The sequence below is a fragment of the Mirounga angustirostris genome, unplaced genomic scaffold (genome assembly GCF_029215605.1).
Source record: "Mirounga angustirostris isolate CCGP_5_RB_7025 unplaced genomic scaffold, mMirAng1.0.hap1 SCAF_10, whole genome shotgun sequence".
Taxonomy (NCBI): domain Eukaryota; kingdom Metazoa; phylum Chordata; class Mammalia; order Carnivora; family Phocidae; genus Mirounga; species Mirounga angustirostris.
The window spans coordinates 34,553,748-34,669,930 of record NW_026991718.1 but is presented as its reverse complement, the minus strand read 5'-3'; the positions used below and the strand labels follow the sequence as shown (position 1 = coordinate 34,669,930).

Below are 116,183 nucleotides of genomic sequence, written 5' to 3'. Positions count from 1 at the left end.
TATCTGGGGGCAGGAGCACCGGCAGGCAGCCCACTCCACACAATGAGCATGTCAAGAAGAAAGTCTCCACTTGGAGTTAGCAAGGCTTTTTTTTTTAAGGTTTTATTTATTTGAGAGAGAGAGAAAGAATGGGGAGAGGAACAGAGGGGGAGAGGGACAAGCAGACTCCACACTGGGTGTGGAGCCTGACGTGTGGCTCGATCTCACCCCCCTGAGATCCTGACCTGAGCCGAAACCAAGAGCGCTTAACCAACTGAGCCACCCAGGCACCCCGGTGTGGCTTTTTTTTTTTTTTTTAAGATTTTATTTATTTATTTGAGAGAGAGAGAATGAGAGACAGAGAGCATGAGAGGGAGGAAGGTCAGAGGGAGAAGCAGACTCCCTGCTGAGCAGGGAGCCCGATGCGGGACTCGAGCCCGGGACTCCAGGATCATGACCTGAGCCGAAGACAGTCGCTTAACCAACTGAGCCACCCAGGCGCCCCCCGGTGTGGCTTTTTTATTAGCGCCTTCCCCAAGCATCCGTATCCAGATCACTCTTTCCTTTCTGCATTTGTTCATTTACCGGCCCCTCACTCAAAAAATGTATTTTGAGTACCTGTGATGTGCCAGGTACCTTTCTGGGTGCTGGGAATACAGCAATAAATCACAAACCACTGCCCTCAGGGAGCTGACCTCATTGTTTCAATAATATTTGTTTTTGTCTTCATGGCAAGTGAGACTAGTTATCCACCAAGAGTAATGATATAGTTGAATGGTACAGATGGGACCCAAAGATGTTAAAGAGTATGACACAGGTAGGCGACATGACACAGGTAGGAGACGCAGGACTCGTTACCCAGGAGAGGACCAGACAGCCCCTTCCAGCTTCTCTGCCATTCTGTAGGGTCTGGCTCTCCTTCCCGCCATGGTCTCCCATCGAGAGAGGACACGAGGCATGGAGGGGAGAGGAGGCCACAGCCCTGAGGAAGAGCATCTGGGAGAGCAGTCCCATTGCCAAGGCCAGAGCCAGTTCCTCTGGTGGAGAGCCAGGCTCCACCGGCATGTCCATGAAAGTGACCTGGGTCTGGCTGCACCCCCCGATGCGCCCGGGCTTGGGCCAGGGGAGACCTTCTCCCTGCACTCTTCCCTGGGCAGGCACCCACCCCCAGCTCCCCCTGGGCCCCCAGCCCCCGGCTGGTGCAGCAGTGAAATGGTCCCATTCCCACCCTGTCGGCCGGATGTGCCCCCGGCTCAGGGTGAAGCCCCCGAGAAGGGAAGAAGAGGTTGCTAAGGGAGAGCTCTGTCACCAGTGGGAACGGTTAGGCAAGAGGCGAGGGATTCCCAGAAATGGGACCACACTGCGGCCCCAGGGTGCATGGCTCTGTGACAAGAGGACTCCAGGGGCTGCCCCGCAGCCAGAGCGGGTTGCAGTGAGAGCGGTGGTCAGGGGGCTTGGAGGCCAGAGGAGCCAGAGACGGCTCCTTCCCACCTGTCACCCCCACACCTTTCCCACCACCAAGGACCGGGCCGGTCCACTCCCCTGAAGACCAGTAATACCAGCATGAGCAGGGCAATGGCAGCTGTGGGACCAGGGAGCCCTAGGGGCTCTGGAGCCACGTTGCCTTGGCTCAAACACAGCAGGGCTGCGTCCTCGCCGCGGGGCCTTGGACAAGAAATTTCACCTCTCTGTGCCCTCATTAAACAATCACGGTCACGGGCACTGGACTGCGTGCCTTCTAAGCAGCACCATACCTAGGCTGCAGGGCTGGGAGACGGCATCGTTACCCTTCTCTGCGGACAGGGAAACCCCGGCCCAGGGTGGGGAGGGGACGGAAACAAGGCCGCACAGCCTATGAATGGGGAACCTGGGACTGGCACCAGGGTTTTCACCACTAGGTTACCCTGTCTCGGGCAGGTCTGCAGGGCCCACATGTGTCCCGTGGCCACCCTCCCACCAGCACAGACCTGTCTCATCTTTCCTCACAGAGACGCTACAAACACTAACACTGCCTGATGCTTGCCGTGGGCCTGGCTCTGTCCTGAAACCTTTACGGGAATTATCACATTTAAACTTCAGACAGCCCGAAGAGGCAGGAATGACTGGTACCCCAAATACAAATGGGGGAACCAAGGCACCAAGAGGCTAATTTACCCAAACTGTCACAGTCGGTAGATGGTAGAGCTGGAGTTGGAACTCACGATCTTGTGTCCCTCTGTCCTGCCGTCAGAGTCCAGATCTGCACCCACCCAGGCTCTTCCTATCTGCCTCCCACCCTTGCCCAGAGCCCTTCTCTCGGCCGGGCTCTGGCCACACAGGCCACCATCCAAGAGGACCTGGCTCTTTTTAGGGCCTCAGTGCTATCTCCTGGCTCAGCTATAAACCCCTTGAGGATGCAGGATGCCCAGGGCGCTGGGAAGCACAGTACCCAGCCCACAGTTGGGCACCCCATGCATCTCTGTAGATGTCAACTTGCCTCTGTGCCCCCAACTAGCCCTCAGACAGGAAGTTGATTACATAGGAAGTTGAAAATCCACAACGTTGAACAGAGCCAATGTCAGGATGGGGCCTGCTAGGCCCCTCACCCTGACCTTCTCCTGGCTCCAGAGCAGAAGAGGTGTCCCCCGGGTCCCCAGAGCAGAGAATGGTTCCGGAGAGTAAACACGCCAGCAGGGGAGCGGAAGAGTCCATGTAACCTGCGTGGGGAGCCGTCGGGAGCTGCTGCAGCTGCTCGGGGACCTGGCTGGCCCTGTGGTGAAAACAGAGAAGGGGTCCAGATCAGGAGTGGGGAGAACTAGCAGGGACGGTGGACAGAGCCTTGCAGGAGGGGCGGATGGCTGGCTAAGAGAAAGATGGGGCCAAGCTTCCCTCTCCTCCTTCCCGACCCAGAGCTCTGCCTAGGCACCTGCTCCCCCAGCCAGGAGACCCAGAAGCCAGCCAAGAGACACCAGCTGTTGCGTGTGCTCACCACCTCCCAGGACTCAGTTTCACAGTTGGGAAGAGGGCCACTTCCTTACTCGGCAGGTGCAGCAGGTGCGAGGGAAAAGGGCAGAGAAGGGAGGCTGCCTATGCCACAGCCAGAGAGGAGCTGGGGGGCTGGGGGAGACAGGGCGCCCAGAAGTGCCCTGGGCCTGGGGCTGGCTGGAGCAACACAGACGGCTGGGGGTGGGGGGGACGCCAGAGAGGATTAGGGGGCTCAGGGCCACAGATCAGACTATGCTGCCGTTGAAGAAAAGCTGAAGCCGGCACTGTTCATGGAGTTGCCCCTGGACATCCAGAGAGGTCCGGGTGCACGTGCACACACACACACACATGTGTGCATACAGAGTCGTACGCTCACTACCTGTCCATGTACACACGGTGTCACAGACCATCACGCACGATCAAAGCCAAGCACCTTCCCATCAAGCACAGACCCGAGCACACCCCCAGGATGTGGCCTCCCTAGCCCCACGACAGCCCACAGAGACCCCTGTGTGAGCAGTCGTGCCCCCAAGGCCCCAGGGCCCAGCCGCGCCTCACCCAGCGGTCCCTGTGCAGCCCACACATCTTCATCCCTCACCACCTGCCTGACACCAGCCTCCACCCGCCAGCGCCCCACCTGTTTAACTTGGAACGCTGTGCAGCCTAGATACAAGTCCCCCCTGGTCCACTTCTCATGAGACAGCTTGGGGGAGGGGGCAGTCCCCTTCCCTGCACAGCCACCCCACCCTGTCTGCACTGCCCCAGACAGAAGCTGGGGGTTCCACGCACTGTCATTTCTCGGGGCCTGGCCTCAGCCCTGTGGAGCCTCACACACACACACACACACACACACACACACACACACACACTCCTTGTAAGGTCTGAGCTCCATCATCAGTGCTGTTCCGTGGACAGGAGATCACCCTAGAAGATCTCAAGGCTAAACAAGATGGCCTGTCTTCGTCTTCGACTTTGCACATACAGTGGCAAGGGCTCCCCTGGGTGTCAGGCACTGTTCTGGGTGCCCCAGGGACACTTCACTATGAGCTGGGCTTCGCTGGCATCCCTGCTGACACAATTCCTTAGAGCCCACCCACTACCCCAAGTCAGGAACCCCTGCTTCAGAGAGAGGGCTATACAGATGAACTGTCTAAGGGGCCAGGTCTGGCCTTATTCCCGGCGGGTCCTTTTTGAGCATCCCAACCAAGAAAGGCTAACCTTGCTGTCCCTGCTTCTCTCCTAGGGGTAGCTTCTGGCCCTGTCCCCAGCCTGACTCATGCAGAGCAGGGACTGGGCAAGGAGTGCCTGCCTCAGTTTCCCCAGGGGCAGGGGTGGGCCTCAGATTTAGTCTGACACAGGAAAGGCCCCTGGAGGCTAGGCCAGGCAGGTCACCAGTAGTCACCTAGGCCCCACTACCTGCAGGTAGCTGCCAGGTAGGCCCAGATGCCTGCTGTTCCTGCCGTCATGGGGCCGGCTGGCTGAGGCTGCAAGATCACCCAGCAGTGGGCCTGAGTGAGAAAGAGCAGGAGGCTGGACCCAGGCCATGGGCCCCAGGAGGCAGCCCCCAAGACAAGTCGTTAGGCTAGAAATCCAGGAAGGGCCCCCAAGGACACAGGAGGGCCAGAGGGCGTGCTGCCCTCGCCCGGACCCGAGGCCCCACAGAAGGGTGGCGGAGCAGTGCCCAGGGAGACATCTCATGCCACACACATTTAAGAGGCCACCGGCCCCTCTGCCTTCTCCCTCCTCTTCCCTTCGCCTCTCCCACTTTCTTCTCCTCCCCCAGCAACCCCCCCCCCACCTGCCAGCTACTCCCACCCTCAGCCCTTTTTATTAACTACCCCCCAGCAGAGACCCTGTGTGGCCCTGGGCGGGCCCTCCCCCCAGGCCACCAGCCTCCTCTCTCGCACAGGAAGGGCAGGGGCCCCTCATGACACGCCTGGCCTGAGTGTGGAGCCCACCTCTCACAGTTCAGAGACCGCATGTGGAGATGGCCCCCGTCCCCACTCCTGGGCCTGGCCTTGAGGGCTCACCATGCGCCCCATCCTCCCTGCATCCTGCGCTTCCAAACTCTGCCCTGCTCCTCCCTGCCTCTGGATGGCGAGAGCCACCTTCTCCAGGAAAACTTCCTGGGCTCTAGTGCGGATTTCCCATTGGGCCCAGTGTCTCTGGGAGCCTACCCTGCCCTGCGGCCCCACACCACCCCAGCACAGCTGCCACTCCAGGGACACTCCCTGTGGCGGAGGGGTGGCCTGCCCCCCCTCCCCCCCACCCCCCAGGAGGAGCCCAGCCACCTCTCCCTGGTGTCAGGGTCAGGTCCATCCCCAGCCTGAGGCACTTTTCCTTGAAGGAGTGAGAGGAAGCAGCACTCTGAGGTCAGCCAAGGTCAGAATGCCGAACTTCCCCTGCCCTCCATAGGAAAGTTGCCCCAGAGCCTGGGGACATCTTTCTATCCTGGGGACTGAAGCCCCTGCTCAGGCAGGGGGATGGCAAACATGACCTAGACAGCTCCTTCCAGCACAGGATGCTCACCAGGTAGAATAAGATTTTTGGTGGCTTCCCCACACATCAGAATATCAATTCCCTGTACCCTTCACCCACCAGGCCCAGGCCTCAGACTCTAGCCCCGAATGTCTATGGCTCATGGGCCCAGCCACAGGGCTACCCAGACACCGTCAACCTTCTCCAGGTCCTCGAGGCCAAACCAGCCCTGAAAGAAGCCCAGGGCCTGCCTTCTGCTGCCCCACTGGAGACCCCAGGAACCGCCAGGGCTTTCTCAGCTCTGTTCCAATAGCCCCAGGCATCTGAGTATTGCCTCATGCGAGCTGAAAGCAAGAACCGCTTGGCAATGTTTTCAAACTCACACTTATTGTGGACCTACCATGTGTTGGCTACAGTTTTTCACATTTCTCATTAGTTTTATGTCACTTGAAGAGATAGGTGGGCACCTGGGTGGCTCAATCAGTTAAGCGTCCAGACTCCTGGTTTCGGCTCAGGTCATGATCTCAGGGTCATGAGATGGAGCCCTCCCCCCACCCACTGTGGGCTCCACGCTCAGCGGGGCATCTGCTTGAGAGTCTCCCTCCCCCTTTGCCCCTCCCCCTGCTTGTGTGCACGCACTCTCTTTCAAATGAATCTTTAAAAAATAAAGAGATGGGAATTACTTCTCCCCACTTTACAGATGAAAAAACTGAGGTTCAGAGATTTTCCCTCGTGTGCTCAGGTGGAGCGAGGATGCCCACCCTTCCTTTGCCTGTGAAGTTGCACGATGTCTCTCTGTCTCTCAGCACCAGGCATAGGACTGGATTCCAGGAGGTGGGTGCAAAGCGCTCTGTGCCTCTTGCCTTGCTTTCCCTGCTTTGCCTCATCCAGGCCTCGTCCCAGGGATTTTCATCAGCCCTAATCTACAGATGAGGAAACAGGTCCAAAGAGGCCAAGGCCAGAGCAGGGGGCTGGTGTAGTGGAGGACAGGTCCTGTTTAAATGGCCTAGAGCAGCACTCCCTTCCTTCTATCCCTTTCCGGAGCTCTCCTGCCCCTGGGCCAACCACAGTCTCCTCAGGGTACCCCCAAAAAGCCCCCTGCCAGAGCCAAGCTGAGCAATGAGGCTCTGGACAGCTGACAGCCCTGGTTCCTATGGGGAAGGGGCAGGGGCAGGTCACAGAGGAGCTGCTGGGCTTGGCCTCAGTGGTTTCCCACTTCCCTGTCCAGAGCCTCAGGGCTGGAGGAGAGGTTTACTGCATCCTGGCTGTGGAAGGAATGGGTGCTGGAGCACCTGGAGTGGTGGGGTGGCCACATGGGTCTGGGGAACACGGGGCAAGGCAGTCGCCAGCAGCCTGGAAGCTTGGAGGTGAAGCCAGCAGGTTCCGAAGCCCCCACCCTGCAGGGGGCCAGGGCAGCTGCCCCAGACTGGTTCTAGGCAGGTGACAGGTCTCAGTGGGGAGGAGACACCATAGCCCCCGTCAAATAAGGGAAACAGGAACTGCTTGCATCCCAGCACTGAGGCGCCTCCTTCCCCTTCCCAGTGAGCCGGGTGGGCAGCCCCCTGCCGGAGCTGTGGCCACTGAGTCAGCCTCAGCCGCCTCCCCAGGAAGGCATTTGGAAACTCTGAAGGGCTGTGTGTGTGTAAATAATGTAAAAATTATGGAACAACAGGCTTGGACCCAGTGGTCGGACCTGGGCCACCCCTAACCGCAAGGAAGGCTTCCAGTATCCTCAGCCGCCGTGTGCCCAGCTAAAATCCCAGGCTCTACCACACCGAGCAAGCTTGTCAAATAACTGATACCAGTTTGTTTGTTTGTTTAAAGACTTATTTATTTATTTGAGAGAGAGTTGGGGGGAGGGGCAGAGGGCGAAGGAGAGAAAGAATCTCAAGCAGACTCCCCACTGTGTGTAGAGCCCAACCCAACCCCAGGGCTCGATCTCACAACCCTGAGATCATGACCCTGAGATCACGACCTGAGCCAAAACTAAGAGTCAGACGCTTAACCGACTACGCCACCCAGGCGCCCCAGAAAACTGATACCATTTAACACTCATTCAAGATAATAAAAAAGCAGAATTCTTAGAATACTAGAAATAGAAAAGTAGAAGCCTTCTTAAGTCCAGCAAACATCATACTTAATAGTGAAGCCTACAGGATCATTCTTCTAGAAGGAAGAACAAGACAAGCTAGCCCACTAGAACAGCTGCTGGCCCGAGTTTGGGGGTTCCTGGCCTTTTAATAGGACAAGAAAGCGATGCAGGAGAAGAACATAAACCATTGTTATTTGTAGAAAATATAACTACCAGTCAGAAGAATCCAAGAGAATCATCTGATGAATATGCATACTATAAAGGGAAATCAGCAAGGTAACCAGAGACAAGATCATCATACAACAATCGTTGCTTCCCTACACACCAAACCAAACCAAACCAAACCAAAAACCAATGGAAAACTGTAATAGAAGTTTGCCATTCAAAACATTAACAAAAACTGTAAGATACCAAGAAACAAGCCTAAGAGGAATGTATAAGACCTATACGAAGACAGCTATAAAGGGGCACCTGTGTGGCTCAGTCAGTTAAGCATATGCCTTTGGCTCAGGTCATGATCCCCGGGTCCTGGGATTGAGCCCCATGTCGGGCTCTCTGCTCAGCGGGAGCCTGCTTCCCCCTCTCCCTGCCGTTCCCTTCTCTCTCTCTCTGTCAAATAAATAAAGGAAATCTTAAAAATATATATATAGATTTTTTAAAAAGACAGCTGTAAAATTTGGTTGAAGGACATGATAGAGCTAAGTATACGGAGAACTATGTCATGCCCCATAACAAGATTATTCCACATAAAGATGTGGGGTCCAACCTGACTTGATCTTTGAATGCATTATGACCCAACCAAAATCATGAGATGCTTTAATGGGATCTGACAAGCTGGTTTTCATATTCATGTGAAAGAGAGTATGTACAAAAATAGCAAAGAAATTTTTGAAAATTAAGAACAAAGAGGGAGGACTTGTCCCACTTGATATAAAACTAAACTATGGGCGCCTGGGTGGCTCAGACGGTTAAGCGTCTGCCTTCGGCTCAGGTCATGGTCCCAGAGTCCTGGGATCGAGTCCCGCATCGGGCTCCCTGCTCCTTGGGAGACTGCTTCTCCCTCTGCTTCTCTCTCTCTCTGTCTCTCATGAATAAATAAATAAAATCTTAAAAAAAAAAAAAAAACTAAACTAAACTATAACAGTCTAGTGATTTTTTTTTAAAGATTTTATTTATTTGACAGAGAGAATGAGATAGAGAGAGCATGAGAAGGGGGAGGGTCAGAGGGAGAAGCAGACTCCCCACTGAGCAGGGAGCCTGATGCGGGACTCGATCCCGGGACTCCAGGATCATGACCTGAGCTGAAGGCAGTCGCTTAACCAACTGAGCCACCCAGGCGCCCAGTCTAGTGATTTTTAAAGTGTGGTTCTGTCACAGAAATAGGCAGACGGAGCAATGGAACCGATTAGAAGGTCCGAAAGCCCACTAGTGACAGCTGGCTCTCCACTTTTTCAAAATTTTTGATCCACATCTCATATGCACAAAAATACATACCATGTGGAATATATGACTTAAAATAAGACCAAAATATGCAAATATTAGGGCAAATACACACCAGAATATGTTTATAGCTTCAAGGTTAAAAAGCCATAAGCAAAATGCAGAACACAAAAGCCTCATGTAAAAGAACTGATAGATTTGAACTCATATAAATTAATTTTTTCTTGGGCGCCTGGGTAGCTCAGTCCTTGAGCATCTGCCTTCGGTAGTGATCCCAGAGTCCTGGGATTGAGCCCCGCATCGGGCTCCCTGCTCCGCGGGAAGCCTGCTTCTCCCTCTCCCACTTCCCCTGCTTGTGTTCCCTCTCTCGCTGAGTCTCTCTCTGTCAAATAAATAAATAAAATCTGAAAAAAAATTAATTTTTTCTGTCTGATCAAACTCACCATAAACAAAGGTAAAAGGCAAGTGACAGACATGGAGAAAATATTTGAAAAACAAGTAACAGATAAAGGGTTATTTTTCACTCGCTCAACTCATTGATAGGACAATTAATTTGGCGGTGCGTTCTCTGTGCTGGGCACTGTCCTGGGTGCAGGACACATTAAATAACAAAATCTCTGCCCTCCGGGTCCTTCCATTCTCATGGGGCAGAGAGGGAGAGGCAATAAAGAAAGAAATATGTCATATGTCAGATGGCAGTCACAGAAAACAATAAACAGGGAGGAAAGGGAGTGTGGCAAAGGAAAGCAAAGATGTGAGGCCCTCCAACACTGAATAAGAAAAAGCCAAAGAACGCAATAGAAAAAGGGACAAAGAAGAGCAACATAGAATTCTCAGGTCAAGAGATGCAGGTGTCCAGTAAACGTGCCGCCCTCAGGCTCTGCCCACGGGAACAATGTGATGGTGTTATTTGCTCAGCGGGTTGGCAAACATTCAGTACCAAGAGCAGGTTACCTCGTGCCCTTTTGGTGGGAATGTACGTTGGTATCATTTGGGGAGGAGGGGTGCAATTTGGCAAGACCTATCCAGATGTTGAAAGCACACACTCTTTGACCCCACAACCCCTCCTCTGGGTATCACTCTGGAAAGAGAATTATACAAAGATTTCCAATGCAGCATTGTCTGTATTGGGGGGAAATGGAATACACAATTTTTATAGTTCTACCAAGCATCTGTAAAAGAATAGTGAGGTAAATCTACACACACTGATGCAGACCAAGCAGAAAAAGAGGACTTACAAATAAGGTCATACGGTATGATACTATTTTTATAAAAAAGAGAAAGCTCTATATTCCATATAAACATAAATATGTATGAAAACAGTGTAGGAGAAAAAGTCTGGTTACAAACCGAGGAAAAGCTCTGAACCACCCAGAGGGGGCTGGTAGCGTGGCGAGAGGTGCAAGGGGCAACACTGCAGTTGGGCCAGGCTGGGAAGCGAGCGTCTAGAAGCCTTCCACAAGTGGACTGCGAGGGGAAGGGACCTGAGGTCTGCTGCAGGGATGTGGGGCGGGGGAGGGGAGCTGCTGACAAGGGAAGAGAATGCCAGTCAGTGTCAGGGCCAGTGAGGGGTCAGGCCAGAGGGGAGACTGCAAGCCCTGGGCAGGCCAAGGGGGTGGGCTCTGGCCGGGGGCAAAGAGCCCCCCAGTGACACTGATGCACACACCTCAGGCCAGGTGTCCCCCAGCACCCTGTGCTGGCTGACCCTGTCTGGGATGCCTTTACCTACCCCTCACCGGCCCCTCCTTCAAGAGTTCCCTTAGGCCTCACTTCCTCCAGGAAGCCTTCCCAGATCCTCCGGCTGAACCAAGGGCCTCTCCCAGGGCCTCCCAGAGCCCAGGCTCACCTCTGCTCTTCATGGGCCCCATCAGGAGACCCTCCCAATACTTGGGCCTCCCTGAAGTCAGGGAATGGGTCTTGGCAGCTTCACTTTGCTCAGTCGTAGCTCAGGCCTGGCCCGAACAAGTCCCACGCCAGTGTTCACTGGATGGACAAGTGAGCTATCTGCCCTGTTCTTCCTTCATGTTTGGTTTTGCCCTTGGGTATGAGGCCTCCCTGGGGTGGCTGGGGAGATTTAATCCCCATCTCTCCAAAAGGCAACATTCCTGTCCTCTCACCTGCCCTTTCACCCAGGGGTCAGATTCTGCCCTGGCTGGGAGCCAGGCAGGGTGGGGGAGGCCTGTCGGGGAGCAGGATGTGACAACTCCCACGCAGCCCAGGGTCTTTTTCCGTGCCTCAGAACACGCTGTACCAGGTGGCTGCCTTTGCTGGGAGCCACCTTGCTTCTCAGGGCCCCTCTCTGCTCACATCCTGTTTCCACCCCTCTGACACCTGGGGCCCCAAGCCTTGGGCCCCCACCCCCGCCTGCTGGGTTTTCATGAGGCCTTTCCTGGGTGTTCTAGGAGCAAAGGCCTCTTGTTTTCAACTCCTAGGGGCTTGAAGGAATTTGCACTTGATTTTGCCCTCCTGAAGGAACGGTCTTAATGTGTCAAGTGTCTCACGGGGCAGGCTCAGCTTAGAACAGGACCAAGGTAAAGGGGGAAGGAACAAGGGTCAGGGTCAGGTCAGGGCCAGGAGACTGGGCTCCAAGCCTGGTTCTCCCACCAACACGCTCTGTGGCCTTGGACAAGGCCCTGAAGTGACCTGAGCCTCACTTTCCTTGGTTACCAAAAGGAAATCCAAGGGGGTTGGCCTCACTGGTGAAAGCTGGCAACAAGGATACCCACTATGTGCCCTTGAGTCCTATCTCCCTCAGGCCAGGAGTCTCATCCACCACACGCACCCTGCACTCACTTATCACACAACAGTTGTTACTGTCCCCAGTTGTCCCAGAAAGCAATCCACACTATAGGAAACTGAGAACAAGCAGAAAAGAAGGGAGAAGACAGCGAAGCATTGGCCATAACCCGCCTTGTTCATTTTTGGAGTCACTCCCTCCCTAGTTGTGTGCCCTTTGCTCTGAATGCACTTGGTGAGAAAGGGCGGGTAGGGAAATTTCATTACTGAAAGCAAGGCTGCTATCTCCACCAGGCCTGGTAGGGGGCCCCAGGCAGGGTGCACTGCCCCTCCTCAGGCAGCACCGAGAGACCCCGCCCTCCTCTCCTCCCCCCTCACCAGCTGGTCCCCCCAGCCCTCCCAGGGTCCCTGTAGCCTCCCCTCTCATCAACATCTCCCCCCGTCCAGGGCAAGTCCAGGGATGGGCCTGGAAGCCAGGCAGGCCCAGGAGGAGGCCAGCCCTGACAGGGAACACATCGTCACACATCCTGTGGTGGATGTGACTGGTGGTGGCCGGTCTCCAGACCTCCCCTGCCAGACGCACAGAGCCCTGCCCTCCTCAGCGCTCCCACAGTAGGGCAGACCACGCATCCCATTCCAGCCAATGAAATGTCAATTCCGGGCTGGGGCCCTAGAAAGCCCATTGGGATTTTTCCAGTCGTGCTCTCCTCCTCTGCCTTTTTGATGGGGAGGACCTCCTGTTCTCCAGGCAGTGCAACGACATGAGGGAGGTCTCTGAGCAAGCCCCGACCCTTTGTTAACGTGTTAAGTGGTAGACATGGCAGGATGGTTGTGTGTCATAACCCAGCTATCCTGCCCAGCACAGTTAGGCGGCCTCAGCTGGAAAGCCCCACATTTGTTTCACTGGGACAAACCCACTCTCTGTGGCCCCACTCCTCTGTCCCCCAGCTTCCCCCTCACAATTAGGTCTATGAAATCCCTCTGCTTCCTGTCACCCACCACCATCCAGGTCCTGAGCTTCTCCTCAGCCTTCAGTTAGTCATGTGCAACTGTTGACCTCACTCCTGTGGATCCTGGACAGTGAGGGGTTCTCTCTATGTGGCCTGAGGGCCAGCACCTTCAGGACAGCCCAACCTTTCCCACATGGAGGGCTGCCACTGGCCCTAACTCTGACAGCCGCCACCAGTCTACCCCGGTCTGTGCTAACTCCAACGGTGGAGGGGTGGGGGAGACCCCTCCTATCACATCTGGGCACTGCTACTGCCCACACACTTGGCTTCCTGGTTGTTTTGTCATCTATTATAACCTAAGCATGTCCCTGTGTCTCCGGCACCTACCCACAGGAACCAAAGACGCTTCCGTCCGCAGCACTTCCTGGCTTATTGTGTCTGCTCCTCCCGCTCCCTGCCAAGTCCTGAACTCCTTTCCTTCTTTGTCCTTCCAAAACTGACACTTGAAAAAAAAACCTAATGTTGTCTCAATCCAGCTCTCAGCCTTGTTAGCTAAATGCTGCTGGAGAAAACCACCGTAATGGGTCCTCTCCGCCCCTCACACTCAGGGGTCCCCTGATCCTTCATGCTCCTCGGCTGCCTAGCTGCATGCTAAGCTGTGCTTAGAACATGAAACTGGAGGGGCGCCTGGATGGCTCAGTCAGTTAAGCATCCGACTCCTGATTTCAGTTCAGGTCACGATCTCAGGGTCATGAGATCAAGCCCCACACCAGCTCCGTGCTCAGTGCAGGGAGTCTGCTTGAGATTCTCTCTCCCTCTACCCCTCCCCCCAAAATAAATAAATAAATGAATCTTAAAAAAGAAAGAACATGAAACTGGTAAACCAGGACAGACAAAGCAAGGTTGGATCCCTACCTCACAACTCCTACCTAATGGAGTAAATATCTAAATATAAAAGGTTAAACTATAAAGCTAAGATATAAGCATGTAGGAGGGCATCTTTTTTGCCTTGAGGGAATAAAGATTTTAAAAGCACAGATCATAGTTGAAAAATTGATGAATTTGACCACATAAAAAGTAGAGATCTCAGCTCAATAAACAACATCATAGACAGAGTTACTAGATGAGTGATAAATTGGGAGCAAATGTTTGCAATGCCTAAAACTGACAACAGTTATTACATACATATTATATTTTATTTCATAAATAAAATATTAAAAATCCAAATTCAGCATATTTTTGCAAATTGAGAAGTAAAATCAGGGAATTATAGATAAATATCAAAAGATAAATGGATATAGCCATAATAGGCAATTCATATATGGGAAATCTGAAAGGTTAAGAAGTATATAAAGAAATACTCAGGGGCGACTGGGTGGTTCAGTCAGTTAAGGGTCCGACTCTTAATTTCGGCTCAGGTCATGATCTCAGGGTTGTGAGATGGAGCCCCACATTGGGCTCCACGCTGGGCATGGAGCCTGCTTAAAATTGTCTTTCTCCCTCTGCCCCTCCCCACCACTCGTGTGTGCTCTCTCTCTCTCAAGAAGAAAGAAAGAAAGAAGAAAGAAAGAAAGAAAGAAAGAAAGAAAGAAAGAAAGAAAGAAAGAAAGAAAGAAAGAAAGAAATACTTAAACTATCAGTTAAAGAACTAAAAAATAAAACTATGAGATATCCCTTTACATCATCCAAATTAGCAAAATAAAAAATAAAAATTAGAGAATACCAAGTGTTGGCAAGGATACAGGGAAAGAAATGTGATATTTAGTCAAAAAATATACTCCATTGGCAAAATCTCTCTGTATCTTCACTCTTAAGGAAAGAAAAGCACAAAAGACAAAAACCAGAAAAACCTTCCCTGTAAGAGGTGTGGGATAGGGTAAGATAGGGTGAGGAGGAAAAAAAAGTAGGGAAGAAGGGGAATGACACTCCCATTCTGCCTCATATGAAGTACAAAATAATAATCTGCAGTGGTGATATATATGTAATAATATAGATCAAGGAAAAATTGGAAAGATCCTCAATATCAAACGTGAATGTTACCTCACACCATATATAAAAATTAACTTCCACAGATCATGAACCTAAATGTAACACCTAAAACCATAAAGTGTCTAGAAAGAAACATAGGAGAAAATCTTTTTATCTTTGAGTTAGGCAAAGGTTTCTTAGAACATAAAAGCACAAAACATAAAAGAAAAAAATCAATTAGTTGGACTTGATCGGAATTATAAACTTGTGCTTTTGAAAGATACCATTAAAAAAAAAAGGCAAGCCACAGACAGGGAGAAAATATTCCCTATGTGATAACACATGTATCAGACAAAGGACTTGCATCTAAAATATACAAATACACACCTCAACAATAAAATGATAAATAATCCAATTTTTAAAAAGATTTTATTTATTTATTTGACAGAGACAGAGATAGCAAGAGAGGGAACACAAGCAGCGGGAGTGGGAGAGGGAGAGCAGGCTTCCCGCCAAGGAGGGAGCCCGACGCGGGGCTCAATCCCAGGACCCTGGGATCATGACCTGAGCCGAAGGCAGACGCTTAACGACTGAGCCACCCAGGCGCCCAATAATCCAATTTTTAAATGAGCAAAAGTATTGAGTAGACATTCCTCTGAAGAAGATCTACAAATGGTCAATAAGCACATGAAAAGATGCCCACCATCATTATTCACTGGGGAAGTGCAAATGAAAACCACAGTGAGATACCACTGCACAGCCACTGGGATGGCTAGAATGAAAAAACAATAACAAGTGTTGAGAAAGTGCAGAAATTGGAACCCTCATATGTTGTTAGTGTGAATGTAAAATGGTGCAGCTGCCTTGGAAAACAGTTTGGCAGTAACTCAAAAAGCTAAGCACAGAGTTACCATATGACCCATCAATTCCAGTCCTAGGTATATAACCAAGAGAATTGTTTGAAAATATGTCCATACAAAAACTTAAACTTGAATATTCATAATGGAATTATTCATAATGGCTAAAAAGTGGAAAAAACTCAAATGTTCAGCAAATGATAAATGGATAAACAGAATGCAGTATATTCCTACAGTAGAATACCATACAATCCTGAAAAGGAATGAAGTACTGATACATGCTACAGCATGGATGAACCTTGAAAACATTCTGCTAAGTGAAAGGAGCCAGTCACAAAGACCACATATTGTATGATTCCATTTACATCAAATGTTCCATCGAGACAGAAAGTAGATTAGCAGCAGCCAGGGACTAGGAGGAGGGATGGGGCAGTGATTGCTAATGGGTCTGGGGATTTGTGGAGGGGGTGGGCAATGAAGATGCTTGGAATTAGACAGTGGTGATGGTTGCACAACTTTGTGAATATGCTAAAAACCACTGAATTGTACTCTTTGATAGGGTGAATTTTATTATGTGAATTATAACTCAATATTTTAAAAGATAAGAAAAAAGATTCATACACTGTAAAAACTCTTACAGTGTAATAAGGACACAAACAACCCAATAAAAATGAACAAAAGATTTCAAATGACACTTCATAGAAGATTTATGAATGCCAATAAGCACATAAAAATGCTAAACATCATTAGTCATTAGGGAAATGCAAATTAAAATATAATGAGTGGCAACAGGGATGGACCTAGAGGGTATCATGCTAAGTGAAGTAAGTCAGACAAAGAAAGACAAATATTGAATGATTTCGCTTATAAGTAGAATCTAAAAAACAAAACAAATGAACAAATAAAACAAAACAGGAACAGACTCATAGATACAGGAAACAAACTAGTGGTTACCAGAGTTGGGGAGGTACTGGTGGGGGGGAGGTACTTGGGGGGTACTGGGGGGCAAGCAAATAGGTGAAGGGGATTAAGAGTTACAAACTTTCAGTTATAAAATAAATAAGTCAGGGGGATATAATGTAGAGCATAGGGAATATAGTCAATAATATTGCGATAACTTTATATGGTCACTAGACTTATTGTGGGGATCATTCTATAATGTATAAAAATCATCAAATCAGGGGCGCCTGGGTGGCTCAGTCGTTAAGCGTCTGCCTTCAGCTCAGGTCATGATCCCAGGGTCCTGGGATCGAGCCCCACATCGGGCTCCCTGCTCGGCGGGAGGCCTGCTTCTCCCTCTCCCACTCCCCCTGCTTGTGTTCCCTCTCTCGCTGTGTCTCTCTGTCAAATAAATAAATAAAATCTTAAAAAAAAAAATCATCAAATCACTCTGATGTACACCCATAATGAATAGGATATTGTATATTTATTATATTTCCATTTTTAAAAAGTATAATGAGAAGACTGGCCATAACAAGTTTTGGCAATAAGATGGAGCAACTGAAACTCTCATACACTGCTGGTGGGAATGTAAAATGTCACAACCACTTTGGAAAACAGTTTGGCAGTTACTTACAAATATTTAAACATACACCTACCATACGCATATGACTCAGCCATTCCACTCCTAGGTATTTACTTAAAAAAACAAAACAAAACCTCAAAAACATAGTCACACAAAGACTTGTACATAAATACAGCTCTATTTGTAGTAGCCAAAAACTGGAAACAATCCAAATGTCTCTCAACAGGTGAATGAATTAACAGACTGTGGTATATCCATTCTGTGGAATAATACTTAGCAATATAAAGGAATGAACTATTGATAAATGCAACATGGACAAATCAAGGATCATTACACTGAAAGAAGCCATAGGGAAAAATAGTACATACCATATGATTCCAGTCATATAAAATCCTTGAATATGTTAGCTATTTGATGGAGATAGAAAGCTGATTAGCGTTGCCTGGGGAGAATTAGATTAATTGGAATTAGATAGTGGTGATGGTTGCACGACTTTGTGAATATGCTAAAAACAGTTAATTCCAATCTAATTAGTGTTGCTAAGGGAGAATTACAAAGGGGCACAAAGAAATTTGTAGATGATGAAATGATGATGAAATATTATCTTAATTGTGATCATGATGTCACAAGTGTATAGACATGTCAAAATTTATTAGATTGTGCATTTTAAATATAGGGAGTTGGGCACCTGGGTGGCTCAGTCGTTAAGCGTCTGCCTTCGGCTCAGGTCATGATCCCAGGGTCCTGGGATCAAGCCCCACATCAGGCTCCCTGCTTGGCAGGAGGCCTGCTTCTCCCTCTCCCACTCCCCCTGCTTGTGTTCCCTCTCTTGCTGTGTCTCTCTGTCAAATAAATAAAATCTTCTAAAAAAAAATAAATATAGGGAGTTAATTGTACTTTGATTACACTTCAATAAAGTTGGGGGACTAAACTACACGAAGAAACAAGGAAAAACAGACCCAGGCAGACATCAGATTGAGAACACACATTAACTTTTGCTCCCTCCTGAAACCCCACTTCAACAACAATTAAAGGAAGCAAAATTTAAGGCAAACCCCACACAGTCAAGGAGAAAGAGGAACAACAGGAAAAATGTTTTGGGAACTGGAAAGCAGATGCACAAAACGGTAAACGGCTTAGGGGAAACAAAAAAAATGGATTCCTAGTCAGTAGTAGGGACAAGAGCCAAACCCATTTACACAGCAGAATCCCCAAAAGGCTCAGAATAAGTGGAACACCGAGTGGGGCAAAGAGAGGAGCTGGAATAAGAACCAGCTGAAGGTCTGTATGAAACCCAGCCAGGCCTACGATAAAGTTCATAGTCAACTACCAACACTCACATGCTCACAGCCCCCAGTACAAGTTTCCTTTAATTAATTAATTAATTAATTAATTAATTAATTAATTAATTAATTTAAAGTAGCCCAGCGTGGAGCACAATGTGGGGCTTGAACTCACTACTCTGAGATCAAGATCTGAGCTGAGATAACCAAGCTTAACCGACTGAGCCACCCAAGCGCCCCAGTCTGAGTTTCTTAATATGAACCAACAACCAATGGCTTTTAGCCATTCCAGGGATGCCTCTATCATGCAGGAGAGGGATCTAATAGGAAAAATCAACTTAGACAAAACAAAGTATGTAGGAAGAAGAAAATATTAATAAAAATCACTAATATCCTTAGAGGGGAAAGATGCCGCACCCATAAAAGAAGGACAGTTACTACAAAAAGTAAACATTCCAAAAACAGATCTCCTGGGTAGTAAAAGAAAGCAGAAATTAAAAACTTGGTATCAGGGTTGGAAGATAAAGATGTTGGAAACTTCCAGAAAAAAGAGCAAGAAGACAAATGGTTGAATAACAGGAGAAAAAAGGGGTGCCTGGGTGGCTCAGTCGGGTAAGCGTCTGCCTTCAGCTCAGATCATGATCCCAGGGTCCTGGGATGGAGCCCCGCATCAGGTTCCTTGCTCACCAGGGAGCCTGCTTCTCCCTCTCCCACTCCCCCTGCTTGTGCTCTCTCTGTCAGATGAATAAATAACATCTTAAAAAAAAAGAGAGAGAAAATATATAAGAAAATGAGAGGACATTTAGGTGGTCAGCCATTTGAATAGCAAAAGGGCCAAAAGAGAGAAGAAGGAAAATTAAATAATTCAAGAAAATTCTCCAGAATTGAAAGACGTGAATTTACAAATGAGGGCCCACTGATAGCACACTAGATAAAAACAAGTCAGACGGAGTACGAGGAACAAAGAGATCTCACACGCTTGGAGGCTTGGAGGAGCCGGGAGGCTACACATCAGATAAAAGATCGGGAATGAAAACATCTTCAGACTTGGCTGAAATTCTAAAGGAAAACTACTGCCAACTGGTCTTACTGTACTTGGCTGATTTATCCAACATGTGAGGATCTGAAAAATTTTACCTCTTGTGTACCCGTTCTCCTTTGACAATCGAGGAGGAAAATAAATTAAGACCAAGGAAGAATGGGATGCAGAGAACGGGGGTGAACATGCAAGGAATCCTAGGCAGAAGGGGAAGGGAGGGGAGATCTTCCAGCTCCAGGTAGGCACCTAGGGCTGCACCTCCTGCTCAGCCCTCTCCTGGGAGGAGAAGCTGTTAATACCTACTCTGGCTGAATATCAAGAGCTCAGTTGGCACAGAGGGTGGGGCTGAATTTGTGATAAGAACACAACAAACTGGGGCGCCTGGGTGGCTCAGTTGCTAAGTGTCTGCCTTCGGCATAGGTCATGATCCCAGGGTCCTGGTATGGAGCCCCACATCCGGCTCTCTGCTCCTCGGGGCATCTGCTTCTCCCTCTGCCCCTCGCCCCACAACCCCCTTCATGCTCTCTCTCTCTGTCTCTCACTCACTCTCTCAAATAAATAAATAAAATCTTAAGAAAAGAACGCAACAAATGAAGCAGATGAGCATTTTCCGTCTAGGGAAAAATAATGAGGTGTGTAAGGAAGAAGTGGTTGTAGTGTCTCGTCGTCTGTGAATAGCATTTTCATGCTCAGAACAACAAAAATGCCAGGTAATGCTGTAAAATTTGATATAACTTCTTTGGGAGATGAGGAAATGGGAAGGGTGGAGCAGGGAAGAGGAAAAGAGGAATTTTCATATAATGCCTAAAATGAAAAGTCTATATGTGGTGATAATAGCATATTATTTAGAGACCTGGAAAAAAAGGACAATATCATCTCCGTGAGAGATGATCCTGGCTGTCCTGGGAGGAGGGGGAATGGTAGGGTGGAGGGTTTCACAACGAGCTTAATAAGAACGATGTGACTTTTTAGACTATGTGCACAAATGCTTAGATAAAACTTCAAAAAAAAAAATGTTACATGCAGATATAAGTATAGAAAAACTACACTGATGCTCTGGCATGTAAGGATTACAAATAATTTTTCTTTGTAGTTTTATGTATAAAATAAATGCTTTCCCTTTTTAATCACATAATTACTACTTTGGGAAACAAAAGAATATGAGGGTAAAAATCTGAAAGAGTGTCAAGAATGTTCTCAGTGATGAATCAGCACAACACATAGGTTCCAGACTGTTCCCAGGTCTCCTGAATGGAGTCCCACTTCCCCCGGGCCTGGCCTGCCTCCCCGCCCCCCCGCCCACCGAACTGACACTCCTTTGGTCCTCCACGCTGGACTGTTTAATTCCGTCTACTTCAGTGTCGACTCCCCAGCTGCTTCATAAATCTTTTGAAAGTCATCAGGCACATAGTGGGACTTCAATAATCCCTTGCTGAGTATCATGCCTTCCTTCCTAGGCATAGAAATACAGCAAAGAATTATAACAGGATGAAACTAGTATGACACTGCATGTTAACTAACTGGAATTAAACTAAAAACTTTAAAATAAAATAAAATCGTTTTAAGAGGAAATGCAGGAATTATACCAAAAGGGTCCTCAGCTTAGCCCACCAGCCCTGGCCGGCCCTGGAAGTGCTGACCTACCTCCTTCCACTGGGAGCTGGACTGACCACTGGGAGCAGAAAGGCTGTCAGGTAGGAGGCAGCAAATCAAAACTGCTCTCTTTATCACCAACTCCCTCTCTCTCCCATGCACAAACCCATGGGCATCAGGCGGGGAGCCTGTGGCTCTCCCACCTGCGTTCAGACTCCTCTTCCCACCAAACTACTATATACACCCACACAGGTTGTGGTCATCTGACCCACTTCCTCTCTTGTTTATTCATAGGCCTTGATGCCCATCAAAGCTTTGCGGGAGGGGTAGTGGTGCCCAAATAGACCCACGTTGAACCGTCGGGTGTTAGGTGTAAAATCCTTCCAGCAGCCAAGGGCAAACTGAGAGGCTCCTAGCAGATGGTGCAGCCCTGCCCCCTGCTGTTGCCACAGGGAAGCTACAGGACAGGTGACCATGGCCACGCTTCAAAGCCTTTCCAGATTCCATTCAGGGCTTTTTTTTTTTTTTTTAAGTCATTCTTAAATTGAGTTCTCTGTGATTTACCCTTGTTATAGATTAAATTGTGTCCCCTCAAAATTCATATGTTGAAGTCCTAGCCCCCAGACCACAGAATGTGACCTTGTGTTTCAAACGTGTCATTGCAGATGTGATTAATTAGGTTAAGATCAGGTCAATACTAGGGGCACCTGGCGGGCTCAGTTGGTAGAGCATGTGACTCTCCATCTCAGGGTTGTGCGTTCAAGCCCCACGTTGGGGGTAGGATTTATTTTAAAAAAGGTTAAAAGTGGGCACCTGGCTGGCTTGGGGTTGAGTTTGAGCCCCGTGTTGGGTATAGAAATTACTTTAAAAAAATTTTTTTTAAAGAAACAGATGAGGTTATACTTGAACTGAGTGGGCTTCTAATCCAATGTGACTGGTATCCTTACAAAAAGGGGAAATCTGGACGTAGACATGCGCACACAGGGATAACACCATGTGGACATGAAGGCAGAGATTGGGGTGTATCTGCAAGCCACAGAATGGCACAGATTGCCACCAAGCACCAGAAGCTGGGAGAGAGGCCTGGAACGGATTCTTCCTCACAGCCCTCAGAAGGGACCAACCCTGCTGACACCTTGATCCCATACTTCCAGCCTTCAAAACTGTGAGATAGTACATTTCTGTTGCTCAAGCCCCTCAATTTGTGGTTATGACAGCCCTAGCAAACCAGAATATCTACTGGCATTTTTGCCTTAACTGAATCCAGAGTCTTTGAAGATTTTATTTACCGGTATTTTTGCCTTAATGGAATTCAGAGTCTTTGAAGATTGGTTGATTATTTACTTATTTTGTCAGAGAGCGAGCAGGGGGAGTGGCAGGCAGGCAGAGAAGCAGGGCAGAGAACCCCCTGCAGGGAACGCTGAACAGGGAGCCCGATGCAGAACTCGATCCCAGGACCCTGGGATCATGACCTGAGCTGAAGGCAGACGCTTAACTGACTGAACCACCCACACATCCCATAATCCAGAGTCCTTGAAGTCTGTTTTAGCTATAATTTGGCAGCCTGCCAGTTGCCCCCCCCCCACTCTCTTGACTCAGCAAAATTACCTCTGAATTTTAACTGGGCACATGCTTACTCCACGTATAGACTATTTCTCAATAGCTTGGTATGGTCTTTTGATGAAATTCTGGCCACTGGTCTATATGCAGACACGGTGTGGCATTCTGGGAAGTGTCCTCAAGGGAAGGGACATTCTCTTTTCCCCTGCCCTCCTTCCCACCGGGAAAACAGACATGATGGCTGGAACTGGAGCAGGCCCCACCGAGGCACTGGGGACTCAGCAGGCAATGAGCAGACACAGTCTCTGTCCTCACAGTGCTCATCTGCCAGGGAACAGAATCAGGTCCGGTCCTGGGCACCACATTTTAGGAAAAACATTGACAGAAATAGAACACAATGCTTGCATCTGTCAGAGATTCAGATGCAGCAATCGCATGACCCCCATATGTTGAAGGTGGGACAAGACAGCAAGAGCCTGGGTCTGGAGAGACTGCAAAGCTATGATACCAGTCCTGGAGTGGCTATGTTCACAAGAGAACATTCGTTTTGTTTCAGATTGTGGGTTTCTGTTCCTCAAGGCTGAACATCATCCTAACTCACACACAGCAGTCTTAAGATACGAGAAAATGCATAAACCATAGAAACATCAATATTAGTACTTTTAAGCAGCCACCCTAACACATTTTTAGGTATGGTTAGGCTCTTTAAAAGTAGTTGCTAAAAATCTAAAAAAAAAAAAGGGGGGGGGCGCCTGGGTGGCTCAGTTGGTTAAGTGACTGCCTTCCGCTCAGGTCATGATCCTGGAGTCCCTGGATCGAGTCCCGCATCGGGCTTCCTGCTCGGCAGGGAGTCTTGCTTCTCCCTCTGACCCTCCTCCCTCTCATGCTGTCTCTCATTCTCTCTCTCGCAAATAAATCTTAAAAAATAAAAAAATAAAATAAAAATAAAAGTAGTTGCTAAAGTTAGATTTCTAAGTTATCTGAAAAAAATTTTAAGTGCATTTGTGGACCACAAACAACCATGAAGTTATTAAAAAGCAACTGTGACAGTGTGTGGCCTGGGGGTTCTTTTGGAATGATGCTCTATCAAGTTCCCACTGAGGTTTGTAGGAACAAATACATCTTACATTAAGATCACTTCCAGGGGCACCTGGGTGGCTCAGTCGGTTAAGCAGCTGACTCTTGATTTCAGCTCAGGTCATGATCTCAGGGTTCCTGGGATCAAGCCCCACATTGCGATTACTTAAAATTTTAAGGGGAAAAAAAATCACTTCCATCCACATGCTGTAATTTTTTACTCTTTCAAGTTTATTAGAAATCAGAGTTCTCAGATTTCATGAGGAATATTTACATTCTGAAAGGAATTTCGACTCCTGTTCTACCATGCTGAGTACAGAAACTGGTTACTTTTTAACTAAAAATTTTTAGAAAATGCTACAAGATGTCCACAAGAATACTACCCTATCCCTTTATATTAACCCATATGTCATGGCAGTGGTATATATCCTCAAGTTTCCAGGAAAGAAAGTTTATGCTTCTGACACTCTAAGTAACAGCACCACCAATTAGCAATTGGACGGTGGAACTAGCAGGTAAGGAGGAGGCTTAAACCATATAAAATTTAACAAGAATGGGTAAGAAAAAAGCCTATGATCCAGGTTCCAAAATAAGTCAACCACCCTGGGAAGAAATCTAGCCTGACAGTATTTATGAGGACTAACCTAAGTGTGAATACATGCTGCTAGATGGGGTCTTTGGAGAGCTCAAAGCTAGGTCTGCTTTCTGGCTCTGTCACTTCCCGTGTGTCCTTGAGCAAGAGAATTCCTTAACCTCTGATGTCATTTCCTTGCTTATAAAACAAGGATAGCTGTTACATACTCACAGGGCTGTGGTAGGATTAGATGAGATCCTGCACAAAAGCATGAGGCATGGTGTCCGGCATCACAAGCGCTCAGTAATGGTGGCTATTATTAGCTGATCCCAAGCCCAAGCCCACAGCGTGACAAGACTGGTGACAAATTAATGACACCTTAGCCTGTATTCAAAGTGTGCAGATCAAGACTGTAGCCTATTTTTTTTTTAATCTTTTGATTGCATTAACACTCAATACTTACACCCTCAGCAATACTGATGTAATTGGTCTGGGGTGAGAACGCAGCATGGGAATTTTCAAAGCTCCCAGGTACAAAGTTTGAGAACCACGGCACTACACCGTACTATCTGAAGGCACCCAGGAAGCTACATTACAAACGACTGTTGACTTAGCTACTAACACAACACAGCATACTTAATTGGATCCTGGATTTGGGGTGGGGGGTGCTGCAAGTCATTTGGGGGGTAACTGGGTAAATTTTAATATGGACTGAATTAGGTATCAATGGACACCTGGGTGGCACAGTCCATTAAGCATCCAACTCTGGTTTCAGCTCAGGTCATGATCTCAGGAATGTGAGATCAAGCTCCACATCCGGCTCCATGCTCAGTGTGGAGTCTGCTTAAAACTCTGCCTGGGGCGCCTGGGTGGCTCAGTCGGTTGAGCGGCTGCCTTCGGCTCGGGTCCATGATCCCAGGGTCCTGGGATCGAGCCCTGCGTCAGGCTCCCTGCTCGGTGGAGAGTCTGCTTCTCCCTCTCCCTCTGCCTGCCTCTCTGCCTCCTTGTGTTCTCTGTCAAATAAATAAATAAATTCTTAAAAAAAAACAAAAACAAAAAAAAACTCTGCCTCTGCCCCTCCCACTCATACTCTCTAAAAAACAATTCGTTAAAAACAAAGAATATTAGATACTATGTTATTTATGTGCTACTAGTTAGTATGGTTACAAGAACATCGTTAAGAAAGCATACCCGTGTTTAGGGGTGAAATAGTGTGGTTTGCAACTTATTTTCAAAAGGTCATGAAAACTACTCAGGCTACCATAATAAAATACCATAGACTGGGTAGTTTAAACAACACAACTTTATTTCTTACAGTTTGGGAGGCTAAAAGGCTAAGATCAAGATGCTGCCCAGTTCTGTTCCTGGTGAGAACACTCTCCTGGCTTGCCAACAGCTTCCCTGCGACCTCACAATGGTGGAGAGGGAGAACAAGCAAACCTCTGGTGTCTCTTCTTATAAAGGAATTAATCCCATCACGGAGGGTTCCACCCTCACCACCTCATCTAAATCTCATCACCCAAAGGCCCCATCTCCAACCCTATCACACTGGGCATTAGGGAGACACAGTTCAGTCCACAGCAAAGTGTATATATAAAGACAAAGCACACACCATAGCAAGTTAACAACCAGCAATGGTAGGGAAAGGGTATATGTACAAGGTTTTATTTTAATTTTTCAAAATAGAGTTGGGAGGACTTTTGAAGCTGCTGGTGACATAAAGCCTGGGAAAAGGTTAGGGTCACATGAGCACGGTCTTCAAGAACGTGAAGTACTATCCCATGGAACATGTTTCTTGTGTCGCTCCAAAGACAGGGCTTGACCCGCTTGACCCGCTTGACCCACTGGTAGACGAGGAGGTGGCACATTTAGTCTCCATGTAAAGAACTTCCTGAAAGACACAGCTGTCCAACAATGGAAATGTTGCTCTCAGAACTCAGATGTTTCTCAGGGGAAGTGTTAATACAGAGCCTAGAGAACCACGTCAGGGAAGCCATGTGCATGGGCCTCTGTAGCAGGACGGAGGCCAGAACCACCAACTTTCCAAATTTAAGGTTATACAGACACATGTGCACCCATAAGCATTATAACGTCTAACAAGTAATCTACAAGTACAGACAGCTTTCCAGTGATTACCTTAGAACAATTTGGAGAAAAGAGTTTTAATAGTTCAGGTGTACATTTGTGTTCACCTATTGTTTCCCACAGGCAGAATCATACATAAACTCAAAATTCAGGTTATGCTCTAAAGTAGCTCTAATATATCAATTGCCTTGCAACAAACTGACACTCTAGCAAAACTGCCTGTGTGACCCTACTTCCCACCAAGTCAAGTGGGGTTTGAGCTCACCACCCTCCCTCTCCAGCCAGAGCCCTGGTCTGCCTCCTACCCTAGACCTGGCTTGCTCAAATCCTCTCCTCCTTTCCTTGCTTCCTTTCCAAGTTTCACTGTCAGCAAAGCTCAAACACTATTTCCTCAAGTTGATCCTTCTTTAAAAGCAAAGGATATGGGTTAACAGATCAAGACAAGGAAATGGAAATAGATGGGTTTGTTTTCAGTTGCCAAACCGATCACCTGGAAAGGGCTCATGGTCAAGGCAAAGTGGTTAGTTGTGTGTCAGCCCTACCAAGGAAGACCACACCCTGCTACTTCCACGAGCCAACCCTGAGTAGAAATGCTCTTTTCAACTTTCTGATCAGGAAGGAACAATTAGTCCAATATACAAGATTTCCCACCACCACATGTCCAAACACAAACACTCTTTTGTACCAATCTTTATATATTTATTCACACATTTGATAAAAATGTCACAGTTAGAAGTGAAATCATTACAATGTCATAAGTGACTGACCCCAACTACAGAGTCAAGTTGCCAAAAATCATAACATGAGCAACACACAGCTCATTAACACCTGCGCACTCACACACTCTGCCCACACCCATCCATGCCCCAACAATCACAGGTGCTAAGTTCAGACATAACCCAGGGAAACTTTCCCTGGCTTCTGTCAAGTCCTGGGGATGAGAAGAAAGAAATGATCAATGAAAAAGAAGCTGGGACCAGTCGACATCATCTTTCTGTTCTGCCAGCCACTCAGAGAAGTCAAGACATGAAAAGATGGGTGCAGTTATTTCCTTGGCACAAAACTTAACAGGCAACAAAAATGTCAAGGGCTTTAAGTCAGTCTGAGGTTTAGATCCCCCTTTCAACACAAAAGGGCAGCAAGTAGGGAAAAATCCAGCCATTAAATTCTAGGGAAAAAAGAGGAGGGAGTATTGAAAACTTGATCCCTATTCTCCTGTCAGATTGCAACATGACCAAACCAAAATCAGCCAGGCCAAACTGATACCATCTGATTGTGACTTTATCCAAACAGTGTAGTTTGCTTTAACTCTGAAGAGAGGAAGAAAAAATTTTCAGAGGAACAAGAGGGTCAGATAAACCACATCCCCATTATATTAGTATTTGGGGGAAGATTACATCTATTTGTTCACACGGCTTGTCTACAGCTCTGAGAGCTCCAAGGGAGTGGCCCAACCCCCATTCCTCTGCCTTTAGCCTTCCAAGATGGACATGTCCTCAGCATCCAGTCAAACCTGAAGTGTGAAAAATAATGCCTGAATCAAAATGGTGTTTTCCATACAGTGGGACTATGGAGAAATCCTGTTCCATTTCCCAATTCCTACTTGACACAAAGGTTAAAAAAAAAAAGAATAAAACCTAAAGTGTGAATGTTTTGAGAATTGCCATTAACCCTATCAAAACACTGATGACACAGAAAACCACCATCTGAAAATACTAATTTCCCAGTGTTCTTGGTGAATGAGCTAAGGAAGGAGGCGATGATCCAAATTAATATAGTCCATGAATACAGAAGAACTGACCAATGCAAAAGAAACTGCTTTGGGTAGGGCGAGTCAATAGGGTAGTACTGAGAGGCAGAGAGAAATTTCTTGGTACAAACCTGATGTCCCTAAGATAGAAGCAGGCTGAGGACAAGGCACTTACACTGCCAAACAACAGTTCACGTCCATTCAACACTAGAACTGTTACCAAGAGCACTCACCATGACCCCTCACTGAAGACTCAACCAGCCAACTGCACTTTCCAGTTGGACCTTCAGAACTGAAGGAAATCCCAAGTGCTGCAGAACCAATGGTGGGAACTGGAATGTTGGCAGAGGAAACCACTCAGAGGAAGCAAAAAGAAGTTGTCCCCTTCTGGCCTGAGGTGAGGTTTGTTCCAGATTAGCTCAGTGAAATACTGAATTTCAAGATGCTTGGCCTGAGAATATGACAACGCCCCCATGGATGCCTCCTTCTTCTGTTTTGATAAAGAGCAATAAGGGCTCTGAATGAAACTGGACACCACTTACTGAGTTATCTTGCCCTGTGGTTACAGCAGACGCCTTCGAATACATGTCCCTGTTCATGTCCCAGATAAGGGACTGAGACAGGGCTAGAAGCAGCCTGTCCCTTCTTATCCCAAAGCCCTTCAAGCGTACTCGATCCGGGCAGGGCCACAACTACCCTCATTCTTCCGCTCGGAAGATGGGGTGGTAGCCTTGGCTTCACTACCGGTTTCCAGAGGCTTAGACGAGATATAGTCCTTTACTTTGATCTCCATGTTCTTGGCTTTAAGAGTGGCCATGTGCAGCTTCTCCAGGAAATCTGGCATGCCTGGTGGGAGAGGGGGAAATATGGGTAGGCTGAAATACAAACCAACAGTATGCTCAAAATTAGACGGCCTATTTCTTTCATGGTAGGGAGCCAATTCCTTCTTCTAGAGATCACAGCCTGATTGACAACCTGAGTGATAGTTGCCTCCCAAAATGCATGGGAAGTGAAAACAATCCATGACCTTTGAGATCCTCAGAAAAGGGGTGCCAATCAAGCCAATAAATCCCCAAAGGCTTTTAGGTGATTAAAATCACTTATCAGTAGCACAGCCTAAATATCTGCCAATTTTATTTAGACAAATATCAAACAGAAACACCTAATCTCTCCGTTCTCCCTCTGAGGTATCAGAAGCTGCCTACAGAGAAGCAGAAGAAAGAAAATCACATGAGAATGCTTTTTCAAGCAAGGAATTGGAACGAAAAGGTGCGGTTACAGCTGTGATGTGTAGCCTTTGTCAAGACACATGGTTGCCCCCTTTCCCAGAATACTATCCTATAACAACCACATTTTCTACACTAGATTTTATGGCCTCCAACAGGATCTAAAAAGAAGAAATGATTAAGTGCATTAATGTACACAGTCCATATTTAAGGAATTAAGCAAATGTTCTCAAAATTCCCTTCTGGGCACATGTTGCTTTCTGGGATTCCACAATTTTCATCCCTCCAAAGCCCAGCTAGAGGCTTCAATATCTTTGTAATATTCAAGAATGGACTTGGAAGGATGTTTAATTTCCCCAGAAATGCTCCCATTAGACAAGCACTAATCCTCTTGCTTGCCATTTAGAGCTAGAGAAAAACAAAATGCTCAACCCAGGCTCCAGGCCCTGTATACAAGTGCCCACTCACCACTGGAAACCATCCAGCTAACGCAGTAGCGAGGAAACACAGTCTGGGGATTGTCACTGTATGTCAACAAGTAGTCAAAGCCATTCTGGAAAAGAAGAACAGCAAAAATAATGATACTTGAATTACCCACCATAGCTTCCATATCCAGTACCACAGAATAATCATGATGTGATTCTGGGGCAGACAGTGCCATTTTTTTACCCTGTGCAAAAAAAGAGTTAATACTGAAGACCGCATAGGTCGCTATCCACAGAAAGGCCAGCCTGCAAGGTTGACCCTCAGGTGGTATCAGGGAACTTGGCTCCCAGAGTATTCCCAGTCAACAGTGTACTGGTAAGAATGGCTCCCTGTCTCTTCTCTGTTCGTGCAAACATTACAGTTTATGCTGAATACCTGCTTTCTTTCTGGCACATCAGGGATTTTGGTATATGCTATGTAGAGGATCCCTATGTGACCAGCCCTCAATAAAAATCTTGGGTGCTGAGCCTCTAATGGGCTTCTCTGGGCAGAAACATCACAGACATGTTGCTTTTTTAAGATTTTATTTATTTGACAGAGAGACACACAGCGAGAGAGGGAACACAAGCAGGGGGAGAGGGAGAAGCAGGCTTCCCGCTGAGCAGGGAGGCCGATGCGGGGCTCGATCCTGAGCCGAAGGCAGACGCTTAACAACTGAGCCACCCAGGCGCCCCTTTGTTGCTCTATTTTTGCTGCTGGAAGGAGAATGTGCTCTGTGTGACCTCTCACAGGAGATAGAGCAGGAGGAAGCCTACATGTGGATTCCTACAGGCTCTGCCTGTCTCTTCCCTTATGATGCAGCTGTGTATCCTTACTACATGACTAGAACACATCTTAGTCAAGAGTACAACTATATGCTGAGTCCTATGAGTCCTTCTAGCGAATTTTCAAATGTAGGGTGTTCTTGAAAATTCCAACACGTACCCTCAAATGTTTAACGCTCTTAATCTTTACCAAAACGGTATAAACTCTACTATTACTACGACGACTAATAACAGCAAATATTTATAGAGCACTTAACAGTGAACTGCTCCCAACTTGGGACAATCCTGTAACGTAGTACTGTTACCTCATTTTACAAAGGAGGAAACTGAGCACAAAGAATAACTTTGCCCAAGGTCATCTACATACTCAATGACAGCCAAGATAAACCCAAGATTCTGACCACAGGGACTATGCAGCACCCACTCTTTTTGGCTCAGCCCTCTCATTGCCTATTACAGTGAAGGACAAGGAATTAAGGAGATTTCCAGGTGTCTTGATCCTACGAGAGATCTGAACCAATTATGATCCACAGAGAGGGGTAAGAGATAACCACTTTTATGTCTGCACTTTTTAAAGCAGACTGGCCACAACTCCACATAGCAGAACTACAACTTTAAATTCCCATGCTTTTACTCCAAAGTCCATCTTCTTTTTCCCCCGAATGAATTGTTTAATCTTTTATTCATTTACTCAACATGTATTTAAATGTCTGCCTCATGTCTGGCACTGTATCTATACTTAGAGCAAACAAAAATGTGCTAGTCCCTGCCCTCAGGAGCTTTCAACCGATAGAACAGATGCCATAACAGAGACACAGAATCAATACTACAGAAGTAAAGAGAAAGGAGAGGGGCGCCTAGGTGGCTCAGTCGGTTAAGCATCTGCCTTCAGGTCAGGTGATGATCCCAGGGTCCTGGGATTGAGTCCTGCGTTGGGCTCCTTGCTCAGAGGGGAGCGTGCTTCTCCCTCTGCCTGCCGTTCCCCCCTGCTTGTGCTGACAAATAAATAAAATCATAAGGAAAAAAAAAAAAGAAAGGAGAGGTAAAACCTGTCCAGTGGAAACATTAACACTATCCACCACAAAGGCTGGCTGTAAATGAGTTAATACATATAGAAGATTTTATTCTTCCCATAAAACACTTGGATTGGGAAGTCAAGAGATCTGGGTTCTCATCCACCACTGCTTATATTTTATTTTTTTTTAAAGATTTTATTTATTTATTTGACAGAGAGAGAGACACAGCCAGCGAGGGAACACAAGCAGGGGGACTGGGAGAGGGAGAAGCAGGTTTCCCACCGAGCAAGGAGCCTGATGCGGGGCTCGATCCCAGGACCCTGGGATCATGACCTGAGCCGAAGGCAGACGCTTTAACGACTGAGCCACCCAGGCACCCCGCTGTTTATATTTTAAAAAAGGAAACCAGGGGCGCTTGGATGGCTCAGTCGTTAAAGCGTCTGCCTTCGGCTCAGGTCATGATCCCAGGGTCCTGGGATCAAGCTCCCCGTCGGACTCCCTGCTCTGCGGGAAGCCTGCTTTTCCCTCTCCCACTCCCCCTGCTTGTGTTCCCTCTCTATCAAATAAATAAATAAAATCTTAGATAGACAGACAGACAGGTAGGTAGGTAGGTAGGTAGATAAATAAAGGAAACCAAACAAAAACAATTATTACCCATTGGAAGAAGGAAGGAACAGGGATATAAGCAAAATCACTCTGAATAGTTATTATTTTACAGATTTGACTTGGAAGCATAAGTTTCTTTCATAATTTAATAAAACAAAATTAAATTTAAAAAGCAGTATCTAAAAATCAAAAGTAAAATAGAAAACAAGGAACCTAACTATGAACTGAGTCAGCAGGAAAAAGCACAAAGACAGCACCTATTTCAAGTAACTTTAAAACTCAGTATTTTGGTGGGGGTTGGGTGGCTCAGTCCTTAAGCGTCTGCCTTCGGCTCAGGTCATGGTCCCAGGGTCCTGGGATCGAGCCCCACATCGGCCTCCCTGCTCAGCAGAGAGCCTGCTTCTCCCTCTCCCACTCCCCCTGCTTGTGTTCCCTCTCTCGCTGTGTCTTTCTCTGTCAAATAAATAAAAATCTTAAAAAAAAAAAACAAACCACACACAGTATTTTGTACACTGCGTACACATCCTAAGGATTAAAAAAAAAAAATACAAATTTTAAATCACCATCACTGGTGATCTTGGTGGTATTATTCTGAGGCTGGTGTGTGTGTATTTCAGGTTAAAGCCAATGAGTAGTTATGCTCAGGTGATGAGTTGAATTTTCCAGCACAGGAAAAGATGATAGATGTAAGATATAAAATATAAATAAAAACTTTCCAGTCTGAAATATGAATTAAAAATATTAGCACATGCTTAGGATTTATCCTTAAAACAAATAAGCAACATTTATTACTTAGTTCTAGCTTCAGGCCTAAAGACAATGAGCAAGCCAATAGCTCTGAGTACTCCTAGAAGCCAAATTCTGGTATTTATTTTAAAGATTTGATTTTTTATTTTATTTTTTAAAATTTACTTATCTGAGAGAAAGAAAGAGAGAGAGAGAATCTCAAGTAGACTCCCTGTTGAGCACGGAGCCTGACGCCGGGCTAAATCTCACGACCCTGAGATCATGACCCGAGCCGAAATCAAGAGTCAGACACTTAGCCAAATGAGCCACCCAGGCACCCCTAAAGATTTTATTTTTAAGTGATCTCTACACCCAAGATGGTGCTTGAACTTACAACCCCAAGATCAAGAGTCACATGCTCCACCAAATCCTGGTTTAATTTAAATGACATCTTCTTAAAAGGAACCAGGGCTCCCTAAAGAAATGCTAATTTCCAGGTTTACAGCTAAAACTATACTACAAGATGAACCTAGGACATCTTATAACACCAGAAAACAAGAGAGCCCCTGAGGTCCAGTCAAAAGGACAAGCCAGTTAAAAGGAGGCTCCTAATGGCCAATACTGGGGCAATTTGAGTGTCAGTAAGAGTAACTGTAATGGGGCGCCTGGGTGGCTCAGTTGGTTAAGCGACTGCCTTCAGTTCAGGTCATGATCCCAGGGTCCTGGGATCGAGCCCCACATTGGGCTCCCTGCTCCTCCCTCTCCCACTCCCCCTGCTTGTGCTCCCTCTCTTGCTGTCTCTCTGTCAATTAAATAAATAAATAAAATCTTAAAAAAAAATAACTGTAATGGATTAGAACTAACCAAACATGTTAAAAACTGATATACCTATAGAAGTCTTCTATTGGTTCTTCTATAGCAAAGACTAATGGTATTTCTTTAAAACAAAAACAAAACTTAACCTTTGGAGGATCCCTGGTTGAAAGAACCAATTCATTATTTTCAAACTCATAAATAAAGGAAACAAATCAACCATTTCTTACTTCCCTTTCCTATGTAAACTAAAGGAAAACAAACAGTTGGTGAGAAAATTTTTCCTTAATGTATTTTAGTAAGTGGAAATAAATGAATTACAGAATCAGCATTTTGTTATACCACTAATGAAATAATGGATCTGAGCAATAATAATTTCTAAATTCACAAAGAAAGAGACAATCAAACATCACCTGCCTTCTAATAAAAAGTGGTCTTGCCCAAAACAACCAACCAACCTGAATCTGTTTAAGCCTCAGGTTTCATCAATAACTACCAATACCCAGGAAATAGAGGCAGGGGACAGAGGAACATGTTAAATAACACTATAGATACAATGGGGAAACACACAATCATCAAGATCCAGGACAAAGAACCCTGCTTCTTCAACAAATACAACTGCAAAAAAAAAAAGAGGGGAAACTTACTGACTTCAAAAGACTCAAGAGATAGTATGAACAAATTTTAGTGTCTGGGTCATATTTGGGTCCAGATTCTAATAAACCAACTCCAAAAAAATTTCATGGACAATCAGGAAAATTCAAACACTAACTAGATTATTTGATACTAGGGATTATTAGGACACTGAGGTTATGTTTTCAAAAATCTCTTCAAGATAAACACTTAAGTATCTACAGAAGAATTCTTCTATAGCGAAGCTTGAAACTGTTTCAAAATAATCAGGACAGCAGGAAAAGGAACAAGAAAGGATACAGATAAAACAAGTACGGCCATGAGTTGATGACTGTTGGAGCTGGGGATGGATACAGAAGGTTCATTATACTATTCTACTTCTTTATCTTTCATATACATTTCAAATTTTCCCTAATAAGAAGTTAAACAAAACACCATACCTTGGCTCAAGGATCCCATCTGGCAGTCCAAATGTAGCCACCTGGTTTTCAAGTACTCTCTGTACATGGTCAATGTAATTTATCACTCCTCTGTAATCTCAACCGTCCTTTCTAAGTGGTGACTCTGAACATATTCATGGCTCATTCCTGTCTTGATCTTAGGTATATCATGTCCTCTACACATCCTGTTGTCCTCTATCCAGTCTGCCTTTTCATAAGAATCAACTCAAATCTTACCTTTTTCGTAAGAGCTTGCCACAAATATACTAAAAGAATTTTACAGATAACTCTTACTGTTCCCCCACCTCAGCTGAAAAATTATTTATTTTATCCCTACTTAGATGCAACACACTCTGCTAGGTGCTAAACGATGCTTTAGCTGCTTCATGGTCACAATTTCTAAAGGTAGCAATGCTGGAACTCAATTCAGTTTTTTCAATTGGAAATAAATGGACAACGTCCAAATTTCAAAAGCAATGTAAAGGAAAAAAGTGAGGCCTAAGTCTGCCTCCCACACTATCTCCAGCCTGACCTAGGCTCCCCTTCATAAAGGGGACTAGCCATGGACAGTAACCTTGCTTCTTTTCGATCTTCTAAAGTAAGGACTTTCAAACATTTTTAACTATGACACACTGTAAATAATACTTTTTACACTGCAACCAGTTCTCCCTCTCAGCCTCCTACACACACATTCATACATATTTATCTAACTAAAGTCTCATGAAATATGCTTACACTCAGATGATTTCTATTCTATGTATTCTCTCTTTTTAAGCTGATCATAATGCACTAAAATAGTTTTGTCTTCCACTAATGGGGAGCAATTTGAGGTTTGAAAAACACTGCTCTAAAAATACTACACAAGTAAACACACAGATCTCCCTGTTAAGAGTCAAACACCGCATTGACTGAAATGAACCACCACTTCTCTCATATTTAAAGTCCCACTTCAGGCAGTATAAATAGAACAACTTGTTGAAAACAAAACCATACTAAAGTACACAATTCATACACCACGAAAACAAAAGTAATGGGGAGAAAACGAAGCCTTTAGTTATAAAGTGAAATACAACTAAAAACAGCAACCAGTGGAGTATGTAAACTCAACAGAAATTTGGCTAAAAAAATTAATAAAACACTCCCTAAGTTGAAAAAAATATTCTTCTCAAAGAAAGGTCAATTTTATTTTTATTTATTTATTTATTTTTTAAAGATTTTATTTATTTATTTGACAGAGACAGAGAGAGCGAGAGAGGGAACACAAGCGGGCGAGTGGGAGAGGGAGAAGCAGGCTTCCCGCTGAGCAGGGAGCTCGATCCCAGGACCCTGGAATCATGACCTGAGCTGAAGGCAGACACTTAAAGACTGAGCCACCCAGGCGCCCCCAACAGAATTTTAAAGAAGGCTGAGAGGATTAGTCTAACCCTCTCATTTTACAGATAAGGATACAAAAGTCCAGAAAGGTTTTAAGTGTTCTGCCCACTGTGGTGAAATTTTGATGGAAAAGGTGCTCCCTTCAGTTCCTAAAGAATGCTGCTAACCACAAGCCAGTCTTTTCCTGTCTCTCCCACGAATGGGAGTCAGTGGGTCATTAGTCTCTGCCCTGGGGGATCTTCCAGGTATATCACCCAATAGCAGTGGTTCCCAAACCAGGAGCATCAGCCTCACCTGGGAACTTCTTAAAAATGAGAATTCTTGGGCCATACCCAAGCACTGTATGTTAACAAGCTCCAGTGGACTCTGATGCATGCCAAGTTTGAGAACCACTGCCCTTCTCAGGTCAGACAAAAGGCATTCCTTGAGAAAATCCCAAAGCCACTACACATCCTCTCTTGGATGATGTAAAACTCACCTCATCAAATGACTTGTGGGGACGGATAACCATCTGGGATTCATACGATCTGACCCTTACAAATTCTGGAGACTCTGGAACACTAGGGTGCTCCACAGCACTGGTAAGGAGAAAAGTTAAGGAAATTCTTAGTAATGTCTACAAATAAGAAAACAGCATGAGAGCTACAGTTAAGAGGAAAATCTAAAAAGCTGGCTCTAATTTTTAAAATAAAACAGAAGAGTCACTAAAATGAATTAAAACTAGGTTCTAAAAACAAAGTGAGTTTCCTTGGTGATTCCTGGCTCACTAGGCTTCATGTTGAAGAAAAGAGCACTTCTTTTTTTAATTATCAACACTAAGGAACTAAAGAAATGGTTTAATGAAAAGCGTACATAGATCCCTTCAATCTTCCTAGACTGTGGTAACCAGTCACAGCCCACTCATGTTCTAGCTGGGATGGATGGGGTACTAGCATCACTCGTAACAGCACTGAGAACATGCAAACTCCCACCAGACATATGAAGGACACAGTTAAAGGAACTCAGCAGGAGCCACAGGTAACCACACATACCGTGACACCAACACCATCACATTGTTTTCCTGATCCACGCTATACCGTCGAACATAAACATAATCCCGAGAGTACATCGGATACTGAAGAAAAGGATAGGCAGAATTAGTGTTATGCCCCACGTGGATGTGATAAAAGTAAAAACAGTAGTAAAAATACTCACAGGAAAATGGGTTACCCAGTGAAGAACCTCAGAACCACTAACCACATCCCTCTCAATCACTTCCAGCTTGATTACCAGGGCATCCCACTTTTTTCTATATTCTGTATCCAGCTGCAGAAAGAGAAAAGATATGAAGACCCAGGTAATCCAAAACAAAGTTGCAGAAGGTTTCTCCAGATGCTTGGACCTGACCCAAGGACCTTATTCTGAAACAGTAACCTGACCTAAAAGTGGCAAAGTGTGAAAGACAGGGCTGTGTTTACTAGAGATAAGTCTTTTAAAATCCTTTCTTATAGGCCAACAGCATTACCTTGAAAGTTAATATTTAAAAAAAAAAAAAAAAAAAGGGCGCCTGCGTGGCTCAGTCGTTAAGCGTCTGCCTTTGGCTCAGGTCATGATCCCAGAGTCCTGGGATCAAGCCCCCCGTCGGACTCCCTGCTCCGCGGGAAGCCTGCTTCTCCCTCTCCCACTCCCCCTGCTTGTGTTCCCTCTCTCGCTGTCTCTCTCTCTCTGTCAAATAAATAAATAAAATCTTAAAATAAGACAAAGCAAAGGAAAACATAAGAAAAAAAACACTGTGATAGACAGGTCTCAGGAAAATGTAATAGGTAGTGATATAAACGTGTAAGGGCAAAACAATTTTTTAAAGTTTTAAACAGACAAAAATACCCAAAGTATGAGCAGACACCTCACACAAAGAAATGCAAGTAACATATTTTTTAATTTCTAGCATGACTAGTACGTAGGGAATTTCGAAATAAGACGTATCATATACATCCAAACCAACCAAATGAATTGGTAAAATTCAGTGCTTGGGGGGAAGTGTGCACTTGCGTATTACTAGAGGGTGTTACAATCAATTAGTTCCAGAAAGCCTGACAAAACAGTGAAATATCCAGGAAGGAAAATAATTTTTTTTCTAGAACTCTGGATGATCCCATCTCCCCTTTTCATACGTTTCCCAAGGAAGAAAGCAGTCTTCGAAGAGACACTCTTCATCTTTACTAAATAAATACCTTCACTATGGAAATGTTCCAGATTCCTAAATCCTGACTGGATTTGTACTGAAGAGGAAAATGCTACAAAGGACATCATTGGGTCAACAGATAAAAACCAGAATAAAAGCAGAAGATTACATAAGAGCTGCATCCATGTTAAATTTATAGACTTTGATAATGACACCATGGTTAAGAGAATATGTCTAATTTTAGGAAATATACATTGAAGGATTCTGGAATAAAGGGCCACAAATATAACTTGCCCTCAAAATTATTTAGGAAAAAATAACTATAAAACCTTGTAAAATATACTAAAAGCACTCAAATACAATCCTCTATTTAATCTTCCCAAGAGCCCTGTGAGAGGACAGAATTGGTCTCATCCCCACTGGACAAAGAATGGTAAGCCCAATGTTTACCCAGATGCTATCTGACATGAGATGAAGGGTACAGAGACAGATGGATGTACTGAAACCATGTCTTCTGAGTCAAAGAAATTATTCATGTGGACAGTAGTTGAGTGGATTTCTAGGCTTAGAAGCTCCAAATCTGAGAAGAAAAATTTACTCACCTGAACATTGAAGAACTGCCGAGGTGTCACATCTGTGTAGGTTCCAAAAACTAGAATGACAAGAAGAACAAGAGATGTCTGCCACACCCTCATCACTCACCTTATTCCTATTGCTTAACTGCATTTCAATTATAGAGTACTGACAGATCTTAAAGGCAGATTCAGAAACTAGACGTCATATGGGGCAGCAAAGTAAGACAAAGACAACCTACAGCAAAGTATAGTAATGAAGACACTGAAATGCTTGTCATCTGGGAGAAGAAAAACAAAAAACAGGAAACCATGGCAAATTTTCTGAGCAACAACCAGAACAGTTTAGAGAGTATAAAGAACACAAGTCCTGCAAATCTGGGCAATCACAGAAAACACCTGCAAGGCAGCCAAGCTGGGCTCACCTCTGTACTGGTAAAGGTGGGTGCCTGTAATAGGGCGCCGCCAGAGCTTAAAGTGTTTCTTATCCATCACCATTTCCCATGGCTGTTCTTTGCCCCCTGAATCTTCATTTCCTTCTCTCTGTGATTTTGGTTCTGGAGGGTGGCATTCAACTCCAGAGCGCTGAAACATATGTGACATTTCCTCCAACCGTTTCATTTCATCAACAGATCTGCAAAAGGAAAAAAATAAAAGGAATGGTGCAGGTGGTTGTAGTCAATCCTTGTCCATACACTGACTTGTATAAGAATGGTGTGGGTTGGGGCGCCTGTGTGGCTCAGTTGATTAAGTGTCTGCCTTCGGCTCAGGTCATGATCTCAGGGTTCTGGGATATAGCCTGCATCGGGCTCCCTGCTCAATAGGGAGCCTGCTTCTCCCTCTCCCTCTCCCACTCCCCCTGCTTGTGCGTGTGAGCTCTCTCTCAAATAAAGAAATAAAATCTTAAAAAAAAAAAAAAAAAAGAGTGGTGTGGGTTTAAAACAGTATAAAGTGTAGTGAAAACTCGAGTTCCTGAGTTTGAATCCCAGTCCAACATTCATTAACTAAAACACTACTTAGTCTCTATTCTTAATCTGTAAAATGAGGATAATAACAAGACCTACCTCAAGGGTTGATTATAAAACTTAAACAATTACATATTTTCCCTCTTTTAAAAATGTAATTCACATTCCATAAGAATCATCCTTTTATAGTTTACAATTCAATGTTTTTTAGTATACTCACAAGGTTGTGTAACCATCACCACTAATTCCAGAACATTTTCATCATCCCCCCAAAAAACCTATACCCATCAGCAGTCACTCCCTAGTCCTGCCTCCCCATAACCTCTGACAACCACTAATCTATTTTCTGTCTCTATGAAGTTGCCTATTTTGGACAATTCATATAAAGAGAATCATACAATATATAGTCTCTAGTATCTGGCTTTTTTCACTCAGCATATTTTCAAGGTTGATTCATGGTATACTTTGTTCCCTCTTTTTCTGGCTGAATATTTCACCGAATGGATATATCACATTTTGTTTATCCATTCATCAGGTGATGGGCATTTAGGTTGTTTCTACTTTTTGGCTATTATGAATAATAATGCTATAAACATTTGTGTATAAGTTTTTATGTAGACACAGGTTTTCAGTTCTCTTGAGTAGGTTCCCAAGAGTGGATCTGCTGGGTCATAGCAACTCTATGTTTAACCTTTTGAGGAAGTGCCAAATTATTTTCCAAAGCAGTTGCACCATTTTATAGTCGTAACAATATATTAGGGTTCCAACTGCTTCACATCCTTGCCCACACTTGTTATTAGACAATAACTATCTTCCGGATTCTAGCAATTCTAGTGGGTGTGAGAAGTATATTTCATTGTGGTCTTTGATTTGTATTTCCCCAGTGACTAATGATGCTGAGCATATTTTCAAGTGCTTATTGGCCACCTGTGTATCTTCTTTGGAAACATACCTATTGAAATCTTTGCCTATTTTTAAATTGGGTTGTCTTTTTATTGTTGAATCGTAAAGAGTTTTTATATACTCTGAATAATAGTCCCTTACCAGATATGATTTAAAAATATTTTCTCGCATTCTGTGGGTTGTCTTTTCACTTTTTTGATAGCGACCCTTGATGAACAAGTCTTTAATTTTGATGAAGTCCAATTCATCTACTTTTTTGATTACTTATGTTTCTGTATTACAGCTAAGAAACCCATCACTTCCTAATCCAAAGTCATAAGGACTTACATGTTATTTTCTTCTAAGAATTTTTAGTAGTAGAAAAGAGTTTTAGTATTAGTTTACACTTTGATCCATTTTGAGTTAATTTTTGTGTATGGTGTGAGGTAGAGGGTCTAAACTCATTATTTTGCATGTGTATCTCCAGTTGTCCCAGTGCCATCTGAAGACTATTGTTTCCCCATTGAATTGTCTTGGCACTTTTGTTGAAAATCAATTGGCCATAAGTTTAAGGGTTTATTTCTAAACTCTCAATTTTATTCCAACAATTTATAGATCTATCCTTATGCCAGTACCGTATCATCTGAACTACTATAGCTTGCTATTAAGTTTTCAAATCAGGGAGAGTGAGTCCTCCAGCTTTGTCCTTTTTCAAGACTGATTTGACCATTCTGGGTCTTTTTCATTTCCATCTAAGTATCAGGATCAGCTTGTCAATTGGCACAAAATAGTGTGCTAAGATTCTGACAGGGATTGTGTTGAATTTACAGATCAGTATGACTAGTATTGCCATCTTTACAATATTGTCTTCCAATCATGAACACAGATCTTCCATTTATGTGTTTTAAAATTTCTTGCAATGATCTTTTGTAGTTTTTAGCAAAAACATGGAGTACAATGTTGAATAGAAGTGGTGAGAGCAGACATCTTTGTCTTATTCCTGATTTCAGGGGAAAAGCTTTCAGTTTTTCATCACTAAACTGTTAGCTGTGTTTTTTGTAGGTGCCCTGTATCAAATTGAGGAAGTTTTGTTCTATTCCTAGTTGTTGAATGCTTTTTATTTTCTTTTATCATGAAAGGAGGTTGGACTGTCAAATGCTTTTCTGCATATACTGAGATGACTGTGTGGTTTTTGTCCTTTATTCTATTAAGGTATTGTATTAAACTGATTATTATATGAATTAACCTTGCTTTCCTGAAATAAATCCCACTGTTCCTATTCCTTTTAATATATTACTGGATTCCATTTGTTAGTATTTTGTTTAGAACTGCCTAAAGCTTTAAAACATTCAAGAGGGGCGCCTGGGTGGCTCAGTTGTTAAGCGTCTGCCTTCGGCTCAGGTCATGATCCCAGGGGTCCTGGGATCGAGCCCCGCATCAGGCTCCCTGCTCCGCTGGAAACCTGTTTCTCCCTCTCCCTCTCCCCCTGCTTGTGATCCTGCTCTCACTGTGTCTCTCTCTGTCAAATAAATAAATAAAATCTTTAAAAAAAATAAAAAATAAAAAATAAAACATTCAAGATATTTATTATTATTAAACATTCCATATATTTTTTGTGTTGTTTTATACCTTTTAGGGACGTATACATATAAAGACAAAGGCATACAATACAACTAACTGGGATAGATAATCTGGGGGACAGAGGAGATTTCAACTGGGCAAAGGTAGAGAGGAGGCTTTACCTATATTTTATTTCTTAAATATAACTATTTGGGGGTGCTTCGGTGGCTCAGTTGGTTAAGCAACCAACTCTTGGTTTGACTGAGATCATTATCTCAGCATCCTGAGATGGAGCCTTGCATAGGGCTCTGCACTGAGCAGGGAGTCTGCTTGGGATTCTTTGTCCCAGCCTCTCCCTCCCCCTCTGCGGCATGTGCGCTCTCTCTCCTTTTAAAATCAATAAATAAACTCTTTAAAAAATATATAACTGCATTTGTAACATTCACGTTAAAGTCTTTTTATATATCTGAAACATTAAGTTGTTTGTTTGTTTTTTTTCTAAAGAGAGAGCACGAGGGGGTGGGCAGAGGGAGAGGGAGAGAATCTTAACCTTACCCACATGGAGCCTGGTGAAGATTCTCTCTCCCTCTGCCCACCCCCTCACACACACCAGTGCTCTCATTCCCTCTTTCAAATAAATAAAATCTTAAAAACAAACAAAAAAACCATGGCTTGTATTTTCCCCTTAACCTTTAAATAGCAGTTAGGAAACAAAGATTGCTGGCTATCATATACAACTCCTGCTATTCAAGACTGAAGAAGACACTACTAATATACTCTTTCTGAAATGCCCACTCCTCTTCAACCTTCAAAAATACGTAAGGTTCAAGGTTAACTTCCAGGCAGAGTTGACCATATACATTTACTTTTATTCCGTACAGACACATATCACATTATATTATAATTAATTCATCTTTGTATCTGCCTCCTTTACTAAACTATGAATTCCCTAACGTCCCAGAATCAGTCTCTTTCATATCTGTATTTCCAGCTCCTAGCAAATAAGTACCTGGTAAACATCAGGCACTCAAATGTTTACTGAATAAATTGAGTAAATATGAAAGTAGGCCCCGATAATTCAAGTTCTTATTGAAAGATTACATTAATACATTACTTTAAAAGCCAAAAATTCAAAGTCATACTGGTAACCCAAGATTAAAAGTTTAGAGCAACCCAAAGTAATGGTGACTATAAAGATCTGTGTTCCAGTCCTGACTCTGCCAACTGGCTGTGTGATCTTTTTTTTTTTTTTTTTTTTAATTTTATTTATTTGACAGGGCGCCTGGGTGGCTCAGTTGGTTAAGCGACTGCCTTCGGCTCAGGTCATGACCCTGGAGTCCCAGGATCGAGTCCCGCATCATCGGGCTCCCTGCTCAGCGGGGAGGCTGCTTCTCCCTCTGACCCTCCCCCCTCTCATGTGCTCTCTCTCTCTCATTCTCTCTCTCTCTCTCAAATAAATAAATAAAATCTTAAAAAAAAAATTTATTTATGTGACAGAGAGAGAGACAGCAAGAGAGGGAACACAAGCAGGGGCAGTGGGAGAGGGAGAAGCAGGCTTCCCGTGGAGCAGGGAGCTCAATGCGGGGCTCGATCCCAAGATCCTGGGATCATGACCTGAGCCAAAGGCAGGCGCTTATCGACTGAACCACCCAGGCACCCCACTGGCTGTGTGATCTTATGCAAGTCATTCTACCTGTAAAGCCCTCACTTTTTCCTCCTATAGTTAGGACATTATTTCTTGAAGGTTTCTATTAGCTCTAAAATTCCATTTCTCTGAATTTTAAACTTTGGACTTTGATGAAAATATTTATACAGGGGACATTTTGTTGTTTTGACTGCCCAAAATCTTGTCATATTGAGGAGAATCCCAAAATAGGTGGGATACAGCCCCCTCTCAAGCCCTAGCAGTTAGAGCACAGCACCTAATTTAAGTGAGGTTAATTAGACACTTCTGGTAGAGGGTATGAATCTTGAGGAAATAATACAAGGCACAGGATCTTTTGGAGATTATTCTCAGTGATTTTGAAGGAGTTGAGTGTCCAGCAGTGCAAGCAATCTAGGGAAAACAAAACCAGCAACACTGCCCTGAGGAGATTATCCCTACAGCAGGTCTTGGCTGTTCTCTTGGCCAACCTGTATTCTGGCCTTCTTGTCAATGCCCTGAGTGACCTAACACCTTTAATTAATCCCTTTGATTAATGCCTTTCGGCTTAAGTCAACCAGTATCAGCTTCATTTGCAACGAAGAACCCTAGCCAATACAATTTATACTGATGTTCTGATGAAAAAAGTTTAACCATTTTTTAATTTGAATTAAAAATTGCAAAACAGGATTCACTGCTACCACTGCAAACGCATATAGAAATAGGGAAGGAACTTTACAATACACAATAGGATCTTTCATGAGAAAGCAAAAGGAAAACCACAGCTAGACTTGCTTAGAGAACAATTCAGGCATCACATGGCACCAATTATGACACTTTTCAGGACTAGTAAGTCATTCTTCAATAAAAATTAAGCACCATCCTTGAATGTCATTCTTATCATATAATGAAGAAGGGCAGAAATGCCTTATTAAAACTACATCAGAGGGGCGCCTCGGTGGCTCAGTCGTTAAGTGCCTGCCTTCAGCTCAGGTCATGATCCCAGGTCCTGGGATCGGGCCCCACATCAGGCTCCCTGATAAATGGGAAGCCTTCTTCTCCCTCTCCCAGTCCCCCTGCTTGTGTTCCCTCACTCGCTTTGTCTCTGTCAAATAAATAAATAAAATATTTAAAAATTAAATAAAATTACATCAGGGACTCATAAAATTACATAGTAGTAAGATTTTAAGAAATTAAACTATATGACTATATGCAGTATTTTTTTAAGATTTTATTTATTTGTGAGAGAATGAGAGTCAGAGAGCATGAGAGGGAGGAGGGTCAGAGGGAGAAGCAGACCCCCCGCCGAGCAGGGAGCCCGATGAGGGACTCGATCCCGGGACTCCAGGATCATGACCTGAGCCGAAGGCAGTTGCTTAACCAACTGAGCCACCCAGGCGCCCTATATGCAGTATTTTTAATGGCCTGCTAAGGTGGTACAGAGCTTCAGACCCACTGCTTAATCAACCTCTCCTATATAATTAAAAGGTCACTAGATGGCCTTGATTAAAATTATGAGACTAAGTCCCCAGAGGGGGAGAAAAATGTCTTGTGAAGAATGACATTCATTCTTGAAATACAATCTAAATGCTGACTCAAGACCGCATCATGAAATGCAAATGATTCTTGTCCCCAGATTCAACAACCTCTGAAGGGTCTCAACTTCTAAATGCTGACATAACAGACATAATTAGCACACAGGTGCCCAAAGTGGGCATGTATGTGGAAGAAGGAAAACCTCTCACCATACATCTCTTTGGCCTGCTGCGCCAAATCTTGTTTGGACATGGTGGGTGTCTAAACCTTGTTATCTGAGACTTAAATAATAAGAAAGGACAAAAGAGATTATTCCCAAATAGTAACAGCGGATTAGTAAGAGGATCAAGAAAAGACACCCAATGCTTCTCTTTCTCCAAAACTAGTCATTTCAATATGTGAGAAAGGCTGGCCTTAAAGGTATGGAAGCCGAAGGCATAAAACTATTAAAACAGAGTAATAAGTATAACCAGTTTTGGCTCATATAGGAAGGAGGTCCTGACGTTAGTATATAGAGTTTGATATAAAGGTCCAAAATGATTCAAATGAAGCCATCCCTGTAATTAGTAATTTCAGCAAGACAACTGCCTCATTTCACATAATCCCTTCCTTAAATTCCAAATCACTGTCAAAGTTAGGGACTTTCAAGTATAACTGTCATGAGACATAAGGAATACAAGACATCAGGGCACCTGGGTGGCTCAGTCCTTAAGCGTCTGCCTTCGGCTCAGGTCATGGTCCCAGGGTCCTGGGGTTGAGCCCCGTATCAGGCTCTCTGCTTGGTGAGCCTGCTTCTCCCTCTCCCTCTGCTGCTCCCCCTGCTTGTGCGTGCTCTCTCTCTGTGTCAAATAAATAAATAAAATCTTAAAAAAAAAAAAAAAAGAAATACAAGACATCAGCTAGTTCATTGCAATTCTGGGCCAACTGGTTAATGGTAAAATAATGAAGACAATGTAAAAAATTCACGTCAGGTTTTATGTAGTTCTGATGATCTAAGGTAAAAAAATCTTTAACTGACAGTGGCAAAAAAGAAAAAGGTTTTTTTTTGTTGATCATTTATTTAATAACATAATGAAAAGTTGAAATTGTTGTAAATGCCCTGACAGACAAAAATGGGAAACAACAATTTTCTTTATGAAATTTACTGGCACTTATTTACTCAAATTTCTGGAGCAATGGGCTGTAACTTTTTTAAAAAGAGGAGGGGCTAATGGAACATTTTCCCCTAGCCTTTCATATTTCTTAACTTCCTTCCTCTTTTTGTTCCTGTAACTTTTTTTTTAAGATTTTATTTATTAGGGCACCTGCCTTCGGCTCAGGTCATGATCCAAGGGTCCTGGGATCAAACCCCGCATCGGGCTCCCTGCTCGGCAGGAAGCCTGCTTCTCCCTCTCCCACTCCCCCGCTTGTGTTCCCTCTTCGCTGTGTCTGTCAAATGAATAAATAAAATCTTTAAAAAATAAAAAAAGATTTTATTCATTTGTCAGAGAGAGAGCACACGTAGGAGCATGCACAAGCAGGGGGAGCGGAAGACAGAGGGAGCAGACTCCCCTCTGAGCAAGGAGCCCCATGTGGGACTCAATTCCAGAACTGTGGGATCATGACCTGAGCCGAAGGCAGACTCTTAACCAACTGAGAAACCCAGGCGCCCCTCCTGTAATTTTTTAATGTTCCAAAACAATAAAAAATTACTATTGTATTTTTCCATAAGATCTGCCTTGGGCTCAAAGGACGAGTGATTCTGTACCAAAAATAGTGACTGAAAGTTATTCTGTTTGACTTAAGTGAAACCAATTGGGTAAGAATCCTAGACCAACCATTAAAAGACCTGATTTCTACACCTGTCCCCCATCAATCAAAGCCACTTTGTACAAATTACTTCTTTTCTCAAATTTTCTTCCTGTTGCTAGATAAATGAGATTCTATTTGTGAAGATGTTCTTAAGCACAAGAGAACTGAAAGTAAGGTTATTCCTTTTCATTCTGAATAGTACTCAAATAACATAAGAAAAAACACATACCACATTAAAGCACACATTCAAAGATAGTACTAGGAAAAGACGGTACAGAAACAGCACAGAAAAACCAAATGTTGTGATTTAGTGGCCATGGTACAATCATGCTCTTCTTCCATTATACAATGGAAAAAAAAATGCACTTGTCCTGAGGCACATTCAATTGTGCTCCATTATGGAAGCCACCCAAAATCCTTTCACTAGAACAAAATCTAAGATGTTCTAAACTAGGGGCCCCTGGGTGGCTCAGTCAGTTGAGTGCCTTTGGCTCGGGTCGTGGTCCTGGGGTCTTGGGATGGAGCCCCGCGTTGGGCTCCCTGCTCAGCAGGAAGCCTGCTTCTCACTCTGCCCCTCCCCCTGCCCGTGCTCGCTCTCTCTCAAATAAATAAAAATCTTAAAAAAAAAAAAAAAAAAAGATATTCTAAACTAGCTATGACAACCTCAGCAATGACTCCTTTTTTTTTTTTTTTTTAAAGATTTTATTTATTTATTTGACACAGAGAGAAAGACAGCGATAGAAGGAACACAGCAGGGGTAGTGGGAGGGAGAAACAGGCTCTTGGCTGAGCAGGGAGCCCGATGCGGGGCTCGATCATGACCTGAGCCAAAGGCAGACGCTTAACGACTGAGCTACCTAGAAGCCCCAGCAATGGCTCCTTTAAAGTAAACTGAATACTTAAGCAAAGAAAATTAACCTGAATCCGAAATGTTTTATTCAATAAAAGACAAAATATTAGAAACATGAGAAACCTACAGAACCACTTTACAATCAAGATACAGTTAATAGCATATTTGTCGCCCTAGAAGGTAACAAGCATTTTTTTAAAATTCGCAAAATGGACACCATCCAATTTTAAGTATATGACTGAATTCAGGCTTGAACTGGAAAATTAAGTGTAAATGAAAGCCTTTGCTAAATAACAACTCTGGAGGATCAAAAAGGCACCTTATGTGTTCTGCCTGACCTTAATCTGAGTTTATGATATTCCCAAGTGGGTTAACAGAGAGCAATACCTTTTCAGGAGTTGGATTTGAATAAAAAATGTTTGAACTGCCCCTAGGTTTCAGAGACAGCCCAAAAAGGTGAGAGAGGGAAATAGAAGGAATATGGGGCCTGGTGATCAACTGGTCTCTTTCTGCCACAATGGGTAGTAACTACTGACTCAAATGTTTACCACATTCATTTTTTATCTCGTTTTTTTTTTCCTAGCTCCTGCTAATGGCAGACTTACTAAACAGAGGCTCCAGGATATACTATCCATAAAAACACATGAAGTAAGCCAAAGAATGTCATCTACCACCTAGGCCCCCAACACTATTCAATTCCCACCCAAAAACATCTTCCCTCTCTTTTGCACCAGGTAGGCCTTTTCTGGTCTTTCTCCTCTTCCTGGGAATTTTCCTCTCAAATTTGACTACTGTGGAACACGGCTGTTTCATCATCAAAAACAGAATGAAAATTCAAACAGTTAATTGATAATTTAATTTAAAAGTTTTCCTCCCATAAATATTCTCACACCTGAACCTGTTTCATTAGACCAATGGACAAGTTGCAAAATACTAACAGAAATTAGGCAAACTCCCTATCATGCTTTATTATATTAACATTTTTGTGAATAAGATTGTTATAGTTTTTTGTTTTTGTTTTTTTTAAAGATTTTACTTATTTATTTGACAGAGAGATAGAGAGACAGCACAAGTAGGCAGAGTGGCAGGCAGAGGGAGAAGCAGGCTTCCCGCTGAGCGGGGAGCCCGATGCGGGGCTCGATCCCAGGATCCTGGGATCATGACCTGAGCCGAAAGCAGCCACTTAGCCGACTGAGCCACCCAGGTGCCCCAAGATTGTTATAGTTTTAAATTTATATCCTCAAGGTGGACGTTTAGTGACTAGTAAATCTTCTATTTACTTATATACTAATAATATCTACTAATGCAAGAATCAGAAAACCAGTCTAGGACCAACCACCTATTTTTGTAAAGTTTTATTAGGAAACACAAATTTAGGAGGAAGGGAGAGCAGTTTAGGAACATCGGTTAAAAGGAAAGAGAGACATCGTAAAGTGAGAGTTAAATCAAATCAGAGCTAAATCATGACATTACTTGAAAACTGTTAAGGGCTCAGATTTAAAACCACAGATTAACAAATTCAATCAGTGGTACTGCATTTTTTCACACAGAAGTTTTGATGATGACAGCGTGATTTCAGAGCCTAATGAAACAGTATTTCCTAAGTTCCAGCTAAAGCAGCAAAAATCTGACCTAATTTTTGCAGGTTAAAATGTCTGAGCCCCTGGTTTATCTGAGGAAGACAAAAACCCCTTCCAGCCACAAGAGTCACGATAACAAAAGAGCTCTCCCGGCATTTCTCACGAAATCCCATGAGGAATGAAGTAATTTCATAATTGCATAACCATACCCTTAGGTCAAATTTAAAACCTATTTTGAGTTTGCACCTTTCTGGATGAGTTAGAGATTACGTGAACAATGGGTTACCTTCAATATCTAATGTATTTTTTACAACGTTATTTCTTCAGTGTCACGCTCCCTATTCAAAGTCTTCCCTCCTACGCTAACCTATACTTCGTTATTTCTAACCCGACAAGTGAAATTAACACAGAGAGGCAATAAAAACGTGATTTGCTAAAACAGGATCAAGTTACTGCAACGCCACTTCAAGTACCACCGGGTAAACGCGAGACACTGAGCCAAAAGGCAGGCCCCAGGGTTCGACGTGCCAACCTCCCAACCTGACCGGCCCCCACCCCAGCGAACACAAACGACTTCGCCGCCCCGCTCACCTCTGCAGCTCCTCCTCCTGGATCCTCTCCTCGTCCCACACGAACACGCCAGCGAGCGCCGCCATCAAGGCAGAGGCATGGCCAGGGCGGCCTCGCAGCCGGCGCCAGAGGCGTCCGAGGAGGACGCGGCGCGAGCTCTCCGAGTAGAGGCGGCCGTACAGCTGCGCGATCTGCTGCGCGCGCCGCACACGCAGGCCCGTCACGAAGCGACACTGATTGGCCAGCAGGGCGAGCAGGCCCCCGCCCCGCGCCCCCGCGCGCCCCACCGCCGCCGCGCCCGCCAGCCAGGCGGCCAGGGCCGGCGGCCTCCGCAGGAACATGTCGTCTGCGCGCGCTCCGCCCAGACTCCCCCTTACTCACCCCCCCCCGGCCGCGCGCCCGGCGAACTAGGCCTCAGAGGGCAAAAGGAACGAGCCCTGGAAGGCGCTGCGGCCTGATGCCAAGTGCTCCTAACTGGCCGACCCCGAACTCGTCTCACGATCTAACAGGCTTTTCATCTCTCTCTGCAGCAACCGCTGAGGAAGAGTCCCCTTTGCGGAGAGAGTCGGTCATGGCACAGCAGCGGGGGTGGCCCCGCAACCGCTGCCAAGAGGCGTTCGTAGGCTAGGGCCGCGAACCCGACGGACCGACGCCGGTCAGCCCCGTTGGCCCCCTGCCTCCTTGGCGTCCTCAACCCGGCTCCAGGGCTCGTGGTGTAGAGCGCCTGGGAAGCAGCGAGGTGGGCGGCTCAGTCGCGGCAGCAGGTGAGGTCCCAAGCGTTCCGCGTCCGCCACATGCGCTGCTCGCCTACAACCTACCCTCTTCGCGGCCGCCCGGGTCCTGATTGGGCGCGGCCCGGGCTCCTCGGTGCTGACTGGCGCTGCCAAGGACTCGTCACCGCTCCTTCCCGCCCCTTCGCGCAGCGTGCCGGGCCCCTGGCTAGCAAGGTAGGTGGCGCGCCAGAGAGCTAGTCAAGGGCGCCTGAGATTGACCCGCAGACCCGCCATATTCCCGCCACCCGACCCCACCCCGCGGAGGGGCGCGACCGAGTGCCAGTTCGGTTCCTGCGCGGTGCTCTATTCGTCTGAGAGACGGGGGAGCGTCGCCTCTTTTAGTAATTTGAGTGTAGGGTGGGACGGGGTCTCGGCATTTCCTCTGCGGAGTGCTGGGGGTGTCCAGGTTAGGGGGGAGGGCGGGGGCGGGACGGTGTAGACGCGTTTGGTGAATGGAGACCCTGCTGAGACCTAGAAGAAGCTGCCATCAAAACCTTCGATCTCTCCAGCTGGCTCTGCTGCAAGGTACCGAGACAGTCTCCGAGGATCAGAGTCTTAGCACTCATCTTCTCTCCGCGAACCCCACGTCGCTAGAGTGGGCCGTTGTGACATCCTTAGAGCTCAGGACACTTTACAGAGAGTTACGTGGGCAGGTGGCCTGTCGCAGGCTGGAAATGCGGAAGCCTCTTGGTAAAAGGGCAGCAGAATGGAGTTACTTAGGGCAGATGCCCCAGTTCGGCTAGTAGCTGTCCGACTCCCTTGACTCAAAGGTAACAGCGTGAGAAGGTGAACAAGTTTCCTGAAACCTACTTCGCACCACCCATGAGCACCCTGGCTAAATGACCTCGAAGGACATTATTATTCTGTACCCAAAAATGAAACTGTTGGATGTCCAGTAGGAGAACCTTACACTAAATTGTTTCCTTAATTTTTTTACAGTTACATTAATACCTTAGGGACAAGAAAAAAATATTGATACAAAAGGAGTTGTGCTCATTCCAAGATAATGCATTTAGGAATTTTACTCTTACTGTAGCTATTTGAGCAATTGTAGGTGTTCTTAATAAAAAGTGTTTCTCCAAAAAGAAAAAAATTAAGCTTTACTGGACGCTGAAATTTAGATCTATCCCGTCCAGACTGTCTGATTTTACTCTGGGGATTCCTATTGATATTTCTTTTCCCTTGAAAGCAAGTAAGGAGAAGGGGTATATAACAAAATAGTATTTGAAGCTTTGTTGAGTCAGGCTTTTCTCAATGATGTGAGGAGGTATGGGGAAAGAGGTTGAACTTTCCTACTGTCTTGCTTCCGTTGATTAAAAGCTTAGCTCTTCTGCTGGTTTGGGGGTTTGGGGTTTTTTTTTTTTTTTTCTGTTTTTGTTTTGTTTATCAAAATGTATTCTCAGGAACTCCAGCTGAGCCACTCTAATCTAGCCATTTTTCTCCATCTCTATTGCCTCTTTTCCTTCAGTACATAAACACAAGTCCACCTTCAAAAAAGCTTTGGAAAAAAAAGACTTTTAACTCCTCTTTCCAGATACCACCTTTCTCTTTCTTTTCAGAGCTATGATTTTGTTTAAGAGAATGGCATAAATAAGCTTGCTGTCTCCATTTCTGTGCCCACTTATCAATTCTTCCTCTTTAGAATTTTATAAATCAGTTTGTTCTACACCATTCTCTCTTCCACTTTTTTGTTTAGGTCCTAACAGTATTCTATAGCCTGACCTCCCTTCCAATCTATTATCAACAAACTGTTTTTGCTTGTGTATCTCCAGAACAAGTTGAAAAACTTTATTCCCTTTGTATATTTTTAAGTTGACCCAAAATTCTTCATCATGAGCTTGTCTTATGTAAGTTAGCTTCTGCCTTTCAGACCCACCAAAACATTGAGTAGGCCCAGCAATAATTCATTAGTAAGACGGAAGTAGTACATCCAGAATTGGGTATGAACAGGATCAGAGGCACAAGTAAGCTATACCAGCAGGTGGCCTAGACATCCATATCATCTACCATTTTGGACCAAAGCCTCTCCATCAGCCCATACGTATGGCTGCATAGGAAGTGACAAAAGAGGAAAAAAAGCAAAACTTGATTTGCAGACAGGTCAGAATGGTATGTGCGTACAAGCAGAAAATGAACTGTGGCTGTACTGTAGCCCTACCCTGAGGTGATCTTGAAAGACAGTGGCCAGGGAAATTCTGCCAATGAATAAATCCTCTCAGTGGTACACTTGGCCATTCACTTTGTGTGGAAAGAAATGTAACCATAGTTAGAATATATATGGACTGGCAGTTGGCTTGGCTGGTTGATTCGGGACCTGGCAGGAGAAAGATTAGAAAGATGAAGGATGAGACGGTCTGGGAGACCCGTATGTATTTAGATGGACTTTGTGAGTGGGCACGAAGTGTGCAGATGCCCACCCGAGAGTATCTACCAAGAAGGAGGCACTAAACAACCAAGTAGAAAGAATGACTCACCAACTGATGTCAGATGCTATCAGCCACTTCAGTACCAGCACAGTGGGCATGTGAATGGAGTAGCCATAGTAGCAGGGATGGGAGTAATACATGGACCCAAGAGCATGGGTTCCCACTCAAAGGCTGATGCCACTGCTGACTGTCTAGCCTTGCAGCAATGAATCCAATGCTGAGCCCCCCAAATGGCAGTATTCCTCAAGGAGAGCAACCAGGTGCTTGACAACATTGGATACTTTCCACCCTGGAAATGGCATCAATTTATGTTGACTGGAATGACTACATTCTGGGTGTGGTTTGCCCCTTCTGTCTGTGGGGCCTCAGCCAGCACCAATATCTTCAGTGTTGATTGAGTGTCTGACCCATTGACATAGGATCCCACATAAAAATGCATCAAACCAAAGGATCCACTGCACAGCCTTGGAAGCAGGACAGTGGCACATGACCATGGGATCCACTGGCCTTACCACAGTCTGTACCATCCAGATACCAGCAAGAACAGAAAGAAGGAATGGCCTGTGAAGGCACAGCTGAGGTTCCAGCACAGAGATGGTACCAACTAAGGATGGGATACCACCTTCTACAACACAGTGTACATTATGTCAACAGTCAATATGGTGCTATGTCCCAATAAGAATAGATAGGTCCAGGGAGCAAGGGGTGGAAGTAGGAGTGGCTTCACTTACCATTAAGCCCAGTGATCCCATTGGGTATTTCTGTCACTGCAAGTCTGAGCTTTGAGGATTTTGAGGTCCTGGTTGCCAAAGTGGAAGTCTTTTCATCAGGGGCTATAGCAAAAATCCCACTGCACTTTAATTTATAAGTGCCACTAGGCACTTTGAGCTCTTCATGCCAAGGGACCAGCAGGCAAGAGGCAGGAGTCACCATCCTGGCAGCAGTAATTGACCCTGATTATCAGGAAGAGTCAGGGCTGCAGTTACACAATGGGAGCAAAGAGGAAGATGTTTTTGGCATCCACAGTCCAGCTGGCTGTCTCTTTGTTATACCCTTCCTCAATTTTGATAGTAAATAGAGAAGTGCAGCAGCCAAGGCCTGAAAAGGACATGGTGACCAGGCGCTCAGCAGAGGTGCTTCCTGAGGGTGAGAAGCACCTAAAATGGATGGTAGAGGAGGAAGATAACAGTTGGGGGCTCAAGACCAGCTGTAGTGGTGGGAAATGTGACTCATCCCATTAACCATCAGCTTCCCCCCAAAAAATCAAGCTACCCCCAAAACTTATACAAAGAAATGGATCTGAGTAGTAGGCATAAGGAATATTGGACACAATGATATGCCATCCAGGTCCACCTTCAGGACTGAAGGGCTTCTTGCCCCTTGCTACTTTGAGTATTGTTAGCGAACAGCCCTCAGTTATCAACCCTCTTCAGGAATTGCCCTCAGGTGATAGATTTCCTCACCCAAGGTAACACCTTCCTCTCTGGGGACAGCATGCATCCAATGACTGGCTGAAGCTAGCCTATAAAGGCCTGATCCCCCCACCCCAATTCAGGACAACTCGAAAGGCCATCCCAGCTTCAGAACTTCTCCCTCTAACCAAGACTACTTCCTTCCCTTCCTCCATACGTGTTGAACCTGAGAGCACCTCCAATACAACATGCTAATCTTCCATCTCTGTCTGCTGCTCAGGGGATCCAACCTGAAAGAGCCTCTGTCATCACGCTCAGTAGAGTATGTCTGTCCAGAGAACTGGTACTGGAAGTCAGGTCATGGGCTCTCTCTGCCTGGAAAGTACTATGGACACTGCATACTCCCCTCCAGATGATTTTCTCTGGTATCCCTTCGCAGATAACCTTGCCCTCTGACCTGCCCTTCCTCATGGCAGGTTCCTCATGCAGGCTCTAGGTCCTACACTGGACATCATCTCTCCTGGTTTGGGGATCTAGGCAGAAGTAGGAAGCACCAATTTATTGACTTAGCAGCATAGATAAAAATCATTTCTCAGGCATTATACCTGAGGATAGGCATTCCCCAGAGAATTAAATGGGCCTACTATAAGTTAATTAGGCTCTGATGCCCATGCCTTGGTCCCTTTTCCCCAAGTACTTGGAAAGTAACTTGTCTGAGTCTGAGGCAAACCCTGGACTCCCAACTGTCAAGCAAAGAGGCAGCAGTAATTGCCTTCTCTTCCCTTCAAAATGGTATGTAACCCGAAGCTCTGTTCATCTATTATTCAGAACGGAAAGCATTGACAATATTCATCCACTTACTCATCCATATGTGCAATCTTTTCCTAACAGGCAGTTTCCCTTAATTCACAACTTAGAAACAATCCATGAAAGCATCTGTTTTTGTCATCAAGGATAGAGCTGTATATGAAACCACCAGGTTAAAGACACCTCAGGTCAGCTCTTTCAGAACCAGATCAAAATCCCTTGGATAAAAGAGACTCATCCCAGTCCTTAAACAAGAGATTAGTGTGAGCCTAGGGCTGCTGTTGGCCATCTTCACCACCTTTAAGGAGACTGCCTGGGCCCATGAGCAGACCAGAGAGAGAGAGAGAGAAATAGTGTTGTGACGTCATCATCTGAACACCTGGATCCAGCCAGGTCACCTTTTCAGTTATGGGAAACAATAAATTCTATTTAATTAAGATAGTTCTGTGTTAAGAGTTCTGTATCCTACAGCTTTAAGTATTCTGATATCACCTTTGCATTCCAGGACCTCATGGGTTGGGTCCATCCACCTTATCACTCCCCTCCAGTGGATTATCACCAATGCTCAAAACACTCATTGTCCCCCAAAGCCTGTCCCTTTCTTTCCTGCTTTCACATCACTGATTATATTATTCTCTCATGAAAGCCTACCCATTCTTCAAGGCCCATATTAAGTCTCTCCCCCTTCATGAAGCCTTCCTGGACCATTACAGTCTCAAGGGGCATCAAGCGCCCTTGTCAGGTCTCTGCCTTATAGATTTCCTCTTTCCTGACAGCTGGACTGGAAGGCCCCTGAGGGCAAGGACTATATGCTGTAAATTTGCTCCTTCACAAAGCACATTGTGTTCATTGTATTTGGTGAGGGAACATTGCATAAGAAAACATGACCCCCTACTCCTAATGAACTTATAATGTAAAAAACAAGATATAAAGCCTGTCAACATAATAGTGTATGTGTTCAAGTGGACATACAAATTTCTCTCACCACTCTACTACAGAGCAACTAGAAGCAAACAGGTGGGAAAGAACGAATAAGGGACAGCCTTCCCCTTTTTAAAACAAAGCCCACCTACCACCCCAAGGTTATTCCAGAGGCAACTTCCTGGCAATAGTGGTGGCACTAGAAATCTAGGTGAGAGGACCCCAGAGGAAGGTAAAACCAAGGTGGAGGACTGAGCTACAGTGTCTAGTCAGACGTCACCATGAAGGGAAGATCCTTTACAGGGCTAGCTGCCATTTTTGCTACAGAGACAAAAAGAACAGGAAGCTTCCAAACAGGGCTGCTTACAGGCCCTGTGCCTTCAGCCCCATTCTCAGAGCCATACAAACCCTTAAATAAGATGGAACCGCAGATGTCTCTTTTAAAGTTTTTCATTACCAAACTCTTTAGACCACATTTTCCCCAAAGTGAGGAACTGATATCTTCTCAAAGTGTGTCCCTGACAGTGCTTTCACTTTAGGCACCCCATTCAAAGAGGAGACATTTTCTCCCCTCCATGCACCTCCCAACCCCCATTAAAAACGCCACTCCTGGGGTCCCTGGGTGGCTCAGTCAGTAAGCGTCTGCCTTCAGCTCAGGTCATGATCCCGGGATCAAGCCCCGCATCGGGCTCCCTGCTCTGAGGGGAGCCTGCTTCTCCCTCTCCCTCTGCAGTTCCCCCTGCTTGTGCTCGCTCGCACGCTTTCTCAAATAAATAAAATCTTAAAAAAATAAAATAAAATGCCACTCCCAAGATTTTAAGCTATTTGAAACCAAGGGCCAGAAAGTGTATTCGTTCCTTTGTCTCCCCACAGAATCTTGAGACCTATGAATTTAGTGGCTGATGGAGTGGACATTTGTGGGGGAGACGTCAGCTGAAGATTCTCTAGTTATTTTAAGAAAACTGCTCTTCCCCAAGATGCAACCACCTCCTCCTCTGTTCCCCAAGGTTCTCTCCTTGCTGCCCTTCACACCCTGCATCTTCTCATCCGTGAGCCCCTCTAGGCCCGCACTGCCGGCTCTGCCTCCATGTCGTGAGACGCCAGGCCCTGGGGGCCAAGACTGCTCTCTTCTTCCCCTTCTGCCAGCTACCAGGCCCCCACACCACTTCCCGTTTCCCATACCCTCAGACTCTTCCACGCAGTACAAGGCTGAGCTTCCTCCACACTGTCACCTGGGTCCCTCTTTTCTCAAAACCCGTCCAGGATTCCCCACTGCTTATGGTGCCTTACATGAGCCCCTCTCACCTTTCTAACCTCTTCTCTCACCACATCCTGGCCTCCAGTTGTGCTTCTGCTCTTGCTATTCCCTCAGTGGGAGTTCCCTACACCCTACCTCCAAACCCTCACTGCAAGCCTGGCTCAAGCTTCCTCCTCCACGAAGCCTTTCGTAATCGCTCAGGTCACAACCAGCCTCCCCTCTTGGCACAGCACTTTCCCCAACTGTCCATTAGACCACTTACTTCACTGCCTTTTTGTGAACAAGTCCATCTCCTGAACTAAGAATATGAAATCCTTGGAGACAGGGCCGATGGTCATCACGTTTCTTCTCATGGGGCCTAACAGTGCCTTGTATACAACACAAGGTGCCATTTGTAAATGTCTGAAATGAAATGAGAGAGAACACATTCCTAGCTCTCAAGAAAGATGTATACTCTTCCAAAAGAACAAAAAAAGAGCACCTGAATGGGCTGCCTCTCAAAGGGAGCCCGAAGCTCTTTTACCATGATATCCACTCAGGGCCCAGTGTGTCGGCTGAAGGAAGGGAAAGTGGGTAACCATGAGAGGCACGGACACTAGGGAGCTCTTCCACAAGTTACACTCCTGGAACTGACTCACATGCCTCTCCCTGTAAGTAATCATTCCCTGTGGTTTCAAAAGAAAATGCAGCTCCTTCTGCAAGTCCTAGCTCTGAAGAAGTCTGTTTCTTCCCACACAATGGCTGGAGTTCAGAAGCAGCTTTCTCTTCCGCAGCTAACTAGCAGCTGCAGAGAAGAGCTCAGGGTTTGAAGTCAGGGACTTGGGCTGGAGGCATCTACTGCTCCTGGAAGTGGTATGGAAGTTGTCAGGACTAGGAGGGTCTTAGAGGTGAAAATGCCTTGCATGGAGTAAGCACATGCAAGTCCCCCCCCACTTTTTTTTTTTAATTACACACTTCATCAATTTCTCCTGCTTCTCTAAGAGGAAGGGAACAAACCAAATCAGGGAGATTGTGACAGAAAAATGACAGGGAGCCATTGGCATTTACATTCTTATTTGTAATTTGTTTTTTTGTTTTGTTTTGCTTTTTTTTTTTTCTAGAAAAAAAAACACAACCAGGGGAGTTTATATGACAAACTATCAGTGTCAGGATGGCAGGGGAAAAGAGAAAGGCCAGAGGTATGGGGAGCTAATAAAAAGTGGGTTCTGAATCACGTGGAACATCTGGGTCCTCATGAGATGACTGGTCACTTTGGCATGCGTGTTTGGTGCCCGCTCTCTTGGTCTGCCTGCTTAGATACCCATGGTCAGAGAGAGCTGGCCACACCCTGGAGATCTGCCAAAGGCAAACTCAGGCTTTACAGAAAGACATAAGACTTAATTTAGCTCCTTGGCTTTGTGCTCAGGTATCATACTGCAGTCTTTCTTGCCTAAGAGAAGAGTCTGGAAGAGTGTTGAGAGTCACCCTGGGACACACTTTGGCATCACAGTGAACTCCAGGCAGCTGCTCACTCACGCACAGACATGGTCTTCACCTCCCACACAGGCATCTGTCCAGACATCCCCAGGCAGACTAGCTGAAGAAGGACGAGGGACAAGACAGTCCCCTTCTAGCCACAATTCAACAGTGGTATCCATTCTCCAGTCTTGCTCTGCCTATTGCCTGTGAAAGGAAACTGGGATCCAATCTGCTTTTCAGCTCAGCACTGGACACTGATTCCAAAGAAGCTTGGCCATCTGGATCCACACTGAAGGTCTCTCAAGTTTCTCCCACTTTGTGCCCCAGATCTCAGGGCCGAGTATTGAGCCAGACCCAGAGCCGTGTGTGGCAAATGGGATGGTCAGAGTGATGGCTGGGCGAGGAAGAGCCAGTAGCACACTGCAAGACCAGAGTACATTCGAGAAGAGAAGAGGGGCATGCAGCAAGCTGTTGCCCCAAGTCACAGTCTAGGGGACACAGAGCCTGAGGGACACAGCCAGGTCTGCTGGTCTGACAGGGTGGTTCTGACATCTCACGCAACAGGACCCCACTGGTTGCGGTTCCTGTGTGGAGAGTCGTGGGTTTCCTGCCCTGCTGTGGCTCCTGTTCCTGCACGGAGGCCAGGTTACATCTCAGTGCCACCGTCCTGAGGAGCACCACGCTGGCCAGCCAGCCAGGCCACCGTCCTCGGCCCCTTGGGGCCGACTGACTGGGCTCTGGGTTCCACAGGAAGGGCCCAGGGAGCCAGGTCCCTGTGGGGGAGGGAGCAAGGGAAGAGGCTGCATTCTGCTGGGAGAGATTCAGGGAGGAGCTGCCTGGGGGGGAGCTGTGGCCCAAAACACTGCTGAGCCAAAAGGAATGGGCTACATGTCTGAAAAAGTGACAAAGTCTTATCACTAGTTTAAAAAGAGTATTGTTGCTGTTGGTTGGTTTTGCTTTTTCCTTTTAAAACCACTCACATTTTAAAAGGTGAAGGGACTAGGGAGACTTGCTCCCCCCCCCCAATCTGATCCTTTATGGGCACCAGGGGGCCTCAGGCCCATACCAGCTGCTACTTTCCCTGCCTGGGCTCCAGCCACCCAAGCAAGGGCAGGGCGGGGAGAGTGCCACTCTGCTTCCCGACAGCAATTCCTTCTTCCCATAAAACCAGAACACACGTGATGGGAAGTCCAAAGACTAAAGTGCAGAGAATTCCATGGAGCGGGCGGCCCGGGGCTGCGGCACTCCAGGTAGGAATGGGGGGTGGGGATCAGTCCAGGGCTAGAGCAGTGGGACAACACTGACTTTTATGAAGTGAGCCTACAGGGCCCAGTCCCCTTTCCCTTTGGACCTGCTGACACTTCTATCTGGGAGTGCCCATCGTCAGCAGCTCCCCAGGGAAAGTCCCAGTCTCAAAGCTATGGCCCATGAAGGGAGAAAACTTGTATGGCCATCCCTGGTTGGTAATGACTAGTGACCGCGAAGGGACAGGAAGGTGACAAGAGGGGGAAACAGTGCATTATATAAAATCAGTGAATCCCAGGTTTCGAGAGTAGGGATACATGAACAACCCTAAAGGCAGAGTCTCTCCTGGGAAGGTTTGGTGAAATGGTCAGGATCCTACCAGTGAGGCCTGCTGGGGAGAGGAGCTCCTCTGGGTGTGAGAGGCGCTGCAGAGTGGGGAGGGGCTGCCGCAGAAGAAAGCCCTGGGCTGCCATTAGGGTGTGTAGGCCGGGGGTGGCTGGAATTGGTTGATGACCTCATACTCTGCTGGGTAGGGTTCGTTCTCCTCCATCTCGGAGAGCAGCTCCAGGGCCTGCTCCTCCTCCTCCGTGGGGTAGTGACGCAGGAGGTTGGCTGCTGTGGCCAGGATTGAGGCTCCACCAGCTCCTGCCACCAGGTAGAAACTAACAGCGAAGGTGACATAGACCTGGGAACCATGGTACTTCTTATGTTGCTGCTGCTGGGCCAGGATGAGTTCAGAAGCCCAGTAGGAAAAGCCGATGACGGTGGCACACTGCAGGACTGGGGGACAGACAGACAGCAGAGAAGGGGAGTTAGTAGGCACCTTGCAGCCAGGATGCTTAAAGAACCAACTGAGCCTCTCTCCCCAAACCCCATTCTCAGAGAACCTGCCTGGTCCCAGACATTGTGATGGGGAGCTCTCTTCGCCATGGGATTCTTGGGCAGGGGCAGGGGCTAGGGCCAGATGCCTGACTCCTTCTGGGCCACAGTTTCTCTGTCTCAAGAATTTGGAATTGGGATACCAAGCTGCTAGAAGTCCCTGGGTGCTTGAAAGGGACAGACCAGGTCATGCAGTTTGGGGGCTGGAGTAGGCACCACCACAGGTCAAATCAACACATCAGCCCAGTCATGAGTGAGAGGAGAGGCTGCATCTAAGCAGAGAAAGGTGGTGTGCAGACAAGCAGGAAGGAGAGAATCCGATGAGACCATGCATTCCAGGGGGAGGCACAGTGAGACACCGTGGTTCCTTCCCCGCTTGTTCTGGGCCCCACGAACCCAGCTGAGCTCCAGCTGCAGTTCTTAGAGAGCATTGAGATTTCTTGTGGAATACCAACAATATTCCCCCTTTACAGCTGGGCTGAGTGGGTTCGTGGTCCTGGCAGGCGTCCGTGCAAATGAAAGCAGCCAGCTGCTATCACAGTCCATTGCTTTGTGAGAGGCTAGAGCTGAAATGAGCATCTGGAATGGCATCCGCTCACAGAGCCCCTTCGTCCCCACCTGCAACTGCAGACAGGATGCCTCCGCCCTGTGGCAGTTCCTTCCCCAATGCGAGCAGGCCCATGCTTACCTGTAAGGATGTGGGCGAAGGCATAGCGACGGGTGATCTTCAGAGCTGGATGCTTAGGCCCAAAGACATCTAGGAGGAACGCAGAGAGACTACACAGGATGCCCAGGAAGCAGAAGGCGGCGATGACCCGCAGGAGCAGTACCGTCTGGGGATTCATGCAGAAATCTGTAGGGGGAGAACCAAATCTTCAGGGCCCCAAGTGACACCCTGATGCAGGAAGTCCTCCCACCGGGAAGAGCTGGTCCCCCTGCACCACAGTCCTGGGGAACCAGGAGAGTACTGGGAGGCGCAGTCTCAGCTCCTGCTCCCAGCTGGCCTGCAGAGGAGACGAACCGCAGACAGGTTCCCATGTGCTTTGAGTCCTTCTTCCCTTTCCAACAAAATCACTCTAAGTGCAGGGCTCCACTTCCTTGTAATCGCCACCCTCTGCTAACCATATGTAAAGACCCTGACCATTAGCCTGACACGTTAGCCCACTCTGCTAAAGCGTGCTTTAGGCTGGCAGGAAAAGCCCATGGACTTCTGATCTGAGACAGCCACAGAGGCTGATTAATGCTGATTGTCTATCCAGTCACTCATTCAGTCCCTTGTTCAGAAAGAAGTTGAAGCAGTTTAGACGAACACAGAATTAAAAGTGCTGAATAAATTCGGAAAGATGGTAGACTAGACTGTCACATTTATTTCTGCTCTCCCTCCCTGCACCCTACTAAAACAAAAGGAAAAAGAAATTAAGGCATAAACCCACACAAAGAGAAAAGGGTCAAAACAAAATTCTGGAAATTAGAAATTAAAAGGAGTTGGACCTACTGAGAACAGACTCAATGGACTAGATAAGCCCAAGTATAAGCCAAAAGTGGGAAAAGCTAAGAAGTGACTAGTTTACACCACAAAAGCCTGACAGACTCAGAAATTGACAGCCCCCAATACCTTCTAAAGTGAGGGTGAAGCCATTGAGGGGTGCATGCTCTACCACAATGAGGGCGTGAACCAAGAGAAAGGAAGATGTTCAAACAGGTGACCCAACATTCAGAGTGTCCCCAGAGTCAAGAAGAAGGGAGGTCCCAGGGTGACAACCGTACACCAGACACATAGAGCGAACTTCTAAGACTTTTAACACCTTCTTCTTTTTTTTAAAGATTTTATTTATTTGACAGAGAGAGACACAGTGAGAGAGGGAACACAAGCCGGGGATGTGGGAGAGGGAGAAGCAGGCTTCCCGCGGAGCAGGGAGCCCGATGAGGGGCTCAATTCCAGGACCCCGGGATCATGATCCGAGCCGAAGGCAGATGCCCAACAACTGAGCCACCCAAGTGCCCCACCTTCTTCTTTTTTAAAAGAAAATTCACCTGGACAATACTATCGGTCCCGATTCATATCTATGTAAACTACTAGCGCTCCCAGAAACACACAGAATAAAGGCTGATCCAAAAAGAAACCATTTTAAGCTTTGATAAAGAGAAATGGGCCTTAACTTCCTCTCTTTTCTCTAGTCCAGCCATGGGCAAGTTCTTTCATTTAGGCCATGGGTCGTCAACTGATTTAGGAAAATTTGGAAAGGGCTGGCAATACTTAGACTATAGGCTCCTTTCCTGAGTCCTAATCTCAGGTTGAGAGGCTCTGGGATCATGGTCATCACTCTAGTGGGCATGAAAATCACAGGGGTGCTGGCTGAGAGCATGTTTCCAGGCCCCGCAGATTCTGAGCTCTTGGCCTGAAGCAGGGCCTAGGAATCTGGATTTTAGCAAGCAGCCCATGGTAATTCCCATGCAGGTGGGCCAAGCCCTACGTTCCAAGAAACACTGATCCTGGACCTAGAAGAAAGCAGACTGTTGAAGAAAAGTCCAAGAACCTAGAGACGGGACCTGAACCTCACAAAGCAGACTCAAACCAATGGACACTGACATCACTGGGTCTTGGGCAGAGAGTCTGGCCTCCCATACTGAAGAACCGACCAGGTATCAAGAGACTCTGGGGCTTTGTGACGGCATGCATTCCCTGCTTCAGGCTCATAATTCACCAGGCAGATGTTGGCTGAGCCCACACAAGTCTCATATGCCTTGATCTGGCTGCAGGTCATCTATTAAGCTGCCCCAGAACTATCTGTCACTCTCTTGTCAGCTAATCATCTGTTTTGGGCCCAGTCATCCACCCTGGGAAATCGTCTGCAGCCAAGAGGCTCACCTGTGCATTAGCTCTGCCAGCAGCCAGGGCCAGCCTTCACTTAACCCAGCCCTGCAGAGCCTAAGACAGCTGGCCTGGAGGAGTCTAGAAACCCACAGGCCTCACTGAAAGAAAAGCCCCTGGAGGCAGACACGGTTTCCTGCCTTTATTTGTATATTGTTAAAAGCTCTCTGAGATAGTTCACCTTGGGCTCCACATGGCATGTAGCAGGGACGGGGCAGGACAAGTTTTCTAGCGCATCCAAGAATAACCTGAGAGCGGTGTAAGGGCTTACATCACTCTGCGTTGCAGCAGGCTGTGTTCTGATTCCAGCAGCGTTACTTACTGTGGCCAGGTACTCTGAGTGGTGCTTTAATTGTGGTTCTTAAAAATCAACTAAATTTTAACAATTACTTTTTTTTCCCCCAAAGATTTATTTATTTATGAGAGAGAGAGTGTGCGTGCATCGGGGGGAGGGGCAGAGGGAGAGAGAGTCCCAAGTAGACTCTGCACAGAGCGTGGAGCCCAATGTGGGGCCGATCTCAGGACCCTGAGATCACAACCTGAGCCGAAACCAAGAATAGGAGGTAAACCCACTGCACCTCCCAGCTCCCAGGCACCCCAACAATTAGTTTTAAAGGACAAAAGTAATACAGTAGGGCTTCAGACACTTTCTTCAGCTGCAGAGTGAGTACAGGATGTTCATTACCATCCTTAAAAATGTACATTAATTATATATACTCCTATATGTCTTATGTTTCGTAATACACTTATTTCAATAAGGAAAACTTGCACATGATAAAAAGCTTCAGGGAGGACATTCCTCCCTTTCCAAATGTCCAGCTGCCCCTCCCAGGAGACAAACGTTTTTGGTCCTTTCTGGTGTACCCCTCCAGGAATAGCCTGTGCACACAGGTCAAATGTTATTTCAGTTGGGGCGCCTGGCTGGCTTAGTCAGTACAGTGTCTAATTCTTGATTTCAGGGTCGTGAGTTCAAGCCCCACATTGGGCATGGAGCCTACTTAAAAAAAAATATATGTTATTTTAGTTAAGCCTCACTCCACTCTGGGGGATTCATCACAAAGCTCAGATGAGGACTCAGAGAGTCCAGGAGGTTAAGTGACTTCCGCCAGGTCACAAAGCAGAGTTAAGACGCCAAACCCACATCAGGCTCCCTTGCATCATGATGCTCGGAATCACCAAGCACCAGAGTTAGCTGTTTCATTTTTCCCTGATGGATATAATCAATCAAATCCTAAAGAGCTGTATTTGAATGAAGGGTCAAAAGTTAACATGAATGCTGTCAGAGTCATCCTCAGAGCCAGTAGCTACTGAGCTCACTAAGGGGCTGGAAGCATGAAACCTATTCTAGGCAAGAAAGGTTTGGATCATTAAGCCATGAAAAGTGCTTACGCTGGGAATTACTGGGCAAAACCTGCTTGGTGTGGTCTAGGCTTCTGCAGCCATCAGAATCTGGCTCTTAGAAGCAGTGGGAACACCAGAAAGGCACCAGACTTGGCAACAAATCCTAGGCGGACCACAAACTATGTCACCTTGAGCAAGTCACTTAACTGCCCTGCTCTCTCATCCAGCAAATGAAAGCTGTAACACCTGCTCCCCGTACACAGGGTTGTGCTGATAGTCAACTCACACCATGCCAGGAATGAGCCCGTACTGCCTACCACTAGCCCACTCCCTTGGCACGGGGCTGGTACAGCTGGACCACAGCTGCGTCATCCCTGGTGTGCCTGTCCTCCTTCTGCTGGTACTTCGTCTGCACACATCAGCCAGTATGGGCCGGGGAAAGAGCCCATTAAAGCCAGACTAAGAATCTGCCCCACCAGAGTGATGATGTGGTACAGAGACGGAGCTTTTGACCCAAAATTCAAATGGGTTTTGTTTCAACATGACTGCCTTTCTCCACTCCAAAGCTGTGAGTGAACCCTCAGGCTTGGTGGGGAAGCCAAATATAAACTTCCCTTGGAGTGATGCTTATAGATACCCCAGGGGTCTGCCTCACGTCCCAGTTAGCCTCTCATCAGAGCGTCTCAGAGCACACAGAGAAGCCAGGCAGAGTTATCCCAGACACGCTCAGAACCCAGCTGTGACTCTCCTAGGGTCAGGATCTCCATGTCTCTCTCTTCCCCCTGCCAGACATCAGTATGGCAGGGAGAGCAACGAATATCCCCCACCTCGAGGGCTGCTAAAGGGAAACAAAATCCCTAAGTGTTACATATGTATTATTTTATTTGTGGAAAGAAATGGCACACAGGGCAGGGTCCTAATTTTAAGTTCAAACAAGCAGTGCAATGTACTATACTCTGGTAGACAGAGAACACATCCTATTCTCCAGTTGTGCTGTTTATTTTGGTAATTATTGCTGACTGTCCCCTCCAGTCTCACCAGGGAAGAAGGCAGCTGCTGTGTAATAGGATCCCAAGGAATTGACTTTGCCCAAGGTCACTGGTGAGTCACTGGGCTGGATTTGTTTTGAAGGCCCTGGCTCTTCCTGTCTACTGGCCCATTGCTCTCACCCCCTGCTGACCCAAACCGGCTGCAGGCAGGAAGGGTAAAGTGGCTTCTGGACAGTTCCCCTCTTCTGTCTCATCTTCCCTCCCTTTGCCCCTCACTGGAGTCCCTGTGAGTTAGAGACCCTTCCCCACGGCCCAAATCCTTCTCAGCGCTCATGCATCCCACCTGCCTAGCCCACTGTGACTTTTGGCTTCCAGACAGGTTTCTGACACAGGACTCCAACAGGGCCCTCTAGTGCCTGGCTGGGTATCACCCCAGATACCAGCTCCTAGGAGAGCTGCCTCTGGGGACAGACCGGGCCAGGCAGGTGTTCGAAGTGACGGCAGCAGTAGTCACCACCCAGCAGGCACCCTGGCCCTTCCTGGAAGGGCTCTGCATTTCCAGTGGCCTGTTGTCAACTGTGATTCATTGACTTCAAAACCCAAACTTCCTCATTCTCCAAAGATGCTTCCCTTTGCTGGCCACACTTGACGGAGAGGGACTGGGGCTCAGGAGGAACGATTATCTGCGCCGCCCCCCCCCCCACCCCCAGCTTGGGGCCACTAGCAGTCTGAGCATATCTCTGGACCTGGGCCTGGGGTGAGGAGCTGTGTGAGAAGCAGGCACCCCCTAGGGAGCGGAAGAATTCAGGACCAAATCTTGTGAGCCAGCATTTGCTAAAGCCTCCTGGGGCTCAGCATATGACAGCAGGAGGGTGAGCGGCTTTGCCTCAGGCTCACCAACTCGAGCCAGAATGCTGGGGCAATGAGGGCTAAGAAGCACAGCTTTGGCTGGGCTTGTGAGAAAAACTCCACTAGGATGGGGAAATACTAAGCCTTGGGCAACTCTGACAGAAGGAAAAAGAAACCTAGAGTGCGCTAAGGTGTGATGGTGAGAGTGGGGTCCCCAGCGCGCACACCAGCTGTGCCCCCAAGCCCGTGGTACCTGACCTCCCCGAGCCTGTGACCTCTGTGAAGCGGAGGTGGGGACAGCACCTACCAAATAAAGACATTCAGGAGAAACTAAAGCCAGACATGGGGTGTCAGGCAGGGGGCTGAGAAACAGGAAGGCACTGCTCCAAGGCCTGCCAGCCCTGTCCACCCCGCTTCACCTGCAGAGACTTGATAAGGTCTGTTTTCCCTCCGGTAGCATCTATTGCCATCAGATCTGTGCCCCGAAGCTCTGCTCCCTCCCGAGATAGAGAATATCCCAGGCTTCCATCTTAGGACATGGGTGAGGCCCTAAGGATCAACATAGTCGCACAGAACAGCCCATGTCTAAAGGCCCACTGAGTAGCAAAAACCCAACAGGTACAGAGTACGGGAAGAAGAGAAGCAATCGGGGACCTCCTAATTCCTTGCCTTCCTCTGTGATAGTTTGTGATAGTTTTGTGATAGTCTGTCACCTCTCTTATTAATGGACACCCGTGTGTTCCTAGCTTGCAATAGCCAAGAAGATGGCCACAGAAAAGCAGGTTGAAACTATCCATGAATTGGGGCGCCTGGGTGGCTTAGTCAGTCGAGCGTCTGACTCTTGGCTTTGGATCAGGTCATGACCTCAGGTCGTGGGCCCGAGCGCTGTGTTGGGCTCCACACTCAGTGCGAAGCCTGCTTGTCCCTCTCCCTCTGCCCCTCTCCCCCCTCAAATAAATAAAATCTTTAAAAAAACACACACAAAAAAGCTATCCATGGGTTAAGATCCCTAAACACATGAGTAAATGTAAAGATCAAGGCAACATGCTTTATAAAAAACAAAATCTGGGGCGCCTGGATGGCTCAGTCGGTTAAGCGACTGCCTTTGGCTCAGGTCATGATCCCAGGGTCCTGGGATCGAGCCCCACATCGGGCTCCCTGCTCCGCGGGAAGCCTGCTTCTCCCTCTCCCCCTCCCCCTGCTTGTGTTCCCTCTCTCGCTGTATCTCTCTCTGTCAAATAAATAACTAAAATATTTAAAAAAAAACAAAAAACAAAATCTGGCTTAAAAAAATTTTTAAGGGGCGCCTGGGTGGCTCAGTCGTTAAGCGTCTGCCTTCGGCTCAGGTCATGATCCCAGGGTCCTGGGATCGAGCCCCGCATCGGGCTCTCTGCTTGGCGGGAAGCCTGCTTCTCCCTCTTCCATTCCCCCCTGCTTGTGTTCCCTCTCTCGCTGTCTCTCTCTCTCTGTCAAAATAAATAAATAAAAATCTTTAAAAAAAAAAAATTTCTTAAAAAGGGCAAATATATACATAAACAAAGGAGAACCTGCATGAAGAATTTATTTTTATTTTTCAAATGCCTTTGACAAGGAGGCACTCCAAAGTGGAATATTCCTGAAATCATTCTCTACGACACTGAAGTAAAGCAAAGGTTAAAAAGCATACGAGACGGCATCATTTTATATTGGAGTCAACAGATGTGAGGAGCCTCAGCTCTGCCCCTAGCTCTGTGGCCCTGGAGAGGTCACTTCACTTCTCCGAGCCACAGCTTCCTGGACCTCCAAAATAAGAACATGGGATCAGAGTGCCTCTCCCTCCAACACACGAATTTTGTGAGCCTCCCCAGGAATGATTTGAAAGGGAGAAGCACCATAAACTCTCTCCCGGTTTGTAGGTGATACCACGTTCTTGAAACACTGAAACTGCAGGGGATCGAGGGCAAAGACCTGGATAGGGTGGTGGAAAGTCAGCAGCTATGCTCCAAAGAAGGCAACGTGCTGAGGGAAAAACCATCCAGACTCCACGCAAGCTTGATGGCCTTTCTGCCACCAGCTACAGGCAGACAAAAGCTGCATGTCACAAGGCCACCATCATCGTGTGTATAACTTGGGTCTTAATGAGCCAAACCAGCAAAGGCCATCATCATGGTGAAATCTGGAAATAAACTAGACACTCCCATCCTGGTCTCTACAAAACTATCCTAAAGCCTTAAAAACTCACAGAGAGATGCAAAACAGCAAGAGAACTCTTAGAGAAAGACAACATTAGGCTACAAGCTTAGGGTTTTTCAGACCAGACCTGCAGAAGTGGTATATAATCCAAAGCACAGAAGGGAATTTGACCTTTTCCTCAAATCCCAGTGCCTGAATCCTTAAAGAGGCAATGTGAAGATACCTAATGCTTCTGATACATGCGGCAGTAAACATCTGGAATGCATCACAGCCCAAGGGTGGTCCAGGGACAAAATATGAAGACCTTCATAAATGGCTCAAAAGACCTTGGGGGTGACAAACTGTGCTGTTACTAAAGGCTTCTTGGGGTCCTCTGACCATTTTTTGGGTAGAAGCCAGGCACGTGCAGTCCTGCCCTCATACCACACAGCATTTCCTCTCATTACTGGAAACAGGGCTGGGCAGGATGACCTATGGGGCTCCCTGGAACAGCCCCCCACTCCCACTCCCACCCCCATATTGGCCCCCTCTGTGCCCAGTAAAGAGAACAGTCCCTTTCTCCTTTGCTCTGCCTGCCTGTCTAGGAAGCAGGATGACGAACAAAGCAACCTTACCACAGTCAAGACCACTTGTAAAGGTTCCAAGAATCAAATTCCAATTGTTTTACTGACTGGCAATGAAACTGACTTCTGGTTATCGAAAATGCCATAGACTCCCTTTTTCTCTAGCAAAAACCCAATTATAGCAGAACTCCAAAATACCTTTTAAAATCTAGCCACATGAAAAGTTCCTCTTCCTCCCTTCAACAGGCTGCCCTAAAGAAACCTTCCTATATCCCATGGGTTCCTTGGAAGGGGGCAGCTAATTGTGATGCCTAGCACCCTTATCTGTTCTCGATATACAGCGCCCTTCCTCCCCGCAGAATCCGAAAATAGCAGCAGTCCAGATTAGCATGGCGTGAGAAGTAGGTGCCTGGCTGAATAACATCAGAATTAATGAGGGGCCAGACCCCAAACAGAGCCACCTGGTGGGCATGAACACCAGGCAGGAATGGGGTTGTTTCCTTCAAGCCAAGTGCCTGCCCCTGGCTATCTCTGCTCCAGCCCGCATCACATTCCGCTCTCAGACAAGGAGGCTCTATCGCTCAGAAAGAAGAGGGCCGGCGCGCAGCGCCCTCACCTTTCAGCAGGTCCGGGTGCACGTAGCCCAGCACGTCGGAGACCCCCAGCTCCTGGCGGGAACAGGTGCCACCGTGGATGTGCAGCCAGGCAGGCTCCGCGAGGGCAGTGCACAGCGCCGTGATGGACAGGGCACCCGGCAGAGCCGAGGCCAGGCTACGCTCCGGCTGCTTGGGCAGAGCGCTGCCTCCCGGGCTCCTCCGCCGGCGCCCGCCGGGCAGCCCTGCGCCTCCGGGGGCGTACATGCCCGGGGCCGCCCGCCGTCGCTCCGAGGTCAATGCTGGTCGCCGCGGACCTCCGCAGGGCGCGCTGAGCCTGCCTGTCCCGGGGAGGAGAGCAAGGCGCTGGGTTCACAGAAGGGGAGAGCGACACAGCGCTGTCAGGGCCCACACCTGAGAATAGAGGGTGGGACCTGGGGCCAAGCACAGACAGGAGGGCTGCAGGGAGTCGCGGGGGGCGGGAGGGGAGGGGGTCCCTGGGATGGCGCTGCGGAGGTGCGGAACAGGGAACCGGAGAGTGGGAGCTCCGGTATCGGCTACCGATACGAGAGACACCCGGCTCCAGAGTCTCGGCCAGAGAGTGCCGGGGGGTCGAGGACCAGACTGGGCCGCGGGGATCGGAAATTCGGGACTGGGAACAGTGTTCTGGGGTGCGACCTGTAGCTAGAAAGGACCCTTCCCCACACCGACCCCTGTTCCTCACCGGTCAGCAGGCCTCAGGGCCGGTATGGCGCCGCTCCGTTCCGTCACGGGCTCCGCAGCTGCCTGGGGCAGAGCGATCCCAGGCCCTAAACCCGCAACGCCCGGACCGACCCGGGCCCTATTCACTTCCGGCCTCCTCCACCTCTGCCTCCGCCTCCTCCGGCACCCCGCCCCGTCCCCCTCGCGCGTCACAGCCTGGGCGCGCCGCCGGCTCCCTGCGCAGGGCCTCACGGGACTGGTAGTTCGAGGCTGCCCCCGCGGTGCTTGCGGCCAGGGAGGGTAAACTGACTACAACTCCCAGAAGCAGCACGGCCTCAGCCGCGGGCCCTTCAGTTCCCAGGGCGACCCGACCCCTCGGGCGGAAGCGGCGGGATCCGACGGCCTTCGGCGGCCGGAGTGGGCGTCGCGGGAGTTTGCACCGTGGACTCGCGGTCGGCGCTGCCGCCTCTGCCCACCTCCTCCACACCCTGCTCTGGGCCGCCATGAAGGACTCGCTGGTGCTGCTGGGCCGCGTCCCGGCACACCCGGACTCCCGTTGCTGGTTCTTGGCCTGGAACCCCGCGGGAACCCTGCTGGCGTCGTGCGGTGGTGACCGTAGCGTCCGCATCTGGGGCACGGAAGGTCAGGCCCGGCCGCGCTGCACGACCCCTGCTGCCGAGGGTTCAGCGTGCGCGTAGCGTGGGTGCCGGGCTCAGGGAGTGCGCAGCCGTTGGGGCAAGCCGACCGGGAATGAGGTTACAGGCCAGAGGGAAGGAGGGAGAAGCCACCTTCAAGTTAGACGTTATCCACTCTGGGAAAGACTTTTTGGGCGAAGGAGTCGGCAAGTATTGGAAGCAAAAACGTCAGTAGGCTGGAACTGTTGAGGGAATTGTGATAGTTGCTGAGACCGGAAAAGGAGGAGAGAAGGGTGGTAGGAATGTAGCCTGCAGAGTAATTTGCGACCCAATGTGAAGTTTAAATTTTATCCTGAGGGCATTTGGGAGCCATTGACAGTTTTAAAATCAGAAAGGTGACTCCTCAGATTTGTTTTAGAAGGATGTCTGCAGAGGAAGTAGTCAGTTACAGCTTTCTGAAAGCATGTCGTTAAATACACCGATTAAGCCCAGCTTGGCTCCAGCTTGGCTCCAGTACTAATCCCCATTATCCAAGGGCATTGATAGTGCTTCTGCACCTTCTTGTGCACCCAGCTCCAGAGCTTGGCCTGTCCTTTGCTTTTAGGTGACAGCTGGATCTGCAAATCTGTCCTTTCTGAAGGCCACCAGCGCACTGTGCGGAAGGTGGCCTGGTCTCCCTGTGGCAATTACCTGGCCTCTGCCAGTTTCGATGCTACCACTTGCATTTGGAAAAAGAACCAGGATGACTTTGAGGTAACCAGGCTGGATGGGAGAAGGATTGTTGCCTTTTTGCTTCCCACGGCTGGTTCAGGGACCTGAGCCAACCTGGGCTAACTCAGCTGTACCTATGAAAAGAACGCCGAGGATCTTAGTTGCTTGATTCTTGTTCCTCTTCCCTTTTCACAGTGTGTAACTACTTTGGAGGGCCATGAAAATGAGGTCAAGTCAGTGGCCTGGGCCCCTTCCGGCAACCTCCTTGCCACCTGCAGCCGAGATAAGAGTGTGTGGGTCTGGGAAGGTGAGTCTAGATCCTTCCAGATGCAGTGGGGAGCCAGAGAACAGACATCCCCCCCTGTGTCCCTGACAGAGTCAGCTTGTGGGCTCCTTTCTTTTTTCCTCCCACAGTTGATGAAGAAGATGAGTATGAATGTGTCAGTGTCCTCAACTCTCATACACAGGATGTTAAGCATGTGGTTTGGCACCCAAGCCAGGAGGTAAGAGTGAGGTGAAGTTTCTTGGTGGGAAGGAATTTTGGTGTGGAGGGTTGTACCCAGCCTTCCTCTGCTGTTCAGCCTCAACCTGACTTTTATGGGGATCTGTGTCTGTGACCAAAAGACATTATTAATCCCTTTATAGAGATGGATCGCTGGGACTGTCCTAGCTGGGAGAGGTATTGGAACTATTGGCACGTCCTGAGCCACATAGACAAGCACTGTGTTTCGCGCCCCCCCCCCCCCCCCAGCTGTTAGCCTCTGCAAGCTATGATGACACAGTGAAGCTCTACCGGGAGGAAGAGGATGATTGGGTGTGCTGTGCCACCCTCGAAGGCCATGAATCCACTGTGTGGAGCTTAGCCTTTGACCCCAGTGGCCAGCGCTTGGCATCTTGCAGCGATGACCGTACTGTGCGTATCTGGCGCCAGTATCCACCGGACAACGAGCAAGGTGAGCGGCCGGTCAGAGAGCACAGGAGACTCCTCACGAGGTTCGCAGTCTGCTCAGGATCTAAGACACATAGACGAATCACAGCAGATTGCAGTAGAAAGGGGGATGTGCCACGAGAGGGCTGCCCAGCGAATGCTGGACAATCAGGGAAGGCTGTGTGGAAGAAGAGCCATTTCATCCGAACTGGAAAGTGTGTATAGGATTTTAACACAAGAAGAATTTAACAGGAGAAGAGACTTCTGGGTGAAAACAGAACAGCATGAGCAAAGGCATTGAAGGTGCAAGAGCCTAGATTTACGCCAGGAACCATGATTCCTTTAGATGGAGCATAGGGTGTAAAGGATCTGGGGAGTAATAAGGTGGGTCGGGTGGCTGGTTGGGTTGGTTGGTGGCCTTAAAAGGCAGGCTAACTAGTCAGACATAGTCTGCAGCAAAAAGTTTTTAAAGAGCAGGACCTTTCCTTCTCAGAATTCTGCTGTAAAAATCCCTGTGTAGCCACAGTATGTAAGGCAGATCAGTACGGATGGGGACTGAGGAACAAAATGAGGCCTCCTGATTGAAGCGGGGGGTGAGGGAGGGCAGTTGAGGAGCTCCTCCCCTAAGGTACCCAGGACACAGACATGTCTGAGGCTCAAGAGAAGTCTGTTGTGCAGGGGTGGCATGCAGCGGCTCTGACCCCAGCTGGAAATGTATCTGCACTTTGTCGGGCTTCCACTCCAGGACCATTTACGACGTTGCTTGGTAAGACCTCCATCCCCACACCCACCCATTTGGAGAAATCTTAGAGAAGACAAAACCCCGTGCTTCTCTCTACCACCTTTGGGAGTACATGGACATAGAAAGCAAGCCACCCTCATTTCTTCCGACCAGGCCGACTGTCTACCGTGCTGGCCTAGGGCCGCTGGCCTGAGGTTCACAGGAGCAGGGAACAGACTTACAGACCCAGGCCTGTACCTACTTTAAGATCACAGGCGGTGAGGGCAGCACCAGCCTTGTGCTGGGGAGGGAGGGGGGGTCACACAGCCTCATACATCCAGAAATATTCTTGAAATTGGATTCATGGGTGCGGTTTTTATGGTTTGGTAACCCTGACTCTACCCTTATGGAGTCCAGAAAAGCCATACCATTCATACAGGAGAGTGGTCAGAGGGCAGTCCTAGGAATCTGTCCGGAGGAAATAATCCTAAACGATGAAAATAGTTGATGTGCATCTAAGCTTTACTTATATTAGCAAACGTTTGGGAATGACGAAAGTGACCTTAGGAGAAGTGTGGTAAAATTCAGCGGCCTATTACTGTTTAAAGAAATAGTTAAGAATGACTTGCAATAAGGGAAGCTGCTTATGCTAAGTGAGAAAAGTGCAGTTCAGAATCTTGGAGTTTTTTGGGTTGCCTGGGGAAACCTAACCTAGATGGCAGCCCTTGAAGAATTAGGGGGTGATGTTTGTGGCTGTGTGTTAGGGAAGCTTCTCAATAATAGACTTTGAGCTGAGGCCTGCAGTTTGGGAAGAGCTGCCCAAGGACTGCAGAACCAATCTCTTTTGCCTTATCTGCCAGGTTGGGGAGGGAGGAGCTGCCTGCATACCCACTGATGCCCATGTTCCTGCTAGGTGTCAGCTGACAGGGGCCCTGGCTACAGCTTGTGGGGATGATGCCATCCGTGTGTTTGAGGAGGATCCCAGCTCAGATCCACAGCAGCCCACCTTCTCCCTGACAGCCCACTTGCCTCAGGCCCATTCCCAGGATGTCAACTGTGTGGCCTGGAACCCTAAGGAGCAGGGGCTCCTGGCCTCCTGCAGCGATGACGGGGAGGTGGCCTTCTGGAAGTATCAGCGACCAGAAGGCATCTGAGCCACCTTGACTTTGGACAGAATCATGGTTCCCCAGAAAATGTCTTAAGACTTTCCCAGCCCCAAGAGGACCTGGAAGGAGCATCCTTGACCTTCATCTTAACTTGGCTCTCTTCCATTCAGACTTGGGTAGAAGTGCGGAGCCACAGAAACACTCACTCTCCCCCCCCCCCCCCTTTGACACGGGGCCCTTCATAAAGAGCTACAGAACATCAGTGCGTCGTGGTTATGCCACAGATTTTGCCTGCTTCAGGGCACAGTGTTCAATTTTGAGGGGTGAATATAGTATTTATAGTCACCATATCTCTGTGTAGAAGGGGTACATCTTAGGCTTTTCGGAAATTGGAAGCTTTATAGAAATAGGTCATCTGAGTCCCAAGTCCTCTTTCATAAGGACATTCACAACTTAAAAGAATTCCATGGTGAGTCCTTTTCAGAAATAAGTCCTACCTTCCTGATTTCTGGGTAAATTCTTACATTTAAGACATTCAATCAGTATTGAAGGAAATTTTTTAACGTAGGCTGGCTTAGAGTAAGACATGCTTCTGCTTTCCCTTAGAAACTTGTGTATCTTCTGTGCCATCATGCTGTGGTGGCAACTGGAAATGCTGAAAAATAAATGGGGAAGGGTGTGAAGCCTAAGAGGGAGTTATTACTGGCTACAGGCCATACATTCTCAGTGGGGCTGAAAATCAGTTCTTGGGTAGGGGGCAAAAAAATCGTAGAGACCATAATTAGTGGCTCTCTAATGAACCACTAGTATTAAATTTTCATGCTATGGGCAAATAGAAAAAAGACCTATAGTAAGGCTCATTAGGGGCATGATAATGAAAAAAGGTAGAGAATCACTCCTTAAGCTATCACTTTGATCTCATTCAAATTGTCTTCTGGAAGTCCCTTCCAAATGGGTTTTGACTTGAGGACTGTCCCCAAAACTACAGCCTTCACCGGCTACCACAGAAATCACCACCTTAGATTTTGAAAAGACAGCTGAGGGGGTGCCTAGTGCAGTGGCTCTCAGAGGGTGGTCCCAAGAGCCTCTTAGGGGACCTGTGTGGTCAGCTGTGGCAGGAGTCAAAGCAGCGGCACCCCATACTAGTGGTCAGTCTTCACTGCCTTGCCCTCACCTCGCTTAGAAATGTCCTGGATAGAACCAATTAAAAACTGTGTTAAATCTTGACCTTGAGAACACAGCTAACATGCTGACAGTGGGAAGCAGGATAAAGCCCTTGCGCCGCACACTCAACTAAGACTGTCTTGACGAAAAGCAGTTGTGTAAGCTGAACTGTCCTCGTGGCCCCATCTTGAAAAAACTAGCAAATTATGTTACTTAAACTTGGCTTATCTGGCAGACTTTTTCTGGGAAATGGATGGAGTGAGCCTTTCACTTCAAGGGAAACTCGTAGCGTTGCTAATGAAAAAATAAAGCTCTCAAGCAAAAAATAGAATTTTCAAAAACTTTTATTGCCACCATGAGCTTGACGTCTTCCCTAGGCTTAGACTTTTCTGATGAGATTGGTGGTATCAACAGATTTGGAAGATATGCCTAAATCAGTGAACCAACATTTTCCAAATATCTAATGCATGATATTACAAAATCTTTCACGGTTAAGAAATTTATTAAAAGGGTAAGACCAAATAAAAATCTTTAAAAAGTGGGGGGGAGGGCACCTCGGTGACTCAGTAGTTAAACATCTGCCTTCTGCTCAGGTCATGATCCCAGGGTCCTGGAACGGAGCCCCGCATCGTGCTTCTTGTTCAGCAGGGAGTCTGCTTCTCCCTCTCCTGTCCCTCCCCCTGCTTGTGCTCTCTTTTTCGAATAAAGTTGTAAAAAGTGTAAGACCAGTGGGTTTTTTAAGATTTTAGAGAGAGAGCATGAGTGGGAGGGACAGAGGGAGAGAATCTCAAGCAGAACCCAACATGGAGCTCTATCTCACAACCCTGATCACGACCTGAACTGAAACCAAGTCAGATGCCTAAGTGACTGCACCACCCAGGTCCCCCCAAGATGAGTGGTTTTAACTGAAGCTTATTATTTGATGAGGTTTCAGATTCTGCATTGCCTTTAAAAAAAACTATCACTTGTGGAGTCTCAGTGTAATATCAAATAGCTAATCACCCGAAAAGGCTTTAAAAACCCTTTTCTGGGGGCACCTGGGTAGCTCGGTTGGGCGTCTGCCTTTGGCTCAGGTCATGATCCCAGGGTTCTGGGATCGAGCCCCGAGTTGGGCTCCCTGCCCGTGGGGAAGCCTGCTTCTCCCTCTCCTCCCTCTGCTGCTCCCCCTGCTTGTGCTCTCAACTGAATAAACAAAATCTTTAAAAAAAATTATTTTTAAATGCATTGTTTTGTTTTAATCCTTAGTATAGTAAACATCAATAGATAAAACCAATATGATAAAATATCTTTGAGGTTCTTAATTTTTTGGCATGTAAAAGGTGTCCTAAGATCCTATTACTTGAAAACTGCTGACCTAGAGAAACGCTTGAAAATCATCTCCCAATTTTATGCACATTTATTCCTAAATAACAGAAGGCAAGAATCTGAAGAGGAAAATTTGTAAATCTAGATCACAGAATTGGGAAAAGTTTTCAATTATCAATAGTCGCTCCTCGGATAGACCTCATTGGCTACGATACTGCCACTGAGCGAAGAATTGGTTTACCAAGACTGGGCCACACCCAGCTTGTGCATTTTAATCCCCTTTCTGGTACTGCCTCCTTATGGGAGGGGACACTGCAGATCTTGAGAGACTCAAGTTCAGTGTTAGTTCCTAACAGTGCTGATATCTGGGTAAAAAGAGAGGTGGGAGACAAGGGCATAAATCTGACAGCTATCTTTTTTGTTTTTTAAAGATTTTATTTGACAGAGACACAGCGAGAGAGGGAACACAAGCAGGGGGAGTGGGAGAGGGAGAAGCAGGCTTCCCGCCAAGCAGGGAGCCCGATGTGGGGCTCGATCCCAGGACCCTGGGATCACGACCTGAACCGAAGGCAGACGCTTAACTACTGAGCCACCCAGGTGCCCCAATCTGACAGCTATCTAACTTTGTTCCCTTCTCTACACTGACTGGAAAGGCTGCAGGTGACAGCCCAACTAAAGAGCAGCCTTGTCCTCTAGAAGTATTCGTTATAAGCAAGTACTCATAAGCAAGTTGGTGGCTAAAAAAAAACAAATGTTTTTGGCCAAAGCCTTAGGTAGAGAAAAGAAACTAATTTGGAAATACTGCAAAGACAAATGATTTTTCCAAGTTACTTTATGAGACTGTTTGACAAAAGGAACTACACAGAACATGCCTAAAAATGCTGTACATAGTTTATGCTTGACAGCATACAGGACACCTGCAGACACTGGATCCCAAGTCTAGACAGCAAGGCAGTAGGAGGGCCAAGTAGTAGAAGGGGGCTAGGACAGCACCCGCACTGACTGGCCAGATCTCACCAACAGACCTGGTCCCCACGTAACTGTACATGTTCCTGATTCAGGTGCAATTCTTCTCTCCTATTTGTAAGAGTAAGTGCCTCTGGACTCAGTCTGAGTCACTGTCTGTCTCCGCTTCCTTCACGTCCACACTGAATTTGTATTCCTGGTCACATCCCATGTAAGCATCACTCATGAAATACAGGGTGTAATTGTGGGCACCAGTGGCTGGGGCCACAAAGTCAAGCTTCACCTAGAGAAAGCAGGCAGAAGTCAGAGTGAGCACGGACATAAGAAGAAGAATTCACACCCTGACGCCATCTCAGAACAAATCCTGGGTCCGGTGTTCAGGCAGAAATCAGGTTGAGCACGAACACAGGAGGAAGAATTCTCACCCTGACCCCATCTCAGAACAAATCCTGGGGCCAGTGTTCACTCACCTTGGCCTTCTGCTGCAGGGTCAGCCTCTTGATGGAGATGAGGCTATTGGACTTGGCATCGCCGATCACCACCCACCAGCCCTCTTCACGTTTCTGCAGTGACCAAAAGCCAAGAATTTCAGCATGTAGAAAGTGATGGCCACGAGACCATGAGAATAGTTATAAGAGTAGGGAAACAAAAACCAGATAGAAAGCTTTCTAAAATTTCGTCCTGGAGGTGCCTGGGCTGCTCAGTTAAGTGGCCAAATCTTTTTTTTTTTTTTTTTTTTAAAGATTTTATTTATTTATTTGACAGAGAGAGAGATAACGAGAGAGAGAACACAAGCAGGGGGAGTGGGAGAGGGAGAAGCAGGCTTCCCGCAGAGCAAGGAGCCCGATGCGGGGCTCAATCCCAGGACCCTGGGATCATGACCTGAGCCGAAGGCAGACGCTTAACGACTGAGCCACCCAGGCGCCCCTAAGTGGCCAACTCTTAATCGCAGCTCAGGTCATGATCTCAGGGTCAAGGGATCGAGACTCATGTCCGTTGGGCTCCTCACTCAGCAGGGAGTCTGCCTGAGATGCTCTCTCTCCCTCTGCCCCTCCCCTGCCAGCATACATGCTCTCTCTAAAATACATAAATAAGGGCACCTGGGTGGCTCAGTCGGGTGTCTGCCTTCAGCTCGGGTCATGATCCTGGGGTCCTGGGATCGAGTCCTGCACTGGACACCCTGCTCAGCGGGGAGTCTGCTTCTCCCTCTCCCTTTGCACCTCCCCCTCGCTCTAGCTCACGCCCTCTCTTCAAAATAAAATCTTTAAAAAAAATACATCTTTTAGAAAACGAAATAAAGGGGCACCCAGGTGGCTTAGTCATTAAGCGTCTGCCTTCGGCTCAGGTCATGGTCCCAGGGTCCTGGGATCGAGCCCCGCATCAGGCTCCCTGCTCGGCGGGAAGCCTGCTTCTCCCTCTCCCACTCCCCCTGCTTGTGTTCCCTCTCTCGCTGTGTCTCTCTCTGTCAAATAAATAAATAAAATCTTTAAAAAAAAAAGAAAATAGGGCGCCTGGGTGGCTCAGTTGGTTAAGCGACTGCCTTCGGCTCAGGTCATGATCCTGGAGTCCCGGGATCGAGTCCCGCATCGGGCTCCCTGCTCAGCAGGGAGTCTGCTTCTCCCTCTGACCTTCCTCCTCCTCATGCTCTCTGTCTCTCATTCTCTCTCTCAAATAAATAAAATCTTTAAAAAAAAAAGAAAATAAAATACAATTTCCTCCTAAAAGACAATTTAGTATAACTAAGATTTTGAAACTGTCAAAACATATCTCAAATGAACCTGTTTTTAAGTAATGAACTCATTGTTGGTTCTGGCTCATTTCCTTATTTATTCCAAAATACTTTCTCCTGACATTCAGTGCTTGCCAATGAAGCCAAGATTCCGCCATTAGAGATGTAGTCTTTGGGGCCTGGCAGCTGAGTTCCTCAGAAACCCTTTTCAATAAAAAGCACCTGTGCCAGATAAGCAACACATGCTGCCCTGGACACGAGCCTGCCAGTGGGCAGGATCCAGAGCAGACCATCCCCGTCAGAAAGTCCAAGTATTCCAGTTTAAAGCGCTCTTTCCCCAGAGCCTATTAAACCACTAGTCTGTAAAACGAAACATTACAGTGTATCTGGTTTCTGCTTTCAGTCTTCAATTATTCTCTAATATAAGGGATCAGATTTTCTTTCTGGTGGTAAAGAACCAAGTAACTGGACACAGAGTTAAATGGCAGTGAGAAAGGAAGAGAAATACCAACTAGAAAAGCCCAACTATCCCGGAGCCATTTAAAGAAAATTCCTCTTAACAATCCTAGAGATTGACAATACTATATTGTCACAATGACCAGTCACCTGAATTGTCTTCAAGCAAAAACAACAATGACAAAACCACCCACGGCCCCAATATTAATTCTTGGCCTTGTGTCTTGTCATTACCCTAAATTTCCCTCCCCCGGTGACAATGTACCCTTGAAATCTGAACACTAGCCAATGGATAAGGCCTCCAGAAGAAACCTCATGCTGCTACTTAAAAATGGGAGTTCATCTGAGACACCTTTCGACGGTTTTAAAGTCTTAGTTATATCAAACTGTCTTTCTGGAGGAGATTTCAGGAAGCTTTCTATCTGGTCTTTACTGCCATCCTGCTACCAGGACCCACCTGCGGAAAGAGAGGCGCGATCACGGGGCCTGTGACTTCCTCCTCACGCTCCAGCTGCACCAGCACCACCACTGGCCCGCCGCTGTGGGGGAGAAGAGCAGGGCAGCGCCTCAGCACCGTGGCAGGGGGCTCGGAGCGCACCATCCCGCTGGGCCCAGCGGGGACCCTGGGGCAGGGCGCCTGGCCGGCCCGCGCTCACCTGCGGATGCCATCCTTATCCACCACTTCGTAAGAAAGCTCGATGTTCGGGTAGCGGTTGCAGAAGCGGGCCACGTCGGCTATCTGGCTGTCAGACAGCTGAAGCAGTGCGTTTCGTTCTTCGTCTTCCATCTCCATGATGTCAAAAACGCTCTCCACTCCCTGCAGGGGGCATTCGGAGGTCAGGGAAGGAGAACTCATACTAACAGCAAATGAAACCCGGCTCCAAACAGCTGCTAATTTTACTTCCTATGCTATCAGATCATCTAAAGACGTGGCTTCAGAAAGAACACAGCCCGCAACTGTACAACCACCGGACTCTCTAGTATTTCAGTACGCAACACCCTCAGAGACACTCAGAGAAACTCCAACTCCCCCCAACCGTGACTCACCTCCGACAACCCCTTCAACTGCCCCCACCTCCCAGGACACTTGGCTCAGCCACCCAACCGTCCAGGTCCAGGCCCAGCTCACCTTATCTGTGCACCGTTTAATATGCTCTGACGTGAAGTGTGGCAACTGTTTCAGGTAGGAGTCCTTGGACCACATGGCTTGGGTGACCATCTGGGCCAGCTCCATCGCTGCCAGGGCAGGGCTAAGCCACCCGTTGCTGGAAAGGACGTCCACACAGGCCTGGATGAGCCGGATTGCCTGAACAGGGGTAGGAGTGCAAGAGAAGGCAGGCTTGGAACTGCTACTTCATAGGCCACCCCTGGCCCCTCCACTCCACACCCATACGGGCACCCACACCTACCTTGCTGAGGATTTCCTCCGTATCCGACTGCAGCTCAGCGCTCAGCTGCATGCGGGACAGGTGAGCCTGCAGAAGCAGGTTGGTCTTGACGTGCGGGTCATTGAACTTCGGGTTATTCAGCTTATGGGGGACCTTCTGAGCCAACTGGAGGGGAAAGAAAAACAACTGGTGATGAACACATGGCCCTGCCCGAAAACAGCTCTGGGGCCCAAAGGACCACCTGCCCCATGCTCACAACCCTTCAAAACAGAGACGTGTGGGTGATGTGCTGGGGTCTTCCTGTGGTGACAAGGACACCATGTGCTCTGGGCACAGAGGCCAACTTTCAACTCCAAAGAGGTTGTCCTGAACCCAAGATGTCCTCACCTGCCGCAGGAGGTTATCTTCATGGTGCCGGATGGGAATGTTCTCATACTCCGCCGCATTGGAGATGATCTCAATAAGCCCTCGCACTTTGGTCTTGGCATTCAGGGACATGCTGAAGAGCTCTGACAGCCAAAGAGAAGGAGGAAGGGGAGGAGTCAGAAAAGAAAGAGGGAGGAGAGTTAATTGCCTAAGCTACCCTACCCCTGCACTACCCCACGATCCATCCCTCTGACCCACACAAAGGGCACCGGAAGGCCTGGGCTCGCTCATCCCAGTGGGCTGCAGGCCCCTGCAGAGACTTCTTTAGCTTGGGCTCCCCAGACAGCATCCCCTGCCGGCCCCTCACCAATGGTGGTGTAGTTGATGTAATAGTAAGCAGCGATCATGCCCAGGTTCAGGGGTGCCACATCCATCTCGTCCTCAATGCTGATGCACTTGGACTGCTCCAAGTCACTCAGGGTCTGCTCCACGAGCTCGGACAAGTGGTCAGACAGGTGGCGATGGGAGATGCCTGTGAAGGTGAGAGAAGTAGGGCGTCACTAGGAGATGGCCGGCAAGGGCTAGGAGAACCACAAAAGGACACTGTGCACCCCAGAGCCCACTGACCCTGCAGGTTGTAGTAATTGGGGTTCTGGGTCATGCGGCGGTACAGAAAGGTCCAGGTCAGGTAGTCCACAGCATCCTGCTTGTTCTCTATGGTCTTGGTGACAATCTCGGCATTGAAGTGGTCGTGCATACAATGATCCAGATGGGACTCTACTGGCAATGGCTCATACAGGAACTTTTTGAAGAAATCCTGCGGATTGGAGAAGGAGAGATAGTAATAAAGAGTCAGTGACAACATGGTCACAAAGGAGGGCCAAGGGCAAACCAACAGGGAATGGCCCTTGCGCAACAGACACAGCTAATACAACAACGGAAAAAACCACTGTACCGACAAGGTGAACTGGGTCTGCACCTGGAAGGTTGGGTGCGTAAGAAGAATGCTGGGTGTCTGTGTAAGTGGAATGTGGGGTGTGTATGCCTGTTCCCACCAGCATCCCTGGTTATTCTTACAATGGGAACAGGGATATAGAAGGTCATGCAGGCCTAACAGTACCTGAAGAACCAGCCAGAAGGTAAGGACCTCAACACATGCAGTCAACAGCAGCAACAAAAACAGAGGGCTACAAAATTCCATGTGAGGCTTATTACAAAAGCAATGTGGAAAATAAAAGAAACAAAATTTGATAGAAAGAATGTAAACAAGGAAAGACAACTATTAAAAACGCTACTGTGAGGCCCAGGATCTCAAGAGGGTGCCCGAGGCCAGGACTGACCTTTTTGGAGCCCTGGCACATGATAACACAGCGGCCCTCGTCATCCTGCAAAGGGCGGTTGGCATGCCCCACCATCTGAAGCACGTCGTAGATGGGGTAATCCACATACCTGGTGACAGAAGAGAGAAAAGGTGACGAAGATGCATCAATACAGAGACCACAGTCAGGAGGCGCGGACTCCCTCGATGTCAAAGAATAAAATGCGAATATGGGAGACAGTGGCAAATTACAGCTAACCCCTGTGGTTAGGACTACTTGTGCTCAGGTACTAGTGTCCCTTGTTTATCTCTAGATCACTGCAGTTTTCAAGTGTAAGAGTTGGGACTTTGCTGCTCAGGGTCCCTGAACCAAAGTTAAACCCAGCGAATACCCAAAGCGAGTAACTCCCTAATAAAGGATCAAATATGTAAGTCAAGCTTCCCAAACAACTGCGTATTTCATGAGTTAGCAAATCACCTGACTTAAATCTAAACCTAAAAGGAATTTCAGACATTAAAGATAAGCCATAAGTAACATTCGTTTCAGGAAAAAAAAAAAAAGATCTACATTTTGAGAAAAAAAAATATTAAGAATTAAATCATTCAAGGGGGGGGGCGCCTGGGTGGCTCAGTTGGTTAAGCGACTGCCTTCGGCTCAGGTCATGATCCTGGAGTCCTGGGATCGAGTCCCGCATCGGGCTCCCTGCTTGGCGGGGAGTCTGCTTCTCCCTCTGACCCTCCTCCCTCTCATGCTCTGTGTCTCTCATTCTCTCTGTCTCAAATAAATAAATAAAATCTTTAAAAAATAAATAAATAAATAAATCATTCAAGGGGCGCCTGGGTGGCTGAGTCAGTTAAGCGTCTGCCTTCGGCTCAGGTCATGATCTCAGGGTCCTGGGATCAAGCCCCGCATCGGGCTCCCTGCTCATCGAGGAGCCTGCTTCTCCCTCTGCCTGCAGCTCCTCCTGCTTGTACTCTCTCAAATAAATAAATAAAATCTTAAAAAAAAGAAAGAAATCATTCAGGCTTTTTCTGAGAAAAACCAAACCTTTTCCTGGTTCTCCAACTTGCTGAAATACGACAGACTAACCACAGAAGCAAAAGTGAGTGTAGGTCCTAAGACTAAAAACTCTCAGACACCTGGCTATGGGGGAATCTCAGCTGGCTGTTTATCTCCCTTAACACGTTTCCTTCATCATTTCTGGATCTGCAGATGTTACATTCATTTTAGGAAGATTCCCATTAACGCAGAGCATAGTGAGACTCACGCATGAATCTTGCCATTGTAGTACTGGGTGTCCATGATGATCACCAGGTGGGCAGCCACATTCATGCCCCAGCAGAGACTCCGAGAAGCTACCACCACCTGGATGGCCCCTGAGCGGCAGAGGGGAGAAGACGACTGAGTGCAGGGCTCCCTGGGAGGATTTGTCTCCTGAGCAGGAGGAGGGCAGGAGGGGCTTATCTCGTGCTACATTTCAGAACTCACAGCAAAGCTTGCTGGGAAAGAGCCCTAATAATGACAAAGGGCTAACACAATACCGTAAGAGGTCGCTCCATGCTGCTAACGCCCTGCTCGGGAGATTATGCTATAGGAAATGGGGTAATCCTGGAACAGAATCCCCAGCCCAGGGAAAGCTAGGCTTAGCTGTCTGCCTGACAGACTGGCCTTGCTGATCGGGAAGAGCTAACGCCGCCTCAGTCATGGGCTGGCTCAGTACACAGCAGCAAAACTGAGCCGTGAGGGACAGATTTGAGCATCAGAGAGCGCCAGTAACTGCGGCAGGAGCGGCTCCACCGAACAGTGTCCGTGCACCGCCACAGGTCAAGGAGGGACGGCAGCACACAGGCCACCCAGATGAGACTCACAGTTCTAGCATTTACTACACCTCTAAGTCTAACAGCCTTGTGAGCGTGCTATCCGTGGAAAACCAGGTCTACTGGTCAAAGGTCCTGGTCGAGAAAACCAGGTTCTTAAGTCATATCACCTTACGTGCCTGCCTGTCTCCTCATCTAGCAAGCAGACGTGATATTCTACCCACGTCACAAGGTTACTGAGAAGATCAAATGAGGTGAGACAAAACATAATCAGAAAAGTATTTTGAAGATGATTAGTGTGCTGGAAGGAAGCATCACCCACATCCCATCGCCTGTGATACTCTTCGACAGAACCTCCCTCTGGGCCACAAGACTTTTCACCTGAGCTGAAGAGCTGTTCCACCAGGCGTCGCTCCATGGGGCTGAGGCCCTCGTGCAGGTAGCCCACCCCATTTAGCAGTGTTTCCTTGAGCGTGCTGTCACTTAGCTTCTCCAGGTATGGGATCAGATCCTTCTCGGTGCAGTGCAAGAACCTAGGTGGCAGGGGCACGGATTCAGCTCAGAGCACTTCCAGTCCCTGGCAAGGCCCTTCCAACCATGCCGTCAGCCGGCCCCTAGCCCAATGGGGCTGACGCCCACCCTCATAAGCAGAATGCCCCTCAGGGTGAGCCCACCTCAGTGACCCAACTCCCCCCTCCCACCCCGTCCCCACCCTGCTCCACCTCTGCCGCTGGATGTCCGCCGCACACGTGGTGAGGATGTCGATGGCAGTGAGGCGGGTCTGCTTTCGGGATGGAACAAAAACAATGACCGGCTTCTTGGGAGAGTGTTTGGTGATAGCGTGGTACACAGGCTTGGCCATGGAGAGCAGGCGGGTTTGTGTGTGGCTGATGTTGAAGCCCTGGAGATCGAGGGAAAGAGACAGGAGTGAGAGCTCGTCCTCCGGCACGAGGCCACGCGGCAGCAGGGAGAGCGGGGAGAGCGGGCCCCACCTGGATGTGCAGCTCCAAGGGCACGGGGCGCACGTTCGGGTGGAAGTTGAAAGTAGAGGTGGCGCTGCACCCCAGCCAGTGGGCCACGTCCTTAGCGTTCGAGAGCGACGAGCTAAGTGCCACAATGCGAATGGGTCGCTCAATCTGGGAGGAGATGTAGCGCATCCGGGAGCAGATCACTTCTAAGACAGGCTGGGACATTGCGGGGGGGGGGGGGGGTCACTCCAGGCCCAGGCACCCCATCCCCAGCCTGCACCCTGAGTTAGCCTTTCCATCCGGCCCAACCACCTCGAAATGACTGCCTAACTCTTCCTTCTAATTAGAAGCTCTCCTATCTTTGGTTCCACCTCCTCCATGGCAGCCAGTCTCCACTAAACAATGCTCTTTACTAAGAGTACTACCAAAAAAGTCTCACACTGTCCCTTTGGAATAAAGTGACAAGCAGAACCCTCTTGGAAGAAGAAGTACCTTGTCTCTGGCCTCAGACCCAAACATAAGTCCCAATGCCAAGGCCACTCAGCCAATCACAGCCCCTCTCCTGTGCTTCAAGGTCAAGCCATACCCCGTTCTCGCCCCCGATAAGGTGGACTTCATCCACCACGAAGAGGTTGATGTTCTGGACATTCTTGCGCTGCTTCCACCGCCGAGAAAGGATGTCCCACTTCTCAGGGGTGCTGATGATGATATTGCCCTTGCCTAGAAGCTTCAGGTCTGTGCTAGTCTCCCCCGTCAGGAGCACCACCTTCTTGTTGAGCCTGTCCTGGAACTTCTCATACCAGTCCATGTACACCTGGCATGCAGGAAGGGCAGAAAAACATCAGGCCAGGCCTCGTTTCATTTTTAACGAGACAAGCCTGAGAAGCCACAGAGACTTGTTGATCTGTACATCTCCAACTACTTTACAATCCCACATTAACCTTTAAGGGATGGTAGCATCTTCCTTCAGGACACAAACTGAGGACATCAACAAAAGAAAACGGAGTCTTGCCACCACTGACCCTGCAAATTTCAAGGGCTTAGAGAATTCTGATCTGGGCTCAGAGGAAAAGAGCTTCCGGCCAAGTTCACACGTGACACAACACCATGGCACGTACCTGTTCCGCCAGAGCCTCCATGGGGGTGATATAGACACAGCGCCCCTCTGAGTTCTGCAGCAGCATCCGCAGGATGGCAAATTCTGCACAGATGGTCTTCCCGCTGCCCGTCGGGGCCCCCACAAACACATTGTCATCACTGTTGTAGACGGTGTTGAACACTGGAAGCCGGCAGAGCAGCAGGGGGGACATCCAGGAGAGAAGAGACTCAGACCACTCCTCAGAACAGAGGCCACCAGGAGAAACTCAGCCAGCCAGCCGTCAAGTGCCAACCATGAAGGACTACCTGCAGTCGGCCTACTACACCTCTCCCCCTATTTTCTCCCTCTCACACACAGGCAACAGAGGAAGAGCCCGGACCAAGAGTTCAGGTAGCACGGAGTTTCACAGGATGGCAGAGGGAAGTAGGCCAAGTATCCTGAGCTTCTCTGCGGGTCCTCTCAGGGACCAGGACGCAGAACAAAAAAGAACTGGCTACCTTTCTCTGCCCCTCCAACACTCTCCTCTAGTCCCTGGAAATGGTCTAATAAAGAAAGAAGGTAAAGCCTCAGTCCTGGCATTAAGACTGGTTAAAGTCCAAGCTCTGTTTATTAGCTGGTTCAGCTGAGGTGCCTTTCCCTGCCGAGTTTCCTCATCTGTAAAACAGGACACTAATAGTACCACGAACGGTAAATCCCTCACAGGACCGGGGGGAGGCACAAAAGAGAAAACACCCAAATGTACTCAGCCAAAAGGACTTAGAAAACAGGGCATGCTCTGGGAACGTAGCTGTTACTGAAAACAATGAGGGGAAGGAGGCTTCCGTCAATGCCGCACACTCTGGCTCAATACTTGAGCAACAGGGGCATGGATCCAGCCTCCTGAGCCTGAGAAACAACAATGTACCACAGTAAGATCTTGTTCTACTGACCCTCCCCCCAGTGACATGTGCAAAAAAGCAAAGGAGGGGTGCCTGGGTGGCTCAGCTGGTTAAGCGGCTGCCTTCGTCTCAGGTCATGATCCCAGGGTCCTGGGATCGAGCCCCGCATCGGGCTTTCTGTTCAGTGGGGAGCTTGCTTCTCCCTCTCCCTCTGCCTGCTGCTTCCCCTGCTTATGCTTTCTCTGTCAAATAAATAAAATATTTTTAAAAAAGAAAAGCAAAGGAAATCGAACAGTAACCAAGGACTGAGAAGGGAAGAAGTCCTGGGGTGCTCCCACAGTCGGCTCTGCTGAGCTCCGTCTCCCTGAGCGCCCTACTGCCCTTCTTGCCACAGAAAACATCTGTCTCTAGGGGACCTTAAAAGGCACCCGAAGGAAATGACCGTCTGGGGATGGAAACGCTTACCTTGGGTCTGGATGGGGTTGAAAAAAGGAAATTTATCCTGGTAAAGGCTCTCAAAGGCACTATTTCTCAGGGCAGACACGGGCAAGGGCTGCAGGTCCAGAAGCTCAGTTGGAGGTGGGTACTTCTCTGGTAGGATCAGGTGCCGGAAGGAGACAGGCAGCTGGGTCTCACAAGCTGCCAGAACAGAAACGGGAGGGGTCATGAGCAGTCCTCCCTTTACCTGATGGCCCCTCAGAGCCCTTCCATGCACGCCGGAAACCCCAAGGCAACAGAAGATAGTATCACTCTGACCCCAAAGTCCAGTCCAGTACAAAGGGCAAGACATGCTTACAATCCCCCAGAAGACCTGCCCGTCTGAGAGCCTGCAGAGATACACTCACAGAGCCAGCGGTCAGACACCACTCGGATGAAGTATTGAGGAGGCAGCGGTTCGAAGACAGGCACGAAGAATGTAATGAGGTGCTCATCCTGGGCATACTTGGCCTTGAGTAGAAAATACTCGTGGTGGAGTATCACCTCACTGTCCACATCCTCCACCAGAATCCAGAATGCCTCTGATGACCCGTGAACCTGTCAACACAAGCACAAGTGAAAGCACGTGAGCCAGCATGGACGCACAGCTCCGATCCAGCTCTCCTCAGGAGGGAGCGTGCTGCAAGCAGGCCCTCCGCCGAGCAAGGCCTCACCTTTTCGTCCCACTGGAAGTCTGGCGTGATGGTCAGCTCCACTTTCAGGGTGGAGCGCGTGATAGGCTGGAGGTGCACCGACAACTCCAACTTGGGGAAGAGGTGGACGTACTTGTGGATGGTCTTCCCCATCTTCGGCATGCGGATAAGCTCCCCTAGGAGGACAGGAGAGTACAGGGGCTGCAGCCCAGCCTGCCAAGCACGGCTGCAAACCGGGCCCTGAGGGTGAGGGGCACATTCCACTCCAGTGCGCAGACTCCTCCCCTCATGCGCAGCACAGCCCAGAGGTTTCGAAGGCCCGAGACCAAGGGCTGGCCTCGTTACTTCAGGGGGCTGTGAGAAGCAAACACAGGCCAAGAGGGCACCAGGCCTCAGAACTGCTCAGAAAGATGTCTGAGCAGTAAGGACAAAGAGGAGAGTTTCCCACATACCTATCTCATTATGATTCAGGTCATACAGGCGCTCAAAGGGGAAGTTTTTCTTCTCGATCTTCTTCACTACTTCCTCAGGGAGTTTCCGGAACTGGCGCAGAGGACACATGGACTGCCACCTAGCCAGGACGAAAACATCGCTGTCAGTCCCTTGCGTCACAAACTGCCCTCGCCATGGCTTCCAACAGGTTAGCCGTGACCACACAAAACAGTCGTTAATGGAAAGCATCCAAAACTGCACCAGCAACAACACCTGAAAGCCCTCACTCCCCACCCCTTTCCCCCTACCCCCGGGCTCCACCCAAAGTGCAAGTCCCATTTCACGAGTGAGGGCTGGAGATAAGAGCACTCCAAGGCTTCCCCAGCGTGCCCTCAGCCTGGGGACCTTAACTCATGGTGACCAGCTTCCAGGTCCCCGGGCCCTTACATGCGCTTGTCAATCATCTTGCAGAGGTTCAGTGTCTTGTCTGTAAGCTGCGCCCAACCTCGGTTCAGGACAATTTCAAAGATGGCACGCATCAACCGGCCAGCCGACTAGGGAAAGAGAAAGTATTCGCTCTGTTAAGTCCCTACTATCCCCAGATCTAATGAAGCCACCCAACACAAGGCTTCATTACCTGAAGGCCTGATGCAATTAGGCACACCACTCAGAAACAAAGTCCCTCTGTAATTACTGTTCCCTTTTATATAGGAGATGCTTGCTGAACACAGAATAGTTAGAAAAGTGCTGCTCGAGCTCACGGTACACCTTAACCTAATACTCACTGCATGATTTTAAAGCTTCGGCTCACTTAGCACTTAGGGATCTAGCAAGAGTAAAGATGCTAGTGACTTGCCCTTAGAGGTAAAAACAAAGCAGAGCTGAGAGCCTTTTGCCATTTCCGGATTTATATCCGAGCCCAGGGGCCACAGTGGGAAGTCATTCTTTGTAGGGAAGCAGACACCATGTCCATGGCTCTCCCCAGCACTCTCTCTCACAGCCCTACCTCTCCGCATGCTCAAGGTTGGTGCAACAGAGTGGCTATACCAGACACACAGCAACCAACGAGCCTAACAGGGCAAAACTTGGCCTTCTTTCCCCCTCACTAGGGTCAGGCCTCCTTTCTCCAAGACGCACACCAGCACAGGGCTGTGAGCTGTTAACGTCTCTTCGGGCAGCACCACTCTGCTCTCACCTGAGTGACATATACCATGTCCGCCATCAGCGCAAAGCCCTCCAACTTCAGCTGCGAGATGAAGGCCTGGAGCAGCACATTGATCTGGAAAAAAGCAAGGATGGTCAGAAGGTGGCCAATCACTGAACAGTCCAGGCCAAGAAAGCGCATCACACTTCTGTTCTGGAGTCCATGCCAGCTAAGATCTTGCTTTAGAGGCATTAATCACTACTCCACATAAAAAGAACACGTGAGAAGGATGCAAAAACTGGGAGAACCGAGCAGGTCACCAAACACAAACTCGAATTAGGAGATTACAAAACCACCGCTCCTTCTCCCCAGCAGGGGGCGTGCTCACCTTCGCGCTGGGCTCCTCAATGCTCTCCTTCACCGGGATAGGCACCCGCTCTAGCAGCTTCTGCAGCTCCAGCTTCTCCTCCTGCCACCAGAAGGAAAAATGTCACGGAAAAGCCAGGGGACCAAGGAGAGAACCCATCCAGCACCTCGGCAGGGAGTACCAAGCCCCTGTCCCAACAGGCTATGGGGACTCACCTCCCGCACAGTGATGTTCTTGAACTCTGAGGACAAGGAGAAGACTCTGAAAAGCTCAATCTCGCTCAGGGTGGGCTTCAGCAGCTGGTTGTAGGTCTGCACCGTGTCGTTGGTGATGTAGTAGTGGCTGGCGATGCGGCCCAGCTCGGTCACCTACACGGGAGGACACTCAACCCAACAGTGATCAAGAACAAGTGGCCGAACTCTCACTGCGGACAACGGGTGCCCACCGGACGGACTCACAGCAACGCAAGCTCCCGGCCCACGCACATGAGCAAAGAGGGCACAGTACCCTGGCCAATGGTGAGCTGATACCCACACAGAAAAGACAGCTGTATTAGGCACCTCGACGAAAGTGACAGAAAGGAGGTACCAGCAGGCTCTAGTAGGCCATTTGGGAAGTTCCCAGATTCAAAAGCAATGGTCCAATTGCACCTGTTTTGCTACTGTTCCAAGCAACGGGCAATTAGACGGGCAGTACCCAAATCAAGAACGCATTTTGAAGAATTATCTCCTGGGGCTACCACTTTTACTGAGACCTTTGCCTCAATCCCTCAGCCCACTCACCTGGAAATTGCCTGTCTTCTTGTCATACTTGACCAGATTGTTCTTATCCAGCATCAAGGCAGCAGTATGAACCAGATCCAGTCGGCGCTGGTCCAGCAGGGGATCCCCCTTGAGGTCATCGTGAGAGATGCCATAGAGGGTTGGGGATCGGAGCATTCGGATATACAAGTAGGCATAGCCCAGCCAGTTCACCGCATCCTACAAGAAGAGAAAGCTCGTGGGTCTTAGCATGGAGAACTTATGTCCAAACGAAATGCTCCCATAGATCGCTTAGAAATTAATCCCCAGGGGCGCCTGGGTGGCTCAGTCGGTTAAGTGGCTGCCTTTGGCTCAGGTCATGATCCCAGGGTCCTGGGATGGAGCCCCGCATCGGGCTCCCTGCTCAGCAGGGAGCCTGCTTCTCCCTCTCCCTCTGCCTGCCTCTCTGCCTACTTGTTCTCTAGCTCTCTGTCAAATAAATAAAATCTTTAAAAAAAAAAAAATATTAATCCCCAACTATAAGAATGTGGATTTTGTTGTCTTCTGAAGATTTTAACATTTCATTATTAAAGAGACAGAGCGTGCTTTCTGAGGTCTCAGTAACAAGGTGAACCGTCTGCCACAGACTTGACAAGCTTCTAAGAGACTACTTACATCAAAGATGTGGGGTGCAGGGTTGGAGGACCCTGGATGCCAGTGGCCCACAGCACCACACCGGAGACCATCCCACCCCTGGTACCTTGACTTCTCCTGAGAAAGCAAGAAGCGCCAAAAGCAGAGCCCTTGCCTACCTTGGCATTCTGCACGTTCCCCAGCACGATTTCGGCATTAAGCATGTCAGGCAACTTCGAAACCATCTGGCTCTCGATAGGAAGCTGCTGGTTGAGGAGGGACAGGTAGTACTGTAGCTCCCCGTGAGATGTGATGAGGATGCCTTCGCCCTTGGTGTCATACTGGGGTCTTCCAGCACGTCCGAGCATCTAGGTCAGAGACAGCAAACCAAGAGGGCTGTGGTCACAGAGCTTATGGATTTGTTCCCAGGCTTCTACTTTACAAAACCCCACCTTCCATCTGCCACTTCTTTGGCCCCCTTGCATACCCAGGATACTTTTCCCCACTGAAAATAACTTCAAAAGCTCTATACCTGCAGAATGTCCAGTGCCCCTAGTTCTGTCCAGCGCCCCTTCTCTGGACTGTACACCTGGGTTCCTTTGATGATGACTGTATGTGCGGGGAGATTCACACCCCAAGCCAGCGTTGCTGTGGAAACTAAGACCTACAGAAGCAAGGCAAGGTAATAAGGAAAACAGATGTTACCACCAGAGGGTTAGTATCCCTTAGTCCTCTAGGAAACCGGCCTCAGAGCTTCTAGCAGGACTTGAGTGGGCCCCACACTTGTCAAGGTAACACTGGAATAAACAGGGAAGGAGTCCTTGGGTTCCTCATCTATTCAGCAATTAACATTTCACAATTCTAGAGATACTTAACAGGCAAAAGCGTAGACTAACATTAATCAATCTAAGATTACTAGACAATAACACACCCTATTCTGAGAGAGAACAAACAAGGTCCTAACCTCACAAAGCCCTGCTTGGCGATATCTGGAGTCACCAACATGCTTCCTTTGTCATGCTTCTCAGACAATTTCCTAAAATCACTCACTTTCCCTCACGCAGTATGTAAAGAGCTGGGAGAGGAGGCACGTTCTATCTACTGTACCACCACAACACTATGACCTGGTTTACCTGAGCCAGAAACAAAGTACTGGGCACAAACGTATGACATTTGACGTTTCAGGTCTTCTGAAGCCTACATTTTGCCCACCCTCACCTGAATGTGTTTATCAGCAAAAAGATCCTCTACAAGTGTCCGGTCAACTCTGGTCATGCCCGCATGATGAATAGCAAAGCCATACGGCAGAAGATCCTTCAGCTCCAGGTTCTGTGGGACAGAAAAAGAACAGGTGAGGAGGTGAGCCTCGCCGTGGGAACTCTACAGAGACTAAGTAGATCTCTTCAGTGAGACCGTGCCCCTTAACCTAGCCCACATAACCACCCACAGTGCAGTTGAGGACTCTCTGGACAACCTTGGATTGAGCCAGTTACCAGGTAGGAACAGAGAACTGGGACTGTCTCCTCACCTTACACTGCTCAGCTTCTGTCCGAAGGACTTCTGTGGAGGCTGAGCCCTCTCTCAGAAACAGACCCAGTGTGTCCTTCTCTAGGCACATGTCCCGGATGGCCCTGGCTGTCTTCCCAGTCTCCTTCCGGGAGTGGACGAACACCAGCACCTGCAGAAAAACCACTGTTGGCCACAGTCAAGAGACACGGCTACCGCAGCACCCCCTACAGCCCCGAGGCACCAGCAGCAGGAAGCAGAGGCTACACCATTATGAGGTGAGAAACCAAGGTCTAGAAGAGGAGCAATGGCAGGAACGTATACTGACTCAGAAGCTGGCAAGATCCTATGTGAATGAAACTACAAAGCACAGTGGCAGAGTCCTGTAGCCGGGAAACTAGGCTAACTCTTAAGCACTCTATCTTTGAAACCACGGTTAAATATAATAAGGATGCAAATTCAGGAAATCTCAATTACGAATTTGTGTTCGGGCACCTGACAGGATTCTAAGCCACCTGAGAAATGTGTCTGCAAAGTAACAGCTGAAATGTTGTATTAAATGGTGGGCACTAGACTTTATAAAAGGACCGAGGAAGTAAGTCTCAGAATGAGACTAGTACCATTTGGCAGGAAAGTCATCCAAGTATTTAGTGCCAAGAAAAGATTTGTCTCTTTATTTAAATTCATATGCTTTTTATCAGACAAAAATCTTATACACTACCTGTTGCTTTTTCTTAGTTTTTATCTTGACGTACTTAACAGTCAATTAAAAAATTATATTTTTCTAGTAAAATGCTTTCACTAGTTTTTAATTTTCATCTTTATTTTTACTGTGTTACATTTTTAGTGTCAGCCACCCAAATCTTTTGTGGAAGGATCCCTGATAATGCAGAGACAGAGATTATCCTCACCTGGGGATTTCTTTTTTGGGAGTTTTTAAATTACAAATTCAATTTCTTATAATAGTTATGGGACTATTCAGGTTATCTATTTCATCTAGGCTTGAGTTTTTGGTAGTTGGTACTTTTGGAGGAATTGGCCCATTTCTTCTAGGTTCTCAAAATTTACGTGTAAAGTCGTTCATAGTATTCCTTTATTACCCTTTCAATGGCTACAGATTCTATAGTAATATCCCATTTTATTCCTAATATTGGTGATCTGATCTGTGTTTTGTCTTCTCTCTTTATTTTTGTCAATCTTGACTGATTATAAATCAAAAATTCAAAACAACAGAGTTCAACAGGAAACCATAGACAGACCTGATTTTTTCCAGCATGTTCCATGATTTTCTCATAGACTATTTCATTCATGATCTGGAAACGCTTGATAGCTTTTTTCTCTGTGATACCCACATAAGTCTGTTCCAGAGGCACTGGGCGGAAGCTAGAAGTTCAACAGTTAGACAAATGAGGCTTCTGGCATAGGATACTGAGGAAACAGTCATTTTCATTGCCCAGGAATGATACTCCTTTCTGAATTCACACCACATCAAAACCCAAAGACCCTTCTAATACCCAATCCAACAAAGCTCTTTCAAAATGGGGAAGGGCAGCAAGAAGGTCACCCTGGTTAAACTTCTCCCACTTTTTCTCATACCTGTTGTCGAAGTAGAAGAGGCCTTTGGCAGGATCAACACGCAGGAAGGTAGCCACATCTTCATAGTTGGGGAGGGTGGCACTAAGACCGATGAGTCGGACATCCTCCTGGGTCATCTCAATGTTTCGGATGGCCCTAGCCACCAATGCTTCTAAGACAGGACCTCTGTCATCGTGGAGAAGGTGGATCTCATCCTAAGGAATGAGGGGGCCGCAAATTACCTCTAGGACCAGAAAAATGTAGCCCTCTTTCCAGAGAATAGTCTCGTCTTATAGTACACAATGGACATGGCAAATAAGGAAGAAAAGGGATCCCAAGCAAGAGAAACCCAAAGGGTGAGACAACATGCACTAGGAAATACTCCAGAAATTACCGTGCTGTGACCACTGAGCTACGTTGCTAGTTTAATAAAACATGCTTTATGGCAAGAAAATCTGATACTTTAGGTAAAGGAGTTCATAACTTCACTCAAAGATAAATTTTTTTACTGAAAATGAAGATTCTGAGCAGACCACATTTATATCCAATAAGGCTTCACCTCTGCGCAGTCATCCTTACTACTTTGTACTTGCAAAAGATATCATGAATCAAAGGTCGAGTTCTCATAGCCTAAAGCAGTGCTACCTGAATTTCAGCATGCAGCAGGGGATCTTACTGAAAAGCAGATCATGGGGCACCTGGGTAGCTTAGTCAAGTGCCCAACTCTTAATCTCCGCTCAGGTCATGAGCTCAGGGTCAGGAGATCGAGCCCAAGATCAAGCCCCACATCGGGCTCCATGCTTAGCACAGAGTCTGTTTGAGATTCTCTCTCTCCCCCTCTCCGTCTGCCCCTCCCCCAGCTCACGCTCACTCTCAATAAATAAATAAAATCTGAAAAAAAAAAATTATATTTCAGTAGGTGCGGGATGGGGCCAGGGACTCTGCACTTGTAACGACTCTGACTAGCAAGGCTCTAAAGCAGGGGTTGGCATGGGGCGTCTGGGTGGCTCAGTCGTCAAGCGTCTGCCTTCGGCTCAGGTCATGATCCCAGGGTCCTGGGATCGAGCCCCGCGTCGGGCTCCCTGCTCTGTGGGAAGCCTGCTTCTCTCTCTCCTGCTTCTCCCTCTCCCACTCCCCCTGCTTGTGTTCCCTCTCTCACTGTGTCTCTCTCTGTCAAATAAATAAGTAAAAATCTTTAAAAAAAAAAATAAAATAAATAAAGCAGGGGTTGGCAAACTTCATAAAGGGCTGGACAATCAGTGTTTTAGGCTTGTGGACCATACAGTCTTTGCTACAAACAGAACTGACCCTTGTACAACACAGGCTAGGGGTGCCCCACACAGTCGAGAATCTACTTGTAACCTTGATTCCCCCCAAATTTAACTACAAATAGCCTACTCTTTACCAGAAGTCTTACTACAACATAAATGGTTAACTAACATGTATTTCATACATGTGTTATATGCTGTATTCTTACAATAAAATACACTAAAAAAAGGTTATTAAAAGTATAAGGAGGGGCGCCTGGGTGGCTCAGTCGTTAAGCGTCTGCCTTCGGCTCAGGTCATGATCCCAGGGTCCTGGGATCAAGCCCCGCATCGGGCTCCCTGCTCAGCGGGAAGCCTGCTTCTCCCTCTCCCACTCCCCCTGCTTGTGTTCCTTCTCTCGCTGTATCTCTCTCTGTCAAATAAATAAATAAAATCTTTAAAAAAAAAAAAAAAAGTATAAGGAAAAACACACAGTACTGTACTGTATTTATTTTTTAAAAAATCAACATATAAATGGATCCATGCGGTTCAAGCCCATGCTGTTCAAGAGTCCGCTGTACTTGATTCTGTCCCTGCAGCACAAAAGCAGCTGTAAACCACACGTAAATAAATGGGTACGGCTGTATTCCAAAACCAGTAGCCACAGCTGGCCAACCCCTGCTCTATGATATTGAAAATCAGCACACGAGGCCTCCTTCTGCTCTCCCGGACAACTTAGGGAAACTACACTCTGACTTAGTCATTTTTTCCTTGGTGCTTCTGTGTATATGGAACACAATATCCTGACTCCTTACTCATTCCCTCTGACAATGGATTATTTATTTATAAAGCCCTTTAATATCCTGGGAAGAGACAATCAGTTATGTCTGTTTACATTTATTCAAAAAAAAAAATTATGTTCAAAAAAAGACATGAATAACAACATGGCAAACACCATGCACCTTCTCAGAAATGCTTGTTAGGTGCAGATTCTCATTTAATGGTAACAGCATGCTGACAACTGTCATCATACAGGCTAGTGACTAGAGGAAAGCACTGAAGAAATGGTCAGTGTTAAAACCCAGCAAACCCAGGGCACCTGGGTGGCTCAGTCGGTTAAGCGTCTGACTCTTGATTTTGGCTCAGAGTCATGAGATCCAACCCCGTGGCGAGCTTTGCACTCAGTGGGCAGTCTGCTTGAGATTCTCTCTCCCCCTTGTCCCTGCCTCCCACCACCCCGGCTCACTTGCTTGCTCTCTCAAATAAATAAATCTTAAAAAAAAAAAACCTCCCAGCAAACCCTCCTCAACCAGGCCTGGTCTCTATGTCCCCAAGTACTCCCTGCTCACCAAAATGATGAGCCGCACGAGCTGGGTGTAGGTGCGCTCCCCACCCTTGCGGGTAATGATGTCCCACTTCTCGGGGGTGCAGACGATGATCTGAGTGGCACTGATCTCCTCCTTGCACAGCTGGTGGTCACCAGTCAGTTCCGCAACAGTGATGCCATAGGTGGCCAGGCGCTAGGTGGAGGGGAGGCACATCAGGTAAAACTGCTTCTAGGGGCCCTGCCACCACACTTTGGGAAGTCTGAGAAGAGGGTACTGGCAGGAGGTATCAACCCAACAGGGAAATAGTCAAATGAATTAGATCCATCCTACAAACACATACATGTAAAACAAATCAAGTTTACACTTAGACAAATGAAGCAGACAAAGGATCTCTGGGGCGTCTGCAGACAAGAGGGGAAAATGGAAACTTGTAGATAACAGGACCTGGAATAAAACAGTACTAGGTTGGGGCGCCTGGGTGGCTCAGTCGTTAAGCGTCTGCCTTCGGCTCAGGTCACGATCCCAGGGTCCTGGGATCGAGCCCCGCATCGGACTCCCTGCTCTGCTCGGCAGAAAGCCTGTTTCTCCCTCTCCCACTCCCCTTGCTTGTGTTCCTGCTCTTACTATCTCTATGTCAAATAAATTTTAAAAATCTTAAAAAAAAAAAAAACAACACACCACTAGATCTACTATCAACCATGCCCCCCGCAAGTGTTTCTTAAGTTCTTCAATAATGTAAATGATAACTACAGAAAAGTGCTACGGAGAGAATTAAAAAAAAGATGCTAAATCCGTGCAAAAGTCCAAGATAGATCCAGGATATTCTTGCTTCAGAAACACTCTGAACTTGGGTCATGCTCCACGTTGAAGTGGAAGAACAATACCCTAGGAGGCATTCCAGGGATGGCCTAATACAAGCAGTGCACCCTAGACCCATTCACAATACCTTTCTACTCCCTTACCTTTCCAAAACTGCCCACCATCTCCTGTACCAAAGATCTCATGGGAGCGATGTAGATAATCTTGAAGTCATCCACGTTGATAGTGCCATCCATGTTAATGTGTTTCCCGATCTCTCGGAGCATACACATCAGGGCCACGTTGGTCTTACCCGCACCCTAAAACGGAGGTCAAGGATGAGGTCTGTTCACCTGCCCTCACTTCCACAGGCTTATCACCAAAACAGACACGAGAGCATGTCCTGGGAGTTGTATCTGACCATTTAATAACTCTTTCATCAGAAAAGAACGAACTCGGGGCAGGGGTTGGGGGGGATGGAATATGGGTGAAGATGAACAATCCTGCCACCAAAAACAGCCAGCACTCCGCACAAGGGCTGAGCAGTCAGGGCAGTTCTTACCGTAGGGGCGCACAGCAGCAGATTCTCATCTGTCTCCAGAGCGGCACGGTAGAGTTTACTCTGGATCCTGTTCAGTGTTTTGAAGCCCTCAAATCCAGCCTGGGCATACTTCGGCAGCTTCTCCACTGGAAGCAATTGCTGGAAGAAAGAAACGCCATTCACGTCCCACTGGCAGCACCCTCGTGCAGGCCGTTTCTGTGGGATGGCCAGGACCGTACTTCCTGCCCACCCCCCCTCCCATAACTCTCCACTGAAGGAGATTCACTACTGTCCCAGGGCTCACAATCAAAACAGGGGACCTCTGAAGCAGCTCCCACATGAGGGATAAACTATCGATGAGACAAGGCCACATTTTGGCCAATGGGCTGAAATCCAAGCTGGAAGAGAGGTGGAAACTGAAGAAAACTGAGAAAAGCAATTCACTCACTTCTTCTGAACCGAAGGGCTTGGGCTTCAGAGCAGGCACATGCACCTCTTCATAGCCCTTGCGCTGGCGACGGAAGGACCCATCAGGAAGCTGACAACGTTTATTGGCCATGAAGTGGCTCCCCTGGGTAAAAACCAGGTCCTCCAAGTCCAGAACCTGCCGTGGAGCCAGTGCCTGGGAGTATGAAAAACAAAAACCCAAAGTGAGCAAGGTGAACAAATGAGTTTCCCATCCAGCACCACCTTGGAAATGACCTTGAGACTTACCTCTCCACCCTGGTCCAGATCCATGGTTTCCAAGTCTGTGTCCATCCGGGACTGACGCACTCGCTCTCTCCGGGACCTTTCCTCCTATAATGGGGAAAGGCACAAAAAATAACAATTCATCACCATTGTAGGTTCTGGTCCCTTTCAGTCCCTGCTTAGCTAAGCTTGATTCACAGATGCTGACCAGTAAGTCCCAAAACAGAAAGACTGCCCTTTATGTTCAGACACTTACCACGGGGACCGCCAGAATGATGGAAGCAAGTAAACAGCTTTAAAGGGACAATGCAGGTTATGTCTGGGTGGCTCAGTTGGTTAAACATCTGACTTCAGCTCAGGTTGTGGTCTCGGGGTGCTGGGATCGAGCCCCTCATCGAGCTCTCCACTCAGCGGGGAGTCTGCTTGTCTCTCTCCCTCCCCCACTCATGCCCGTGCACATGCACTCTCATTAATAAATAAAATCTTCTAAAAAATAAACTTTCCTCTTAAAAAAAAAAAAAAAAAAGACAATGCATAGCACAGGAATTTCAAAAGTAAATGTTTAACAATTCAGCATCAAGGCTAACCCTAAGGGTAGAAGTGTGGGTTCTGTGTTCAGCCAACATGTGCTCTATCCCTGCATTTTCAGTAGATGCCATGATTTACTGTGTCAACTGTCAAGGGCTCACAGTGCTGGTGAAGACAGCAGCAGGCCAGCAGTCTCTTGACCACACCAGTGTGAATGCATTAATTCTATCTGTACCAGTGACAAAGCTCAAAGAATTCAGAGAAATACTTTACTACTTCAACCCCCCTTTTTTTAAGATTTTATTTATTTATTTGAGAGAGAGGGCACTCAGAGAGAGAGAGCGCACAAGGAGGGGGAGGGGCAGGAGAAGCAGACTCCCCATTGAGTGGAGAGCCCAACTGAGGGCTCGATCCCAGGACACTGGGATCATGACCTGAGCCAAAGGCAGATATCCAACCAACTGAGCCACCCAGGCATCCCTCAACCCCCTCTTCTAAGAGGAATTCAGCTTTACACTACAATTTTTTTTAAGAGGGAGAGAGAGAGTGCGCACATGAGTGGGAGGGGCAGAGGGAGAGAGAATCCCAAGCAGGCTCCACACTCAGCTTAGAGCCCAAAGCAGGGCTCGAGCTCACGACCCTGAAGAGCAAGCATGGCCTGAGAGGAAATCAAGAGTCGGACACTTAACCAACTGAGCCACCCAGGCACCCCTAAGCTACAATATTCTAACTGATGTCTCTTTTCCAAAGCAAACACTCTAGCTTGGGAATCAGACAGATAAACCAACCCAGGCCTTACCCGGATCAGATCCTCCTTTTCAGTCTCGTGGAGCTGGTAGAGGAACTTGGAGAGTTCTGGATCAGCTTCCATCTTTCCCATGATCCTTTCCTTTTCTGCTTCACTCTGTGCACTGGCCAGTAAGGTACAGTATAGAACTGCCAACAGGAAAAGGACGAAAGGGAAGGTAAGAAGGAGAGGGTTGGGATAGAAAGCAAGTTAACCAAAACAGGCGCCGAAGCTGAGTCTCCATCACACACACACACATGCCATGCATACACTCCAGAAAGGACCACTATATACTCACTCATCATCCTGTGCTGTCGCAACACTTTAATAAAATCGAACGTGTTGAAACCAAGGAGCAGAACCAGCTGGTTCTCACATTCCCGATCATCACTGGCTGTCTGCAGAGAGAAGGTAACGCCATGATTAAGGACACAGCCATCTGCTTCCTCCACTGTCCCATGTGCTAAGATACATACAATGAAAACAAACATCTTGGCTGTACCTTCAAGATCTCCAACACTTCATCTGCCTTCTTCTGTGACACAATGGCATCATCATAGAAGCGACTGAGCTGCCTCTGTAGCCAAAATGCATCAATATCCCGAGGGTGCAAATCCTTCTTTTTGGAACTCATCAGTTCCCCCGAGGCTACAAGCTACAGAAATAACCAGGCAGTTAGCTCATGCCGTGTTTCCGTCTGGCCCAACTGCTTTCTCATCATCCTGCAACAAAGTTCTCCTTGCCACCCAGAGCCTACCAGCCTTTGAGGACTTCCCAGAATTTAAAAAAAAACCCTGTTATACTGAATTCAGGAGCACACCAAACTAACATTTCATCAACACATGCCCTTGGGAAGGAGAATGAGTGACTGAAATCTTAAGAAAATCAAGACATTAAAAGTTTATTATGGCTCCTATAAAAGGCCAGCTTGGTAAGTTAAATAACAGGACCTACATACAAGAAACAAATGCTACACCCAGAAATCCCCTAGCCTTGCAGCAACAGGCAAGAACAAACTGTACTTACATTAGCTGAAAGGGTGCAACGCACTACAGCCTCGTCCCCTTCCATGTCATCATCAGATGCCTCTTCTCGAACCTCCCCATACACATCTTCATCACCTTCCTACAGAAACAGCCCAACCCCAATTCATGATTTGGAGGAGATCCTAACATCACCACAGATCCTCTCCCTTGAGTCCCTTAAAATTAGCTCCATGACTGGAACAATGGCTCTGGGGGGAAACCAACAGCTTCCTGGAGCCACGGTCAGCCTTATTCCAGAGTAAATGTAATTGAATGATCTCATTACTCTAAGTCCACTTGGCAAGGATTCATTAGATGCTTCTACTCTCTCTTCTGCTTCTTCCCTTAGGCTGCCACAATGGCAACCAACTGGATCACAGTCTCTCTCGTATATGCACAATCAATAAATGAAAAAATAGAACTATCAGCTAACAGGAGGGAAGAACGATACAGAAACTATGCTTGGGAAAACACATGGTGATCCAGAGATGTAGAGACCACTTAGCTTGCTCTCCACTGTCTTTATTCACACTCTCTCACACTGTAAGCACTCAATACTTAGCATAGGATCATGCTACAAACAGGTAATTAGTAAGCATTTGACGAATGAATGCTACAAGCAAAGCACTCTTCTATGGTTTGTTGCCATTTTTTTTTTTAAGTAATCTGCACCCAACGTGGGTTTCAAACTTACAACCCTGAAATCAAGAGTCACATACTCTACCGACTGAACCAGCCAGGCATCCCTAGTTAATAGGATTTTATGATTTCAAATAGCAACAAACAGAGCACATGGCTGGCTCAGGGGGCAGAGTATGCAACTCTTGATCTCAGGGTTGTGAATTCGAGCCCCACGTTGGGTGTAGAGACTACGTAAAAAGAAACTCAAATAAAATCCCATCGGGGCACCTGGGTAGTGCAGTCGGCTAGCCATCCAACTCTTGGTTTCGGCTCTGGTCATGATCTTGAGGGTCCTGGGATCAAGCCCCATGTCGGGCTCTGCACTCAGCATGGAGTCTGCTTGACATTCTCTCTCCCTCTCCCTCTGCCCTCCCACTCGTGCTGTCTCTCCCTCTCTCTAAAAAATAAATAAATAAATCTTAAAAAAAAATCCTATTAACTACACCGCAGGAAGCAGCTTAGCAGTCATCTACTTTAGGCATCTTATTCAGCAGATGGAGGAACAAGCAAAATGGCCTGCCCGACATACAGGACCAAAATTCAGATCTCGTGGCTCCCAGCTGGGGGCTCTTTCCTTTGACTCTCTTGCGCTACCCCTACTTCCTGTCTTACTTAGTGTATGAGATTTCGAGGCCGGCACTTTACCTGTGCCAAACTCGCCCACTGAGAACTCTAAGGCAACTCTGAAAATTTTTTCAAGTGTCCCATTTGTTCCTATTTAGTTATATTCAAGAATTCGGACTAGGTGGTAAATCTCAGTGGCTGCTGCAATTTAGACAACCATGTACATGTTAACATGCCCATGCTCTTGGGCCAACATGCATGCTTTTGCAACTGGCAGCAGGACACAGTAGTGAGAAGTGGAAAATTCTCACCATAAGATTAAAATGGAATAAAACAGAGTGGTGTACACCCTCACTGACGGCAAACGCTGTATTTCTGTCCTTCTTTCTACTAATCTATTTGGTTTGTTTTAAATTATTATATGTTTACATTTGTAAGTGTAAATTTACTTTATAAATCCCTAAAGATAACCATAGCAAATTTTTAGCAAAATAACATTTATGCCCAAGGTTGACACCCATACAACACCATAAAATTTATCCGGCTTAAGCTAGGGAGCTTCTTTATACCAGAAGTGGTCCGCTCACCTTAACAATTTCAAAAAACAAGAAGAGACTGGGTCCGTTTACTTTATCACTCACCTCCTCATCAGACTCAAACTGAACATTCACACCGTATGTCTCATCAATGTTGTCATCTGCAACAATAAGGGATTGGAAAAAGACAACAGTGAGGGGCACCTGGGTGGCTCAGTCATTAAGTGTCTGCCTTCGGCTCAGGTCATGATCCCAGGGTTCCGGGATCGAGCCCCGCATCGGGCTCCCTGCTCTGCAGGAAGCCTGCTTCTCCCTCTCCCACTCCCCCTGCTTGTGTTCCCTCTCTCGCTATGTCTCTGTCAAATAAATAAATAAAATCTTAAAAAAAAAAAAAAAGAAAGAAAAAGACAACAGTGAATTAGGGAAATGAGGCACTATGGAGTTAATTCCTCCCCAACTACCTGCCTTGCCCATCCTCAGCATATATCTATGGTCTCAGGACCCACAAAGACACTTAACATAAGAGAGCCACCCGTGAGGCCATCTCCAACCCGCCAACCCTGGACACGGCCCTGCGCTGTGTGCTGAACCACCTGAGCACCCCCCAACCCACCCCCACACAGGCTCTGCCCAAGTTTTCCCCCAGGTTCTATATAAAAGGTCTTAAGACTAAGTAACAGTTGCTGTAATCTAGGAACTCTGATTCATGGATCACAACTCCTCAGACACCAAACAGGTTACGGGAACTCATGGACACATTCAGAGGTTTTAATGACTGAGGCTTGAAACTCAAGTTTAGAGGTCAAAAGCAACCACTTAATATGATATGGACATAAAGAGCTGTTACCCATATTCTGGATTTCCTTGTCTCCACCATAGTCTGTGATCTTTTTGCCCAAGTTCACTAGCACATGGTATCTGGTATCATCTGTCTGACCCAACAGCAGGTCAATCTCCTTTCTTCTTTCCTTGTCCCGAAGCTTTTCATTCTTTAGGACAGCTAGAACTTCATCAGCTGCCCCACAAAGGATATCACGTGGCTGGTGGCCAAAAGAAAAGAAAAATTTTTAGAACGAGACACAGAACATCACTTGCCAGCTTTATGTAAGAATGGGATGTGAAGGGGCGCCTGGGGGGCTCAGTCCTTAAGTGTCTGCCTTCGGCTCAGGTCATGATCCCAGGATACTGGGATCAAGCCCCGCATCAGGGTCCCTGCTCGGCCGGAAGCCTGCTTCTCCCTCTCCCACTCCCCCTGCTTGTGTTCCCTCTCACGCTGTCTCTCTCTCTGTCAATTAAATAAATAAAATCTAAAAAAAAAAGAATGGGATGTGAAGAGCCACACTTCTTTAAAACCTGAATACCATTTCTTTTTTTTTTTTTTTAATATTTTATTTATTTATTTATTTGACAGAAAGAGACACAGTGAGAGAGGGAACACAAGCAGGGGGAGTGGGAGAGGGAGAAGCAGGCTTCCCGCTGAGCAGGGAGCCCGATGCGGGGCTCGATCCCAGGACCCTGAGATCATGACCTGAGCCGAAGGCAGACGCTTAACCATCTGAGCCACCCAGGCGCCCCAAAAACCTGAATACCATTTCTGACCATTTTCATTACTGTTAATTTAAAAAATGCCACAACTGTAGGAAAACCGTGTTTTTAAGATTAGGTAGGTGGTCACAGGAAGTAGGACCCAGCTTCCACAACAGTCTGGCGCATTTCTCCAGGCAACAGAGACACTGCTCTGTGCTCCTCTAGCCTACCAAACTTTTGGTAATTCTTCATCCTCACTAGAGCCTCTGAGACTCATAAAGGCCCCTAATCTAATCACACATGTATAATGGTCAAAAGCTCGGATTCCGGATACAAAATACCCAGGCTCATAGGGTGGCCCTGCCAAATACTACCTGTGACGTGGGAAAATTACTTAACTATTCTTTGCACCACATATGTCACCAGTAAAATGGAAAAAGAGTACTAACAGCACTTAGTCACAGAGCTAATGTGAGGACAGAGAGAAGGCACGTAAAGCACTATTCCACATGAAGTGAGTGCTCAGTAAATACTAGCCACACTTCCACAAACTGCTATGGCCCACACAGGAAAATCCAGACAAGGTTCTGCTGGGACAATATCAAGTCCCAGTTGTGACTCTCTCCCTCTCCAAAAATGCAGCTTCACCCTCTGGCTTCCTCACCTGGTCCCCAAGGGCAGCCTGGATGAAGCTGAGCAGCACCTCATAGGTCTCCCGGGTCTCTTTAGTCTTGGGTTTATAGATGATGCCCACCATCTCATCGATTCCCTCGGACAGCAGGGTATAACCCTTCATCTTGTTAATGTCGTGTCGGTCCTCATCACGCTTTCTTCGCCTAATGAACACATGATGTTTAAGAGGCAGAACCTACACCCCAAAAGGCAAAACTAAATCAAGCCTACCCTCCTCTCCTCAGCTTCATGGACACACACAATATTTAAAAACATGAATCTGTACCTCAGCAAATGATTCCCACTTGGCCATCTTTATGGGAACACAGTAACAGGAAGGGAATCCTTTGTTATTCTCTCGCTAGACGCAATAAACGTTGCAATGAGACAGCCTCCTCATTCATTTGAAAAAGGACAACCCTTTTACTTGGCGTGACAACACTATATAATTGAATTTCGACTTGCCACCTCTCACACACATTTTCTTTTTCTAGCCAGAGAAATAGGCCCCAAAAGAATCTACTGCCATTGATTACCAACAAATTATAACAAACCTGGAAAGGAAGCCATACTCTGCAAAGTGGAGAATGAGTGATGTATTAACTCATTTCAGATATATCTAATCAAGAGGTGCCTGGCTGGCTCAGTCGATAGAGCATGCGACTCTTGATCCTCGCGTTGTGGGTTCAAGCCCCATGTTGCAGAAATTACTTAAAAATAAAATCTTTAAAAAAAAAAACAAATATAACTAACCAAAACTGGGCCTACCAATTTTTGAGACTTCATCATGGGAGAGGAGAAAGAGACAGAGATATCAGGGATTTCAAAATATAAAGATGACGTAAAGTTCAATGATCTTTTTTTTTTTTTTTTTAAAGATTTTATTTATTTATTTGAGAGACAGAGAGCATGAGAGGGAGGAGGGTCAGAGGGAGAAGCAGACTCCCCGCCGAGCAGGGAGCCCGATGCGGGACTCGATCCCGGGACTCCAGGATCATGACCTGAGCCGAAGGCAGTCGCCTAACCAACTGAGCCACCCAGGCGCCCTCAATGATCTTTTAAGTTTTGAAATATATCCTCTAAAAAGAAAAACAACAACAACAACAACAACAAAACAAAAACCTGTCTTTCATACAATGGATGCTTGAATATTAGTCTATACCAACATAAGGAGGAAATGGGCAACAGCAGAGGAAAGAAGTAGGGGTGGGAAGTTTGTAATGGAAGAAAAAGTTAATGAGACAGGGAATAGCGAGGGTCTTGAAAATACTGTGGAGAAAATTAAGATCTCTCTATGGGCCAGAAACATATACATTAGAAAAAAATCTAAAAGTTGTTTTCTCAGGGCGCCTGGGTAGCTCAGTTGGTTAAAGGTCCGACTTTTGATTTTTGCTCAGGTCATGATCTCAGAGTTGTGGGATCAAGCCCTGAGTTGGCTCTCGCTCAGCACGGAGTCTGTCCCTCTCCCTCTGCTCCTACCCCCGCTTTGTCTCCCAAATAAATAAATAAATAAAATCCTTATAAAAGTTGATTTCTCACTTCAGTACACATATTGAGGCCAAAAAACCTTTTAAATCTCATGTTCTGTTTTTACCTTCACTAAGTTGTTTGTTTTGTTTTTTTTTTTAAAGATTTTATTTATTTATTTGACAGAGAGAGAGAGAGAAGGAACACAAGCAGGGGGAACAGCAGAGGGAGAGGGAGAAGCAGGCTTCCCGCAGAGCAAGGAGCCCGATGCAGGGCTCGATCCCGGGATCCCGGGATCATGACCTGAGCCGAAGGCAGACGCTTAACCGACTGGGCCACCCAGGCGCCCCATCACTAAGTTGTTTTAATGCCACTAATGTCTCATCTTGCACCAAACATTTCAGCAAAAACACTGCTCAAATACTCAAGGAAAGGTAGATTTTGGATCCCAAGAAAAATCATTTTCTCCTTGGTACTCACTTGGCTCTTCTTTCCTCCTGCATCTGTGGTTTGGTCCGTTGAGCCTTATCTCCCATCCGGGTGCCCTCCAACTTCCCAACCAGGGACAGCACCTCTCCCGTGGGTTCATCCCGGCGGGTCCGGTCAATGAGAGAGCGGTCAGCTTGGAGGACAAGATTCGAGTTCTGAAAAGATCACAATGTTACTCAAGCTCTGACACGAGTAGGGCCACTTCCCGTATCACAGAAATACGACTTGACAATATCATAGTAAGAAATGCAGCAACTAAGTGCACATTCGGAATAAGAGATTTTCCTTAAGATGAAAGAGCGCCACACAACTGCACATGAGGAAAGGGCGATCAAATCAGTTGAACGATCCTTGCTCCTAACACTGCCCGCAATAACCCACACCTGGGAAAAGTGTTGGCACGCTGGGGGTGACACAGAAGGGGGCAGGTATGGCGCCGAGGGGACAGGGAACAAACACTCCTAGCAGAACTCTTAGCCCATCCCGCCCGCCCTAGACCCTAGTGGGCTTATTCATGTCGTCGTGTACCCCCACCTTCGCCCGGATCTGACTTCGTCTCCGCTTTCGTGGTTCACCTGCAGGCCCTCAGACTAAAACTCCCTCCGCCTCCCGCTCCCCAGTGGATTCCCTAGCCTGGGTCCTTCCGCGAGCCCACACGCACCGCCTTGTACTCGTACTGCAGGCTACGGGCGGTCACATCCGCCATGGCAGCGTCTGCTCGGGGATCTCAGAGCGCCGCTCCCCTCACCACACACCACAAGCCGTTGCCGCTCGCTCCCGCCCGGCCGCAACAACGCAGGATTGACGCACAGGAGAGAGAAAGAGACGTGCCCCCTTCCGCTTCCGGGTCACACGCCGGAAGTGTGGGTGGGGCGTGTCCCGGTGAAAGTGCGGAGCGGACCCGCGGCCTTCTGGGCGGGGTGGGCGGGGCCGAGACCCCCGGGTCCGCGAATCCCTGGATCCCCCACTCGGGTTCCGGCCACCTGCTGCGACTGTAGGCCCACCGCGGATAGGCTTCCACCGTCGCATTGCTTCCAGGACCCCTCACATCGTAGCGAAACGTCCGCCTGCTTAGCCCCCTCTCCCAACCCAAGCGCTTTTCTACCCATTTCTTCCTGACTCTGGCCACCGTCCTGTGAGCTGTGCTGGCGAGGGGTGCTAACTAGCTCCTTTTCCAGTTGAGGAAACGGAAGCACCCAGCGAGCGATTTAAGAGTGTGTGTATGAGAATTACCGATAATCATCTTTTGGGTTTCAATTCTGTATTTAACAATTGAAAGAAAACTCTTGTCTCCTACCTGTTCACCTAAAACCCATGCGTGTCAACAAGACCCTGTTCTGGGCCGGCTGGGGCCTCCTATTTGCACCCAAATGCTTGTCTCATTCCTTCGCAGAGCCCAGGCAGCTGCCCTCTTGGCAGGACCAGCTCCCTGAAGGCAGTGACTTAATTTCTTCCTCAGCAGCAAAGGCCCCGGGTCCAGGAGGCACCGCTGCCTTCCCACCCCAATCAACCAACCAGTTCTCACCTATGGAATGGCAACTCAGAGCTGAGCGGTTACCTCACTTAGAGCCTGTTGGCTTTTGAAAGAGGAACGAAAGGGAAGATATGTATTAAGCCAAAGGAATTCATCCTCTGTAGCAGTCTCTGGGCCAAATTTGACCTGCAGGGGTATTTTGTTTGGCTGTCTATTGACTCCTTACTTAAAAATTGGGATAGTTCTTGGAAAATCTGGACTTTTAGCATCTATGGAGAAATCAGAACGCTGGCCACATGAGACCCTCATTCCTACATGGCCTTCTTGCCCAGTGCTAATCAGCAACTTGCTGTTCTTAGAGGATACACATGCTCCTCCCACTGCTCCTGTTTTCTCATACCTGGCCCCTGTAGGCATGGAGTTTGCAGCCCTGACCGTGTTTTTGTCTAACTGGGCCTTCCAAGAGACAGTCAAGTCCTTGCGGCAGCTCTGCTCCTCAGTGGCTTTGTGACTTTGAGGTAGCTAGCTAGCTACCTGGTCTCTCTGGGTAAGCATCATTTTGTCATCCTTAAAATTGAGGCAGTAAAACTCCCCCCCCATGTGTGTTGTGATTAAATGAGGTAGTGTGTTTAAAAGCACCAGTGAATTGTCTGACTCAAGGTGGGGGCTCACTGAAGGTTATTTGAATCTGAATCCTCAAGACTGACTTTTATTTTATGGCCATCCTGTGGTTCACCCACTTGACACAAAAGAACCTGAAAAATATTTCAGGGATTCTGCTCTGCGTTTCTAGAGGAGTAGTATTCATGTTCACAGTCAAGCCTGGGCTGTGGGCAAATCCGTGAAGCAGAGGAGGTATGGGGAATGACTACTCATGGGAACAAGTTTTCTCATCGGGGTGATGGAAATGTTTTAGAGTTAGATTATGGGGATAGGTGCACAACTCTGAATGCAGATTAAAAATCGCTGAATCATACATCTTATTCCTTTTAAGATTTTATTTATTTATTTTACAGAGAGAATGAGAGAGCACAAGCAGGGGGAGCAGCAGGAGAAGCAGGCTCCTCGCCAAGCAGGGAGACTGATGCGGGGCCTGATCCCAGGACCCTGGGACCACAACTTGAGTGAAAGGCAGACGCTCAACCATCTGAGCCACCCAGGCACCCCTTGTTTTTTTTTTGTTTTGTTTTGTTTTTACTATTAACAGGATTATCCCCAGGAAGCTGAAGGACCCGAAGCACCCTGACAAGCACAGACCCTTGGTGGGGGGCGTTCATTACCACGTTGGATTCAGCTTTAATTTTCATCCAGTCCATGTGTGCCCATTGGGCTGCCTCTCTCCAGAGATTGAGAATTCAATATTCCCTACTGTCAGGCCTGGACACAAGGTTACCTAGCCTCTTGGGCCCTGCATTCCTGTACCTTAAGATCTGTCACTTCATTTAGTAACCTCTCAAATATTATATGTGCACTGAACTTTGTGAGCACTTTTAGGGACTCAGAGAAAAACAAGACGCAGTTAGAACCTTTGAGAAGTTATAGTCTTGGAGAAATGAAACGTACCAGTAACTGCAATTTAAAAGCTAAGTGGGGGGTGTCTGGGTGGCTCAGTCGGTTAAGCGTCCAACTCTTGGTTTCGGCTCAGGTCATGATTGCAGGGTTGTGAGGTTGATCCCCACATCAGACTCCATGCTCAGCGGGGAGTCTACTCAAGATTATCTCTCTCCATCTCCCTCTGCACCCCCCACCACTCTCTCTCTCTCTCAAATAAATAAACCCTTAAAAAATTTTTTAAATAAAAAAAAAAAGCTGGTGCACCTGGGTGACTCAGTCGGTTACGTGTCTGCCTTCAATCATGATCCTGGGGTCCTGGGATCAAGCCCAGCATAGGGCTCTCTGCTCAGCGGAGAGCCTGCTTCTCCCTCTCCCTCTACCTGCAGCTCCCCCTGCTTTTGCTCTCTCGGTCTCTCTCTCTCTGTCTCTCTCTCTCTCTGTCTCTCTGTCAAATAAATAAATAAAATCTTTTAAAAAATAAAATAAATTTTTAAAAAACTGTAAGATACCAAAAAAGGAAAATTCCGTATGTTCCCATACCTCCTCACCTTCCCCCCTTAACTACAGCCCCCCAGCACTGCCTCTGTCAGAAAGTCTCTCTTTTGTGTCCCGCCCGCTGCTCCATTGCAGGGTATTCAGTAAACTTCTAGCTCCTTAAAAACAAACAAACAAAAAACCCAAAAAACAAAAACAAACAAAAAAAAACTGTGCAGTAAGCGCCACAAGGGGGCGCTGAGGGAGATCAGAGAAGTCACTTGATTCAGGGGCATGAACAAGAGTTCACAGTCGTAAAGGATGGCTAGGATTTCAGAAGAGGCAAGGAGTGGGGGAGATTTCAAGGGAATAGAGAAGAAGCAAAGTATGAACGTGGGAAGACAAAGACATGTCCTAGGAACTGTTAGGAACTCAATTCAGTTGAGGGAAGGGCAAATGTAAGGAATGGAACAATGTAATATAATTTGGATAGATAAAATTTAGAATCTCTTGAAAACATAATGCCATTGTAAAGAGTTTTTACTTTATTCTAGGAGACCATAGGAAGCCATACAGATTTCTGGTGTGGGGGGGGGCTGTTTGTTTTTTGCAGCTTTATAGCAGGTGTTTGATTAGAGGGAATAACATCTAGATTAAGCAAAAACTTACTATTTATCACATGGCAAGCATTTTCAAAGTACCACTTTGGCATACATGGTCTCATTTAATCCCCATAAAGCCCTATTAAATATATTTCCCCCATTTTAGCAATGAAGAAATCGAGGCCCAGAGAAGATAACTGACTTGCCTGACCTCACCTACCTCAAAGCCAGGCTGTCTCATTCCAGACCCTCTGTATAGGGGCTTCCTCACAGAGCTGGGCAGGAGGAAGGTGATTCCCATAGTGCTAGGTAAGGTGTAGGTGAGAGAGTGGGGTGTAGGGGGTACTAGAGGCAGAGAGTACAGCTGGGAGGCTATTGAAGGAGGCAGAGCAAGAGATGAGGTGTGCCTGATAGGGATGCCACAGGCAGGGGGAATGAAATGTTAGAAAGGTGAGCGAAATTCAAAGGGACTTGGTGATTGTCTCTAGTGTGTCCAGGAAGCCCTTAGGTCGCCGGAACTCTTGGGGTTGGATAAGAGGAGTGCTGGGCCACCAAAAGCCCCTGGTAACTTGCGTACCAGGTGGTGAAATGCCTCCTGATCTAGGATTGAACATTCACATTCTGGGGTTCGAGGGAGGCTGAATTGAATGACCCCAGTAAACACCATGTCCTCCATGGAGAAGGAATTCAGTAGATGGTAGTTTCCTCTCCATTAGCCTAGAACATCAGATCACCCAGTCATGCACACTTTTGAACTACTCCATTCCTTTACTTCTTCATTTAGCAAAATTGTATTGTCTCCGTGCCAGTCATCACACTAGGTTCCAGGGCTGCACCAGCAAACAAAACATTCTATGCAAATGAATGTTTAAGATTTAACCAGGTCGTGACAAAATTGATTTTCTAATTAATTCATCTGGTGTAGGTCTCTAACAGGCTTTGCTCCCTTTCAGGTCTTTGCCGTCGGGAGCAAAGCCCTTGTATTAACCAAGAGGCAGTTTGATGTAGTGGTTAAAAGCATGGACTCTTGTGTCAGGCTGCTGGGGGGCAAATCTCAGCTTCACTCCTTCCTAGCTGTGCATTCTTACGTCAGTTCTTAGTGCCTCAGGTGCACCCCCTGTTGAACTGAGATAGTTTTACCCACTCCTGAGGAGTGCTGGGCACCTAGAACTCCGCCAGGAAATAAGAGTAAGGGTAAAGGACTGTCCAACAGAGCTGTGTTTCTCAAGAGCGTTTATGAAATACTTTGTGTCTAGAGGCAGTCTGTGATTGAACACAGGAAAACTGTCTCATTCCTTGTCATACCCTTGCTTTCTTATTATAAATGGTCTTACCTGATGGCCCTTCCACCCAAAACTTCGTTCTGAATGGCTGCTGGCTCTTCTCCGAACTCCAGCCCTCACGTGGAAGATGACCGTTCGCCAGGACCAGGCGTCTCCAGTAGCATGGCTGTAGGCTGGCTGAATGTTGTGTACTGGGGCTACAGTGTGAGGCTAAGTATGTCACCTCACTGGGTGACTGATTTGCAGGGCCTCCTGAGAACTCATTTTGGGGTGCAAGTTGCCATAGGCTTGTTGAGAAATGAAATAACGCCCTAACTATATGAGGTAGACTCCTTGTAAGGCCAGTCACACATCAAGGTGTGGCTCATACTGGTTCTGTGATGGATCCGTTCCTAACGAGGCAGCTGGTGGCTTGAGGTTTCAAGGACTGGCTTCTGCCACAGATGGGGGACAGACGGTTGTACCAAGATGAGTCTCCTCCTTGTACTGGGCAGCTCCTCTGTTAGGCTTCCCCCTCCCTACTATCCCATTCCCTCCAGTTTCCATTGCAGAATAGAGCTTTTAAAAGAAAAAACAGGGGCACCTGGCTGCTTCGGTAGGAAGAACATGCAACTCTTGATCTCGGGGGTGTGAGTTTGAGCCCCATGTTGGGCATAGAGATTACTTAAATAAACTTTAAAATAAAGAAAGAAACAAAGAAAAAAAGAGAAAGAGCAAACAGGCCATATCTGCACTGCGTCTCACCACACCCCTGCCCACCTTCCTCTCTGGGCCCTGATTTTCTTTCCTCTTGACAGTTCCAACTCTCTGACCGTTAATCTCCCCAAGCTGCAGACTGCCAGCGGGGACGAAATCCAAATCCCAAGCCCCAGTGATTTTTTCCTGAGGCACTGTAGCCTTCTTAACTGTGTATCCAACCAACTTTTTAAAAAGCCAACGAGCATGGACCCAGCACTTGTCATGCACTTGTGACTGGGCCAGGTGAAAGGAGGGTCACCACATGTGAGCTCTTCTTAGGGGCAGATACCAGCAGCTGGGGCAGGCTGAGTGAAGGCTTAGAATGCTAATTCCTGCCAGAGACCAATGTGCCAAGGAAATAGGAAGAGAAAGCATACACCAGTGTGCCTATCACACCAGTACCTCAGGAGCCCCTTGGGGGTCCTCTGCAATTGGTCTTCTCCCCTCTCCCCACCAGAGATAACCACTTCCCTGACTTTTTTTTTTATTAGCCAGGCCCTTGCTTTTCTTCATAGTCTTACTACTTATGTATGGTCTCGAAACAACATATTGCTCAGTTTTGAAAAAATGAGTAGCAAGCACAATACCCTGCCATGCAAAGAGAGGGCAATATGGTTCCAATAGATAGAGGCAGCAGAAGAAGGTCAAAGCAGAATGCCTGCATCAGAGGCTGGCCTCAGTTCCCCTGAGCGT

The 116,183-nt window shown here is 47.4% G+C and overlaps 4 protein-coding genes, 1 long non-coding RNA gene and 1 other non-coding gene across 11 annotated transcripts; 2 read left to right on the top strand and 4 right to left on the bottom strand.

Annotated features, from left to right (window-relative positions):
• Positions 1–25,400: 25,400 nt before the first annotated feature.
• STARD7 (StAR related lipid transfer domain containing 7) lies at positions 25,401–50,963 on the bottom strand. Of its 2 annotated transcripts, none has more exons than XM_045884498.1 (8): positions 50,164–50,963; positions 39,193–39,401; positions 38,798–38,847; positions 37,229–37,339; positions 37,066–37,148; positions 36,513–36,612; positions 29,645–29,729; positions 25,401–28,796 (listed from the first exon to the last, which is right to left on the bottom strand). In XM_045884498.1, the coding sequence occupies exons 1-8, from the start codon at positions 50,481–50,483 to the stop codon at positions 28,612–28,614; spliced, it is 1,143 nt and encodes a 380-aa protein (XP_045740454.1). In that variant the 5' UTR covers positions 50,484–50,963; the 3' UTR covers positions 25,401–28,611. The 2 variants fall into 2 exon arrangements, with proteins under 2 accessions (XP_045740454.1, XP_045740455.1); XM_045884499.3 differs by lacking the exon at positions 50,164–50,963 and adding an exon at positions 46,045–46,162.
• Positions 50,957–53,847, top strand: LOC135361737 (uncharacterized). The gene is made up of 2 exons (XR_010405548.1): positions 50,957–51,089; positions 51,425–53,847. It is a non-coding gene; the product is annotated as an uncharacterized LOC135361737 (long non-coding RNA).
• Positions 53,848–58,775: 4,928 nt separating this feature from the next.
• Positions 58,776–71,571, bottom strand: TMEM127 (transmembrane protein 127). 4 transcript variants are annotated; one of them, XM_064572172.1, is made up of 4 exons: positions 71,425–71,571; positions 70,724–71,041; positions 62,010–62,174; positions 58,776–61,222 (listed from the first exon to the last, which is right to left on the bottom strand). In XM_064572172.1, the coding sequence occupies exons 2-4, from the start codon at positions 70,965–70,967 to the stop codon at positions 60,915–60,917; spliced, it is 717 nt and encodes a 238-aa protein (XP_064428242.1). In that variant the 5' UTR covers positions 70,968–71,041; positions 71,425–71,571; the 3' UTR covers positions 58,776–60,914. The 4 variants fall into 4 exon arrangements, with proteins under 4 accessions (XP_064428242.1, XP_064428245.1, XP_064428244.1 ...); XM_064572175.1 differs by having other exon boundaries at positions 70,724–71,114; positions 71,425–71,564; XM_064572174.1 differs by having other exon boundaries at positions 70,724–71,066; positions 71,425–71,564.
• Positions 71,572–71,726: 155 nt separating this feature from the next.
• Positions 71,727–77,688, top strand: CIAO1 (cytosolic iron-sulfur assembly component 1). Of its 2 annotated transcripts, none has more exons than XM_064572170.1 (7): positions 71,727–72,044; positions 72,642–72,790; positions 72,944–73,055; positions 73,163–73,251; positions 73,500–73,701; positions 74,355–74,442; positions 75,311–77,688. In XM_064572170.1, exons 1-7 carry the CDS (start codon positions 71,906–71,908, stop codon positions 75,549–75,551), a joined length of 1,020 nt encoding a protein of 339 aa, XP_064428240.1. In that variant the 5' UTR covers positions 71,727–71,905; the 3' UTR covers positions 75,552–77,688. The 2 variants fall into 2 exon arrangements, with proteins under 2 accessions (XP_064428240.1, XP_064428241.1); XM_064572171.1 differs by having other exon boundaries at positions 75,258–75,454.
• A 380-nt stretch (positions 77,689–78,068) lies between these two features.
• On the bottom strand, positions 78,069–78,204 carry LOC123852269 (U4 spliceosomal RNA). Its single transcript, XR_006792854.1, has one exon. It is a non-coding gene; the product is annotated as a U4 spliceosomal RNA (small nuclear RNA).
• A 580-nt stretch (positions 78,205–78,784) lies between these two features.
• SNRNP200 (small nuclear ribonucleoprotein U5 subunit 200) lies at positions 78,785–110,187 on the bottom strand. The gene is made up of 45 exons (XM_045884496.3): positions 110,027–110,187; positions 109,357–109,520; positions 107,402–107,573; positions 106,058–106,250; positions 105,316–105,371; positions 103,431–103,529; positions 102,907–103,059; positions 102,703–102,802; positions 102,417–102,553; positions 101,114–101,197; positions 100,848–101,021; positions 100,421–100,558; positions 100,023–100,178; positions 99,082–99,252; positions 96,507–96,700; positions 96,170–96,293; positions 94,933–95,082; positions 94,623–94,733; positions 93,937–94,068; positions 93,584–93,772; positions 92,814–93,011; positions 92,247–92,399; positions 92,053–92,133; positions 91,716–91,799; positions 90,968–91,074; positions 90,541–90,659; positions 90,110–90,264; positions 89,804–89,993; positions 89,424–89,597; positions 88,100–88,260; positions 87,568–87,795; positions 87,006–87,197; positions 86,736–86,914; positions 86,395–86,546; positions 85,464–85,572; positions 84,218–84,326; positions 83,505–83,694; positions 83,245–83,409; positions 82,899–83,020; positions 82,533–82,676; positions 82,253–82,429; positions 81,780–81,940; positions 81,581–81,662; positions 79,409–79,501; positions 78,785–79,221 (listed from the first exon to the last, which is right to left on the bottom strand). The coding sequence occupies exons 1-45, from the start codon at positions 110,069–110,071 to the stop codon at positions 79,078–79,080; spliced, it is 6,411 nt and encodes a 2,136-aa protein (XP_045740452.1). The 5' UTR covers positions 110,072–110,187; the 3' UTR covers positions 78,785–79,077.
• Positions 110,188–116,183: the final 5,996 nt, after the last annotated feature.

Excerpts from the sequence above, each read along its gene's own strand:
- CIAO1 (XM_064572170.1), top strand. The coding sequence starts at position 71,906 with ATGAAGGACTCGCTGGTGCTGCTGGGCCGCGTCCCGGCACACCCGGAC. Across the intron at positions 72,045-72,641 it reads CCGCATCTGGGGCACGGAAG|GTGACAGCTGGATCTGCAAA; the intron begins GTCAGGCCCGGC and ends CTTTGCTTTTAG. Across the intron at positions 73,056-73,162 it reads GAGTGTGTGGGTCTGGGAAG|TTGATGAAGAAGATGAGTAT; the intron begins GTGAGTCTAGAT and ends TTCCTCCCACAG.
- SNRNP200 (XM_045884496.3), bottom strand. The coding sequence starts at position 110,071 with ATGGCGGATGTGACCGCCCGTAGCCTGCAGTACGAGTACAAGGCG. Across the intron at positions 109,521-110,026 it reads TGCAGTACGAGTACAAGGCG|AACTCGAATCTTGTCCTCCA; the intron begins GTGCGTGTGGGC and ends TGATCTTTTCAG. Across the intron at positions 90,265-90,540 it reads CCTGAATCATAATGAGATAG|GGGAGCTTATCCGCATGCCG; the intron begins GTATGTGGGAAA and ends CTGTCCTCCTAG.
- STARD7 (XM_045884498.1), bottom strand. The coding sequence starts at position 50,483 with ATGTTCCTGCGGAGGCCGCCGGCCCTGGCCGCCTGGCTGGCGGGCGCG. Across the intron at positions 36,613-37,065 it reads GTGATGGTGTTGGTGTCACG|TGCTGTGGAGCACCCTAGTG; the intron begins GTATGTGTGGTT and ends TCTCCTTACCAG. Across the intron at positions 29,730-36,512 it reads CCCACAAGTCATTTGATGAG|AATGGCTTTGACTACTTGTT; the intron begins GTGAGTTTTACA and ends CTTCTTTTCCAG.
- TMEM127 (XM_064572172.1), bottom strand. The coding sequence starts at position 70,967 with ATGTACGCCCCCGGAGGCGCAGGGCTGCCCGGCGGGCGCCGGCGGAGG. Across the intron at positions 62,175-70,723 it reads GCACCCGGACCTGCTGAAAG|ATTTCTGCATGAATCCCCAG; the intron begins GTGAGGGCGCTG and ends CTCCCCCTACAG. Across the intron at positions 61,223-62,009 it reads CTTCGCCCACATCCTTACAG|TCCTGCAGTGTGCCACCGTC; the intron begins GTAAGCATGGGC and ends TCTGTCCCCCAG.